The 141,975-nt window shown below is 50.9% G+C and overlaps 1 protein-coding gene across 1 annotated transcript; it reads left to right on the forward strand.

The window, feature by feature from the left end:
• Window positions 1-40,235: 40,235 nt before the first annotated feature.
• NECTIN1 (nectin cell adhesion molecule 1) lies at window positions 40,236-101,576 on the forward strand. Its single transcript, XM_058819028.1, has 6 exons — window positions 40,236-40,554; window positions 87,607-87,957; window positions 89,100-89,402; window positions 90,042-90,159; window positions 91,897-92,048; window positions 100,879-101,576. Exons 1-6 carry the CDS (start codon window positions 40,473-40,475, stop codon window positions 101,418-101,420), a joined length of 1,548 nt encoding a protein of 515 aa, XP_058675011.1. The 5' UTR covers window positions 40,236-40,472; the 3' UTR covers window positions 101,421-101,576.
• Window positions 101,577-141,975: the final 40,399 nt, after the last annotated feature.

The raw sequence follows: 141,975 nt of genomic DNA on the forward strand, positions 1-141,975 counted from the left end.
CAGCAAAATGGCAGACTAGGAACCAAAATAATCCAAATCCATCATTCCAGCAGCCAAAATTCCCAGGTTAAACACCCATTCCCAAATTCTCTCCCTGGGAAGGCAAAGAGCCCAGCACAGCCTTGGAAATGGGCAGAGATAACAAGAAGTCACACTGAGCACCAAAATAATCCAAATCCATCATTTCAGCAGCCAGAATTCCCAGATTAAACACCCATCCCCACATTCTGCTCCAGGAAACTCCCAAAACTCCCCCAAAATCTTCATTCCTTGCCAATAATCACCTGCAGCAGCTGGGCTGAGGGGAGGGCAGGGCTGAACTCACTAAAACTGGGAAAAATTCCAGGTGTGGCAGAGAAATCCCTGCTAGGAATATTCCCATGCAAACACCCAGCCTGCTTTAATCCCTGACAGGAAAATTGCTTTAAAACAAAGCTTCAACCCTAAAAAAAAAAAAAAAAAATTAAAAAATTTGCCCCTCGTTATCCACTGCTTCCCATTTATCCACAATTTTTTATCTGAGCTCGTTTAGAACACCTGGTGCTCCTTTAACTCACTGGAGAACATTCTGAAACCTAAATATTATCACCTGCATTGTTTTTATCACCTTTTGTCCTTTTTTCCTGGCTCTTGAAGTCTCCAGACTGTTTAATTAGCAGACCTGGAGTAGAACCCATTTATCTAAAGGCTCTTTAGAGCAGAGTGTTCTGTTGACATCTGTTAACCACAAAATCTGGCCTCAAACTTTTTATTTCTGAGAGAAAAAAAATCAGACGTTCTCTCTCTATGAACAGCAAAGAACCTGAAACAGAAGCAAGTCCAAACAAATAATCTGAAAACAGACCCAAAAATGAGGTAATCAGTGCTAATGACCCAGAATTTCTCCTTTTCACATTAAAATGAGCAGATCTAGGGAAGGAAAATTCAGATTTTTGGAGGGGACAGAGCAGGAAAAGGATTGGAGGAGTTTTTTTCCCCAATTATTTTCTTTCCTAAGTGATGAAAGGAGGTTTTGGGAACAAAAAGTGAAGGGACAGTAAAGAAAAACCAGCGAATTAAAGCTTTTTTTAATTCATTCTCCTCTAAGTCTCTCAAGGTGTTTTTGCTTCCTACAGGTCCCAGCTCACAGCAGCTCCCACCACAACACAGAAAAGGGGTAAAAAATCCTAAAAAAGGCAAAATTTTTCACAAAATTCAAGGCAAACCAAAACTCCTGCCCTGGAGAAAGAGACAGCCCTGAGTTCCACGGGGGGTTTGGAGCTGTGCTCACCCACCCTGATCAGCAGAGCCACAAAACTGCTCCAAAAAGGGACAAATATTGAGCTTTTCTGTCAATTCCACGAACTAAACAGCAGCAGAGATGCTTGCACTGCCTCAGCCCATAAGGTTTTGCTACAAACACACACTTTCCAGGATATCTGGCAGCAATCTGGAGGGAATAAAACTTCCCAGGGATATTTTGCAATTTCCACTTAAGCTCAGTCTGTCTTTATATTCACTGTCATCTAAACTGTGAATATATTATATTTTTTCTTTCCCCCCCCCCAACTTTCCAATTTTATCCTCTCCCATCAGCCTGTCATTCCTGGGATAGGAGCTGGGGGATTTTTTAAAATTTATTTCTTTCTTAGGCAGGAACTTTGTCTTAATGTGTTATAATACAAAACATAACAGCCATTACTGGCTTGGGTGGCAAAGTTAATATTTCATTTTCAGGTGTTTTCCATCCTGATGGCTTCCCACGAACATCAGAGGCAATTCTCACATTTTTCACTGGGAAATGTAATGGGCTGGAAAGACATTCCCAAGTTCTGCATTCAGCTGAGGCACAAATGGAATAAAAACCTGCAAAAATGCAGTGATGCTGCTTATTTTGGGGCAGAAATTCTGAGATTTATTTAATAATCATGTTGATGAGAAGATTTTCTTCCCTTTTGTTTGCTCCCCACACAAATGAGAGGAAAAGGAATGGCTGCATTTACACCCTGAGCCAATCTTTAAGGCACTGGTGTGGAAAATTGCATTGATACTTCCTCACTAAAATGATCAACTTTATTGAACAGCAGCAAAAGCTGCACATTTGCATCAGGCTTTTAAAAAGAAATCTTCATCTCCCCTCCCTGAGAAATCAAACAATAACTACAACAATTTTAAGGTTTCCCAAGGATTTAATTGGAGCCCAATTTATTTGTGGGGCAGAGGAAAACTTATTGATCAAGGGGTTTTAAAACTGGAGATTAAAAAAATGGAGTTTTTAAAAATTGGAGTGTAAAACTGGAGGTAAATTGAGTTTTGGAGGAGGGGATTTGATGGTTTTCAGGTCTGGGTTTACAGGTGGGTCGTGGTCCTTTCAAAGTTGCCAAATTGAACCGAACTAAAGTGAAATTGAATTAAACTTAATTTGAGATTGAAGCAGGTGTGAAAATTCAGAAAAAAATTCAGATTGCTGTGGTGAGCTTATTGACCAAGGGGGTGTAAAACTGGGGTTTAAAAAATGGAGTTTTTAAAAACTGGAGTGTAAAACTGGAGGCAAATTGAGGGAATTTGATGGTTTACAGGTCTGGGTTTACAGGTGGGGTGTGGTCCTTTCAAAGCTGCCAAACTGAACTGAACTAAACTAAAATGGAATTAAATTTAACTTGCTTGGAGCCATGAGATTGAAGCAGGTGTGAAAATTCAGAAAAAAATTCAGATTGCTGTGGTGAGCTCACCTTTCTGTGCAGGTGGTGTCCCCCTGACTGCCCAAATCAACGGGAAATGGGATTTCCAATTCATCACAACAAAGAAACAGGATCTAGGGAATTAATCAAATCACAGACAGCGTCTAACAGCAGCTGAAGCATTTTTATTGCCAATATTTCTTTTCTGCCAGCAGAAAAAGATCTCATCCCTTATCACAAACTCTGTTTTTTAAAGGCCAGACAAGTTCATTGTGGCAGCACTGAAAGCCAGCCCTCCTTCTCCTGCTTTTATTCCTTGTTTCCCATCAGGGTTTCTGCTCTCCTCTAATGCTGCACATCAAGGTTTTAAGAGTTATTTATTTACAAATAATTCCACTTCTCTCTAAGCTTTTAATTCACCCTAATTAAAATCCTTACACCGGCAGGCTTTGCCTTTAGTTTTTAAATTAAAAGAAAATTCCTGAATCACTCCAGCAGAGCCTTTTTTTGCTTATCCCCACGGGGTTCTCCACTCAGGTAGTCCTTAAAAAAAATAATATGGTTTTGGCAATGCCTGAGCTCCAAAAAGTTCCCTTCCTTCCATGGATTTCATGGGCTTAAAGGGATTTTTTCTGTGCCAACCTACCCACAGGTAAAATGATGCCTTTGGGCATCTGGGGTTGGCCAGGCTGATTTCCTGGGACAAAGCAAAAATCACATCCCATGGTAGATCCCACCTGTCTGGAGCACTGTGGACAGAGAAAAACCCTCTTGATGTAAAGCAGGGGAAAAAAAGTGATGAAAATGGAGAAAATGAGAGGTGCTAGAAAGGCACTGGCAGGGCTTCCATCTCAAATCCAAGGGAGAGCTCCAGGCTGAGCAGGGAACACCAGGGAGAGGAGCTGAGCTCAGGAAAGGTGACAAAAAAATCCTCTGGGATTATGACAAATAATCCTCTGGTCATGATGCCTCAGGTTTTGGCTTTTCTATTTCTCAGATTTTTAGGTTTTGGCTTTTCTATTTTTCAGATTTTGTGATGCTTTAAGTGCGCAGAGAGAGCACAAAGCTTTAAACAGGGGCTGCTGCAGAGCACCCACACTGGGAGAAGGGAGAAGAGAGAGGAAATGGGGAGAAGGAAATGGGGAGAAGGAAATAAGAGAGAAGAAGAGGAAAAGGAGAGAAAAATCTTCTCTCTTGAAGAAGAAGAGGAGGAGAAGGAGACGAGAAGGAGACGAGAAGGAGACGAGAAGGAGACGAGAAGGAGACGAGAAGGAGACGAGAAGGAGACGAGAAGGAGACGAGAAGGAGACGAGAAGGAGACGAGAAGGAGACGAGAAGGAGACGAGAAGGAGACGAGAAGGAGACGAGAAGGAGAACGAGAAGGAGAACGAGAAGGAGAACGAGAAGGAGAACGAGAAGAGGAGGAGAACAAGAAGAGGAGAGAAGGAGAATTCTGTGCTGGCCCCAAAAGCAGCAGTGATGCACAGCAGCCTCCCAGCTGAGCCCTGAGCTGTGTCTGCAGCTTGCCCAGGTGCACAGAACCCTTCTGGGACAATATCTCAGCAGGCACTTGTTGAGCATCTCTGATCCTTGTGCTGAGGGCAGCAGAAGGGCTCAAAGCCCAGCTGTAAGGAGACAAACCCATTGTTTGTGCTGCCTTGAAAAGCTTCCGGCTCCTTCCTGATTAAAAACCCACGTTAATCCACAGCCCCAAGCCTTTTGGTCATTTGTCACCATCAGAAGGCAGGAGAGCCCTGAGGTGCTTTTCAGGTCGCCCCCAGTTTATTTTTTAAAGGAATCCCTGCCCTTGCCAGGCTCCTGCCTGGCAAATCCCCCCTTTGCCAGCTGCACTCACAACTCTGGGCTTCGAAGCCAACCCAACGCTCTTTATTAAAAAATTGTCATCAAGGAAAACCCTCAGACCTGGGGGCACAGGGAATTCATAACATCAGTGACAATTTCTTATTTCTTCAGCCTCTCATCTCGGGCTGTGTTGCCCACAGGGCTGACATCAGCTCTCTGCCGTGTACATATATTTTCATTTAATCACTGCTGAAAAAGAGCAAGGCTTTTCGCACACTTTTAATGAAAACCACGCGTTCTGGCGGCCAGCCAGGCACTATCTCTTCATCTCCCCTTGCTCTCGAGGGCAGGGCAGGGCAGTGCCAGAATTCTGGAGAGGCTGAGCCACTCTGGGCCTTCTCACCCGGGGAGGACTGCAGCTAATGTTCCAAGGGCATTAAAAAAATCCAAATTTTGTGGGAAATCATGCTGTTGAGGCAGCACAGATAAGTTCTTGCTAAAGATTTTAATTTAATTAAAGAAGTTTAATTAATAAAATTCTCTATATCCTTGCTGCTGGGATGTGGATGGAGGGAGCAGCACATGGCTGGGGGCGGTTATAGGGACCCCACAAAATGACCCCTCATTTTTAGATATTTTATCCAGGTCTGTTCATGCCTCACCTCTCAGGACAAGACAAAATTCCTGCACTTCCCAAAATGTCCCAGTGGCTTCCTGGTGCCTGTTAAATTCTGAAATTGGATTTTGGCAGGAGCTGATTCCCATTTCAGTTTGGGAGCATCCCAGGGAATGTTCCATTCTGGCACCTCCTTCTCCAAGGATTTTGCCTCTTTCACCACTGCCTGAGGGGGTCCCTGTGCATGCAAACATCCTTTATATCTTTATATTTAAAATATATTTTTATATTTCTTTAAACATGTATTTCTATTTTATATGTATATCTTTTATATTTTAAATATAATATATATTTTATCTATTTTAAAATATATTTGCATTTTATATATTGATATTGTATATTTTATATATTTCTATTTTATATGTATAATATAATTTATATATTTATATAATATAAATTTTTATATATTTAAATATATTTATATTTTATATATTTATCTATATTTAAATTTTATTTAATATATATTTATTTTTAATTTAATATTTATGTAATCTATTTACATTAAATATATAAAATATATTTAATGTTTTTAATATATTTTATATTAAAAACATTAAATATTTGTCTATTTTGTACAGGGGGAAAATCTTTGGTGCTATAAACTGAAATTCCTTTATTCAGTAATCAGTCCTCTGTTTGCAAGAGATTTCTGCTCATCAATCCAATAAATTATGGAAATGGTGAATCCAAAATCTTTATTTTTTGTTTAACAGCCTGTGCTGGGTCAGACCATTGTTCCCTCCATCCACTGTCCTGTTTTATCCAGATCCATTCCCCCCAAAATGAGGGAAAAGAACAAAAAGAAATTCAAGATTCCCCTGATCTCTGAGCATTGATTTATCTGACCATAACTGTGAGGATAATTACATTGCAATTATTAAGACTCCAACCAAGACTTGGACCATTGAGCATCAGCTCAGCCAAATCATTTTTGCTTCTGTCCAGCTCCGTGTGCCACCATTTGCCGAGGGAAATGAACACGAATTCAGCAGCTCTGCAGGTTTTGGGAACATTCCCTCACCCAAAGGGCAGGGAAAAAACATCTCCAGGGATTTAAACACCGTCACCCCCCACCCAAATATTTTACAGCTTCATGCCTGACAGAAATGACAAAAAAAGCCCTGGAATGTCCTTCCAAGTGACACTGCAGGAGACAGGGAAAACAGCAGGGACAGGAGCCAAAGCACTGACCAAATGTTTCCACTTTGTGGCAGGAAACAAAAATAAGTGTTGACAAATGAAAGCACAAGAGCTGGGCTGGGCAAGAGGCTCTTCAGCGTTTCCCTGTCTGGGTTTTGCTTTCTAATGTTGACACATGCAGAAAGCAAACAAACAAACAAAATGAAAAATCCTCCCCGCTGTGCCTGGATCTGGGAACACATCCCAGAGCCAGGGAAGGTGCCAGCCCTTGCAGCAGGCTTGGCTGGCACCAGCAGGGACATGGGGACACTGGGGACATGGCAGAGAGCTCTGACACCTCTGAGAGCCCCTTGTCACAGCTGGCACCAGGCAGGGACACTGGGGACACAGCAGAGAGCTCTGGAGGGTCACTGACACTTCCAAGAGCCCCTTGTCACACCAGGCACAAGCAGGGACACTGGGGACATTGGAGACAAGGCAGAGAGCTCTGACACCCCTGAGAGCCCCTTGTCACTGCTGTCCTGGCACCAGCAGGGACACTGGGGACACAGCAGGGAGCTCTGCAGGGCCACCCTGACACCTTCAGGAGCCCTTTGTCACAGCTGGCACCAGGCAGGGACACTCAAGACAAGGCAGAGAGCTCTGACACCCCCTTGTCACACGAGGCACCAGGCAGGGACACTTGGGGACACTGGGGACAAGGCAGAGAGCTCTGACACCTCGAGAGCCCCTTGTCACTGCTGTCCTGGCACCAGGCACCAGCAGGGACAATCAGGACAGGGCAGAGCTCTGCAGGGTCACCCTGACACCTCCAAGAGCCCATTGTCACAGCTGGCACCAGGCAGGGCTGGAAGGGCACAAGAAGTGCCACCTGCCCTGCTCTGGCTGGGGACAGGGTGACCTCGCTGTGCCCTGGGGCAATCAGGTCCCTCTGGCCCAAATGTGACAAATCAGGAGCAAAAAGAGCTGAGGTCACCCTGAGCAGGAGGACAAAGCCCTGGCAATGACAGCAGGGCTGCCTTCAGCCCTGCCTGAGCTGGGGCTCCTCAGAGAACCATGATGGGACACAAAAATGGGTCCTTTTCCCCCAAACCACTCCACACCAAGAAGTGGCCCCCATAATGATTTCCCCATTTTCCAGAATTCTCTTCCCCTGCGCAATCACAGCCGAGGGATCCACACTCTGCTCATAACTCATTAAAATGCCCCAAAACCAGAAGGAGGTGTTAACTCTGAGCTCATTATCCAGCCTGGCTCCCCAGCTAACCAAGAGGAGGAGGTGAGGAGCAATCCCCAACCCAGAGCAGAACCTTCCTCTCCTGTTCTATCCCTCCTGACCCAGGAGAAGGAGGTGAGTTAACCAAGAGGAAGAGGTGAGGAGCAATCTCCGTCCCAGAGCAGAACCTTCCTCTCCTGTTCTATCCCTCCTGACCCAGGTGAGCAGATCCCAGCAATCAGAGCAGTGCAAAAATACTGAATTTCAACCCAAAGCGTTCATGAGGGAATGAATTTGGCCAATTCAGCGGAACAAGAGCTGTCCCTCACCCTCCACGCAGGGCAGAGCTGAGGGGGAAGGGTTCAGACTCCGCTGTCTGGCAAAGCGAGGCTGCTTTTGGCTGCAAGCACAGTAAAACATTTGCAGAACCAGCACAAGCACCCTGAGCTGCCATCTGACTGTCTGGGGGGAACTGGGACAGCAGAATGGGAAGAGGAGAGGATGAGCAGCAGCTCTTCCTCCTCAGAGCTGGCTCCAGCTCAGTCTGAGGAGGAGTTTGTGGGGCTGCTGCAGCTTTAGACCACCAGGAGTGAAACTGTGGGCCCAGAAATCAGCCCTGGGGGTGTGGTGTGATGGGCTTTGCGATCTGAGAGCTTTCCTTTGCAGGAGAACACATTCAGCCACACCATCCCACAGGTAATTCCACGTTTAAGCAGGACAATGACACCTTCAGCCTCTCCCTCAGCACAGGATCCCCCTGAGCACCCAAACCCAGTCCTGGACCCCTCCTGCGCCAGGCTAAGCAGGGCTGGAGCGAGCTAATGGTGCAGAAGTGATGGATACAGACACTGCTTATGTAAGGCTCATTTCTCGAGGAAACTCAGCTAAAAACAGCACTGAGGAGCTGTGTCGCCTTCCACACGCTCCGAGGTTAAATCAACCCTGCTATAAAACGTCCCTGAAAGGCTTTTTTCCTTCCCCAGGCGCAGCAGCAGCAGCACAGCCCCTGCCTTTGCAAGCCCTCATCATCTCCAGGAGCAGGAAAACATCTGGAGTGGAGAAACGATTCCCTGACGCCTCCCAAAGGACGCTGCGACAGCAGCTCTTCATTCCTGAATAAAAACCCTCTCCAAAGTAATTAGCATTCCTCCAAAGTGGAGTAATTATTCTCCAGTGAAGTCACTCGTGGTGGCCGAGCAGCTGATTCTGCAGGAGCTTCTGCCACCCCAGGGAATGCCAAGCAGCTCCTTCCCCCTGGAGGGAGGGCAAATGGAATCGGGGACCAGAAATGGGAAAAGGGAACCAGGAATGGAATTGGGGAGCCAGAAATAGGAAAAGGGAACCAGAAGTGGAATTGGGGAGCCAGAAATGGGAAAAGGGAACCAGAAGTGGAATTGGGGAGCCAGAAATGGAACTGGGGACCAGAGCTCTTCAGGAGATGCTGGAGCCCACTTCAGCCACAGAATCTCAGAATAACAGAACCACAGAATCACTGAATCCCAGAATAATGAGATTGGGAGACCTCTATGATCATGGAGCCCAACCCATGCCCTAACACCTCAACTATAGCACCAAGTGCCATGTCCAGTCTGTTTTTAAACACCTCCAGAGATGGTGATTCCACCACCTCCCTGGGAAGAACATCCCAGTGTTTTATTATTCTTTCAGTGAAAAATTTCTTCCTAATATCCAACCTATCCCTTCCCTGCCATAGCTGGAGACTGTCCCCTCTGCTTCTGTCAGTTGCCATCTACCACTTTCAAGGAAAATTCATTTTTCTGCTGTTTTATAACTGCTGGCAGGAATTCAAGGAGAAAGGTCAAATTCTTTCCCTGCCCCTAAAGAGGAGACAACAGCTGGGCCCAGCTCAGAGAGCACCCAGAGGGAAGAGGATTTTTATGAACTCCCAACCATGCCCAGAGCCTCAGAAGAGCAGGATTTTACAAGGCACCAGAGACTCCAGCATAAATCAGAGGGCTGAAGGAAAGCTGGCTGGGACTCTGCAGCTCCTGGAACTGCTTGTTCTCCAATAAAAGGACACGAAAGACAAGTGATTCCTGAATATACAACCCTGTGTTGTGCTCCTGTGCAGAACAGCCACACCAGGGGCTCACAGGAGCTTCTCCTTGCCAAAAAAACCCCAAATCAGCAAAAACAGAAGGGTTAACACAGAGCAAAACGGCCTGGGATGATTTTCCTCTGGGCTGGGCTTCTGCTGAAACGTCCTGATCTATCTTTGGAGCTGCTCAGCATATTTGCTCAGCTGATTTGCATAGGCAAATATAAACTGTGCTCTCAAAAAATTGCTCAAGCAGAGTCGGGAGCAAATTAAACACTCAGGCTGAGGGGGAGGGAGTGAGAGAAAGTTGTAGCTCTCGTGTGCTCTGCTCCTGGAGCTGCTCTGAAAGCAGAGAGACTTGAAAACATCAAGTTCTGGGGGAAAACATGACAGGAGAGGCAGGCAAGGAAAGGAGATGCACGAGTGGTTTATTCGTGAATATTTCACGCTGATGTGGAGAGCTGGAGCTGTCAGCACTGACAGGGATTGCATCTCTGTGCTGGTGCCTGCAGGGTCCCAGGATGGGGGAAGAGATGGGAAACTTGACTCCATGTTTCAGAAGGCTGACTTATTATTTTAATAATAAATAAATAACAATATGTATTATATTAAAACAATAATATCTATTATATTAAATATACATTATTTAATATATAATATCTTATATTAATATATATTATGTAAAAACTATACTAAAATAATAGAATAAAGGATTGAGGGTAGAGATGAGAATCTTGACTCCATGTTTCAGAAGGCCGACTTATTACTTTAATAATAAATAAATAACAATATGTATTATATTAAAATAATAATATCTATTATATTAAATATACATTATTTAATATATAATATACTAATATCTTATATTAATATATATAATATAAAAACTATACTAAAATAATAGAATAAAGGATTGAGGGTAGAGATGAGAATCTTGACTCCATGTTTCAGAAGGCTGACTTATTACTTTAATAATAAATAAATAACAATATGTATTATATTAAAATAATAATATCTATTATATTAAATATACATTATTTAATATATAATATACTAATATCTTATATTAATATATATAATATAAAAACTATACTAAAATAATAGAATAAAGGATTGAGGGTAGAGATGAGAATCTTGACTCCATGTTTCAGAAGGCTGACTTTTATTATTTTAATAATAAATAAATAATAATATATATTATATTAAAATAATAATAATATATTATATCAAATATATATTATTTAATATATAATATATTAATATATATAATATAAAAACTACACTAAAATAATAGAATAAAGGATTGAGGGTAGAGATGAGAATCTTGACTCCATGTTTCAGAAGACTGACTTTTATTATTTTAATAATAAATAAATAATAATATATATCATATTAAAATAATAATAATATATCAAATATATATTATTTAATATATAATATATTAATATATATTATATAAAACTATACTAAAATAATAGAATAAAGGATTGAGGGTAGAAATGAGAATCTTGACTCCATGTTTCAGAATGCTGACTTATTATTTTAATAATAAATAATGGCTGGTTTATTTAATAATAAATAAATGGATGGTTGGCACCTGCAAACATGGCTGGACCTGGGAAATGCTGAATTAGGTTGAAATTGTGGTAATTTGGATCATCAGAGATATCCCTCCCCTACAAGGATTTTCCCAGCAGTTTTAAATCCTGACCCTTCCCAAAGCTGCCTCACAACAAGGAAAATAAAACCCAAAAAGAATTGGTTTGCCCAGGGGAATTTGGGCTCCAGGAAAACCCCAAATCAGGGTTTATTTTGGATAAAGGATAAACCAAAATCTGGATGGGTAGAGTTGGCACCTCCAAGGGCACCTGCAAACACATTTGGACCTGGCATAAACTGAGTAAGTTGAAATTTTGGTAATTTGGATCATCAGAGAGATCCCTCTACAGGGATTTTTCTAGAAGTTTAAAATCCTGACCCTTCCCAAGCTGCCTCAAAACAAGGAAAATAAAACCCCAAAAAAATTGGTTAGCCTGGGGGATTTGGGCTCATTCAGTAACAGAACCAGGAAAAGTTCCCAACAATTCACTGCTGCTGCCTTTGATGTGCTGCAGAACTCCTGCCAGGCCAGGGAGCATCTGGGGCACATTCTGGGGGAAATTCTGGAGCTGAGGCTCCCCTGAGCAGCACAAAGGATCCTCAAACACTCCCAGAGGAGCAGAGTGAGGAATCCTTTTTGTTCTGGGCCTGTAACATCAGGAAACCTGTCAGCTTCCATTCCACTTGATGACTGGGGTAAATCTCTCTGTCTTTTGTCTATTCCTGCTTTTCTTTCCTTTCTTTTATGGGTTTTTCTTTTTCTTTTTTTTTTTTTCCCTGAGAAGAAGTTGAAGTGAAAAATGAGAAGCAAGAATTGCATTGTCAGACAGAAACACACACATGTAATGAATTGTAAGCTGCTTGACCCTTCCTGGGTATTGATTCTGCTCTTTAAGCATGGGCTGCTTTGCAGGAGCTGATAAAAGGCAAAAAAAAAAAAAAAAAAAAAAAAAAAAAGAAATCTGCCAAATAAAAATTGAACCCAGGATTTTCTTATTTGAAGCTGAAGCTTGTCACTGGCAGAGCTGCCTGAAGCACCATAATACACTGCAATTTCTTCGTTCTCCCCAAACACCATTTTCTGTGTGCATGAGAAACTTGCCTGCTTTCATTTATCACACTTTTTTATCAGCAGGGAAAATGTAAATAATTGAGACAAAAAAAAAAAACAAAAAAAACAAAAAAAAAAACAAAAAACCAAACCAACCATTCTAAAAAAAGTGTTTTGCTTTCTGGGATCCCATCTCCCATCAAAGCCTTAAAGATGCTCATGAAATATTTCCCCACACCAAAGGAGCATTTTTATGAGAAGACATATTTCGTGGAGAGCAAAAATATATTACAAAATTTGCATTTCTCCAACAGCTGCAGTAAATCCTCATCTCACAGGGATGCTGAGAGAGAGGAACACTAAGCTTTAAGCAGTTTTAGAAACACATCTTCAGCTGGCATAAATCAACTTATTTCCACCAAAACAGCAGCTTTTGAGGCCAAATTCTGCTCCAGAAAGGAGTTCCAGGTGACAATTTGGCACCTTAATTTTGCAGAAATAAGGGAAGTTTTTTAAGGAAGTTTTCCTTTCCAAACTTGAAGCATGGAGTGCCTTAAATCCCCCTGGATAAACCCAGCGGCTCACACTTAAAACTGTCAGGGTTTTCATCAGTTATTCCCAATAATTCAAATTATTTGGAGCAGGGGAGGGAGCAGTCCTGGAACTCCTGTTTGATGGATGGGCATTGCAGCAGCAAGGAAGGACAGGTGCTCAAAGGAAATAAAAGTACTCAAAGAAGAGCCTTGCCAGGGAATTTTCCACACACAGAAATATCATTTACTCCCCCATGAACCCATCAGGCCAAATGAAAAAAAAAAAAAAACAACCACAAAAAAATCCAAAAAGCCAACAAAAAACCCACCAAAAAAGTCCCAAAAAAAAAAAAAAAAAAAAAAACACAAAAAAACAAACCAAAAAACACCTCCAAAAATAACAAACCCAAAAAATAAAACAAAAGCCCCAGAAAAGCAGCTCTTTACACCTTTTTTAGCACAATGGGGAAACAATGAAAACTCAATTGCTGGAGCTCCAAAATTCAGCTGCTCCCAAGAGATTTTCAGCTTTTTGCTCTGCTTTGTGTGGTGTTTTCTCCCTTTTTTTATAGCAAATACTCGTATTTTACCAATCTTTGTTAAATGAGAGGTAAAGCTTGATATTTCTAGGGTATGTGGTGTCTGACCTTCCTGAGCAGCACAGGGACATTTGGATAAATCCCAAATTAACAGCTGGGCACTCCTGGATGGATTTTAGCAGCTCCCCTTGATGCTCCTGTGCCCCAGCCTGGGTGAAATGAACTCATCCACCACTGACAAATCCAGGGAGAGGCTGCACAGATCCCTGAATTTTCCCTAATTTTCTTCGTCCTTTCCTCAGTACAGCCCCTAGACGCACTGAAATAATTTTAAAAACCCCTCAATAAACAACCCAAGAGAGAGAAAAGTGCTGTGTCGACATTTCTGGGCCAAGAGGAGGAGGAGGAGGAGGCAGAGCTGGGAATGAATTACAGAGCAGCTGCTGTCTCACTGACAGATATCCCTGCTCTTTAAAACACACTCTTCTCCCCCAAAAAGAGATTTTTCCTCCTTCCCCTGGCACTCCAGGCTGGAGGGAGACTCACAAAAAGCAACAGCAGAAAGTTTTCCTACCTTATCCTGCAGCTTTGTGGTCAGAGCAGATGGAAAAATCAGCTGGCACCTACAGCCACAGCAATGTATAACCGTAAACTAAAAATGTACCAAAAAAATCCCAAACAAACAAAAAAAACAATGAAAATGTCCAGAAGAACATCCTAAAAGGCGAGCAGGGCCTGGAGCTGCTCAATAAATCTCCTGCAGAGGTGGTGACCCAGGTGATGGGGATTTGGGGATGTTGGCTTTAGCTGAAACACCTGGGGAGGGAATTGGTGACACCTGGGGAGGGAATTGGTGACACCTGTGAAAGAAATTGGTGACACCTGGGGAGAGAATTGGTGACACCTGGGGAGGGAATTGGTGACACCTGGGGAGGGAATTGGTTGCACCTGCAGAAAGTGTTTGTTTCACCTTGAGCAGGATTCCTAAAAGTGTTTTAATTACCCCCAAACCCACCTGCTCCAATGCCATCAAGGCCTATGGGGTTGGTGGCACCTGTAGGTGGTTTTTAATTGACAGAATAAATTTATAGTGAGGATTGAAGGAAATATTTTCCCAAGGGAAAGCGCGAGGTGAAAACTTCAAATGGAATTGTCCCAGTTGATGGGATCAGCTGCATGGCCAAGGACTCCTGGAACAATCCAGGGTAAATTGTCACCCTCATATTTTCTAAAAAATCCCTTTGCCCAGGATTTTTCTCCTGGGAAGCTGAGAAGCCTCAGAGAAAAAAGGAAAACAATAATTATCTGATTTCCTTCTCCTGTGTTTTGCTGCTTTGGAATGTGTTTGGACATTGTTTATCCAACTGGTCATTGTTTCATTGGTTTCGTGTGAATTGTTTTGACTTAATGACCAATCAGGCTGTGTCAGGACTCTGGAAGAAGTCAGGAGTTTTCATTATTATCTTTTTAGCCTTCTGCCTGTATCCTTTCTCTATTCTTTAGTAAAATTTTAGTATAGATAATATATAATATAATATAATATAATATAATATAATATAATATAATAATAAATGAGCCTTCTAAGAACATGGAGTCAGACTCATCATTCCTCCCTTTGACAGGGCTCTCAGAAAATCCCACATTACCTCCTCAGTTATCCTCCAGAATTCCCAAATCCCTGCCCAGCTCCCTTGGACAGCTCACCATGGAGCTCTGATGGATTTCTGTGCTTTTCTGCAAGAAGTTCCTGTCTCACAACACATTTGGGTTTGCAAAGTGGATAAATTTCCTTTTAAGGATGCCCTCTTTGCCATCCCTGGGGAACAGCCACAATTATTATCCAAATGACGCCGTGATGCAAATGCTCAGGCACCTGAAATTTCCCATCTGTTAAGACTCATTAACAAGACTTGAAATTCCTTGATTCCGACAGAAAATACCTGAGAAAACACAGGTTTGGGGTAAAAAGTGAGTGGGGCTGGCTGAATTCCTGAATTACTACTTCAGAACTGAGCTTTAGTCCAGGCCCAGCTTTTGATCAGAGAGAGGCAGAGAAGGGCCTCAAGGTCTAAAATTCAGTGGAGAGGGAACCAAGGGAGAAACTTTATGCTGATCACATGGAAAATAACATCAAAGCCCAACAATAAAGTGAATTTATTAAACTCCCCCCCATCCCCCCCAAAAATTATTTAAAAATCAATCAGTATTGAACCTCCATAACAAAGGAATCATAAACTCCTGGCAGAGTAATGAACTTGGGCTGAGCACAAAGATCCCCTCAGCTGCTCAATCCTCCCCTGCTCCACTCAGAATCTGCTCTAAATTTCATATTGTCTTATTTCACAATATGAAATATTGTATTTTATAAGATTTATCCCCTGAGCCATGGGGATGGTGTAGCATTTAAATAAAATTATTTATTAATAATTTCTAATTAATATCTATATCTATTAATATTAGATAATAATAGATAATAATTATTATCTATTAACAATTTACCTATTAATATCTAATAATAATTTCCCTCAATAATATCTATACAAAGCATGAATTACCCCCATAAGGCACCAAAACACACTCAGGGTTTTCAAAACCCCAAAGCCCAAAAGCTGAATGTCACCTGAAGACACCTGAATGTCACCTGGATGTCACCAGGATGTCACCAGAATGTCACCCAAAGGGACAGACTGTCCTTCCTCCTCTGCGTCCCCAGCAAGCAGTGCCTCGCTAAAATGAATCACTCTTATCAGGGAAATGGATCAAAACTTGGATAATGGCTCTCCTCAGACTCAGCAGTGAGATATTTTTTATTTTTTACAGAACTGATTTGGAAATGCTCCTAATGATACAATTAAGGGATCAAGAACAAGTTAAGCTGGGCTTAAATGGCTCTGAAGCAGCATCAGATGCATGAAAGGCACCAAAATAATTCTGCAGGAAGGTTCTGGCACGCAGGAATGAGTTTTGTCTGGTCGGGGTTTTAAACCAGGGCTGAAATTCCCTCAGACAGGGATTTTACACCCTGTCAGGGTCTCCACGAGTCACTGCCAGTGTGGTTTCGGTGGCTGCAAAGCTTTCACCCTCATTGGCAGGCCCCACAAATCCACCAGCAGCAGCGTGGCAAATTAAAGCCTGATATTAGTGAGCTTTGCTTTCTTAATCCCTCTGAAATATCCTTTAAAAGAACCTCAGGCATCAAATTCTTGGTTTAAACCAATCCTGGAATTTTTCAGCCTGCACCAAGCAGGGCAAGAGTTAAAGCATCCCATAAAAATAAAAGCTTGTGTATGGGGAACTCCATAAAATTCTTCAGAAAAGATGAACAATATTGTCTGCCTTCATTTGTGAGGTTCTGGAATTTAGGAAACCTGGGATTAAACCAATCCTGGAATTTTTCGGCCTGCACCAAGCAGGGCAAGAGTTAAATCATCCCATAAAAATGAAAGGTTGTGTGTGGGGAACTTGGTAAAATTGTTTGGAAAAGATGAGCAATATTGGCTGCCTTCATTTAGGGTGCCGGAATTAAAGAAAAATAGGATTAAACCTCAAAATTTGAGGCATCACAAATTCCTCTGCTCCTTCCCAAAGCCCCTCCCTCCAAGAGCAGTTGAGGATGCAGCATTTGGAGCCCAGAGTGATTTAGAAATTGCCCCCATTTTTTATCTCCCTGATTCCCGAGCATAAGTCACATCCTGATTGAGGAGCGGATCAGATCTCAAATTATTTGTATTTTTTTCCCTGATTGAGAGTACATTTGTGGTGAAAGGAGCGCTGTGTGTTTTATTTACAACGCCATGCCTGGCTCCGAGATTGCCCAAACCCAGTGATAAATTCCTGCTTTGTTCTCCTCACAGCATTTTCCTGCCTCTTTAGTGGGAGCTTTATGACTTTTTTTTTTTTTTTTTTTTTTTGCTGCAATATGAATTCGCCAGCCTATAGATATGTATTCTTTTAATAATAAATACAATGTTTACAGGAATAAAACCTCCAGCCCAGACAGAATTATGTGCCTGCACAGGGATGGCAGAGCCAGAGGCTCCCAGCTCTTCCCAGGGGTGAGAACTGCAGCTCCAGGAATAAAAAGCTTTTTTCCCCAGTTTTGGTACACTTTGGAGCAGGTTTTGTTCTTAAAAAATCACCCAGGAGGAGAAGGGGGGCACAGACAGGTCTCAAACACCAGGCTGGATGCATTAAAGCTTTCCTTGAGCTCTGACCTGAAAGGTTTTTTCCCAAATTTGCTACCAGATAAATTCCAGATTAGAGCAATTTTTTTCCCCAGTTTTGGTGTCAGATAAATTCCAGATGTGAGCAGGTTTTTTTTTCCCCAGTTTTGGGAAAACTTATCTGGCCAGATAAGTTCTAGGTGGGGACAGGTTTTATCCTGGTTTTGGTGCCAGATAAATTCCAAATGAGAGCAGATTTTTATCCCAGTTTTGGTGGCAGATAAAATTCCAGGAGAGAGCAGGATTTTTATCCCACTTTTGGTATCAGAGAAAATTCAGGTGAGAGCAGTTTTTCCCCAGTTTTGGTATCAGATAAATTCCAGTTGTGAGCAGTTTTTTTCCCAGTTTTGGGAAAAATTATCCGGCCAGATAAGTTCCAGGTAAGGGCAGGTTTTATCCCAGTTTTGGTTCCAGATAAAATCCAGCTGAGAGCAGGTTTTTTTCCCAGTTTTAGTACCAGATAAATTCCAGATGAGAACAAGTTTTTTGTCCCACTTTTGGTACCAGAGAAAATTCAGATGAGAGAAATTTTTTCCCCAGTTTGGTACCAGATCAATTCCAGGTCAGAGCAGATTTTTATCTCAGTTTTGGTACCAGATAAAATTCCAGGTGAGATCAATTTTTTAACCCACTTTTGGTACCCGATAAAATTCAGGTGAGAGCAGGTTTTCTCCCAATTTTGGTACCAGAGAAAATTCTAGATGGGAGCAGGTTTTCCCCCGCTTTTGGTACCACATAAACTCCAAATGGGAGCAGTTTTATTCCCACTTTTGGTGCCAGATGAAATTCCAGGTGACAGCAATTTTTTAACCCAGTTTGGCACCAGGTAAATTCCAGGTGAGACCAGATTTTTTCCCATTTTTGGTATCAGATACGAGCAGTCTATTCCCATTTTTGGTACCAGATAAGTTCCAGATGAGAGCAGGTTTTTTCCCCCAGTTTTGGTGCCAAATAAATTCCAGGTGAGAGCAATTTTTTTTCTGATTTTTGGTGCCAGATAAGAGCATTTTTTTATCCCATTTTTGGTACCAGATGGAATTCCAGTGTTCTGAGGGACAGAGGGACAGGTCCCTGCCAGGTGCAGACCTCAGGGGCTGCTCCCTGTGCTAAACCCAGCCCGGCTGCAGCTGCAGCCCCCAGAGCAGAGCAGAGCAGAGCAGAGCAGATTGTCACTGCTGTCACACCGAGGGATTTCCAGCTCATCCAGCCCACAGCATTCCCATCCAGCCAGGAATTACCAGATCTGAGCTCTCCTGAGTCACCGTGGATTCCTCCAGATCCCTCACTGTGCACTTCTACAGATCAAAAACCCCCAAAGCTTCTCCTCTTCCCATGTGCTTTGTGATTATTCAGCTGGGGGTGACATTAAATCCAATTAATCCTCAGGCTCCCGGGGCATTTTGCCATCAGCAACTCAGCACAGGGGAAGGGAGCAAAATGATTCCTTTTCTTTGTCGCTGGTCCTCCCAGAAATATCACAGCACTGAAGGGGATCAATGAGAATGTGCTGCTACACTTCCTTAATGCTTTATTACAGGCACCAGGGTCCTGCTAAACAGCATAATAAAATATCAATAAACACACTCTGCTGGAAAGGCTCCTCATGCTGCTGCAGTTTCTGCACCTCGAGCAGGATTTCTGCAGCTGGGGATGTCTCAGGGCTGCTCTGGAAGGATGGGAATGGATGGAAAAATGAATGGATGGATGGATGGACTCACAGGGCTGTGGGGCTTAGAGGCTAAAAGAGGAGAGGAGAAATATCACAATGCTGATGCCCACGGAAATTGTTGTGGTTTCAGCCTCCAGCAGAAAGAGAAATCCCAAAATGTTCATTTGAGAGCAAGACAGATTCTCCTCACTCAACAGCAATCCCAGAGAAAAAGGAGCAGAGCAGCACTTTGGTTCCAGATTTGAAATCTCAATAAACACACTCTTTGCTGTAGAGACTCCTTGTGCTGCTGCAGTTTCTGCACCTCGAGCAGGATTTCTGCACCTGGGGGTGTCTCAGGGCTGCTCTGGAAGGATGGGAATGGATGGATGGATGGATGGATGGATGGATGGATGGATGGATGGATGGATGGATGGATTCACAGGAGAGGAAAAAAAATCACAGCACCAGAGGAAGGCTGATGCCCACAGAAATTGTTCAGCCTCCAGCAGAAAGAGAAATCCCAAAATGTTCATTTGAGAGCAAGACAGATTCCCCTCACTCAACAGAAAAAGAAACACAGCAGCACCTTGGTTCCAGATTTGAAACTTGGATTTTGGGGGCTGTACAAAGGGAAAGGTGGTGAATACATGCGCAGGAGTAGGAAAAAAATATAAAAAGGCCTAAATGAATTGTTGTGATCAAGCCCAGGTAAAAGTTGGTTTTGATGATCGATGAGAAACGCCAGGATTTTCATTCTGGTAAAAAAGAAAGGCTTTGACCTTCCCCCAGAGCAGGAAATCCTCTCTCCATCCTGCTCCAGTTTTGATATCATCTTTCCTTTAGTGCCTCTGCTGAGAGTACCGGAGCAAAGCTGCTCTGCTGGGGGATGCTGCAGGTACAGCACAAATCTCCTTTTCTCTGAGCAGCCTTTGGCTCTGTGCAGCCTCAATCCCAGCCAGGCTGTGCCTGAAAAATCCCTGCTGACCACAGCTCTGTCCTCCAGCTTCCCCCGGGGCCTTGGCAGAGCACCTGATGAAGATGTCTGCTCTGACACGGAGCTATTATGCTGTTTACAAGAGATCTGTCACAGACAAGCGCCTGCTGCACAGGAGCCATTTCCTCCCCAGGCAGGGAGCAGAGCATGTCCCAAATTAGCTCCTGAGGATGGAGCAATTCCAACACACCCAGCCACAGCCCCGCAGCGAGTTTGGCTTGTGACCTGTAAATTGTCTCTGGTTTCTGCTCCCTTTCCTTCTTTGTTTGGCTTCTGAGCCTTGCAGTTCATCCAATAATTCAGCTGGAGAGAGGGAGAAATTCAGAGGGGAGGGGCAGGGCATGGCAAGGCTGAGAAATACCTGCTGGGAATGCTTTGGAAATCACCCAGAAGTGGGAATAGATCATTATGGAGGGGACTGTTAGCGTGGAAGGAGCAGACAGGAGCCTGATGGAGAGGCTGCAGTGCCAGCTCACTTTGGCTGCCCACGGAACGCCTTCCCTGATCCCTTCATTTCAGGGCAGCAGCAATCCTGCAGGAATCCTTGTCTTCCCCTGGGGTGTCTCAGCCAGGGTGCTGCACACAGGAGGGGCTGGGGGAGGCAGGGGGTGGCGAAGGGTTAATTTCTCTCATCATAAATTCAGCCTGCCGTGAATTCAATTCCGCGACGCCGCGCCTGTGACGTGAGTGAATCGCAGGCATAAAGCAGGGCAGGGAGGCAGGAGCGGCGTGTGGAGGGAATGGCAATGCCTGGGGAGGCAGGGCCATGGCTCGGCCCAGCAGGACAGACAGACAGACAGCCCCAGGGTGCCCCTGCATCCACCAGCATCACCCAAGGATGCATCTCCTTGGAGGTGGGCTGGGCTGGATGGGTTCAGTGGAGGACACCAGCAGGTCTGGGTCTCTTTTGCTTCATAAAAGCTGATGTTCCTCTTTGTTGGGGAAGATGAAACAGGAAAGCCTTATCAATAGGATTGCCTGGCAAAAGATTTTGAGAATAAGGAAACTATAAGTGAGACTGAAATGAAAGTAAGCTTTGAGATCCCTCAGTTACTGAACAACTGGAAAACAATGGTGTGGCTGGCTGAAGGTGATCCCCTTTTGATGGAACAACACCCTCTGCTTGCAGACAGCTCCAAGGGTCAGGGCAGACCCTACAGCTTGGCAGAAGGGGCCCAAAGAGGAGTTTTTAGGGTTTAAAATGTAACACAGGATGGTAATGTAATGATTCCTATAGGCTGCATGGAAATGCTGTAGGATTTGTATCTTGGACTAGATTGGTTAGTGGGAATTAGAATATTCAACACAGAAGAAAATTTATGGTATTGTAATGGGAACCTCACTCTCTTACCCTCTCACTCTCTCACCCTCTCATCCTCTCTCCCCCTCTCTTTTCTCTATCCTGCTCTGAGCTGTGCCTGGCAGCTCCCAGCAGGGCCCTGCACGCAGGCCCTTTGCAATAAACCCCAAATTCCAAGCCCTGGCTTCAGAGATCTCTCATCTTCATCCATCCCCACCCTCCTACACCCATCACTCCTACATCTCTTGTTTTCCTGACTGGATTTTCCCAGAAGAAGAGCCCTGGACACCTGCTGTACTGGGTGTGGAGCTGTACAAACACTGGTGGGTTCTCCCCGTTCCTAAAAGGGCATTTCCTGGTGGATTCTCCCTGTTCCTAAAAGGGCATTTCCTGACACTCCCACTGAAGGTATTCCTGCTCCACATGTTCCAAAACCCCTCCAGGTGGGAAAGCACTGCAGGTTCACTGAGGCCTGACATGTGAAATCTCACAGGCCGCAGGAGCTCTGCTCCCTCCTCTCCCTGAACCCTCCCTGCTCCGTTCCCAGAGCTGAGCTCACCCTGCCCTCCCCAGCCCATTGCTCCTCCAAAAACAGACCCACGCAGCTCCCCCACCCAGGTGACCTTGTCCAGGGCCAGCGCCGCATGTGTGGCTCTTGGCAGCACAACGTGACAGTGACCTGAGCTGGCCTCCCTGTGTGAGCCAGCAGCACCTCCTGGCAGCCCCGAGGGGAGCCCGGCAGCAGGGACAGCCTGCCCTGCCCTGTGTGCCCCTCTCTGGGTGCCCCTGTGGGCTGTGAGCCCTGTGAGGGGCTGTGCTGCTCTGCTGTCCCCTCCCACGGTGGCTCTGTGGTCCCCAGTGCTGTCACTGCGCCTCGGCCCTGCTGAAAGTGAAGCTGATGCTGTGTGACACCGCACTCCCAGCACATCACACACCCCAGACAGCACCAGCTGAGGCTGCTCCCTGCTTCCCAGCCTGGAAACTTCCAGCACCAGACACCTTTGTCTCCTTGCAAAGAGCTTTTCCAGCGGTGCAGGGGTTCAGTGAGGCAGCTGAGATCAGCCTGTCACAGCCTGCTGTGTCCCCCCCGAGCAGGGTGACTAACACAGCTGCACGCTGGGTCACTGCAGGCTGATCCCTGCTCTGATCCAACAAACCAGCAGTGCCAGCCTTAGAGGAGACTCAGGACTGCCAGCAGCACACAGTCTGCACTGCTTCCCCCTCGGCTGTGCATGGCAAAAGCCATCAATAAGGTCTGGGTAAAAGACTCTGCCCTCCCCTCCTGCTTCTGTGCAAAAACTCATTTCAGCCCTGCAGGCTCCCTTCAGCTGTCTCATCCCTCCTGTGTGCACAGAAACACGGAGCCACAGCCAGGCAGGGGCCCTTTCTATTTGCAGCCACTCACTGATTAAATGCACCTCACCCAGAAACAAGGAGCAGCTCCCAAAACAACCCTGCACCTCCAAAGCAGGCTCCCTTCTGATTGACAGCTTGGGAAAGTTCCTAATGATGTCCCCTGGACACTTTGGGGCCACCCAGCCCAGAGCAGGATGTGATGGCTCAGCGGCTGCACGGCCTCGTTTGTTCTGATTTATATTGCAGAGCCAGCTCCAGCCTCATCAGCCTGGCCTGACCCAGATTTCCCTCTTGCATAGGTCAATAAAAACACAGCAAATAGAACTAATCAGGCACTGAGGATGCACAGTTAATCCAGGCTGGCCCGAACTTAACAGCAGCACTGCAAACTCTGCTGTCAGAGAAAGGAGAGGATAAATCTTTCCCTAAACAGTCAAAGGGAATTGTAAAAAGAACACGCTGTTTCCAGGACAGATAATTCATGAGGATTGGTTTTTTTTTTTCTCTCTCTTAGTCTGGCTGCCTCTGGTGGATGCAGCACAAGCCTCCTTCCCTTCAAGCTCCCTTCTCCACGCCGAGTTTATAAGCAATCACCAAAAGGGCATGAAGTCAGACAAAAAGCAAATGAAAAAAATGTCTGCAGCTGGCTCTGGAGTGTCCAAATAAACCCTGGGTAAATGCCAGGCTGCTCAGTCACCGCAGGGAGCAGGACAAGCTCCTTCCAGCCGTGCAGGGAGCGGTGCTGTGCCCACATCCATGGGCTGGACATGCCATGGGCAGTGCCCGGGGACACCCAGTGCCTCCCAGGACCCACGTGTGTCCCCCACTGTCACCCCAATCAGGACCCAATGCTGAATTTTGGCACAAGCAGGTGTGTCTGTGCTCTGTGGTGACACAGAGCTGGCAGTGTCACCCAGTGACAGCCACCCCTGCTCAGACAGCCCTGTGGGGTGTGCAGGGAGCCAGCAGGGCTGGGCTTGGACGTTGTGTCCCCCTGTGATCCCACTGGGAATGTCCTGTGAGGATGGATGTCCCCGGGTTGTCGCACTCCGGCATCCTCACAGCTGGGCTGTGCTCTCCTCTTGTGGAAATAGCAGGGGGGTGTTACCCAGGCCATACAGACCATGGGAATTACAGGGATGTGTTACCCAGGCCATACAGACCATGACAATTACAGGGATGTGTTACCCAGGCCATACAGACCATGGGAATTACAGGGATGTGTTACCCAGGCCATACAGACCATGGGAATTACAGGGATGTGTTACCCAGGCCATACAGACCATGGGAATTACAGGGATGTGTTACCCAGGCCATACAGACCATGGGAATTACAGGGATGTGTTATCCAGGCCATACAGACCATGGGAATTACAGGGACATGTTATCCAGACCATATAGGTCATGGAAATAACAGGGATGTGCTGTCCAGGCCATACAAATCATGGGAATTACAGGGATGTGTTATCCAGACCATGGGAAATACAGGGATGTGTTATCCAGGCCATACAGATCATCCCTGGGACTCTGAGAGTTCCCAGCTCTCAGGGACACAGCTTTCTCCAAAGAATTGTTTATTCAAAAGATTACAGCGCTTAATCGCAGCTTGGTAAGGCGAGGTTTATCAGCAAGGCTGTGCTCCAAGGCAGCTGACGCACAATGAGTGGGACATGCCCGTGCACAAAAGCTACAGTGGAGCAGTGCTGGAGGTCAGCAAGATTCTGGAGTTTATTTTTCCCCGTGGGAAAGCAGAGCAGGGCCAGGCACGGCTCCCAGAGCCGGGTGACAGCACCAGGTTATTCCAGCACCCACCAGAGCCCTGCCCTGCTCTGCTGGCCCTGGCAAACCCTGCTGAGGGTGGGAATCAGCATTCCCAGAGACGGCTCCTCCCGCTGCCTGCCGGCCCTCCCCATCCCCGCGTCTCGGGCGCCCGAGCATGAGCGTGATGTGATGTGACACCTTCCCCCACACTTTGTTATAAATATCGTGTTTCACTGTAACCGCGTCTGACACCCCCTTGCAGGCATTGGCTCATGCTCGCAGCCGGGGCGCGGGCACGTGTGGGCCGGCCCCGGGAGTGATGGGGATGGGCTGCCCGTGGCCGCCACCCATCAACCCATCCCTGTGCCCACCACCCATCCTGGCCCATGCCCACCAACCATCCATCCATCCATCCCTGTGCGCACCATCCATCCATTCATCCCTGCCCGTGCCCACCATCCATCCATCCATCCATCCATCCATCCATCCATCCATCCATCCATCCCTCCATCCATCCATCCATCCATCCATCCATCCATCCCTCCATCCATCCCTCCATCCATCCCTCCATCCATCCCTCCATCCATCCATCCCTGTGCCCACCACCCATCCCGTGCCTGTGCCCACAATCCATCCATCCATCCATCCATCCATCCATCCATCCATCCATCCATCCCTGTGCCCACCACCCATCCTTCTCTGTGCCCACCATCCATCCATCCATCCATCCATCCCTGCATAAGCCCACCAACCCCTGCCCATGCCCACCACCCATCCATCCATCCCCTGCCCGTGCTCACCATCCATCCTCTCTGTGCCCACCACCCATCCATCCATCCATCCATGCATCCATCCATCCATCCATCATCCATCTGTCCATCCGTCCCCTCTCCATGCCCACCATCCCTGCCCATGCCCCAGCCCAGGGCAGTGCAGGGTGAGCCCGCAGTGCCTCAGGGGGACTGTCCCAGACTCCAGCCCTGCTGGAACACGGATTTCTCCTTTTCCTCGCTCTGGAGCCGAAGATGGAGCTCAGAGGATGGAGCTCAGAGGAAGGAGCTCAGAGGAAGGAGCTCAGAGGATGGAGCTCCGAGGATGGAGCTCCGCGGATGGAGCTCCGAGGATGGAGCTCAGAGGATGGAGCTCAGAGGAAGGAGCTCAGAGGATGGAGCTCCGAGGATGGAGCTCAGAGGATGGAGCTCCGAGGATGGAGCTCAGAGGAAGGAGCTCAGAGGATGGAGCTCAGAGGACGGAGCTCAGAGGTGCCCAGCCCTCCAGCCGATGTTGATTTCGCCACTGCCCCGTCCCTCCGGCCTGTGGCACCCCCGGGCAGCCTGGCAGCGCTGTAGTTATAGGAAATGCCACTAGATGTCTGTCAGGGTCCTGCGCATCACTGCCTGCTGGGGACAGCCCGGCAAAGGGCACAGGGACGGGGTGCCAGCTGTGCCCTGTCGGTATCACCGTCCCAGACAAAATTCCTGGGATTTTTTGGTGGGAAAAACCTCTGTTTGCCGTTTCACAGACTCTCGGAATGGGTTGGGTTGGAAGGGAGATCAAAGATCACTGTGTTCCACCCTCTGCCATGGGCAGGGACACCTTCCACTGTCCCAGGTTGCTCCAAGCTCTGTCCAGCCTGGCTTTGAACACCTCCAGGGCATCCAGAGCTTCTCAGGGCATTCATTTCCTTCTGAGAGTCCATCCAAACATGAACCTATTCATTCTCTGTCAGGATTCTCCCCCCTGCAAGGCACAGCAATCCCGCTGGCATCCCGTGGCTCTGCTGCTGGAATTGCCCACGGCTCTGGGAGCAGAGGCCAAGCCTTGGATGTGCTGCCCAAAAACCATCGCTGAGGCTCCTTCCAGGCAAAGGGCAGCTGCAGCTTTATGGCTTCACCCCTCGGGTGTCTCCGCAGCAGATGCAGGGAAATTACCAGCACTGCTGCGAGGCAATTACTGCTCGAGCTGCTTGAGAAATGCCAGCTCTTTTTCAGAGGAAAATTTGGGATGGAAATCATCTCTTTTTGTGTTTGGGGGAATTTGAGCTCCTTTGGCGCTCAAAAGAAAAGGATGGCAAACGTGTCTTCCTTAATACTGTTGATGTAAAAACACATTAAGGAAACACAAGGATAAAAAGAGGAGAATGTATTTTTGAGCATAAAGGAGAGTATTTTACATATTTTACTATTTTTTATCTACAAAAAAATATTTTTTTCCTATTATAAAGGTATTTATCTTGCTCTGTAATAGAGGTTGAATAAAATCCTACCCAGGTTTAGGTCCAGGTCTCTCCTGCAGAGGTCAGGATAGCACAGGAACCTCTGCATTCAGGGCTGTCCCTCCCCACGGCTTCAGACCAAAGGAATTGTGACAGTAATGGAGCAGAAAAGCAAATTTCTTTCCCTTTTGCTTCATGGGACCAGAGAGGAAACCCTGCTAAAACCTCCAAGAGAGGAGCTGGCAGGGAGAAAAAGGCAAAAGGCAGTTAAAAACTAATGGAGAGGACAGAAGGGAGAGAATCTTGGCTCCCAAGAACCGGGGATGTAAGGAGCACAAAGCATCTGGAAAGGCTCAGGAGTTGTGTCTGAAATGCTCCCCTGGCTGATGTGTCAAGGAGCTTCCAATCGCCTCTCAAAGCTCCCCTTCCCTCCTCCGCCTTTGTAATGGGTGGCTGTTGCTAATTATCTGTAAATGTTAAATGTTCTCTAATTCAATCAGAACAACTTGTTCACAGATGGCAAAGCCTTCATCTGCTCGGCTCAGCGGAGTCGCTGCCTCGAGAGCCGGCGATGGCTCTTCCTTCCCTCCCGGAGAGACGCGGGGATGTCGGGGCACAGGAGGAACCCGGCTCTGTCCCTTGTCCCGGCGGCTGTGACACCGCCCGTGTCCCTGTGTGACCCGTCCTGCCCTGGGCTGGCACTGCGGGCACCAGGGAGGGCTTGGGGAGGGGGTGAGGGTGAGGGTGAGGGTGAGGATGAGGATGAAGATGAGGATGAGGATGAGGATGAGGGTGAGGATGAGGGTGAGGATGAGGATGAGGATGAAGATGAGGATGAGGATGAGGATGAGGGTGAGGATGAGGATGAGGGTGAGGATGAGGATGAGGGTGAGGATGAGGATGAGGAATTTGGGGTGAGAGGTAAGGGGTGAGTGATGAGGGATGAGAGGCGAGGGGTGAGGATGAGAGATTTGGGATTCAGGATGAGAGATGAGGGATGAGGGACGAGGATGAGGGATTTGGGATGAAGATGAAGGATGAGGGGTGAGGATGAGGATGAGGGATGAGGGATGAGGGATGAGGGATGAGGGATGAGGGATGAGGGATGAGGGATGAGGATGAGGGATTCAGACAGACACCAAAATCTGTGATTGTCCCCACTCCTGACGTTACAAGCTGTGATTGTCCCCACCCATGACAATGAGGATGAGGGGTGAGGAAGAGGGTGAGGGATGAGGATGAGGAAAAGGATGAAGGATGAGGGATTTGGGATAAGGGGTGAGGGATGAGGATGAGGGATTCAGGATGAGGATGAAGGATGAGGGATGAGGGGTGAGGATGAGAATGAAGATGAGGATGAAGGATGAAGATGAGGGATGAGGATGATGGGTGAGGGATGGGGGATGAGGGGTGAGGAATTCGGGATTCGGGATTTGGAATTCAGGGTGAGGGATGAGAGGCGAGGGATTTGGGATTCAGGATTCAGATGAAGATTCGGGATTCAGGAGTCGGGATTTGGGATTGGGGGTGAGGGACGAGGATTCAGGATTCGGGATTCAGAATTTGGGATTCAGGATTCAAGATTCAGATTCAGGATTTGGGATTCGGGATTCAGAATTGGATTCCAGATGAGGGATTCAGAATTTGGGATTCAGGATTCGGGATTCAGGATTTGGGATTCAGGATTCAGATGAGGGATTCGGGGTTCCTCCTCTCCCCGCTGCCGCGCTGCCCTGGTCTCGTTGCCAGCCTGCCACAGGTGCCCTGTGTGCTGTCCTGGCTCCGAGGCAGTTGTGTCACAGGCTGGCACGTCCCCTCGCTGCCTGCCCGCTGCTGTCACCTCCTGCCAGCTCCTGTCACATCCCGTGCCCCGCTGACGCTGATCCCCTTGGACTCCTCGTTCCTCCTCTGGTTTTGTGACAGTGAGTGGCACATGCCAGCACTCTGTCCCCTCTCATTCCCTGCTCCTGGCACGTCTGTCCCCCCTGGCCACAGTGCCTGTCTCCTTCCTGCTGCCCAGCTTTGATGGTTAGGGCAGCAAAGCCCTGCCCAGCGCCCAGGAATGGGATCCTAAATCAGGTGACAGGGATCCTAAATCAGGTGACAGAGATCCTAAATCAGATGACAGAGATCCTAAATGACTCACGACATTAAAATCTATGATTGTCCCCACTCCTGACACCAAAATTTGTAATTTTCCCCACCTAAAACACTAAAATTTGTGATTGTCCCCACTCCTGACACCAAAATCTGTGGTTGTCCCCATTCCTAACATTAAAATCTGTAATTGTCCCCATCTCATGACAATAAAATCTGTGATCGTCCCTACTCCTGACATTAAAATTTATGGTTGTCCCCACTCCTGACATTAAAATCTGTGATTGCCCCCACTCCTGACACTAAAATTTGTGATTGTCTTGACACTAAAATTTGTGATTTTCCCCACTCCTGACGCCAAAATCTGAGATTGCCCCCACCAATGACACCAAAATCTGTGATTGTCGCCACCCAAAACACTAAAATCTGTGATTGCTCCCACTACTGACATGACAATCTTTGATTGTCCCCCTCCCATGACACTAAAATCTGTGATTGTCCTGACACTAAAATTTGTGACTTTCCCCACTACTCCTGACACTAAAATTTGTGATTGTCCCCACTGATGACACCAAAATCTGTCTGTGATTTACACCAGGGGCAGGGGGACAAAGGAGGGGACAGCCAGGTTTTCTCCTCAGACCCCAGGGCCACTCCTTGCTGCGGATCCCTAATGATTTATTGAAGCGCCTCCTCTTCCTTCCAGCCCCAGAAAAGGGTCTATCCTCTGATCAGCCAGTGACTCACCCTCTGAGTGATTTAAGATGAGCGCCACAAGCTATTTCTGCTCCTGGAAGGGGAGAAAAATAGACCTCATCCTCCTCCTCCTCCTCATCGTCATCAGGGAGGGCAAACAATGCACCCAGGGGTGTGAGGCTGCCTGGGCTGGGCTGGGCTGCTCCCCACGGCCGAGGGGCTGGCCAGGAGCTGAGGGGGAGGCTCTGGTGTCTCACACAGGTGGATCCGTGCCAGGATGGGATGGAGCAGCTCTCTCTGTGCTGGATGCAGGGTTTGGAGAGGGCTCTGTCAGCCTTGGGGTGCAGGGCCAGCATCGACAGACGCTGCTGAGCACAAATCCTGAGCATCAGCCCAGGCCTGAACCTGCTCTTTTCCATGCCTGTCTCTCCCTCCCTCACAATCTAATCACATTCAGAAAACATTTTCTGGAAGAGTTTTTCCTTTGGAGATACAAAATTGAAATCCTTAAAGACCTTTATACTTTCTCCATGGCACCCCTAAAAGCTGGAGCATAACCTCTACCAACTCCCTGACTCAAATTTCCTTTTTTCTTTCTTTTTTAGCTAAAGGACCATCCCCTTTCCAGGGAAGGAAGATGTCTGGTTGCTCTGATTTATTAAAGACCCCTTATACTTTTTCCATAGCACCCCTAAAGGCTGAAGCATCACCTCCACCAGCTCCTTGACTCAAACTAGTCAGATTTTTTTTTTTTTTTTTTTTTTTTTTTTTTTTTTTTTTTTTGGCCAAAGACCACCTCCTTTCCGGGGAAGGAAGATGTCTGGTTGTTCAGGATGTCAGCAGATTCACAGCTAACATCCAGCCGCTGCTCCAGCTCCTCCAACAACTGGCTGAGGAGAAAGAAAGTCATTAAAGTGTGAGTTATATTGGCTGGAAAAATCCTTGGGAAGGAGCTCCACGCAGAGCCCCAGTGGGCAGAGCGCTGGGCTGCTCTGGAGCGGTGATTAGGGAGGGTTTGTTAATGAAGCAGATTTTAGTGACTGAAGGCAAGCGGAGAGAGACGAGAGCGCTCGGGAAACGCTCTCCTGTGGGGCTGCTGCAGCTGAGGCATCAATCAGCCCAGCTCTGCCAGCTTTTATCAGCTGAGGATGTGGCCCAGGGGGTTTGGGGACCCCTGAGGCCACAGCACCATCCCACCCTCCCAAAACTGCTCAGCTCTGCCTGCTGCCATCCCAGCGCCCTGTGAGGGCACCCAGAGCTGCTTCAGAGCCAGAAAGGTTTCACTGACTTCTCCAAAATTGCCCTTCTTTCCCTGCAATGCCTTTAAATAGGGGGATCCCCCGAGGCAGAGCAGAGGGACCCTGAGGGGGAGCCCAGGCAGCCCTGATGTTCTGATCTCACTGGGATGGAAATCAGCATCACCCACTGATGGAACAGATCAATTCACCCTGTCTGGAGCTCTGCTCCCAGCTCCCTGCGCTGTGCTTTGCCCTGTGGGAGAGATGGAAGGCTGGATCAGGGCTCTCAAAACACCCAACACCATTTTTGCCAGTGTTTATAGGAGGATTGCACCCAAAACTCATCAAAAATATCAGTTTTGTTCCCTATTCCCTCTTCCAACCTGTCATCCCTCCTCCATCTCATTCCTTTCCCATTGTGCCATGTTCCCATTTCCTGCAGCAGATCCCCAAATCTCCAGGTAAGATTTCCTCCCCATTTTCCCCTCAGTGATGAGCAACAGGAAAAAGGCTTGAGGGGAGTTTGTTAGACCAGGACAAGCCCTTCCCCCAGGATAACTCCCTTCAGGTGATGAGAAACATTCCAAACCCTCCAGGGAACATTCCAAACCCTCCAGGGCACTTCCCTGGGGATGCAGGGATGCTCTGCAGCCCTTATCTCTCACCTTATCCATAGCTCATCTCCCTGCCCCTGCTGAATCAGCTGTGACAAGAGGAAATGAGATTGTTTGGGAGCAGGGCTGGGTGGTTTGGGAGAGACAAACCTTTCAGAGAGAGGGAAATTCGCACATCCAAAATTTCTGGGGCGAGGAATCAGATCTTGAGCATTCCTTCTATGTGTCCTTTTGGCACCACCAAAATCCCTGCAGCCAGCAGGGAAAATGAGGCGTTTTCCAAGCTATCTTCCACCAATTTCTGCCCACCCAGCCCAGGATAAAGCCCATCCAGCCCAGCCCCTTCCCATCCAGCCCTTCATCACCAGGGATCGATATCCCACATTGACTAAGCAGGGCCCAGCCATTACCGAGTTCATTTTCCATCACTTAGATGCAGATGGATTCCCTCAGGAGCCCCGGGGTCACCAAAGTTTCATTAACAGAGGCTGTAAAAGTATTTAAATACATTTAGAAGAATCGCTTGACAAATGGAGTGAGCCCACAGCCCTGCTCCTCTCAGGTTATCTTGAAAGAGAAAAGAGACTCTTGCTGCCCACAGAAGGACAAAAAGCCCTTAACAGCTTGTCCCTGCCATTATCCATCTCCAACATTTCACCTCCACAGAGGTCCAATTTCCCCTCAATGCTCCAGATGGAAACCAGTTACTCATCTATCCCCAGCTCTGGGTTAATTCACTGAAAGGGTTTTGGCCTCCAAAATTCCCATGTTTGGTGGCAAACTGAGGCAGGAGGAGATGAAGGCTCAGCCTCAAATCTGGAGAGGAGAAATAGATACCACAGACAGGCACTGGGAGATCTGAATTCTTGTCCCAATTGTTTGCATCAGGGTAAAATAAAATGTAACCAAACCCAACCTGGCCTTGAACACAGAAAATCCCATGAAAAAAAGGTGTCAAAAACACAGGCTGAACTCAGGGGTCTCTTCCTGCAGCTAAAAGTTTTCTCCTTGTCACAAATCTGCAGAAAACATTGAATTTTACCACCACCAAACTCTGTATAGGTGCTGGCTTAGCTGTCCCCCCATGAGAACGGGATTTAGAACCCAAAAACATCACGAAACCCCACCAAGATCCCATGGAAATGCAGCCCTGCACAGTTTCCACTGTGAGCTCATTTTGTGTCAGAGAGCTGGAGCCACGCACTCGGAACGTTTGCAAACAGAAATGTAATGTGACATTTTTTGTCCCCGCTCGGGAGGAGATGACTCATTAAAGTCACTTTACAGCTCTGGGAGGGTGCCCAGGGTGGCAGGGGCTCATGGAAACAGAGTCACACTGAGGAGGGAGGGCAAACAAACCCGGCTCCCCAAAATCCAAAGCCTGCATGAATCCTTCTTCCTCAGAAGGTTCTAAAGCACCATTAACCCACTGATTTTATTTTCCAGTTTTTTTTTTTTTTTTTTTTTTCCCATCACAAATAAATCTAAATTGTAAAGAGGAGTTAGGAGCAAAGCTGTTTCTTTGGCTGGTGAAATTTGGTGCCATGAGGGCTCATCCTCACTGCCAGGCCAAGGTGGGCAAAGCCACCCAGAGCCTCTGGAAAGGTCTCATGATCAGAACTTGTTGGGATCTCTTGCTGCTCACAGTGACCCTGAGAAGAGTTGGAAATTCTCTTTTCCCAGCCCAGAGCTTGAAGAAGGAGTCAGGGCTCTTCATTTCTCGGTCCCAAAGTTGTTTATTGTTTCTTATATGTAAAAAATTTTCTCCTGCCCTGCCGAGGTCCATCCAGCAGGACAGTTCCAGGCACTCTGCCTACCCCCAGGGTGGTGTTATGTCTTTATACTAGAAACTACGTGTACAATATTTACAATTACTTTCCAATACCCATCACCTATGTTAGACAGTGATAGCTCTAAACCAATCCCAAAGTGCCACCATCACAGCAGAAGATGGAGGCCAAGAAGAAGAAGGAGAAAGGCTGGACACACCCAGTTCCCTCCATCTTGCCTCCTGAATCCCCTTACCTAAAACCCCAAAATCTACTTTTCCACCCTGTGATAACTTCACTATTATTCTACTTAAGCTGTTGTGGCTTGCTGATCCTCATACAAGGTCAGTAATTTGCTCCATGGGTCATAATCAAACCCACGGGGGCATTTTGGGCTCTGTGCCAGGGTCTCTGAGCCCCCTGGCAGGGTCTGGGCTGCTCAGGACAGCCAGAGGGATGCGCTGGGTTCTGACAAGAACTTGGTTCCTCTCATGATTACCCAGGTGATTCCTCCCTCCAGCACCTGCAGGAGAAAGCAGAAACCCATGGATGGAGAAGGATGAGCCAGGAGCAGGGAAGTGGCCCATGAGGAGAGGTTTGTCCCCTGGTTCAGAGCAGCCATCCCATCCCTCTGCCCCCTCTGCCCTCACTGCAGGCTGACGGAGACATTCCCCTTGGAGCCCCTCCAAATTCCCATTGCTAACGCCTCAGACTGCAGCAAAACCCCTGTGAATGGACATCAGGCAGGCCCAGCTGGCATTTACAAAGCAGGCTGGGAGGGGGATTACCCCGGGCTCACAGCGCATTGTTTGATAAATCCCCTTCCCTGCCTGGGCCGGAGCAGGAACGTGCACAGGGAACCCCCAGAGCCTCCCCGCGGGAGATCCAGGGGTGCAGACAAGGTAAACTCAGCATTCACAGCTCTGTTTATCAAGTGTGAAAGATGCCAGCCTCAGGGACGATAAATCAGCGTCTCTGGGATGTGCTGGTTCCCACCTGGCCTGGTGGATGGGGGCAGAGGGTCCTGCTTTTTTTGGGACAGCCAGAAATTAATGGCATGGCTGAAAGAAGGGGAGATAAAAGATAATCTTTGCTGGATGTGCCTCAGAAACAATGGCAAGGGTGGAGTGGGGCAGTCCCTTCCTGTGGTGGTGTTCACGGGAGTTTTATGTTGAGGGAAGAGATGAGGATCTGACTCCATGTTTCAGAAGGCTTGATTTATTATTTTTATTATATATATTAGATTAAAGCTATACTAAAAGAATAGAAGAAAAAGTTTCATCAGAAGGCTGGCTAAGAATAGAATAGGAAAGAATGATAAAAAAGGTTTGTGTCTGGGACAGAGAGTCTGAGCCAGCTGACTGTGATTGGCCATTAATTAGAAACATCCACATGAGACCAATCCCAGATGCACCTGTTGCATTCCACAGCAGCAGATAACCATTGTTTGCATTTTGTTCCTGAGGCCTCCCAGCTTCTCAGGAGGGAAAAGCCTGAGGAAAGGATTTTCCATAAAAAGATATCTGTGACGCCTTCCCTGTCACTGTCTGTGTCCACAGCAGCGATTGTGCTCAACTCACTCCAGGATAACACCAAAAATTCCCATGTCTGGCATGGATTTGCTAGCTTAATGCATTGGAGCTGCTGCAGAATTGCACCCTGCCATGGATCTGGTCCAGCTCCAAGGTCCCCAGAGGGTGGCAGTGGCTTTGCCCTGCTGATGGCAGGGGTGGCTGCAGGAGCACAGCTCCCCGGCCGCAGCAGCTCTGCAGCCAGAGCATCACATTCCCCTCCGGTGGCACTGCCGTGACAGCCTGCAAATGAGACAGACCCTCCAAGCTCCCTGTGTGACCCTGAGACCAGGCCCCAGCAGAGCTTATGCAGGAAGAGAAGCCTATTTGTCCAAGCACAAACAGCAAAAGGCTTATTTCCACTTGTACACTTGCAGCAAGCCCTGATCCCGACTCAAGCCCGGAGCAGAGCGTGTCAGAGAATTTCCAGGGCAGAGAAATCCTCTCTGGGAGCTCTCCCTCATGGATGGCTGCACAGCAGCTCCTGACACCCCGTCAGGAGGCTGCTCCCACCTTGCCTGGGGACTCTGTGTCCTGCCTTCCATGCATGGGCACTGCCAAGGCCCTGGGGATGGCAGGGCACAGAGCTGCTCAATAATAAATGATATTTTCTGATACAGTCGCTGCTGCTCTGAACGAGCTGTGCCCGTGCCTCTGCGAGAGAATTCCCCTTGCCCGACCTCATCAGCGATGCCCTTTGAAGTGTTCTGCCGATTCCACCCTCTGCCTCTCCTCTGCTTTCCCTTTCCCTGTGGATGCTGTGCCTCATCTCCTGCCTGCCTCTGGCCCTCATGGACACGCTCACACACCGTCCCCAGCGCTTGGTGTGCGTGCAAGAGAGGTCCTTCAATCCCTTCTTCCATGTCAGCTCCTTCTGGGAAGACAGCAGCTCCTTCCTGGAGGCATTTCACGGCTTTGATGAAGGAATTATTCCCTGCTGATGGGAACAGGCTGACACAGAGCCCACAGGAGCCACTGGAGTCCCCAGCACTGCTGGCCAAACCTTGGGCCAGTGGTTGTTGTTTGCATCACTCTTACCCATGCAAGACCCCCAAATTCCATCCCAAATTCCTCCCGTGCATTGAAAGCCCCTCACTCCAGCCCTCGTAGGGCATTTCCAAGCCCACCAGCCTCGCAGTTCCAGCCGCCTTCCACTGGCAATCCCTGGCAGAACTCATCCCGCTTCCTGCGAGGCTGGGATTCCTGATCTCCCCCGGTTTCTTTTCTCCGTGTATAATGAGGATTACGGTTTAATTCCTGCCTCACAAGGGGGTGCTGTGGGGATTGCCAGGGTTAAGGCACTCAGCACAGAAAGGCTCTTCCCAGCCCTTCAGCAGAGGGGCTCAGAGAAAACCCCCACTGCTGTTTGCAGCCTGCTCGCAGCTCGCATCAGCTCCCATTAACTGGGAGGCAATTTTCTCCCCAGTTCAGACTTAATTCCTCCTCTAACTGCTGGCTCTATCCAGAGAACAGCAGGGCAGCAGCGACTATCAGCGCTGAATTGCCTTTTGAAATGGGATGTGCGAGCTGCCCGCGCAGAGCATGTGTGCTGTGTGTGAGTCCATGCAGGAGGCTGCTCCAGGAGAGCTCAGAAGTGAAGCCAAGCACGGAATCAGCTCGGGAATCCCTCTGCACCCCCGATCCCCCATTGCTGGCTGCACCACAGACGCATTATGTGTGTTTACAGATGAAAAAAGCGAAAAATAAAACCGGTGCCGGCGTTAAAATTCCGCCGAGCGCAGCCTTCTGCACTGATTCCAAATGTTTATGAACACGGGAGTTAATGTAATCAGCACTGCAGCAAATACACACCAGGTACACGGCACAGACAGGAGCGTCAAACGCGCTCCCAGCTCGGAGTGACAGCTCTCTGCTGTGGGCTCTGCAGCAAACAAAAGCAGCTGAAAAAACCCCACCGAGGAATGCCTGAGAGAGCAATCCCTCCTCCTCCCCTTCCAAGACTTTCTGGTAGTCAGAGCTGTAAAAATCTCAGAGAAGGTGTCCGTTCCCACTGAGCCTTTCAAGTGGCAGGGAGCCACTGGGGAGGCACTGGGGGAATTCCTGGCTCCATCCACCAGCCCAGCCCCGGTTCTGTGCTCATCCCACGGCAGCCAGGAGCTGCTTTAGAAAGATTTGGACAAGACAACTCCAGGAACTGTTCCACCCTGGGGAAGGATGTGCATCAGTTTGCCAGGGAAGATCCCATCCACAGGAGCTGTGCCAGTGCAGAATCCTCACCAACCCTTCATCCAAGGGGTTGTGCCAGTGCCAGCCCCATCCCAGCCCCATCCCAGCCCCATCCCAACCCCTGCCCACTGCTCACTGCCCACATTTTCCAGTGGGAAGGCTTTGGGGAGGTCCCATTCCAGCAGGTTGCTGAGGAGACGTTACCTCACACAGCAGCATCAGCAGAAAACCCCGGTGCTGGCAGAGCAGCCAAAATGCTGGGAGGACAAAACACTGCAAGCCTGTTGTTTTCTTTTTTTCTTTTTTTTTTTTCCCAGCCAAATGTTGTTTCATGCTCTAATGGTGATTTTCAGGAGCAATATTGGCGTGACAACTTATGTAAGTGTGGGCCAAGTTCCTACACCACTTCCAGGGTCTGTGCCTAAACCTGATTTCACAGGGGGGCACAGGAAAGGTTTGGATCTCTGTTTTGCCACCTAAAATGAGACTTTAACCACCCCTAAAACCCAAGAGAGGGTAAATATCACAGTTTTATAAATTATTTTCCTTGGAGAAGGTGGGGTTCCTCACACCCTAGTGCTACCTGAGGCACCAGGTGGGTTGGTTTTTTCTCTCTTTGTTTGCAGTGGAACACATTTAGAGATTTATGGAAGGGATTTCTGAGTCTCACAGTGGTTCATGTGTTCCTGCAGCAGGAACCTTGAAATCCCCTGTCTTATCACTGCAGGGCTTCTTTTCCTCATCTCTGGCTGAGATGAGTTTTAGGAACTCACTGTTGTGAGGGGTAAAACAAGGAAATAAAAAATGGGTTTAAACCAGCTGATCTGGCAAAGTAGCTCCCCCAGCCCCTCAGAGGCCATGCACACAGAGACCTCCCCAAATTAAAAACAATATAAAGCATGATGCAATTAAATATGTTACATATTATGATCTTCCTCCCCTAGAAACAACAAAAAACTGCCAAACCAGAGCATTCTGCTCCTGCCTCTCCTGCTCATGCACGAGTTCCCCTTGGGCTTCACGGAAATTTTGGTCTCACAAAATTCTGCAGAACAGGGGCCCCCATGGCACTGTGTAATAAATCTTAGAAGTTAACAGCCAGAACTGTGCCAAATGCGATGGGTTTTGCTTTGTGCAGGATCATGAAAATAATACATTCTGGCTCAGTAAGTCAGGCCTCATGCACCAGGGCTAATGGTCCACTGCTGCTGCCGCTAAATGGATTTACATTTTTGTCTCGCATGGTTGAGGGCTGTGATTTGGGAAGCCAAGGCCCCGAGGCTCTGTGAAATCTCCCCAGATTTTTGAAGGGAAATGTGAATTTTCCCCCCACCTGAAATGCAGGAAGCTCAAAGGAGGAGAGTTGAGGTGTGGCTGCCCCACAGGTCTCAGGGATGTCAGCTCAGGTGCAGTGACAATAAATGGGAGAAAGGGGAATGTGACACTGGGAATAATGCAAGCTGGAGCATTGTTAATGTGGGGAACTCCATGGTAACTCAGAGAGACCTGCCCAGGGGAGCAATGTCTCATCGGAGGTATCTCTTTAATGGAGTTGGGAAAGGAAATAATGAGATTTTATGGATTAAAACTGAAATTAGACAGATAAACACTCCACGGGCAGGAAAACCAAGCAACAACAAGGATGCTGGGATCTCCCCACGGCCTGCCTGCCCACAAGGATGGGGGTTTGCCCTCCTGAGCTCAGGTCGGTGGCTTTAGAGAGGAGGCAGGAGGCAGAAATCATCAGCTCAGCAGCCCCAGCTCCACAGGCAGGATGTCCAAAAGAATCCCAGCGGCCTTACAGTCTGCGAATCTATTAACTAAACCTCATTACTACGTAATAACTTTTGTTATTTCGGAGCAAACCTTGTATCTGCCTAATCCGCTTTGTTACAGAGCTGCCCATCCTTCCCTCGAACAGGAATTAACTTCTAAAGGAATTAAAAGGAGGAGGAGACTGCCGAAAGGGTCCTTAGGGGTATCTTTTTATAGCTGCTGGCTGCCCCCCCCTCCTTTCCCTTTCCCACTATGTGTGGTATCCTTCCCCACTGATTCCATCCTTTTCTGCCTGCCAGGCATTGATTTGTTCCCGTGTTGTTCTAATGGAGCTTGAAATCAACATGACTTTGTTGTTGGTTGTTGTCATTGCTGTTCACATCTTTGTTTGGGGTTCAGCATCCTCGCAGAGGCCGGGGCAGCTCAGGGGCCGGCATTAGCAGGCTGAACACCTCCTTGGCGAGAGATCCACAAAGGCTGGCACTGTGTCCACATAATAAAGGCTGCCACAAAACGCAGCGAAACCGCTGCCCCCTCCTCCCGCGCATCAGCTCTTGTGCCAGCGCCGAATCCCCTCGCTCATCGGCGCACACAGAGGGTGGCCACAACAATCTCCTTCTTCCAGCAGGCCCCAGGAAAGCGCTGCGGTGTCCCCATCCCAGGCGTTCCGGAGCGCCGCTTTATGTCCCGCGTATCTCACTCACATCGCGCAGGGTGAAAAATGCGTTCGGCCGGGGCGGTCGGTGGGTGCCGGGCCCCCGAAAGGAATTCAGGACCGGCTCAAGAATTCAGGAACAGCCCCAAGTCCGCAAGCGAGGCAGGAGCACCTCCGCCAACCCACGGCGAGGCGCCCTGGGCCGCTCGGCGAACAAAGCCCAGCTGCCGCCAGCTGCCAACATCCGGAGGGGCGGGCGGCGAGCCCGGCCGCCCGTCCCGCCCTCGCCCGGCCCCGCACCGGCGGCAGCCGCGGCCCAGGGAAGGGTTAACGCTGCGCCCTCCTTCCTCCGAGCGCTGACATCACGGGGCGGGCTCCTCCCGCCAGTGTGTGCGTGAGTGCGAGCGCGGCCGCCGAGCCCCGCACCGGGCACCGCAGCGGGCACCGCACCCGGGCACCCGCGGCCGGCCCGGCCCCGCGCCCCCCGCCCGGCCATGGAGCGCCGCGCCCGGCCCCGCAGCGGCAGCGCCTGAGCAGCGACAGCGGGGCCCCAGCGCAGGGCGGGCAGCGGGCGGGGGCTGCCGAGCCCCGCCGCCGGAGCCACGGCACCGCCGCAGCCCGCCGAGGGCTCTGCCTCGCCGCTCTGCGCTTCTTTTGCCTCCCCTCTTGCTTTTGGGGTTTCTTTTCTTTGATTTTTTTTTTCCTCTCAATTTTTTTTTCCTCAATTTTTTTTTATTTTTTTCTCCCAATATATTTTTTTCTCTCAATATTTTTTTCCTCTCAATTTTTTTTTTTTTTTAAATCGCATTTTCCACCCCCCTCCCTTCTCCTCGCCGCTCGCCCGGGCTCTGCGGAAGGAAGCGCCCGCACTGCCCCGCGGCCGGAGCGCCCCGCGCCCGCCCCGAGGGGCCCCGCGGATGTGCGGATCCCTCCCGCCCTCTCTTTGTCCTCACCCACCTCCGAGCGTATTTTTATTTTTATTTTGAAATTTCATTTTTTTCAAGCAGACCTGAGCATCACCGCGGGCTGGGAGGGTGGGGGGCCCCGCGGCGCTGCCAGACCGACCCCTGCCCATCGCTCTTAAGGAACTCTCATGGCTTCACGGCCGCAGACAAGTTGCCGTGCATCGTGGTGGACTATCGGAGTTTGCATCCTGGCAGCCGCGCTCCTACCAGGTGAGCCGCTCCCCGGAGGGCGCTGCGGGGCTGGAGGCAGCCCCGGAGGGATTTGCGGGGTGCCCGTGCGGGAAACGGGGTGCGGGAAGGGTGGGATCGGCGTTGTGGGGCGCGGAGCAGGTGTGGGAGCATCTGTGCGAGGGTGGGAGAGGAGCCGGGGCCGGTTTCAGCGCCGGCTCGGCTCGGAACAACACGCTCGTTTGTTTTGGAAGCAGCTGCAGGCAGCGGGCTCCGGAGCCCTGCGAGCCGAGGCCGTTTGTTTGCTTTTTGGATGGAGCGGCGTCTAGCGAGGTGCAGCAGCAGCCAGGCTTCCCCGGAAAGGCAGCCACGAGGCTGGGCAGATGTTTCGGGAGGAGAGACGGAGGGTTTGGGCTCTCCAGCATGCCCAGAATGCCCGCTCCCCTCCGCACACACTTCCCACGGGCTCTTTAGCGGAGGGGCTGGACCGCTCCCAGCTTTCAGCGCTTCCTTGCGCTGCCTCTGAGCTTGGCTGCCTGATGGCATCTTATTCATCCCTTTGGTTCCGATCCATCCCTCGCGTTCTGATCCGTCTCTGGAACGGAGATGGGCAGAGATGCGCCTCTCCCCGCTCGCTGGGGAGAGCAGAGCTGTCCGTGTGTCCTTCCCTGGGCTAGGAGCTGCCCCGGGCTGGGCACAGCGCTGGGGAGCGGGCGAGTGACCCACTTTGGCCACTGCCCTGCGGGGACTCATTTATTATTCCGCTCCGGTGCAGAAGGGGTTAATGCCATCCTGGAGGGCTTTCCGCGAGTCGGAGCCATGGAAAGGGGATCGGCAGTCTGCGTTCGCAGCTTGTGAATGAGCTGAGAGATGCAAACAGAGCCGGGGTTTTGCCTTTTCGGTGGCTGGGGCTGGAGCGCGGGCACGGCAGCGGATCCAGCCTGGGCTGGGAGCTGCAGCTGGGAAGTTGCGATGAAGGCAGGGTGGAATTGCGTCCTCTCCTGCGATATTGGGGCTGGGGCAGCGTCCCAAAGGAGCGGCCAGGCTGGCTGGGTCGGGACTTTGAGATATGAGCGAGGTCTGGGCCATCAGGGCCCAGAGTTCCCTGGCAAAGACGGGGACGCGATAACATCAGGACACGGGAGATCAACAGATCCCAGCGGCTGGATGGGTCTGGTTAAAATGGATGGAACGGGAGGGGGTGGCGATCCAGAAACCAGGGAGCCTGTGAGAGGGAGAAGGTTCGCAGGGCGATGGGAAAGCAGGGCTGGGTGCACCTCGGTGTCCCCAGGACAAAGGGATCTGTGTGCATCGCAAACAGAGGTGACGGAAGGGACAGCCTCGGGCTCCCCGCGCTCCTCTGTGCTTCAGGCAGGTGCCTGGCTGAGCTCCGGCTCCTCGCAAGGAGTCTCGGAACTTTCCGTGCCGTTCTTCACCTCATCCTCCTCCCACAGCCCCGGGCAGAGGCGCTGGAGGGGCAGCAATGCTCCGGCTGAACCAAAGGACTTCGTGCTCCCCTGGGAGCTGCTTTCACCAAGGAGACACGCAGTGACCCTGACACAGCCTGGCATCTCACCTTGTCCTGCCAAGAGAGACTTCTCCTCCTATTTTTGGCTGTCCTCGGGGCTGTGCTGCCAGCAGCAGCTCCTCTCTTGCCGCTGCAGCAGCGTGGCAGTTTGTCTTGCCCTGTCCCGCTGACAGCTCTGCCAGGACAAGGCAGTGGTGCATCTCGTGGTGCCTTGCCAAGGCCGGGGGACAGCCAGCTCTGCAGTGTTCCAGCAGGATCAGCCTCCCCAAAGCCTGGCCCTGAGCACGGTGCCCTGCAGCCTGTGTGGGCGACACTCTCGGCCCGACCTGTTCAGTGGTGGATGCACCACAGCTGCAGGAGGGGCTGATCCTGGGTATTAAATATTCATTCATTCATTTATTTTGGTTCGTTTGGGTGCTCTGATGGACCCAGAGCTGCAGGGAAGGAGCAGCACAAAGCAGAGGGTCTTTACCAGACCCCAGGTAGTTCCTTGAGTTCACAATTTATTTTGCCAAAATCATATATATATAAAATACACATATATATATATGTCATATAAACATATACAAAGCTGTATATATATATATATATATATATGTTATATACATATATATATAAAAATTCAATTTAAGCTTTGAATTCAGACAAGCTTGCTCTACAAGGAGAGGAAACTCACGATCCTCTACTACAAGTGAATTAGTAGCTGTGGACTTGTTGGAAAATGTGCTTTTTGTACCCAGCACCCAAGAAGGATCAGAGCAGTGCCTGCTCTCTGAGAAACCTTTCATGTCCAGCTGATCAATGCTATTTCATTCTGTTCCCACCCACCTCCCCCTTCAGATAATGTTAGCTTTTTTTTCCCCTTTGCTCTGATAAGGAAATAAAAGTTCCGCCGCTGTAAAAGCTGTAAGGAGCCTGGTATAAAAATCTGCTTTACAAATTATCTTTAATGTGAGCGGTTCAATCGCCCAGAACGGATTCAATTCACGGCTCCTGCAGCCTTCCCTGCCCATCCATTTGGAACCAGGTATCAGCTCACGCTCCACTCGAGATATTGATATCAACAGGGGTTACAGAGAGCCGTGGGGGAAGGGGAGCAGAGATCCCAGGCACAGCATAGGAACACTTGCAGTTCAATTTGTGTTTTACAAACCTTAACAATCTGTCTGTTTGTGCCCACCTTGGAGCTCCAGGTGCAGCCACACAGAGTGGAGGCATCACCTGTGCCTGCTCCTGCCCCTGCTCCCAAACTGCTGCAGACAAATTCCTCTCTGCCATTGCTGGGCTGCCTCCTGCTCTGCCTGGGAACGCTCTGCAAAGCGCTTTGAGATGCTCCACGGGGGATGGAGAGCCTCAGAGGTGGCTGGAGCTGCTTTGCCACGGGGTTTTTCCATCAAAGGAGCATTGGCTGAGCCGTGGTGACCCGCAGGGCTGAGGTCAGGCTGGGCTGCAGCTGGAGGGAGGGAGCCACAGCTGGAAAGAGCCAGAGCGTGTCACTGCAGGATCTGCTCCATCTTGTGCTTTTAATATCCCAAAGTAGCTTCCAAAATGAAAAAAAAAAAAAAAAGTTGCCAGAGTCTCCTTCAGCATTTGAGTTGAGTTCTTGGCTGTTATTTTTTTCTTCCCCCGCCTCCCAAAACTCACAAACAGCAGCATCAGGCTATTTCAGGCAGCAAAAACGTGTCTTTGGCTGATTTTTTCTCTCTTTAAAATTCACTTAAACCGACCAGTCGGGTTTTACCCTGGAGCTGCTGAGTGTGTCAGTGTGGGTGAGGCACCAGGCTGGGGCAGAGGCAGCTCAGCTCATGAGCAGGGGGTGTTGGAAGATGATCTTTAAGGTGCCTTCCAGTCCAAATCGTTGTGGATTCTGTTAGTAGAGGATCCTGAGTTTCCTCTCCTTGAATTCAAACTTTAAATACATCTTTATATATGTTTATGTTTATATATATGATTTTGATACAATGCAAAAGGAACTACGTGGGGTCTGGTGAAGACTCTCTGCTTTGTGTGCTGGTCCTTCCCTGAGATGCTGTTTGCCCCCTGAACCAGCAGCGTTGGTCAGGCAGGAGCTCCCAGCCCAGCCCCATCCTCAGGGAGATTCCAGGGGCTCATCCAGCAGCAATTCCAGTGCTCGGGACGAGCTGGTGGGCAGGAGATGCTGGCAGAGCCTGGCACATCTCTCCTTGCACCACCCCTGCTGCTCTGGGCTGCAGCTGCAGCAGCCACAAAAGCCGAGCTAAAGGGAGGCACCACGGGGCTCCTTGGAGCGGGGCTCACACCTCGGCTGAATCACGGCAGGAACCTGAAGAGCAGGTTGGCCATGACCTGCTTCCCAGGCTGCCACCGGCACCTGCTGCCCTCTGCTAGTGCCACCAGGCTGGGGACAGCCCGCGGGGACAGCAGCAAGGGGTCTTTGCCCACCTCTTCCCACCTGGGGAGTCACACAGCACTGCCAGGATGGGGCAAGCACTGCAGGGAAAAGGGGATTTATCACAGAATCCACAGTAGTTTGGGTTGGAAGGCACCTTAAAGATTGTCTTCCAACCTCCTGCCTTGGGCAGGGACACCTTCCACCTTGGTTTGCTCCAAGCCAGGAATTTTGGGAAAAGCTGGAATTGCACTGTGTGTGAGCAGACAGGGATGGGGCAAGCACTGCAGGAAAAAGGGTTTTATCACAGAATCCACAATGATTTGGATTGGAAGGAACCTTAAAGATCATCTCTTCCAACACCCTTCCTTGGGCAGGGACATCTTCCACCAGGCTGGTTTGCTCCAAGCTGGGAATTTTGGGAAGAGCTGGAGCTGGGCTGTGTGAGGGCTGCAGGGATGGGTTGGCCAGCGCCCAGGAGCATGGCCACGGTCCTCAGGGCTGCCAGGAAAGGGTTGGAATATTGCAACATCCTTGCCCGAGGTGCTGACGGCTCCTGCTCGGTCCCTTTCAGAGGCCAGCCAGGCTCATCAGTGCAAAAAGGCAGAAACAAATGAGGGAGGGACAAAGGAAGGTACTCCAGTCTCGCAGCCCCTGGAGATGTTGCTTTTTCAAATCACGTCAGATTAAATCAGGGCAGCTCTGCTGAAGGGCGAGCTGGTGCTGAGCCACTGGAGCAGGGACCCGGTTTGCACTGGAGACACCTCTGTGTTAATTACCAGAGCCCAGCACGGAGATTTCCCAGCTCTGAGGTTCCAGGTGAAGGAATTGTGTGCTGTTTTACGCACAGCAGCAGCTCCAGGTGAAGGTTTGTTCAAGGAATGAGAGATCTCATGCCACGGTTCCTCCTGCCTGTATTGAACCATGGATGTTCTCCCAGGTGCACATTTTGCCAGGATTAGCCCAGCCTGCATTGAGGCACAACCCAGGGTTTTCAAGGGGAACTCCTTGGCTCTGGAGCAGAAGAAAATCTGCTCAAATGACCAAGAGGAAGGAAGGAGTTTCCCCTCTGTCCCACACTGGGTTTAACGCCCCTTCTGAGTCACAGGGAGAAATGGGAAGTGAAATTGGCAGCACGTGTTACTGTCTGTGCCCTGTGCTGTGTCCCAGCTCCTTGGGGACACGTGTGGAGCTCAGCTCCTGCTGCCACCCAGGGTTTGTCCTGTCTGGGCACTGATTGCAGCCCTTCCCACCAGAGCCATGGCTCTCCATCTCTGCTGCAGTGCCAGGGCACACAAACAGCAGCTCCTGGCCATGGGGAGGGGACACAGCTCCTGTCCCTTGCTGTCCCCAGCCCAGAGGGACAGCAGAGCCCAGCCTGGGGAGGCACAGAGCTCTCCTGTCATGCCAGCAGCTCTGTGGGGTGCTGGGCATGGTGGGAGGAACTGACCCAACCTGATGAGCCATCTCTCCTCCATTCCCCACCACAAAGCCGTCCCTGCAGGAGGTTCATAATCCTGCCCTGACGTTATTGGGTGTGATGCAAGCTGGAAGCATTTCTGAGCATTTTCCACCCAGCTCTCCTCTCTGTGCTGCAGGCCTGCCCTCCCTGCTCTGAGCCAGACCCATGGGGACTGGTGGAGGGCCCTTGAGCCCAGGTGTGCGGGGAGAAGAGCCCAGGAGAGGCAGGAGCAGGGAGATTCTCCTCCCTGGATGTTAGAGCACAATGAAGGGGTTTTCTGCCCCCCATCCCAGCCTATTTGCCTTTCTAGCTGCAGGAAACAGCCAAGTGCTCCCATCTGCTCCCAAGCATGCAGGGATGCTCCAGATGTGGTCCAGGACCTGCAAATCACATCCCTGCCTCGGAGCAGCACCAGGCACCAGATGGACCACCTGGCTGGGAGACAGCAGGTACTCCCAAGCCTGCTTAGGCAGGAGGACTCAGCCTCCACCTCCCTCCCCAGCAATCAGGATGGGTTTGAGGCTGTTTTGCTTCTCTTGTGGAAGATCCATCCCTCTTCCCTCCCTCTGTGCTGGTGAGGGGCATCAGGAGCATGGCCAGGAGTGATGGAGGGTCCTGTTAGGCAGGGCTGACATGAGCCTTTCCAGAACATTCCAGCACACAGGGCAGTCTGTGAGGCACCCAGGGGGCTGGAAAGGAGGGCTGTGTGACCACCTGGGAGCAGAGCCAGCCCTGTGCTCTGTGTGGCTGCTGTGGTGTAGCTGTGTCATGTGCGTGCAGGGATTTCACCCAGGAACTGTCCTAAGAGTGTCTGCTCTCTGCTCTGAGGTTCTCACGTGTGCAAAACCAGGTTTCATTGCTTAATTTCATTCTTCTTTCATTTCCCCTCCAAGGGAAATGCTGCTGGAGCACTTTGCACTGTCCATTTCCACAGCCCAAGGGCCCAGCCTGGGGGCAGAGCTCTGCCTGTGGGCTCTGATGGGCACAGGAGGCTGCTGTGACTCAGGAGCAGAGGGCTGCAATTAGAGGTTGCTGTGCTGAGTGCCCTGGCACAAATGATTACAAGGGTTACAAATGATCCCTGACGGGCAGAAGTCACAGAGTTTAATGGGAGAAGTAGGGGAGGAGAGAGGTCAGAGTTTCTGTCACTCCCTGCTCCTGATTTCTGTGCAGAGCAGCTTGGCACGGGATGGTTTTGCTGCCCTGTGGCACTCAGGGCAGGGGAGAGCAGCAAGGGAGGGATGAACCATGCCCTGTCCTTGGGCAGCCTGGTGCCCATTATCACCTCTGAGTTATCAGTTCTGAGTTCCCAGCTCTGAGTTCCCAGCTCTGAGTTATCAGTTCTGAGTTATCAGTTCTGTGCAGTCATAACTCACCCAAACCCAAACCTATGGCTCTGATAGAGGCTCCCCTTGCCTTGAAGCCTCTCCTAGAAATAACCCTACAAAGCCTCAGCCTGCAGTCAGGAGGACACTTTGCACAGCAGAATTACCTGCATCAAGCTCTGGCTACGTTTTCCTTAAGAAGAGGCATCCAAGGGGCTTTACCCTGACTTTTCTTGGGCTACACCATCAGCAGAGACCCCTTGGAGGCAAGCCCAGAGTCTTGATCTCACCAGTGCTGATGGCCTTCCTAACCTGGGGGTGCCAAAACCAGGGGAAATGTTAGAGATGGATAATCCAGATCAGTTTAAGAACACACAATTAGATGATCTCCCCCATTCTGGAGGGACTGTATTTCTTTTTTCCTGCCTGTCTCCTCACTTATGTTGTTCTGAGGGCTGGAACTGGAGGCAGCAGCAGATTTGGTGGTGCACAACTGCACAAGCTGCTCATTGCTGGGCCTCTTTGGGCTCTTGCCCTGGTCAGAGAGTGTCTGGGGGCTGTGCTGGAGGAAGGGACATCTCTGGGCACAGGGCAGAATTGGGGCTGTGCCCGTTTGTGGCTGCTGAGGATCGGGGATGTGTTACATAGCAGCATCTCTGCCATGCTGTAATTCATATCAGCTGCCAGTTTCCATTGGATACAGGACCCCTCTGGGCTCTGCCAGGCTCCATGGAGTGCTGGATGTTCTACTTGGTGAGTTTATTTTCATGTGCTCAGGGTGCTGAGGGGAAAAGGGCAGTGGTGGATCTCCTTCCTCCAGCTCAGCCCCCCAAAATCTGGGTCAGGAGCTCTCTGTGTGTGTGAGTTTCGTGCAGAGGCTTTTCCCAGTGATGGGGCTGAGCTTTGCCAAATTTACCTGGAGGTCAGATTCAGTGAGAAGCCAGGGAAAGAGTCAATGAGAACCCAGGGAAAGGTTCAGTGAGAACCCAAGGAAAGATTCAATGAGAACCCAGGGAAAGAATCAGTGAGAACCCAGGGAAAGATCCCGTGAGAACCCAGGGAAATATCCAGTGAGAACCCAGGGAAAGATCCAGTGAGAACCCAGGGAAAGATCCAGTGAGAACCCCGGGAAAGATCCAGTGAGAAGCCAGGGAAAGATCCAGTGAGAACCCAGGGAAAGATCCAGTGAGAAGCCAGGGAAATATCCAGTGAGAACCCAGGGAAAGATCCAGTGAGAAGCCAGGGAAATATCCAGTGAGAACCCAGGGAAAGATCCCGTGAGAAGCCAGGGAAAGATCCAGTGAGAACCCAGGGAGAAATTCAATGAGAACCCAGGGAAAGAGGAGCAGGGATTGTGGGGATCTCCTCTCAAGGGAGTGACTGCAGTGCTCAAATCTTTCCAGGAGGGTTCTTTGGGGATTTGTTGGATGCTGGGATGGGCGTGCTGGGTACCCCTTTGGTAGGATCTGGGTGGGATCCTGTGGAGGATGGCAGCAGTCAAGGACAGGGGTGGGAAGGAGGGAGAAAGGCTTGGGCAGAGCAGAGTTTGTAAAAGCAGCAATGTTCTCTGTGCCTGAGGATGGAATGAGGATCAGGACTGAGGACAGGGAAGGCTGCAGGGGTTGCAGGGAAAGGCAGAGCCCTGACAGTTCTTATCTGGGGTTCTCCAGGAGATCCAGGCTGGAGCTATCACATCCCACCCATGATCAGGCAGCTCTTGACAAGATTTCCTGAATATCCACCCAAAAACCAGATGTGTGCCCACTCCAGCTCTGTGTTCCACTCCAGGAACACTGGCCTGGCGATCCTGCCCATGCTGATCCATGGATTCCCATCTCCAGGGCTGGGACATCCCTGGGACATCATCCCATACACCCAGTGAGCAGGGACAGGGCAGGAGCCACCCCTCAGGATTTGCATTTGCTGCTGATTGACTTTGGAGCTGGAGCAGCAATTTGCCAGTGATGGAACCTTTATCCCCCAACTCCCCCAGTCCTTCTGGGAGTTTGATTTCTCAGCTCACAACAGACTGATGGTGGTAGCAGTGAATTCTCTGGGGCTAATATTGCCAGCTAGCACACTATAGAAAGAAAATTCTTTATTTGTTGGCGTGGCAGGAACAGACTTTGGAAAATGTACCCTGATTTTTAAATACCCATTTCGCCTGTGGTGTAAATACTAAAATGGGTTTTATTCTCTCCCCCCGCCCTTCTTTCTCTCTCTCTTGGAGTTTAAAAATATCGCCAGCCTGGGGAGGTGCATCTTTCACTGAGATTTATAACGGCTGCTCTCAAGTGATCTGGAAAATGAGCCTCCCTCTGCCCCATCCAGCCTGGCACCTTCCAAGAATTTATTTCCTATATTTGCGCCAGCCTGAGAATACTTAGAGGCTGCATCTCCACCCAAGCACTCTAATTATTTAAGTTTTGTTTATGGCCACTCTCCGGGGAGCTGGGAACGTCCAGGCTGCTGATCCCTCCCTGCAATGGGTAATTCAGCCCTGCATTGCTGCTGGGTGATAATGGCCAACAAATCACGGCTGCTGCACCGTTTGCCCAGGATGGATCACCCTGGCTCTGAAAATTGGCCAAGCCCGCAGGGCAGGGGTGGGGAGAGGTGCAGGGGCTCCGGTGTGAGCACAGAGCTCTGGGTCCTGCTCTGTGCCCTGTGTCCATGCCAAGCTGCCTTATCCACTGATCCCTGCTCACTCCTGCCTCTGGAGCCACTGGCAACCTGTGGCTGAGGTGAGGCAGGAGGCAGTGAGGAAGAGGAGGGAGGCTCCTTCCCGGGCTCTGCCCACCCTCATAACCAACCTGGGGCTGCCTCTGGTCACAGCTGGGGCTGCATCCCCTGCCCACATCCCCATCCCTTCCTGCCTTGGGGGGTTCAGGCCACCTTTCCCATTATCCTGCTCACCCCAAAGCTGCAGTTTTGGCAGTGAGGGGCTCTTTTCCCATATCCCCATCCCTTCCTCCATCCCTTCCTGCCTTGGGGGGTTCAGGCCACCTTTCCCATTATCCTGCTCATCCCAAAGCTGCAGTTTTGGCAGTGAGGGGCTCTTTTCCCACATCCCCATCCTTTCCTCCCTAGGGGGTTTCAGGCGACTTTACCATTATCCTGATCACCCAAAACCTGGAATTTTGGCAGTGAGGAGCTCTTTTCCCACATCCCCATCCCTTCCTGCCTTGGGGCCACCTTTCCCATTATTTTGCTCATCCAAAAGCTGCAGTTTTGGCAGTGAGGGCTTCTTTTGCCACATCCCCATCCCTTCCTGCCTTGTGGGGTTCAGGCCACCTCTCCCATTATCCTGCTCACCCCAAAGCTGCAGTTTTGGCAGTGAGGGGCTCTTTTCCCAGCCCTGTGGCCAAGCTGCCCAGCCCCAGTGAGGTCTGGAGGAATCTGCAGTCCTGTGGCTGCCTCTGCTCCTGTCAGGCTGGGTGATAGAGAGAGAGAGAGAGAGATTTTGATTACATTATGACAAGCGACAGAGAGATGGAGTGAGGGCTGAGTCTGCCTGCTGTAATTCCAATTAGCAGGGGTGCTGTGGCCAGGGCCTGACAGGTGTATTGATCCCAAATCTGGATGGGGAAAACCTTTCCAGGGGTCCCTGGGGCTGAGCACAGCTGTGGGGCAGGGAGGGGAAGAAAAGGATTTTTGTAATGGGGCACTTGAGCAGGTGGCTGCATTTCACCTTCCAAAATGCCACAGCCAGCCTGGTACTTGAGCTTTCTCCTGGATTTACCTCAAAATCTGTGCTGCAAACCCCCCCTGGGGTTTGTCTGCAGCTGCAGGATGAACAGGCTTCTCCTCAGCGTGCACTTGGAGTGAGTTTATCAGGACTCAGGTTCTTCCCTAGACAGAATGTACCCAAGTTAAATAAATCAGCATGCAAGGAACAAAAGCCCAGGGCTGCAAGGCGAGGGGGAGTTTCCCTCTGCCACTTGAAGGTCAGAGCTGAGGCAGGCTGGCAGGGCTGTGGGCAGGCTGGTGGTGCAGACGCTGTCTCAGCTGCACCCTCCCCGTGGCAAAGGGGAGGACTCCAATTTGCAGCTTTGCAGGTATCGATCCGAGACCTTTCACTGCCTCTAAACCCACTTTGGAAATAAAAGGCTCGAATCATTCTCCTTAAGTACATATATTCTTTTGTGTTCTTGACATTTCCAACGCTGCCGTGCCCGTGGAGCACCTCAGAGCACCTCACTGGCAAGGGGAATATCTGCTGCCTCACAGCAACTCCTACCAGGCATGAATCAGCTCCTGCTTACAGGGAAAGGATGGCCTGGAGGTGATGGCAGAGCTCAGAAGGGCTGGCAGCGTTTCCTGGCTGTGCCAGCAGCTCCCTGGAACATCCTTGGCCAGCTCCCCTCACCTCTGTGTGCCTTTCCTTGTCAGGAGCTGCTGGGAGCTGTCCCTGTGCGCTCTGCTCACATTGCCCCGTGCCCTGCACACCTGATCCTCCCTCAGCCAGGCAGGAGGCATTTGCAGAGCTCAGGGAAAGGTGACTCTCCTTTATTCGGTCGTTTTTTCACGGCTGCCAGACGCAGGCAGAGAATTTGGAAGGCAGGAAATGCTTTTGCACGGATCCAAGTACAAACATTCTGTCAGAGCAAACACTGGGCTCAGTTTCTGGCTGCTCTGGGTGTGGGATGTGGGGCTGACATCATGGAGTTGGGTGAGCACAGCCCATTGCTTCCCTGCCTGCTGGAACCCAAAGCTCTCTTGATTTCTGCTGGTTTTGTGTTCAGGTCACCTCTGGTTTCCAGGACAGGAGGGTGAGAGGTGTGAGTTGGACATCTCAGCACTTCCCAGATCCTTCCCACCCACAGCCTGGACTGTGCTGGACTCAGGAATGGCTGTCAGGGGTTCACAACCTGAACAGGGTGCTGAGGCAGGAAGGATGTCCTGCTATGACAGTAGGTGACACTCATGGTGTCCTGCCATGAGAATAGGTGACACGATGTTGTGCTATGGCAGTAGGTGACATTCATAGTGTCCAGCCATGGCAGTAGGTGACAGTCATGGTGTCCTGCTATGACAACAGGTGACACTCATGGTGTCCTGCTATAGCAGTAGGTGACACTCATGGTGTCCTGCCATGGCAGCAGGTGACACTCATGGTGTCCTGCCATGGCAGTAGGTGACACTCCTTTTTTTGCTCTTCCCAAAACCTCCCTGCATGCCTGTGAGCAGCATTCCTGGCACCTGAGCTGCCCCAGATAACAGAAACACCATTTCTTGCATGAACAAGCACTTCTAAATCCCCGTGGTCCTTCCCCCAGGCAGGGATGGAACCCAGAGCCCACTGAGGCTCCCAGTGTGTCCCCGTGTGAGCCTGGCACTGATGGCACTGACTGTGGCTGCCTCAGACAGCAGATGGGCTGGAACAAGTGTCTCTGTGCTGGAAAAGCTCTGAGTCTCTCTCTCCTGGGTGATGACGACTTCAGCCATATGCAAGAGAGTCTCTGGCATTCCAGGGCTGGGAGAAACTTCCCTGGGAAGAGCCACAAAGAGCCATTCTGTGGCCAAAGGAGGTGCAGGATTCATTGGAGGAAGGAAGGGAGGTTCTCTTCCAAGCTCTGGAGGAGCTGCAGAGTCAGCAGCCTGCCCACGGAGTCTGTCTGCATCCTCCTCCTCCTCCTCCTCACCCTGCAGCCCCAGTGCACCCCAGCACCCCGGGCTGGGAGTGTTCCATACTGGGGGAGTTATTACAAAATCCTGGCCAGGACACACAGACAGAGATGGAGGGTTTAAAGGTCGATAATTGTTAATTATTACCCAAGCTTCCCAGGAGGCTTTCTGGGAAAAAGACGTGGCTCTCATCTGCAAAGGTGTTCTGTGGAACATTAGTCTGTCCTGGCCACACTAAAACCCTTCCACTCTGCTTCTTCCTGCCTCCTGTGGGATTAATAAAGTGCTGCTGGAGAGCTGCTTATCTCAGAGCTGAATAATGTTTGCAATACAGGGAGGGGAGGCAGCTGTGATCCGGGAAAGGAGCAGAGGGAAGGGAGGGAAGAGGAGGGCTCTGGGGCAGGGTGTCGGGCAGAGAAAAACCCCGGAGACAAAAAGCACTAATACAGGCTGGGGGGTACCAGAAAACCAACTGATTTCTGCATGGATTTAATGTGAGGGTCTCCCACTGACACTGCAGCTTTGGACACACAGATTATAGTGAACTTTGGATAGAGCCATAAAGGACACGAGGGATTATCAAAACTTTGCAAGCATTCCAGACACCAGCAGAAAAATATGTATATATATATATCAGGGAACCTCCTGTGAAGGGGAACCCGCTGTGAAGGAGAAGAAGCCCTAAAAAGGGGCAATTATAGTGAACTTTGGATAAAGTCATAAAGGACACGAGGGATTATCAGAACTTTGCAAGCATTCCAGACAGAAAAATAATATATATTTATTCCTCCTGGAGGAAGGAGAAGAAGCCCCAAACGGTGCTGCTGGTGCTGCCATGGCCCTGGGAGGCTTTGCTGCCCTGCCCAGCTGGCAGCTGGCTCTGGAGCAGGAGCCCGGGGCCAGGGCCACACCTGGGAGGCAGGACGGGCTCTGAGCTTCCCACGGGTGTGGGCTGGAGCAGGTTGGGCCGGGCTGGGCCCCCAGGGCAGCACCCAGCGCCCCTGGGAGGGTGCCAGGGCTGTGGGGAGGGCAGGGAAGGGAAGGGAAGGGAAGGGAAGGGAAGGGAAGGGAAGGGAAGGGAAGGGAAGGGAAGGGAAGGGAAGGGAAGGGAAGGGAAGGGAAGGGAAGGGAAGGGAAGGGAAGGGAAGGGAAGGGAAGGGAAGGGAAGGGAAGGGAAGGGAAGGGAAGGGAAGGGAAGGCAGGAAGGGTTCAGCTCCCCAGCACCATCATCTCCCACCCTGCTTCCCCTTTCTGTCTTCTGAACCATAAGGAATGCTGCTTTCCTAGGCTAGAACCTCTCAGGACTCCATGGGCAAGGAAAACCCAGCCCCTCAGCACCATCATCTCCCACCCTGCTTCCCCTCCTTGTCACCATGATATTTGATGAAAAAATCCCTTCGCCAGGATTTTTCTCCTGAAAAGATGAGAAGCTTCAAAAAAACCTTCAAATAAATATAAAAAAAATAACTATCTGCTGCTTTGGAATATGGCAAGGGATTGTTTGATTAGTTCCATGTGAATCGTTTAATTTAATAACCAGTCACCATCAGCTGTGTTGGACTCTGAGGAGTCGGTCAGGAGCTTTCATTGTCATTCTTTTTCTTCTTTCATTATCATTCTTCTTGTCTAACCTTCTGAAGTATTCTTTTCTCTATTTCTTTAGTATAGTTTTAATATAGCATTTTAAATATAAAAATAATAAAAATAAAAAATAATAAAAATAATAAAAACAATAAAATAATAAAAAATAAAATAATAAAATAATAAAATTAGTTATAATATAATATAATATAATATAATATAATATAATATAATATAATATAATATAATATAATATAATATAATATAATATAATATAATATAATATAATATAATATATCAGCCTTCTGAAACGTGAAGTCAAATTCTCATCTCTTCCCTTGTCCTGGGACCCCAGCAACCCCCACACCTCCTCAGCCCCTCTGATCCCTAAGGAATGATGCTTCCCAATCCCAAAATCTCCAGGATCCATGGGAAGGAAACCCCTGTGTGACCCTGAGATGGGGACAGGGCTGCAGATTTCCACCATGATCCATGGGGGATTGTGTGCAGCCAAGGAGGCTGGGTAATGGCGGTAACAGCTCCAAAACTGGCTCTGGACAAGCAGTGTTGCTTTGGGTTTTTCAGGAGAAAACAGGCTCAAACAGCTGGGACAGCCTGTGCTAAAATTCCTAAAGAACAGCCATTTCTTTTTATTGTTTCTTTTTTTTTTTTAATTTTTCCTTTCCTTGCAGCAGTTTCTTGATGCCTTCAGTGAGGGCGAGAGCCCCTCACCTGTGCAGGCCCAGACAGATTTGGAGGCTTTGAAGTGCAGCCTCTCACTTTGTGTTTTTCCCCAAAAAAAGAGGAACCAGTTCTGGGGCTGAGCACAGGGAGCTGCAGCTCTGTCTGTAAATGGGGTGAGGAAAGAGGAGGGGAAGGATGAGGTGAAGGAAAATGTGAAGGATGAGGTGAAAGAGGAAGTAAAGGATGAGGGGATGGATGAGGTAAAGGAAGAGGTGAAGGATGAAGTAAAGGATGAGGTGAAGGAAGAGGTGAAAGAATTCTCTTCTCTTCTCTTTCTCTTCTCTTTCTCTTCTCTTCTCTTCTCCTCTTCTTCTCTTCTCTTCTCTTCTCTTCTCTTCTCTTCTCTTCTCTTCTCTTCTCTTCTCTTCTCTTCTCTTCTCTTCTCTTCTCTTCTCTTCTCTTCTCTTCTCTTCTCTTCTCTTCTCTTCTCTTCTCTTCTCTTCTCTTCTCTTCTCTTCTCTTCTCTTCTCTTCTCTTCTCTTCTCTTCTCCTCCTCTCTCCAGGAGGGCTCAGCTGCCCCACACAGGGCCCCACGTGGATGTTTAATCCCCAGGGAGATTAATGGCTGGGTTTTATCTCACCCACCCCTCTCCTCAGCCCAGTCTGGCCGGATGAATCCCTCTGGGACAAGGCTGGGACAGCTGAGCCCTGTGTCCCCTGACTCCAGGGATGGCACCGTGTCCTCTGTGCCCTGCTTTAGGGCTGAGGCAGGCAGGGAGATGCTGCAGATGCCTGAGAAAATGTGGATTTCCCACAGCCAGGTGGATCTCAGGCCCTTGGGAGGGGACAATCCCTGTCCCTCCTTCCTGCAGAGCCATCCCTGAGGTGCCACCAAGGTGTGGTGGCCATGGGGAGGATGAGGGGAGGGTGCCAGAGGGTGGTGACCCCCCTGTCCCCCTGTCCCCAAGGGTGTGGCCCTGAGCATTCCCCTCCAAGGGGGATTTGCCTGCCAGGCCCATCTGTTCCTTCAGCCCATTGCCATGGCAACGGGGTGGCTTGAGACGGGCCAGGAAAATGAATCCAGGCAGGAAAATATTCTTTTTTTTTTTTAATCTTGGGCGGAAATGAAGGGGAGAGGGAAGAGATCCTTCTGTCTCCTCCCTGTTTCCCCCCTTAGGGCTGGGCTCCTCCTGCTCTCTGCTTTTCCCTTCCCCTCAGGTTGGGTGTCCCATCCAGGTGTGTGGCAGCAGCCAGGTGAGGGTTGGGGATGTGCAGGTGAGGTCTGGATCTCTTCAGGTGAGGGTTGAAGCTGCAGGTGAGGGTTGGAGCTATGCAGGTGGGGTCTGGATCTCTTCAGGGGAAGGTTAGGGATGTGCAGATGAGGTCTGGATCTCTTCAGGTGAGGTCTGGATCCTTCAGGTGAGAGTTGGGGATGTGCAGGTGAGGTCTGGATCTCCTCAGGTGAGGTCTGGATCTCCTCAGGTGAGGTCTGGATCCTTCAGGTGAGGGTTGGGGATGCACAGATGAAGTCTGGATCTCTTCAGGTGAGGGTTGGAGCTGTGCAGGTGAGTGTGGATCTCTTCAGGTGAGGTCTGGATCTCTTCAGGTGAAGGCTGGGGCCATGCAAGTGAAGTCTGGATCTCTTCAAGTGAGGTTTGGATCTCTTCAGATGAGGGTTTGGGATGTGCAGGTGAGGTCTGGATCTCTTCAGGTGAGGGTTGGAGCCATGTAAGTGAGATCTGGATCTCTTCAGGTGAGGTCTGGATCTCCTCAGGTGAGGTTGGATCTCCTCAGGTGAGGTCTGGGATCTCCCCTGCCCCCCAGGCATGGCCACAAGCAGTGAGGATGCCCTGACAGGGGGCTCTGCCTCTCCCCCAGCCCTGCAGCCATTCCCATGGAATCCCAGACTGGTTTGGGTTGGAAGGACCTTAAAGATCATCTCTGCCCAGCCCTGATCCCCTCACCTTGCCCAGGTGTGTGGCCAAGGGGAGCCTGGCAGCTTGATTTAATGCAAGGAGTCACTTGTCAGAGCAAGTTACTCCCAGTTTTTCCAGTAAAAAAAAGCCTGGAATGGAGTGAAAATGGTGCCCTGCTATTTGTGTGCATGTGGCTCTGCCTGGCTGCATCTCAAGTGGAAATGGCCTGGAAAAAGAAGCAAACAAAAGAGGAAACAACAAATAAATATCTGCTTGTTGACAGTGAGATCTGGGCTAATGTTTGACAGACGAAAGTGAAGCGAACGCGGAGTGACAGATTGACAGGAAGACAGACATGTTTTTGTGCTAGTTTAGCATCCTGATAGAAAGAGGAGATAATTCAGCTTTGCAGGGGACCTTGAGGGGTCACCTACCTGCCTGCTGAGGAGGGTGGGTGTGCTAAACACCCCTGCACACCCCTGGCAAGAGCTGCACACCCCTGGCACCCTAAGGCTGCTCTGAGGGGCAGGAGCTGGCTCCAAACTGGTGCCACTGGGGCTGGGGGGCACAGGAGCAGGCTGGGGGAAGCTCTGTGGTTTAGTGATGAAGGGGTGTTTGGGCAGATTGCCCTCGATGATCCTGGAGGGTTTTCCCACCCTAATGATGCTGTGATCCTAAAAGCAGGGCTCCTTTTGGGGAGGGCACTGGCAGCAGAGGCAGGCTGGGGGGTTGATGATGAGGCTTTTTGCTTGTTCCTCCTAAATGTGGGGAAGTGGGATGGATGGGGTGAGTTCTCCCTGTGCATTTTTTGCTGCAGTCCCACCTGGAGATTTTCCCATTTCTCTGCCTTTCCCCTGCCCTGGACACGTCTGCTCCCAGGGCAGGAGGCATTTCAGGTTGGATAGGGCTTGGAGCAACCTGGAAAATGTCCCTGCCCATGGCAGGGGAGTGGGAAGTTGATCTTTAATTCCCTTCCACCCCATTCCATGGTTTTAGGCTTTGGGGCTGGGGTTGAGTGTTGAGGACACGCTTTGTTTCCCCAGCATCAGAGGCTTGTGCTGTGAGCTGAGATGAGGAACCAGCTGCTCACAAGGCCCTGGTGAGTGCAGAGCTGGCTTAAAGTCACCTTTGTGCTCCCCTTTATCCCAGATCTGAGTGCAGCAGGGCTGAATGTCACCTGTTCCCTCGTGAGCAGCGATTTACAAGGAGCTCATCCTGCTCCCTGTTTGCAGAGCAAATGCCCTTTTCCTGTTGGCTCTGCCCTCCCTGCAGTGGGGAATCAGCAGATTCTGGGCTTGAAGCTTCTCCCAGATTTATGAGCTTGCTCTTCACCTTGAGAGTGAGGCTCCCTCGCCCTGAGAGATCTTTGAAACCCAAAACACCAATTGCTGACTTCAGCAAACACCATTGATCCTCCTGCAAATAAAAGTTCTTTCTTTTTCCATTTTAGGACATGGCTTGTGGGGATTTTGTTGTTGTCCTCTTTGTGTTTCTCTTTTTTTCTCTGGAGACATGAATCCCAAATGGTTCTGAGCAAAATCAATGTGATCTGAAAAGAACTCATCAATAGTTCTTATGGGGAGATATTTCCTCCCAGCTAGACACCAAAAAAAGCCCACAAAAACCCCTCCTCTCATCTTGCTCTCCCCTTGAAAAGCAAGGTTCTTTAATTGGCTTTAATCCTGGCAAGAGCAGAGCTGTTTGCATGGAATTGCTAATAGGGGATCATCTCTCACCATGACTGATGGGTTATTTGATGCTGTGCCTCAGAAACCTGAGAAATCAGGTGGGGAGGGGGATCCCAGGCTGGCTCAGAGCCCAGGCACAGGCACAGCTGCTTTGTGATTTCCAGGCAGGATCAGGAGAGCAATGGGGAACAAACCCCTTTTGTCCTGTTGCTCCAGGGGAAAAGCCTTGCTGGATCTATGGGGTGCACAGAGTGGGGCGCACTGGGCAGTTTGGGGGTTTGACCTCGGTTCCAGGGGTGTCCCACACCTGGCTGTGACTCACAGGGACAAACACTGACCCTGTGAGTTATAAATAGCAAAGAAAAGCCCTGCACCTGCACAGGTGAGCGTGCTGCTGTGTGGGATGCTCAGGAGAGGAATGGTTGGATCTGTTGGCTTCTCTGCTCCTATTCCTGCTCTGACCACCTATTTTTTGGCACAAAGCCTCTCATCCTCCTGCCTGTGTGCTTTGCCTGGCTGCTGCTGGGCTCCTGCACGCCCTCACCTCATCTCTGCGTCCCTAAATGTCACTTCTAGCCCCAAACTGGGCTTGGAAATGGGGATGAAAGGCTGATAAACCCAGCCAGTCACCCTCACTGAGCTCTTCAGGCATCAGAGGGGTTTGCAGTGATCTCCAAAGTGGGGACCACTGATATCCCCAGCACATGGAACACCCCAGGAAGGGGTGCTGGGAGGCACCTGGAGCTCCAACAGCACCAGGTCCCCAAGCTCTGAGCCCAGTGAAACGTGCTTGAAATGCCCCCTGGCTCTGAGCTGACTCAAGCACTCAAGGGAAACTTGTTGATGTGGATGGCACCGCTCGTTCCTGGCTGGTTTTTGTTTGTTTTGTTCTGTGTTTCTTGCTGCAGCTGCCTTTGGAGCAATAAATAGCTGTGGAGCTTGCTTGTGGTCTGTGCTAAGTTGTTAATATTTAATCAGAGGTCTGAAGCTGGATTTGTTTGGTTGGCAAAAGATAAAAATGGCTTTTTTGGGGTTTAGAGCTAGGCACAGACCTTCAGAAAAACAGCTCAGGGTCAGCTTTTAATTAATCAATTATTTTAAGACTGGAGCACACTGGTCAGTGACAGATTTTCTGAACACCTCAAAGCTAATATGTGCCAAGCACCTGAACTGGCTGGCACTCAGCATGGCCCTGGTGTGAAATGTTATTTACAGAGGGAGCCGTGCTGACATGTGCCAGCAAAGTGTGACCTGGATCCACTCCCCTCCTCCTGCTCCTCCTTGGGGCTTCTCCAAGGAAGCCAAGGAGAGCAGGATTTCCTTCCTAGAGCAGGATCCAGCTTCCCTCTGGCTTTGCTGGGATTAGGGATCCAGGCTCTGGGCAGCTGCTCCTGTATAAACCCTGTTGCAAACTGCTGAGGGAGGGAAATTGAGCTTTTATTCCCCATCAGCAATTTTTGCCATGTACAGAAACCACTGGCACACACCCCTAGAGGCTGGCAGCTCCCCTGTGTGCAGGGAGGGAATTCTGGGTGTCCTCAGAGCCAGCCAGACCCCACGGCTCATCCCCTGCTTGAGGCATCCTGTCCCAGCTCCTGCCCCATCCCATTTGCAGCATTTCCATGTTGGCTCTGGGTCCAGGGATTTGGCAATGCCCAGGGTTCTCTAGTGGATTCTGGAGTGCCGGGTCTGTGGATTCTGGCACTACAATAATGATAATTCTGTGGATTATTGTCCCTTGGGGCTGAGCAGTGGCATGGCCATGGCTTGGCCAGCTGGTGTTTGCCTTGTGGAGGAGGACACAGCTCATTTGTGTCAGCTCTGGTGCCTGATCCCAACATCCTGCCTGCTAAATCCCAGCCTTGGGATGAGCTCCTGGCGTCCAGCTGGCCACTCCAGGGGCCAGAGCCTTGCCAGGGCTTTTCTCAGGTTCTAGAGTGTTGTTACAGGACACAAATAAATAAACAAAATAAATAAATAAATAAAATTATTCAGACATGCAACTCTCTAAGGTAAAAAAGAGAGAAGTTTAATTTCTGACTTTACCATTTATAGATTTTCAAAAGTGGCAGTGGATTGGAGGATGACAGTGTCACCTCTCCAATGGCACTGGGCAAATTAGCAGTTAAATTTCTCGTCCTCCATAAAAGAATGCAAAGCAATCAGTTATTTACATCAAGAATGTAAACATAAAAAAATTTAGATAAACGTAACAGGGTGACCCTGGGGTTTGTGTGCGGGTCAGTTGTGCACAGGATAAGTGTGCTGGCCCTGTTCGGAGGGATGGGAGCACTCCCTGCCTGGGGACAGAGCTTTTCCAGCTCACCCTATGAGGTGACACATTGTCACCGTGCTGGTGACATTGAGTGCAGATGCAGGGAGGGATAAAAACCCACAGACCTGGCACTGCGGGATGTAAATGTGAAGGATCCAGGCTGGGGATGCAGTTGTGAAGGATGAGGATGGAAGGGAGGAAAGATGGGGGTGCAGGGGTTGAAGGGTGAGGATTTGAGGGGTGCAGGATGAGGATGTGAGGAAGGAAGGATGGGGATGTGAGGAGTGCAAGATGGGGATGTAGATTTTGCAAAATGGGGATTTGAGAGATGCAGGATGGGGATATAAGAGGGTGCAGGATGGGGATGTGAGGAACACAGGATGGGGAGGATGGGGATGCAGGATTGGGAGGTTGGGGTTGGAGTTTGGGGATATAGGGGTAGCAGGATGGGAATATGAGGGATGGGATGTCAAGGGGTGCAGGACGAGGATGTGAGGAATGCAGGATTGGGATGCAAGATGGGGATACAGATTTTGCAAAATGGGGATTTGAGAGATGCAGGATGGGATGTTAGGGGTGCAGGATGGGGATATAAGAGGGTGTGGGATGGAGATGTGAGTAGTACAGGATGGGGACATGAGGAATGCAGGATGAGGAGGGTGGGGATGCAGGATTGGGATGCAGGGGTTGCAGGATGGGGATTTGGGAGGTGCAGGATGGGGATATCAAGGGGTGCAGGATGAGGATGTGAAGAATGCAAGATGGGGACACAAATTGTGGAAAATGGAGATTTGAGAGATGCAAGATGGGGTGTTAGGGGTGCAGGATGGGGATATAAGAGGGTGTGGGATTGGTGTGGGATATAAAAGGGTTTAGGATGGGGATGTGGTGGTAGAGGATGGAGCCATGAGGGATGCAGGATTGGGATGCAAGATGGGGATGTAGATTTTGCAAAATGGGGACATGAGACATGCAGGATGGGATGTTAGGGGTGCAGGATGGGGAAATAAGATGGTGTAGGATGGGATGTGAGTGGTACAGGATGGGGATATCAAGGGCTGCAGGATTGGGATGTCAGGAGGGCAGGAGGGATGCCGGGTGAGAATGCAGAGGTTTCAGGATGGAATGTGAGGCTCTCAGAGTGGAATGCGAGGGTTGCAAGGATTTGGAGGTTTCAGGATGGGGTTAATGCTCTGCACCACGGCATCCTTTGTTCTGGGCAGGCTGCTGAGGTTTGGAAATGGAGCGAGCTGAGGAGCGAACACCGCAAAATAGAAACGTCCGCACTTTCTGCTGCTGATTTTCAGTTTCAACAGCTGCTCCATTTGGAAATGGATGAAAATGCACTCCGGCTTAGTAGGAGTCAATTAAAAATAAACCGAGGCAGAGGATTGGTGCTGGAGCCCGGCGACGCTCATCGGACATAAAAGTTGCATCCTCTCAGGGCTGGATTTTCGCTCCAATTTGCCACGGGCGGGCGGCGGGATGGAACGGGGAGCGCTCATTAGCATGGCAATGCTGGGTTGTGATGAATTCCCGGCGCTTTGTTCTTGCTGAGCCCCCCTTTGTGGCAGGGAGGGGACAGCGCTGTCCCCCCGGGTGACACTGCTGCCTGCCCGGATTAGGCTGCAGCCAGCGGACATTGCAGGGAGGGGGCAGGGAGATGCTGCTGCTGCCGCTGCCTTTTGTTCTGGGCTGGGGAAGATGGAACAGGAAAGCCTTATCAATAGGATTGCCTGGCAAAAGATTTTGAGAACATAGAAACTGAAATTGTAATGAAATCAGTTTAATTTGAGACGCCTCAATTGGAGACGAACAACTGGAAAACAATGGTGAGGCTGCTGAAGGTGATCCCCTTTTGATGGAACAACACCCTCTGCTTGCAGACAGGCCCAAGGGTCAGAGCAGACCCCACAGCTTGGCAGAAGGGGCCCAAAGAGGAGTTTTTAGGGTTTAAAATGTAACAGAGCATGGTAATGTGGTTTAACTCTCCTTACAAGGTTAAATATAAAGCTGTACACAAACAAATGAGAGATCATGGCAAGCAGGTGGTTTTCAGAGCCCTGGATGAAGGGGACACAGAGGCTCTGGGGCTCTGAGCAGGCTGCAGGCCTGGCCTTGCTTTCCAAGGCTTGGTGAGGAAAGAGTTTGTGTAAAATATAACACAGGATGGTGATGTAATGATTCTTATAGGCTGCATGTAAATGCTGTAGGATTTGTGTCTTGGACTAGATTGGTTAGTGAGAATTACAATATTCAGCAAAGAAGATTTATTGTATTGTAATGGGAACCTCACTCTCTTACCACTTTTGCTCTCTTACCTTTTTTACTCCCTCACTCTCTTACCCTTTTGCTCTCTCACCCTCCCATCCTCTCTCCCCCTCTCTCTTCTCTCAGGCCTGCTCTGAGCTGTGCCTGGCAGCTCCCAGCAGGGCCCTGCACCCAGGCCCTTTGCAATGAACCCCAAATTCCATGACCTGGCTGCAGAGATCTCTCACCTCCAACCATCCTGACCCTCCTACCCCCCAACACTCCGACAGTTTTGGGTTATTTTTTACCTTTTGTGCTCATGGAACAGCAATCCTTGGGGGATTTGCCTTCTGCCTCTCCAAAATAGCAAAGAAAAGCATTGCCTTAGCCCTGCACCTGCACAGGTGAGCATGTGGGATGCTCAGGAGAGGAATGCTTGGAGCAGGAGAGGTCGGTTCTGTTGGCTTCTCTGCTCCTATTTCTCCTCTCACCACCTATTCTTTGGCACAAAGCCTCTCACCCTCCTGCCTGTGTGCTTGCCAGCAAGAAATTGCCAGCAAGGCAGGGAATCCAGGGTCATCCAGGGATGGATGGCTGGGAAAGGAATGGAAAAGACCTGATGGCCCGCAGTAGGATCCCAATTTTCCTCCCCTTCCTATTATTTCTACGTGGATGCTCCACTTGAGCTCTGCTGAGCTGGGAAACAGGGGCAGGTCCTGGCAGTGCCTGCAAGAAACCCAGCTGGGTTTGCACTGCCTGTGCCTTGGGCTGCTCCAGGGGGTGGGACCAGGCATCATTTTACCCAGGCTGGACCAGCACTGGGCTAAAACACATCATCTTTAAGTGATGAGGCTGAAATCCGATCCACAGCCGGTGTCGCTTTTCTCAGAGGGGGAATTGCAAAGGGAGAAGGGGAAAGGCGAGTTCTGCTCAGAAATTTGGGCAAAAACCAGTGGTGCTGAGGAGGAGGAGACAGGTTCAGCTGATGTTCGCCTTGTGGCTGTTCTGGTTGAGACCATCTAAGGACAGCAGCACTTCAGGAGTCATTTCTGAGAAGAAAATGCTCTCCTGGAATGGGTTCTCCAGCTCAGCAGCTCCTTGAGACAGCAGAGGCTGAGCTTTCCTCCACAAGAGATTTCAGCAGTCTCTGGGTGAGCAGAGCTCTCTCCCTCTTGCCCAGGTCAGTGAGAAAGGCTCCATTGCACTGAGTTCTCTGCTTTGGAACAAAAAGGGAAAATGGAGCAAATCATCCAGACTCCCTCATGTCCAGGGAAAAAAAAACAAAAAACAGGCACTTCCAGATTTATCCAGCCCAAGGTGGATTTCTTATGCAGAGTGCCTGAACTGAGAATTTCTCTCACTGACTTTGAGTGCAGAGAGAGAGCCAGGATGGAGATGTGTGAGCTGGGATTTTCCATCAAGGGGGGCTGCTCCTTGTGCAGGCAGAGTTTCTCCTCCTCCTCTCACCTTTCTGCAACTTTAGGAGCCCTTTCAGTGGCTTGGAGATGCTTAAGAGCTTCCCAGTGGGGAAAGTGGCCCTTTCTTGGAGCCTCCTGCTCCCCTTTCCTGCTCCCATGTTTTTCCATGGTATTTTTGCATGGCAGGAAGAGAAAACGCAAGGACAGGAAATGAAATCTGGAGAATAAACGGGAGATTTGTTAATTTATTAATCTGACAGAAGTCATTAGTGTCTCTCCAAAGATTCATCTCCTTGCTTGGGTTGCTCCCAAGGAGCCACAAAGCTGTGACAGCAAAGCTGGGAAGAGATTTCTGAGGGGATGGAGAGGAGAACACACAGCCAGGGTGGGCAGGGCACAAGGGGATGGCACAGGGGGATGGCACAAGGGGATGGCACAAGGGGATGGCACAAGGGGATGGCACAAGGACAGGACACGGGGAGGGCACAGGGGGAGGGCACAAGGGGATGGCAAAAGGGCAGGGCACAAGGGGATGGCACAAGGGGATGGCACAAGGGGATGGCACAAGGGCAGGGCACAAAGGGATGGCACAAGGGGATGGCACAAGGGGATGGCAAAAGGGCAGGGCACAAGGGCAGGGCACAAAGGGATGGCACAAGGGGATGGCACAAAGGGATGGCACAAGGGCAGGGCACAAGGGGATGGCACAAGGGGATGGCACAAAGGGATGGCACAAGGGCAGGGCACAAGGGGATGGCACAAGGACAGGACACAGGGGGAGGGCACAGGGGGATGGCACAAAGGGATGGCACAAGGGCAGGGCACAAGGGCAGGGCACAAGGGGATGGCACAAGGGGATGGCACAAAGGGATGGCACAGGGGGTGGCACAAAGGGCATCCCAGCCTCCCAAATCTGCTCAGGATGACTGAGCTGGAGCTGAACCATCCTCTCCTGTGCTCACTGTCCCCTGGGACAGCTGTGGGACAATCCAAGCCAAAGGAGCTGCTGTCAGCCCTGCAGGAGCTGCTCTCCATGGGCGAACTCAAAGATGAGTTCTGGCAGCAGCTCCTGGAGTTCTTGGAGCTGCTGTGAGTCCTTGCACTCTTCTTGCACTCCTGCTCCTGTTAATGTGCCATTTAACACAAGCATGGGCAGAATCCTGCAGTCCTGAGAGGTGCCAAAATGTTGCTGATGAATCCCCTGGCTCCAGCTCCTGGCATTATCAATTAAAAAGCCATTTGTCCTCAGTGTGTGCACTGAAAAGCTCTCAGCTCATTTTATTCTTCATCACCCTCAGTGCAGGAAGGCCTGGGACTCCATTTAAAATCTATTTGAGCAGTGGTTCTGAGCTTTCTCAGTGACTTGGCCAGGTTTCATAGGCTGTGCTGCAGCCAGTGGCTTCTCTGCCTCCCTCAAGATCCTTTGCTCTGTTCCCACCTCTGTAAAAAACCAAGGCAGTGGATCAAGAGGAGTTTTCAGACAATTTATTCATGCTTTGGCCTGATCCGTCCTCATCTGGCAGCACCGAGCAAGGACACTGAGGGCTTTTTACTGTTGTGTGGCTGAAAACTCCAATTTGATTTTTTTTGTGGCTGCAACTTTCAGTTGCTGGGTGCATTCATGTGTGTGAAGGGCAGAGCTTTGAAGGCAGGGGTGACAGGGAGTGTGACAGGGCCAGGGGTGTCCCCCCTGCCCACTGAATTTCCCTGCTGTGAATTTGTCAGGCTGCTCCTCCTGGCACGGCACAGCGATGCTGTTGTGTGCAGAGGTGCCAGAAAGGCAGAGCCAGAGGTGCTGTGGAGGGTGGGAGAAAGGGCAAAACACAAGGGAAGTGTGAGTCAGGCGCCTGTGTGCTGCCTCCGAGCCTGCCACTCTTCCTCCTGGGAAGGCACAGCTGAGGCACAGGCAGAGCTTGGCTGCTGCCCTTGGCACACACAGGGAGGGAAACCAGCCCTGCCCTGGGCAGCTCCAGAGCAGGAGAAAGCACCAGAGCCTGGCTGGGCAGCTCCAGGGACAGGAGAAGGCACCAGAGCCAGGCTGGGCAGCTCCAGGGACAGGAGAAAGCACCAGAGCCTGGCTGGGCAGCTCCAGGGACAGGAGAAGGCACCAGAGCCAGGCTGGGCAGCTCCAGGGACAGGAGAAGGCACCAGAGCCAGGCTGGGCAGCTCCAGGGACAGGAGAAAGCACCAGAGCCTGGCTGGGCAGCTCCAGCACAGGAGAAGGCACCAGAGCCTGGCTGGGCAGCTCCAGGGACAGGAGAAGGCACCAGAGCCAGGCTGGGCAGCTCCAGGGACAGGAGAAGGCACCAGAGCCAGGCTGGGCAGCTCCAGAGCAGGAGAAGGCACCAGAGCCTGGCTGGGCAGATCCAGGGACAGCTCCAGCTCCCCTTGGGCAGCCCTGGCTGAGGGGGAGCCCCCCATAAACACCTGGAGGGGCTCTGGGACTCTGGGGGTGGTTATCCAAGGGGGGCCCAGCCCTGCTCCTCCCCTGGGCTTTTAAAAAGCATTTAATTACTAAAAAAAAAATTTAATTCTTAAAAAAACATTTAATTCTTAAAAAACCACTTAATTGTTAACTCTGCATTTAAGAAGGGATCTTAAAAACTGTTTCATTCCATCCTCTGTGCTCTGTTTGCTGCATCCCCTGCTCCTCAGGGTGTCCCAGCTCTGTGGATGCTGAAATTGCCTCTCAGAATCTCAGAATCACAAAATCACAGAGTCACAGAGTCACAGAATCACTGAATTGCAGAATCACAGAGTCACAGAATCACAGAATAATGAGGTTGGAAGAGACCTCTAAAATCATCAAGTCCAACCTGTGCCCCGACACCTTAACCAGATTATAGCACCAAGTTTCATGTCCCGTCTGTTTTTAAACACCGCCTGAGACGGTGATTCCACCACCTCCCTGGGAAGAGCATTCCAGTGCTTTACTATTCTTTTGGTGAAAAAATTTTGCCTAATATCCAACCTATCCCTTCCCTGCCATAGCTCGAGGCTGTGTCCTGTGGTTCTGTCAGAAACCAACCCCAGCTCTCCTCCAGTGCAGCCACCATGGCTGGTGACATGGGGACACTGCAGTGCCCCTGTGACTGTGGCTGCTCACCAAGCCAGGCTGCAGACACTGCTGGAACCAGAGAACATCCTGAGCTGGAAGGGATGCACAGGAACCCTGGAGTCCTGCACTCATAGGAGGGTGGGAGCTGTTGGAGTCACTCCCTGATGGGATGTAACACCATTTCTGCGTGCAGGCAATAGGATTTGAGCCCTACTGATGCAGATTTTGGGTTGGGACCTCAGGCCTGCTGCTGAGCCCAGGGAAAGCTCTTGGTGGTGGCACCAGGGACAGCAGGGAACGTGCCTGGAAGGGGCAGCTCCTCCCTGCTGTGGCCAGCCAGGATCAGTCCTGCCCTGGAGCTTCAGGGCTGGCTGTGTTCTGCTCCAGGTGCTGTTCTGAGGGTGCTGTGGGGCAGATGGACCCACCAGGGGCGTTTGCCAGCTGCAGTGATGCTGCTGTGCCTCCAGCCCAGCTCTCAAAGCCTGCCCTGCTCCTCCTGCCTGGCCCAGCTGTGTCTCCTGGAAGGTTTCTCATTTCTGGGCTGGGTTTCTCCTCTGGCTGCTTTGTTTATGGGGGAATAAATGACACAATCAGGCGGCCTGATCTGTGTGCTGGGAGGGAGGAGAGGCTTGGTGCAGATCTCAGGGGCTGTTGCAATCAGCTTGGCCATTCCCAGCATCAGGGGCTGTGCAGATCAGCCTTGGGACAGAGGCTGGACCCTACTCTGCCAGGCATGGGGGCAGGACTAAAGTTTTCACCTAAGTTTGGAAGTTTTCCAAGTTTGGAAGCCTTTTCCAAGGTCTCAGATCAAATCTTGTGTTTAATTCTAAGCTCTGGCTTACAGACCCAAAGTTCTGAGGGTTCCCTGCATTTCAGATTCCAATATCTCCCCCTTCTTCTCTTCCCAGCATCTGCAGCCAGGCTTTCCCCATCTCCCAGCCCTTTATTCCCCACTGCAGTGCCCCTGTGGACAGGCCTGTGATTTCATCCCCTTTGTGTTCCATGTTTGGGTGTCCCTCCTCGCTCTGCCTCTCCCAGTATCTCCCATCTGGTGTTCCCAGTTGTGCTGTGGCTGGGGGTGAAGCCCAGGGAGCAGGGCAGGGGCACCCCCTGAGCTGTGCCAGCCCCTGGAGCTGCCACAGGAGCCACAGCTGGACCTGGGCTGGGGAAGGTGGATGGGGAGGGAGCGTGGGAGAAACCTGGGCCTGTGCATGAAATATTCCAAGTGGGGAAAACTGGCAGGGCTGCTAATGCTCCAGAGGAGGAGGCAGCCCTCTCTCAGGCCCTGGGGCAGATCAGGAGGCAATAAAGGAGAAGAAAACAGCAGAAATGAGATCTGCCAAGCTGACGGCCCAAGCAAGCTGGGACCTGCCTAGGGAGGCAGCTTGTTCCAGAGTAGGAAGGGGCAGATTCCCAGCCAGGCCTGGCTCTGGGCAGAGCCTTTCCCATGGAAACTGAGCCACAGATTTGCAGGGAAAACTGCAGGATCTGGAGGGGAACTCTGCCCCCAGGCCTTAAGCCTGGCTCAGGCTGCCCCTCTCTCCCAAAGCTCAGTTTGTGGGCAGCTGGAAATGCCAGCCCAGCCCAACAACTCAGTCCCAGCTCCCAGAGTTTATTTGGCTTAATCTGGGGCTCATTCACAGGGACAGAATAAAGGCAGACTCATTCCAGGACCTTTCACTCGTGCTCTACCCCACCAGAATGGGAGTGAGAAGGGGGATCTGCTGTGCCAGCTGGATTTTTCCTTTAGGGAGGATTCATGCAGTCCCAAATATCCCCCCACTACAGGCTGCAGTGCTTTGTGTGCAATATGTGCAACTCTCCTGCACAAATTGGGGCTGGAGGAGGGGAGGGCAGTGCTTTTTGCTTTTCCTGGGCTGAACTGTCCCTTGTCACCGGGGCTGGGAGCCAGGGGACATTCCTCAACAAGCCAGCACAGCCCCTGTGCTCAGGACAGCTCAGGGGCTGGTTCCACGTCCCTGCTGCTGCTTTGCCTGTGCCATTTCTCACTAAATCTGCCTTTCTGGGGCAAGTTGGAGCAGGCAGCCCCAGTTTCTGGTTGGACAGGCTCTGTTTGTGCTCTGGAGGGGATGGGAGGTGCAGGGTTTGTGGCCTGGCAGAGAGGGGACGTGCTGGGACTTGCTGCCCCATCACTCCCCCTCTCCACTGTTCCAGCTCAAGGTTTTGAACTTTGGGAACGTCTCCCTGAGAAAAAAGGGCTGTGAAATGGTGCCAGAGGGAGGGAAGGGATGGAGAAGGGGAGCAGCAGGAGCTGGTGCTCGTCTCGTGGGAGTTGTCTGAGTCAAGGCTGTCCAGTTTGGGGACACAGGGAACAAGCAGCCATCCCCCCTGGCTCTGGAGTTGAATGGCTCCTGTCGGTGAGGAGAAGGAATGCCATTGTTTCCCTTTCCCTGCTCAGGATGGGACAAGGGGAGATTTTTGTGCAGGATTTTGGACTCCAGGATGAGTGAAGGGGGCTCCTTTGTGCAAGATTTTGGGCCTCAAAATGGCAGAAGGGGAGATTTTTGCGCAGGATTTTGGACCTCAAAGTGGGAGAAGGGGAGATTTTTGCGCAGGATTTTGGACCTCAAAGTGGGAGAAGGGGAGATTTTTGTGCAGGATTTTGGACCTCAAAGTGGGAGAAGGGGAGATTTTTGCGCAGGATTTTGGACTCAGAGTTCAAAAGACTCTTCTACCCATTTCAAATCTGCTTTTTTCCCCCAATGCCTTCTCTCCCCACCACTCTCCTCTCTCTCCCATCCTTTTGTCTGGCTCTGTGTGAACCCCTGTCCTGCCTGCCTGCAGAACTCCAGTGCCCAGACACAACAGATGCTAAAGGGCAAGACTGGAGCTACTCTAGATGCAATCTCCATTTTGCTCAAGGATCATTAATTACCTCGATGATTAAATACAATTAAAGATCCCTAAGACCTTTCTAATATCAGGGCCTTCAGCAAGGGCAGCTTTTAGGAACCTGCAGCAGCAGTAAAACAAAAAGAGGAGATAGACCAGTAAATCAGGGAATCCCAATTAAAATCCGGGCTTAGCTCATTAACCTAATTACACATTGTGTCTTGCTGGCTTCAGCTGGGCTGAGGGGGAGGCGAGGCAGCAGTGGGGGTGGGCTGGATGTGCTGATCCTGTGGGATTGTTTATGTCAGCTCCCATTGTCCCTTTGGCTGAGAAAATGGCCTTGCTGGGGGATTTGGAGCCGGGGCTGCGGAAATCCAGGAGGGTTTTGTGTCCTTGGAGCGCTGCACGTGTTTCCTCTGCCATGAGACGTTCCCTGGGCACACACCCTGCTCTGTGCCCTGCCTGCCAGGCGGCTCCTTCCACACCCAGCTCACCCTCGGCCCTCCGTGGAGAGCACTGGGCGACAAGGAGAGCGGGAGAATGGCGTGGAAATGGAAGTGGAAGGGGAAATGGGTCAGTGCTGAGCACAGAGAGCCCCCCAAGCAGGCAGATCCCTTTGCTGAGGCTGAAAAACACCAGAGCCCCCTGGCTTGGGGCTCACCCTGCAGGGATACATCTGCTCTGGTTGCTGTGGCACCAGGAGTCCCTGTGCCCTGTCCCCTTCTCACGGCTGGCTGCACAAAGGACCCCCCTTTTCCCATTCTGACTTCAAAATCCTGTACAAAAATCTTCCCTTCTCCCATCCTGAGCCCAAAATCCAGCAGAAAGGTTTCCCCTTCTATCCTGAGTCCAAAATCCTGCACAAAGGTCTCTTCTCATCCTGAGTCCAAATCCTGTGTCCCCTTCTCCCACTTTGAGGTGCAAAATCCTGCACAAAGGACTCCCATTTTCCCATCCTGAGCCCAAAATGCTGCTCCCCAGCCTGGCACAGGATCTCCTCCTTCCCAGGAGCTCTTGGGAAGGGAGTCCTGCTGTCCTGTGCCTGTCTGTCCCACCGAGAGAGGGAACAGGAACCTCCAGAGGCTGGAGCCAGGTGACTCAGGGGATTTGTGGCTTTTCCACACCAAAGTCTGTGGGTGCAGCTGCCTACGTGGCTGCCTTCAAAGGCTTGGGGAGGAGGTGGCAGGTCCAGGCACGTCCTGCCCCAAACCAGCCCAATTTGGGAAAGCAAGTCGGAGCTGGAAGAGGTCAGGGCGCGGCTTCCCATGCAGCAGGGCCAGGGAAACGGGAGGGATGGGGACCCTGAGCCCCGTGGGAGCCTCAGCTGTGCCTTCCCCAGCACCTGCAGGCACGGGGCAGAGGGGATGGAGCCAAGGGGGTCTGTGCAGCACAGTCACTGCCAGCTGGGAGGGACAAAATTGCCTGTGGAGAGCTTGGGAAGGAGGCAGAGGGAGTTTCTGACAGCACAGTTTGCCATTCCTGCTTGAAGAACACCAGGACCCCTGCCATAACCTTATAACAAATCCAAGGTGCCCCAAATGTCTATCCGTGCTTGGGGAGAGCTTGGGAAGGAGGCAGAGAGGAGTTTCTGACAGCTCAGTTTGCCACATTCCTGCTGGAATGGAGCCCTGCCACAGCCTCAGAGGATTTCACACAAAGCCAGGGTGCCCCAAATGTCCATCCCAGCTTGGGGAGAGCTTGGGAAGGAGGCACAGGGGAGTTTCTGACAGCACAGTTTGCCGTTCTTGCTTGAAGGAGCCCTGCCATAACCTCATAACAAATCCAAGGTGCCCCAAATGTCTATCCATGCTTGGGGAGAGCTTGGGAAGGAGGCAGGGAGGAGTTAGGCATGTGCAGGAGTTTCTGGAGTTTCTGACAGCACAGTTTGCCATTCCTGCTTGAAGGACCCCAGGACCCCTGCCATAACCTCATAACAAAGCAGGGTGCCCCAAATGTCCATCCCTGCTTGGGGAGAGCTTTGAAAGGAGGCAGAGTAGAGTTAGGCACATGCAGGAGTTTCTGACAGCTCAGTTTGCCACATTCCATCTGGGAAGGAGCTCTGCCATAGCCTCAGAGGTCTTCACACAAATCCAGGGTGCCCCAAATGTCCATCCCTGCTTGGGGAGAGCTTGGGAAGGAGGCACAGGGGAGTTTCTGACAGCACAGTTTGCCATTCTTGCTTGAAAGACCCCTGACGTAACCTTATAACAAATCCAAGGTGCCCCAAATGTCCGTCCCAGCTTGGGGAGAGCTGCTGCTCAGCCCTGACTCCCATCTGAGTGCCCTGGGAAAGATCTGCTCCTTCCCTTCCCTCTGCCCCCACAGACACACACCCAAACACCATTTTCCTTCCCTTGGGTTTGCTGTGGGCATCTGAGGAAGATGAAGGGATATGAGGGGACCATGGGGAGAGGATCGAGAGGAGGGATCTGCCTCTCTGCTGGGTTAAGAATTGAAAAGAGATAACTTCAAACCCTGCTGGAGTTCCTTGGTGTCACCCAGATGGGAGATTTGCATTTGCACAGCTCTGGGAGCTGCCCCAGCCCAGACAGGGGTGCAGGGGATCATCCCCGCTGCCATAAAACTGCAGAGCAGCTCTCACCAAAGAATTTAATCTAACAGAGCATCAGCAGGAGCCTGGTGAGACATCCAGGGCTTGCTTTGCACACTGGCCATTCCTTGGCTGGTGCTCTGCTTGCAGGTAATTAAAATGGCTCAACCCTGCAGCCCCAGCAGCTGCCTGCAGATCGTTTTCTCCATGCCCAAGGGACCCTGCCCTCGGTTTCTGCTCCAGAGATCCCCCTCTCTGCAAGGCAGCTTTGGAGGATAAAAAGATTTCATTACACAGGCAGAGAGTGAAGGCAGAGACTCAAAAAAAATTCTAAAATTCTAAAATCACTGCAATGGAAAGAAAGAAGGGAGCAGAGAAAATCCTGGGGATGTAAAGAAAGAGGGGGTTTGTAGATTCTGCAAGGAGAGAATTCTGAGTTCCTCTGTTATGCCAAGTGTACCTGGAGTATTCCCAGAGCAAACAGTGCAATTACTTTGGATTCACACTCTGCCACGGAGTTGTCAGGCCCGAGGTTGCAGCTCCCAGAGGGCTCTGTGCAGACTTGCAGATGAGTTGTGCTTTCCCAGGGGATGGGGAGGCTCTGAGAGGAAAGGCCACGCTGACTTTTCTGAGGACAGCTGTAAACTTCCTCTTCCTCTTGGGCTTTGTGCGGCTTCCCTGTCTGAGTGCTTCGCTTGGGGACATCCACAGCAAAGTGTCCCCGTCCTTGGCTGGGTGTTTGTGGAGCTGGAGTGCCCCAGGGCTGGGAACAGCTGTGGGGATCCTCACAGCTCGCCCTGAGAGGAGCAGAGAGCTGTTATTGTCCTTTCCAGGGCTGTTGTTTCTCTCTGATGGGATCTCTCCTGAGGAAGGTGTGTCGCTCCCCTCAAGGAAGGCTCTTCCCTTCCCTTTGGGGCACATCCTCCTCATCCTCTGTTTGCTGCATCCCTGTGGCTCAGGGATGGCCTCAGAGGCAGAACCCACCTTGGCACACTTGGAATGATCTTCTCTCCCTTTCTGGATCTGCTGAGCTCCCTGTGACTGTCACAGTCCTGGTGTTGTGGCAGCCTCACAAACAGGAGGCTCCCAAGCCTGCAAGGAGGCTCCCAAGCCTGCAAGAAACTTTTGGTTTATTCAACTGCCTCCTCTCAGAGTTTTTACTGACAAGCAAAACAATTCCTGTGACCTCCACCCTTCAGTGCAGATGGAGCCTTTGAACTCTCTGAGCCCTGCACTAACAGGGGTTAATGGCATTTATCTGCATGCTTATCTTCCTTCTCCACTGCCTCTTGTCACTCTGAAGGTACCTCCAGTAGGGGTTTGTGGCACCCAGGTGACAAAAGAAAAGCTTTTTCCATAAACTCTTTTTCCAAGATGGGACAATTACTGTTCAAACAGGTTCAGAGTCTCCTTTTAGTCTCTTTCCCCTGTCTTCTCTTTTAATTCATTTTCCATTCATTTAATACTCACATGCTTATTTCTGGAAGTCTTCCTCCTCTACTATTCTGGTCAGTTTTTTTACCAGATTGGAAATGGGACTTTTTGTCCTCTTTCCTTTTGCCATTAGCTATTTATATCCTCCCATCCATCTCTTTAGGCAGCCAAGCTTCCAGCTGTGTTCTCTCTGCCACTCTGCTCGCTGAGCAACAAGTAAAGGTGGCTCTGAGCAGAACTTAGCTCAAGCAGGGGTGACAAACAAGTGACACTGCAGCCTGGGAGCCACCCCAGGTCCAGAGGTGGTGGAGCACCAAAGGAGCCACAGCCAGGCTGGTCCCATCCCTCTGAGCAGGAGTTCTTGTCTCCCTCCTTGGGATTCCTCCTGCACACTTCCTTCTCACCTGATGATGGTCCTGGCATAGGAGGTCAGGGCATGGAGTCCCAGCATGTTTTGGGTTAGAAAGGACCTTAAAAAACATTAATTTACACTCTGCCATGGGCAGGGACAGCTTCCCCTGAGTCTTATCCATCCTCTCCTTGGATATTTCCAGGGATGGAGAGTCCACATCCTCTCTGGGCAATCTCTCCTCCTGCCTCCACTGGTTTGTCTCCAAAGCCATTTTCCCCACCCTGAGCACTCCCCTGATGGAGGACAGAGCTTCTCCCATGGGAAATGGGAATTTTAGAGCACTCATCATTGCTCCAGCCCTTGGGAGACAGCAGGGAAACAGCATGCTGTGCTGGGGAAGGTGCTCAGGAGTTTCCAGCTTTTCCAAGCTAAAAGTTCTGCTGGAAACCTGGAGGACCCTTCCATGCCTTCATTCTTCCTCCCACCAGGAGAGCTGGCTGACATTTTTGGGGTAAAGTTTGCCTTAAAATAAGCACAATGTTCTGGAGGAGCTGTGTCCATATTGTCATGTCTGCTAAAAAAATGTAATAGCCTGGTTTGTGTTCTCTCTCTCCCCCCTCCTCTTTTTTGCCCCCAAATCTGAAAGGAACGGGAGTTCTCTCAACCAGCCTCCCCTGGAGTTGTTAGAGGGTGGAAAGGCACAAGCAGCAGACTTGTGGAGGAGGAGGAGGAGGTGGGCACAGCAGGCAGGTGCAGGGTGGGAGCAAATCCGTCTGTCAGGAAGGAGGAGCAGACAGAGCCCAGAGGGAGAGGGGCTCCAGAGGGGCTGGGGGTCCCACACAGCTTGCAGGGCTGGCCCAAACCCGCAGAAAACTCCAGGGACAGGGTGGGATGAGGGGCAGGAGAGGATGAACCCAGATGGATCAGGGGCTGTGGGGAGGGAAGGTGGGGAGAGGCACAGGGAGGTGATTTGTGTTTGGGGGTGAGAGCTGCTGGAAAGGTCAGCTCTGGGGATGACTAAGGCAGGATGGGCTGGCAGAGTGGGGATGTTGGTGGTTTCAGAGGGAGGTCTCCTTCTGCTTTGTGGCTGTCATTTGAAAACTTCCCCAGAAGGGAAATTTCCAAAGAAAACTTTGGCCTGTCTTCATCCAAAATGCCCCCATTCCATGGCAAGCAAAGCATCCCATCCTGGCTGCACTCCTGCTCAGCGTTTTACCATAATGCCATTGCAAAGAAATGAGAGTCCACAAGGAAAAACCATTTCAAAGTTATCAAGAAGGCTTTATTTATTTATTTTTTCAAAAATAGAATTTTGCCAAAATCAGCACGTTCCATTAGATGGTTTTGGCTTGGACTAAGTGACACTTTCCATCAGAAAAATATGCTGTGCTGGAAAATGTTCTACCAGCTCTGGTTATTTTTTCATAGCATGCTTTCCATTTTTGTGGCAGCCTCCAGTTTGAGCTGAGACAAAGCACACAGGAGTCCCCTGAGAGCAGTTGACCTCCTGGTCTCTGGAAGAGCAGGATGGCTCCCTGGAGCTCTCCCCAGTGGCACAGGAAAATCCATCTGGCTTCCACATCCCTCTGCACGTGGCTTGTTGCTCCCTGAGAAGGGAACAGGGAGCCTGGCGCTGATGTAGTTGAACAAAAGGCAATGAAATCACCATGAAAGGCAAGAAAATCTGTCAATTAAGGCCAACTGAGCTGTTTAACCCTGAGAATCCAGGCCTGGTTTCTCCAGCACCAGGCTGGGGATGGGGAGTTGACTCTTCCTTCTGCCTCTGCATGGATCCGATCTCAGATCCCCATGGATCTCCATGAGGAGCTGATTGCTTTTGGCCCTGCCTGGTCTCTCGTGGATCAGGACCTGGGGAACAGTTTTAGGGCAAATCTGTGATTCCAGCCTGCCACAGGGATTGAGAGCTGTGGGGATGCCAACCTTCCTGCTCAGAATTCAAGTGGAACACCCTGAGAGAGGCCCCCAGAAGTGCTGAAGGTTGTGTTTGAAGGGACACCTTTGTCCCTGGGCACTGAGGCACTCAGCACTGGTGTCACTCCACCTCCTGAGGGACATTTGTCATCAAATTCCCCTGGGTGTTGTGGCACAGCCCAGCTCCTCCCTGGGGCTACCTGGAAGCACAAAGCCACCTTGCTGGAGAATGGGATAATCAGGCATGGAGAAATCTTTAATTTCCCTTCCTGGAAGTTCACCTGTGTCCCTCATTGCGTTACAATCACTGAGATAAAACTTTTGAGTCTAAGTCCCCAGTTAAGTCAGCCGAAGGAGCAATGAGAGATGTCCAAAGGGAAATGGGAGTTTGTGAACTCTCTGCAGGACAAATAATCTTTTTTTTCCTGCAGAATTCCCTGTTCCTCCTGCCTTGCCCTCTGGCCTCTCTGAGCCCTTACTGACAGCCCTCACCTTTCTGGGCAGGGTGGAGGGGCTGTACCTGGTTGGTGTCCCAGCAAAGCAAAGCCCAGGCAGCGCAGAGGATGGGGCAGGGAGCATGACCCGTGCTGGGAGGTCTCCCTGCTGTCTCTGACCCTCCCTCCCTGCTTTCCTCCCTGCTTTTCTCCCCCTCCCCATGCCCAGCCCTCCTTTAATGGGTGGTCTTGTCCCTTGTTTACAGTCCTGTCCCTTGCAGGCCCCTCTAAGCCCAGCAATCATTCCTCAGACAGCCTGGATGAAGGTTGGGACATTAATGGATGGCAGAGCTGCATCTCCACCCAGCACCAGGGTCACAGAATGGTTTGGGTTTAAAGGACCTCAAAGTTGATCCCATTTCACCCCCTGCCATGGGCAAAGACACTTCTCACCATCCCAGGGTGTTCAGAGCTCCATCCCCAGGCACTTTCAGGGATGGGGCAGCCACAGCTTCTCTGGGAAACCTGTGCCACTCCCTCACAGCAGAGAATTTATTCTTAAAATCTAATCTAACCCACTGTTTTTCAGCTTGTGGGATATTTCAGAAATGTGGCGCTGGCTTTGCTCAGAGGGTGAATGCCACACTCACCCCCTCAAAGTCTCTCCTGATTTCTGGCATGTCCTTAGCACAAAATCTCTGAGATTTGGTTGCAAGCAGTTTCCTTGTGGTTGGTAAAATCGTGAGCCACATTTTAGGAAACTTTAGTGGAGCTCTTACCTGGACAATGTTTAGGTTTCCACGCTCTGCCTGTTAAATGGATTTTCCACTTCATCTCCCCCGGTTTCCTCAGCCATGGAAATGAGGGTGACTCTGCCATTTGCATGAGGGGTGGGTGGGGCTGTGGGGCTCCCCACAAATGCCTCCATCCCTGCTTCCTCAGGTGGGAATTGCCACCATCCTCTGCACAACCCCACCTCCAGCCGGCTGAGGTTGCCGCTGCTTGCCTGGGTGGCCTTGGGCACATCTCTTTGTCATTCAGCACCTCTGATTTCCCCACCCCTGAAAGCAGGGGTAATAAGGCTTTCCTGCCTCTCAGGGTGTTGGAGGATTAATTAGTTGCTGTTTGAAAAGCCTTTTGAAGATGCAAAGCTTTTTTCCATAAATATGCAGAGTGATTCCTGCAGATGGGGCCCAGGTAGGGCCGGAGCTGTGTCTGCCTCTACTTTGTGGAGACCATAAACCCAGCAAGAAATGAAATTTGTAGGAATTTCTTACACAAGGGCTTGATGATAAGGAAGCTGAGCAGCAGCAGGCTGGAAATCAAGCAGAGCACTGAATTTGGGGTTATTTGTACTCACTGTTCTTTCTGGGCTGTTGTTCACGGGCTGGAATCTTTAAACAACCCAGAGAAAGTTGGGAGGTCTGAGCCTTTCCCACTTCCCTGCAGAGATATCTCTAGAGCAAGATAAAAACACATTAAAAGAGAAATCTCAGGCAGGGAGCCAGCGAAGGGTGTCTGTCCATTGCATCTGTTGGTGCCATGTTTGCATTTGTCTTGTTTGCAAAGCTTTTCCCGACTTGTCAGCCACCAGAGCATATATCACATTCTCCTGGTTACAAAAAACTTGCTTGTTTCTGTCTTTCGAAACAAATTACAGAAGAACAGAGTGTGGCATTCCTGCTCGCGAGAGGAGGAAACATTTCTTTTTAACTTCGAGAGATAGTGAGATATCAGCAATATGTTATATCCTGAGAGATAATGGGAGGAAAGCAAAACCACAGGCAGAAAGCTGTGACTGTTAAACACACATTTCAGCTATAGGAAAGTCAGAGTTTTGATCTTCTCCATGAAAATTACAGGGCTGGCCAGCACCAGCAGGCTTTGGCAGGGGTGCGTTTTTCACCGCGTTTTGGACGCAAGGCCAGCGTTTGGATCTTTGATAATTTCCTGTGACCGGGCATCTCTGCTGATGAAAGAGGCTTGGTTTGAGTGGGGACAGAGGGAATTGGCTGCTGGGGCAGCCAGGGGAGGCTGCCAGTTATTAACCCTGGCGCTGAAGTCACGCCTGAGTCAGCAGAGTTTCGGCTTTGTCCCGTTCCCATTGTGGAGGCGAGTGAGTCACTCCCTGCTCCAGCCCTGAGAGCTCCCCCATTTCCTGCTCCAGCTCCACAGACCAGCGAGGGGAGGAAGGATCTGATGTTCTCTCCTTTTTCTGTGCCATCGAGTTTATTTTTATTTTTATTGAATCTCTTCAGTCTCAAGTTCCCTCCTTTCGGAAATGAGGCTCTCCATGGGTTACTATCTTGATCCCCTCTTCACAGCTCCTCATTAAATCTCTCCTCCTTAGCACCTGGAGAGCTCGAGGAGATTTAGCACTGGACCAGAGCTCCTTGAGCAATATCCAAGGCAACAAGGAAGTCAAAGAAAGAGGCAGAGCAGAGAAAACACTCGTGTGCATTTGGAGACTCAGCCCATCAAGATAAGGTCTCAGGACAGTCTCAGCTTAATTAGTTTCCCTCTTCTCAAAGCTCCAGCTTCTTTCCCTTCCTCCACACTTGATTTTCCAGCTTTTCTTCCCCACCCAACCACCAAATAAGCATTGGCTCTGCTTGTGGTCCTCTTTTCTTTTGCTTACAGGTTAGAATTGGTAAGCAAAAATACCTTGGTTTTTCCCTTGCTGGCAGACAGTGAGATGATTCCAGAGAGAAGAGTCTTGGATTTTTGGTTCTTTGTCTTTGCCTGGCCAGCTGCCTGCTTTTCCTAGTGCAGAATGTCATCTTGGACATGTCCACTGGTGGAATAGTGGATGAGCAGGGGCAAGCAAGTGGGCTGGGGTGTGGTTGTGGAGATACAAGAGGGGTGGGAAGATTTTTAATGCTACAATGGAAAGAGGGCAAATCAAAGGAAGGCACAAGCATTGAAGAGATGGAGAGGCAATCCTGGACACAGGCAGTGGGGAGGGAAGGAGATGTGACGTGAAAATTGCAGGACAAAGGGATTGGAGTTGCGAAACCAAGCGCTGGACAGGTGTGAGCAAGGGCGCAGAGAAGGAAAAGAGCTGAGGAAGGAGCTGGAGCCACATCCAGCCCACAGGAGAGGGGAAATGAGCCAAGTGGGCAGCAGTGGGCACAGCAGGCTGTGTGTGTGTGCTCAGGTGTGTGGGAGCTGGCAGCTGGATGAGCCGGGCGCGCTGGGGCGGGCCGGGCGCTGCGCGGCGCGGACGGAGCCTTTGTGCTTTGTTGCTGAGCACGGGCTTTGGGAGCTTTATTGCAGGAAGGCCTTTCCCAGTGCTGTGTCAGCTCTTTCTGCAGGAGCCCTGCTCTGCCAGCCTCCCTGCTTTTGCCATGGGGCATGTTCCCCTCCCCGTGACTTGGGGGGTGAAGCAAAGCAGCTGTGAGAAAGGCAGGGAAGGAACAGCAGGGAGGGAGAGCTGGGAGCAGAGGCAGGCTGCTGTTCCCATCCCACTCCCCTGCTTTTCCTGGCTGGATGCAGCTGGGGATGTTTGTAAAGTTGAAAAACTCGTGGTTTAGTCTGGTGGTCATCCCTGCCTCTTCCATCTGTGGCCCATCCCACCCTGGCCTCTGCTTTTCTTCCATCTCTTTCTATGAGGAGGACTGGGACAAGCATGGCCTCACTCTTGCTTGGGGCCTATGTGTGAATCCCAGCAGTGGCTCAGTGACCAGATTTCACAAAGTGTAACAGGGAATAAGTGGAGCATCGATGGATGAGGCCCTCTGGGGAAGAGCTTTCGTTCCAGGGGCTCCTGAGGCTGCTTTGTGCTGGGGATGTTTGCAAAGTTGAAAAACTCATGGTCTAGTCATCCCTATCTCTTCAATCTGTGGCCCATCCCACCCTGGTCTCTGTTTTTCTTTCCTCTTTCTATGAAGAGCACTGGGACAAGCATGGCCTTGCTCTTGCTTGAGGCCTGTGTGTGAATCCCAGCAGTGGCTCAGTGACCAGATTATAAGTGGAGCATGGATGGATGAGGCCCTTTGGGGAAGAGCTTTCATTCAAGGGGCTCCTGAGGCTGCTTTGTGCTCCATTTATCCCGAGAGGAAATCCTGCCCAGGCAGGAGAAGGCTTTATCCCAAAGGCAGCCAGTGATGGCCTGGCTGGAGACCTCGCTCGAAACAAGCCATTGACTGCTCCTGGGATAAAATCATCTCTGCCCTGGGCTGGATCTGGGTCTGAACCAGTGACCTCGATGAGAGGACCCCATGTTTCTCATTTGCAAGCCAAAGGCCAGCCCAGTCCTTTCTGGTTTGAGAGGGATTTATTTGGCTGAGGGCCAGGCAGGCCATTGTACAACGCTGCCATTTCCCGACAGCTCCCATAAATCTCTCCCAGCTCCCACTGGGAAGGGGGAAGGGATGCCTGGGCGTGCAGTTTCTCTCTTGGGGTGCCCCCACCCCATCCCAGTGTTATCTCAGGCCTTTCATGTGTAGCCATGTCACCTGGAGCTATAATCTTGCCACATCTCTCTCATCTCATCTTCCTTCTAAGGCTCCCCCTCTCCTTGTGTTGGAAACTCAAGTTTTACAATCCCTGTGGTGCTGAGGCTCTGCAGGGGTGAATCAGTGGAATGCAGAGAGACCTCCAGTGAAAGTCTGCTGTCACAGGAAGGGCCTGAGGTGACTCACTGGAGCCCACTGACTCACTGGAGCCCACTCCTTCATTGCAACGGGAGGCCCTGTGCTCCTGGAAGAGCAGCAGAATCCTGATTTAAATGCCTGGCAATCAATGCAAAACCTCCCTGGCAAGAGCAGAGGTACTAACCCCAACCTCCTGGCCAAGTGCCACCTCACAACTTTGCTTCTTGCCACCTGAAATTCCCCTGCTGGGATTTAGGATCTTTTCTCCCATGTTTCCCACCCTGCCTAGCACACCTGGGATGTTCCTCTGGGCTGCTGGAGGCTCTGTCCCACACAAGTTGTGTTTCAGACCTAGTTTTCCTTTGGAAAGATTCAGAGTTCAGAAACAACAGCAGAGAATTTTTTAAGTGCCACCAAGTGGAAAGTTTTGGGCTCCTGTTCCATCCCACTTTTCCTTCATGAAAAATTTGCAGTGTCTGTGAGAGATACAGGATGGGACATCACTGCCATGGCCATGGAGCTGTCCCAAAATCAGGTCCTTTTGTGGGACTTTGTGCAGGTTGAAGTGTGATGCACTGATTTGCCCTTCTGTAAGATCCCAGCTGCTGTGACTAAGAATCAGGAGCTTTGTGACATCTGCATCAGTCATGATATTGCCACACCAAAGGGTGGCTCATCACACCCTGCCGAGGGCTGTTTCAGTGCCCTGGGGGGGAGATGAGTATCAGGGAGCAGGAGGGAGAGAAATCGGTGAGAGGCTCAGCAGAGGCAAGGTTGTGCAAAACAGAGTGCAGTTCACATGGCTCTTAACAAAGAGGCATTGAGTGAGGTTGTGACAGAGCTCACCCAGAGCCTGGAAATCATTTCCAGAGCTTTCTATACGGGAGAGCAAGAACCTGATTTGCAAGTGTGGGACAGCGCCTCCTGGGCTTTTAGAGAGAGGGTTTCCAGCTCCAAGAGCCACCACCTGCCACTTCTGCTGTGTCCCTGACAGGGAGTGCAGCCCTCCCTTCCCAGCCCATGTGCCTCAGGGCACCCCAAGCTGTGCACGGAGCCCCCGAGGCCTCGGTGAATATCTGGGCTTGGGATCGTGGGGAAAGGCATCAACACAAACCACTTCAGAGGCCAAGGTGGAGGAGTAGGATCTCCGAGGTCTGCACTAATGAAGTCTTGGCACCAACATGTCTTTGGCACACAGCTGGGCCCTTTTTGGTCCGCGACAAAAAAATAACACCACAAAACTAATGAATAAAATGCAAGTGGGCAAGCTGCAACCCATCCAGCTAATCCTTGCTCGGGTGCTGGCTGCCCCTGGGAGGTGTCAGCATGGATTGGTGGGCACTGGGAGATCTGGGCTGTGAAAATGGCAGGATTCATCCCCAGCTTTCTCCCTGCCCTACCAAGCGCACGGATCGTTCAGCAAAAGGAGAAACGCGGCCAATCCCAGCACTTCACACACACACACACACACATCCAGCTGAATATGTTCAAACCTCTCCAGAGGCTGATTAGTGATTTTATTTTCTCCTCCTCTGCCGGCTGTGCGTGCTCATTGCCATCAATTATCTATGCATTTGCCCTGATGAATTATTGAGTGTGTAACGGGGTGAGGGAAGGCCCGCCAGCCCAGCTCAGTCACCTTGCAAACAAGTACTCAAACGAGCACTCTCCAGAGTGTGGCAGCAGCCAGGTATGCCCTCTGGCTTCTGATTTAGGATGGGAAGCTGATCTAACAACCTCCCAAACCCCTTTCCCCCATCTGTCCCCCTTCCTCATCGCTGCATTGAGGTGTGGGTGCTCCTCGAGCAGAATGGGTGCTTTGTTTTCCTGATTTGAGGCTTGGGTGAGTGGAACAGAGAGAGTTTTTCCTGTCTTGCAAAAGAGTTGTTCAGTCACCTGGAAAGGAAGCGCGATTTCCGCGCTGTGTTTGAGGTTTTTCAGGGTGTTTTTTCTTTGTTTTGTTTTGTTATTTTGTTCTGCCGGGTGTTATTTTTTTGTTTTCCCTTTTCCCCTGGAGCCCTGAGAAAGTTTGGAATGTGTTTTTGTCAAGGCTGCTGCATGTAAGGGCCTGAATCCCAGCTTTGGCAGCATTTGGCTGTTGGCAAGCTGTCCTCACTCAACTGGCACAAGCTTTTTCCCTGGCCAGAAATCTGGCTATTCACACCTGGGCACTGAAGGCTTCTGCAGGACCATTGTGAGCTCAGGATCAGGTTTATCATCTCCAAAATCCACTTTTTCTCCAGTTTATGTGCAAACCCAGCTTGTTTTGATGCATGGGTCCCATGGCAGGGGGAGGGTAGAATTGGGAATTGTTGTTGCTGCTCAAGGTCAAGATAAATAACTTGATTTTTAAAAGGGTCAGTTCATTAATTTGCAGGGAAATCACAGCGAAAAGGAAGGGCACAGCAATGATGGATGGAGTGAGGGACTGGACTGACCTCCCCTGTGCCATCCATCACATTTCCTGCTGGTTGAATGACTTTATCTCCATTCGAGAGGCACATCAGTGGAGGCCTTCAGCTGTGGCGGTGCTCACAGGGGTTCTTGGAATGAGGGTAGAGACAAGGATCTGACTCCATGTTTCAGAAGGCTTGATTTATTATTTTATGATATATATTACATTAAAACTATAGTAAAAGAATAGAAGAAAAGGTTTCATCAGAAGGCTAGATAAGAATAGAATAGGAAAGAATGATAACAAAGGTTTGTGTCTCGGCTCTCTGTCTGAGCTAGCTGACTGTGATTGGCCATTAATTACAAACATCCAAGATGGGTCAATCAAAGATCCAGCTGTTGCATTCCACAGCAGCAGATAATCAATGCTTACATTTTGTTCCTGAGGCCTTTCAGCTTCTCAGGAGGAAAAACCCCAAGGAAAGGATTTTCCATAAAAGATGTCTGCGACATTCAGCCTAGCAGTACTCGTGCCACGAGGGACTGCCAGCCCTGCAGGGGTGACCCTGAGGAGAATCTGGTGGCCTTCCACCCTCTCCTGTGTGCAGTTTGGCTCCTCTGCTGCTCCCGGGCACCAAGAGGAGACGCTGAGCCATGACTTCCTGCGCTGGGCCGCTTTGTTGGGGTGTGGAAACTCCGGTTCAAAGGGCCCCGCCAGGCCCCGTGGGGGGTCAGGGAGCTTGTGGGGAGCAGAGCCAGCTCCTGTGGGGAGCAGAGCCAGCTGTGTGGCAGCGCCCCAGCCCCAGGCAGGCCCTGCTGGGGGCACCAGGCCTCGGTGGAAGCGATGCTAATCACTCCGCGCTCCCCCGGCCCTGAGAGCTGAGGGAGTGCTGAGCACACCCACCCAGGCCGGGCCGTTCCCAAGGCCCTGGCTACGTGATTGAAGTGCTCCCCAGCAAGCTCCCACACGCTCTGGGAGGCTCTAGAGCCTTCTGAGCCAGACTGCTTGGCAAAGCTGTTCCTCACCTCGGCGGGTGTGGGCAATGCTCACCTCCAGGGTGGAAGGAGCAGCATATGCTGCACAGCATGGTGGAGACATCTCCCCCTCCCCTGTACACCCGTTCTTCCTTTAGATCCCAGCGTGGCCTTGTCTAAACCCAGCCTGTGCCCTCGTTTCATCAGGGAGGATGTTGTGGGTGCTGGTGGTAGAAATGTCCTGCACTGTGTCCTGCTGGAACATCATGATCCAGAGAGGAAACACGGTCCAGATGACTGGGGACCATATTTCCCCTCTGGAGAAGGATTCCTCAGAGTGGGGATATCCTACCTTCTGCTTTGTGGAAGCAAAACTGTGGGGAAGCTGGCCCTGGCTGTGCTGGGAGGGGAAGGATGCACCCTGCCAGCCCCAGAGGACATGGTGGCTTTGTGTGTGCAGGCACTTGAGGGCACCAGTGCTTTGCTGTGGCTGCAAGAAGCTCTGGAGAACATTCCTGAGCACCCAGCTGCAGTGCTGGGGTGTGGGGCTTGGCTCGGGGAGCAAGGGGCAAGTCCACACAAAGCTCTGGAGGCCGAGTTTCGGTCGGAACTGCTGATGGCTGTGGTCAGTGGTGGCGTCTCGTGGCCAGGCTGGGTTGTTGGGGCTTGTCCTCAGGGTCACAGGAAGGAGAAGGGAGAAAGAAGAGGCGTGGATGAGAATTGGGGATTAGGGTAAGGCTGGGAACAGCAGGCAGGGAGTGAGAGGGCAACGTGGAGTGTGGGTGGAGAAGAGTTTTGTCTGCCTGCACTCGTGTGTGTGTGTCTGTGAAACTGCAGGAAGGAGACTCTTGGAGAGGTCCCAGGGCACATCTGCCACGGGGACCAACACTGAGGAGTTTATTTTAGCCTTGGACAGGGAGCCATTCATCCCTGGAAGAACAGAGCAGGGTGACATTTCTGTTAGGAGGTGCTGTCTTGTTTCTCTTGCTCTGTATTTTTCTTTCCCCAGCCCCTCTCTCTGTTCCATTACTCTTTCATGTTTCTCACTCTCTGTGCAGAACATGAAAGAGTTCTCTATCTTTTTTTTTTTTTTTATTATCCCTTTCTTTCCTTTCCTGCCCAGCTTCCAAAATCCATCCAATTGCAGATTCTCCCAGAAGCTGGGAGCAAAACCCGCTTTTCTCGTTCTTCCCACCTTGCCTCCCTGTTGTATTTATCATACAAATACTGGCTGTATAATTACCAGAGCATTATCTCTAAACACACAGATTAGGAAAAGACACAGTGGCAACAAAGATGAATTTCAGGGTCAGTCTGGTGGGAGATGCTTTTCTCCATCTGGCAGGGGAGGAATCAAATGAGACAGAAGAGCTGTCATGGACTGCAGCTCCCACTTCTCACCAGCACCTTCCACAGAACAGGGTGGAAGGTTCCTAAATTCAGCCACTTCTGGGGTTATAAAAAGGCCACAGAAATTATCTGGATGATACAGGGAGATCATGCAAGGTGCAGAGACAGTGCCTTAACATTTTTCTCATATGGGAATTATTGCTGCCCAGAAATGAGGGCTGAGTCTTTGCAGCTCCTTTAATTACTGCTGTAGCTCCAATGGGATTAAATGGATGTCTGAGTGTGTGTTAGCATATGTTGGGATGTGCTGTGCTGATAAACATCAGGGCTTTCACATGCCTGCAGACACACATGCCCTGCATATTTACCACAACTGACTCAGTGTCACCCGGAGCTGAAGACAAAAGGGAGGAAGGTGTTATTGATCCAGCCTTATGCCTTTGGGTGATGATGATGAGCTGGGCAGGTCATAGTGGGAGGAAGATGTTTATGACCAAGAATGAGGCTGCAGGTGGATGCAGAAGGTGCCTGTAGCCACATATTGCTCTTGTATCAGCCATGTCAATAAGAAACACAAGCCCTGTGAGGAACTACTGAGGGAGCTGGAGTTGTTTAGCCTGGAGAAAAGGAGACTCAGGAGTGACCTTATCACTCTCTACATCTCCTGAAAGGTGGCTGTGCCAGAGGGAAGAGCCAGAGGATGCAGCCTCAAGCTGTGCCAAGGGAAATTTTGGATGGATATTAGGAAAAAGTTTTTTATAGAAAGAGTGATAAAGTTCTGGAATGTTCTGCCCAGGGAGGTGGTGGAGTCACCATCCCTGGGTGTGTTTAACAAAGCCTGGATGCGGCACTGGGTGCCAGGGTTTAGTTGAAGTGTTGGGGCTGAGCTGGACTCGATGATCTCAAAGGTCTCATCCAACCTGGTGATTCTGTGAATTCTGTGAAACAAGTGCAATAAACAGAGAAATTCCTGAGCCTGATGCCAATAACCACAGTGCTTCTGGGAAGCCCCCAAACGCTCACAAGTTGCCATTTCATTGCAGGGCTGCAAGCTCAGAGTGTCTTGGTCAATGACTCCGTCTCGGGGTTCATCGGCACGGACGTGGTGCTGCACTGCAGCTTCACCAACCCGCTGCCCATCGTGAAGATCACGCAGGTGACGTGGCAGAAGGCCACCAACGGCACCAAGCAGAATGTGGCCATCTACAACCCCGCCATGGGCGTGTCCATCCTGTCCCCCTACAAGGAGCGGGTGACTTTCCGCAACCCTTCCTTCAAGGATGGCACCATCCAGCTGTCCCGGCTGGAGCTGGACGATGAGGGCGTTTACATCTGTGAGTTTGCCACCTTCCCCACCGGCAACCGGGAAGGGCAGCTGAACCTCACCGTGCTGGGTAAGGCTCTGCAGGGTGAACCTCCAGTCCAACAGAGCTGGAGGAAGCTGAGATTCACATCCTGGGAGCTCGGGATGAATTTGGGGTGTGAATTGTAGCTGGGATGGATTTTAATGTTTTAATGTTGACTGGGAAGAGGTGAAGAGCAGGGAGAACAAAGCAGGTGGTTCTGAGACAGCTGAGCTGTCAGACCTCTTCTTTTTCCAGGCCTCAATTCCCCTTTTCCCTCCACCTACACTCCTAATGTAGGTGCAGTAACAGTGACCAGGGCCCTGTGGGAGTGGTGAGTTTTAATGAGCGGGAGCTGTCAAGAGAGAAGAAACAACAGATTGATCCTAAACTCAATCAGAGCTTGTCCCTGGAGCTCAGGGCTGTGAGTGAACAGACCCCACCCAAGGTCTACATGAGTTGTTTCCTCTCCAATTTCAGTTCCTTTCTAACACAGGGATGAAAACCTCTGGGAGGAAAGGGCTTTCCATATATCTGTGCATTTAGGGCACCTCCACCATTGTTTCCCCATAAATGATGCAGGTTGATGGTGCAAGGTGCATAGGCACTGCCATAAAGCGATTACTATATGGGAATTATTGCTGGCAATTTACACACTCTGGACCCACCACAAGCCCTGTCACAGCCTCAGTGGTGTTAGACAGCTCTGGGGATGTAGCAAACAGAGCAGCACTGCTTTTGTAACCATCCCTTTGCACCCTTTTCTCCTCTTCCTCTGTGACCGTGATCACAGGGGTCTTAGGATGAGGGAAGAGACAAGGATCTGACTCCATGTTTTAGAAGGCTTGATTTATTATTTTATCATATATATTATATTAAAACTATACTAAAAGAATAGAAGGAAAGATTTCATCAGAAGGCTGGCTAAGAATAGAAAAAGAAAGAATGATGACAAAAGCTTGTGTCTCGGACAGAAAGTCTGAGCTAGCTGACTGTGATTGGTCATTAATTAGAAACAACTAACATGAGCCAATCAAAGATCTACCTGCTGCATTCTACAGCAGCAGATAACCATTGTTTACATTTTGTTTCTGAAGCTTCTCAGCTTCTCAAGAGGAAAAATCCTAAAGAAAAGATTTTTCATAAAACATGTCTGTGACACTCCTCCTCCTCCTTTCTGCACTCCCCTACAGCCAAACCCACCAACTGGATGGAGGGCACCAAGAGGCCTCTAATCGCCAAGTCTGGCAGGACAGAGAAGATCTTGGTGGCCACCTGCACGTCCTCCAATGGGAAACCCCCCAGCACCGTCACCTGGGACACAAAGCTGAAGGGGGAGGCGGAGTTCCAGGAGATCCGGAACAGCAACGGCACCATCACGGTGATCAGCCGGTACCGGCTGGTGCCGAGCCGCGAGGCGCACCGCCAGCAGCTCATGTGCGTGGTCAACTACCAGCTGGAGAGGTTCACCGACAGCATCACCCTCAACGTGCAGTGTAAGGGGCCTGGCACGGCTGGGAGGGCTCCCCCTGCTCAGGGCTGGGCTCTGGGGAAAGAGGGGTTTGGGTTGGGCTGCTGGAGGGGCTGTGGTTGTGGTTTTGATGGTGAGAACTGAAAGGATCCTTTGGAATAATTGTGGGTTTTCTCTTTTTCCTTCCTTCCTTCTTCCTCTGCTTCTGCTGTGTTCCTTTTGCTCCCCTTCTCTCTCTCTTTTGCATTCCCATGATCTTTCCCTCCTCATGTTTCTCTCCTTCCTCCACTCCTGCCTCATCTCTTCTTATTTCACCTTCTTCCCTTTCCTTTCCCACATTCCTTGTCCCATCACCTTTCCCTCCTCGTGTTCTCTCTCCTTCTCCCACTCCTGCCTCCTCATCTCTCCCTATCTCATTTTCTCCCCTTTCCTTTCCCACATTCCTTGTCCCATCACCTTTCGCTCCTTGAAATCTTTCCTTCTCCCACTCCTACCCCCTCACCTCTACCTATTTCATTTTCTCCCCTTTCCCACAATCCTTTCATCTCCTTTTAATCTCTCTCCTTTTCCCACTGTGCCCCTCATCTCTTCCCACCTCATTTCCTCCCCTTTCCTCTCTCCTTTTCCCCCCCTGCTCTCCTCCCTTTTCCCCCCACCCCTGCAGATGAGCCAGAAGTCACCATCGAGGGCTTTGATGGCAACTGGTTCCTGAACCGCAAGGATGTGAAGCTGATCTGCAAGTCTGATGCCAACCCCCCAGCTCACACCTATGAGTGGAAGCTGTAAGTGTCCCCAGAGCCCTGCTGCCAGCAGCAAATGTCACCTCCCAGCAGGGACAAGGAGTCTCTGCAGACACCTCACTCACCCTGTGGTCACTTAGGGCCCAGTCCCATTAGTGTCAGCGGTGTCACCCCAAGGTACAGCCTGTGCCTGTGGTGGGGGTGGCTGCCAGCTCAGTGCAGCCTCAATATCCAGGGAAAATTCCCCTTTCTCACCTCCCTGGGATCATTTTCTGCCCTGGTGACGTGAGGCAGCTGAGATGTGACAAGGTGATTCACGTGCCCAGAACCACCAAGTGCCTCGGCAGCAGAGCTGGGAAAGAACCCAGGATTTCCCTGCTTTGAAAAGGCACAAGTAACACAAAATTTGTGTGTGTGTGTGTGAACAACCTTCCCCTGGAATCAGCTCCTCACGTGACTGGCATTAAACAGCAGCAATTCCTTGTCCTCAGGTTTCCAGCTTTTGGCTGAGCACACTAAAGGGACTTGAAAAGTGAGTGAGGGGTGTCTGGGCAGTCAGGTGGGAATTGATACAGCCTGATGTGGTTCTCCTGCTGCTCTTTCTTCTCTGTAAGCACTCATGTAGCTTTAAAAGAGGAAGATCAAATGGATCCTTTCTTCTTTTCAGCTGGCATTTGTCATCAGGAGAGAGGCTCTCAACATGGCTTTGCAAGGAGCACATTCTCTCTCATTCCACTTCCCAGATCAAACTGCTCAAAGTGAAAGTCTGAAGAGGATTGTTTTTCTTGCCTTTTTTCCTAGTTCTCCATCCCCAGCTCTCTCCATCTGTTGGTTCTGCCAGTCTGACTTAAAACTCTGAGGGGCTCTCTGGGTTCCTCACAACATTTCCAGGAAAGCCTCAGAGGCAAAAACGCACCCAAAAGCAGAAGAGATGCCACTTGAGGCAATTTCTGTGCCTGGAATGTAAAACCCAGCAGTGCTTTTCCTCTCCTCCCATTTGGGTGGTGATGAGCAGCAGTCAGAGGAGGCAGCAATCCCACACCACCCCTTTGAGCACCCTGTGCTCTTGTTTTTGTAGGTTCAGGGCTCTGTAGGACCATGGTTAAGGTGTTTCTCCATCAGCTTTGGGATTGTTGGCTTGATGCAGCTGGAAAAATTGTTTTCTGTACATATGGGTACATGTAGACATGCAGAATACATGCGTTTAGGCACTGCTTTACAATCCTAATTATACCCCCGTTATTCCCTTTTGTTTCTTATAAATTGCTGACAATATGTGCACATTTGGGTTGGGAGGAGGGGAAGGAATTACTTGAGTAATTTTTAATTGCCTAAGAGGAGTAATTACTTTACTTTACTTCAGTAATTAAGAACAACCAGGCCATGTGTGTCTTTTCCTAACACACAGGGGCTTTTTTTTAAATTATTTTTTTCATCTGCCTTTGTCAATTTATTTTCTGTATCTCCGGGTTTAGTTTTGCATTATTCCAGTTTCACACTTTGTGACGTGAGCAGGGCTCTAAATCAACACTGCTGTGCTTGAAATTAACCCTGTCTGATCAGGAGAGTTAAATGGGCAGGAAATTGGGTTTAAAACAAGCTCAGGTTGTGTCCCTTTCGTGCCTACATCGATGGGGATTTTCCAGCCCACATTAATGGGGATTTTCCAGCCAGCACCTCCAGCTTCCCCACCTGCCCAAGGGCAAGCACAGACCCAGAATGTTGCTGTCACCTCTGGGTGTCACCTGTGGGGTCAACCATTGTCTCTGTCCCCACCAGGCCAAACGGGACCCTGCCAGGGAGTGTGGAAATCCAGAACAACACCATCTACTTCAAAGGGCCCGTGTCCTACAGCGTGGCTGGCACCTACGTCTGCGAGGCCACCAATGCCATCGGGACACGCTCGGGCCTGGTGGAGGTCAATGTCACAGGTAGGACAGCACCTGGGCTGCTCTGCAACATGGAAAAAACAAACTGGGGAGGGACACAAAGGTGTGAGCACTTCTGTGATGGTGTTCTTAGGATGAGGGAAGAGACGAGGATCTGACTCCATGTTTCAGAGGGCTTGATTTATTATTTTATGATATCTATTATATTAAAACTATACTAAAAGACTAGAAGAAAGGATTTCATCAGAAAGCTAGCTAAGAATAGAAAAGGAATTCAATGATTACAAAAGTTTGTGTCTCGCACAGACAGTCCGGACAGCTGGACTGTGATTGGTCATTAATTAGAAACAATCACATGACACCAATCACAGATCCACCTGTTGCATTCCACAGCAGCAGATAATCATTGTTTGCATTAGTTCCTGAGGCGTCTCAGCTTCTCAGGAGAAAAAATCCTAAAGAAAAGGTTTTTCACAAAATGTGTCTGTACCACAGCACCATCTCCTCAGTCACACTGTCTTCTTTCAGGGTGGGAATCTCCTGAGGGAAATGGGGCAGTGGAGTTCTTGGCTTTGTGCTGGTGTTGCACTGGTTTGCTGTGGATTTTCTCCTTTCCTCTCGTGGTCTTTTTTCTTTCCTACACCAATTCAGTTTGTTCCCCCCTCATCTTCTGCTTTGGATTCAGAGAGATTGTTGTACATGCTAACAGCAGAGGCACGTCAGGGAGATATTGATCAGAACAAGGGGCAGGGTGAGGATGTGGACTGCCAGAAAGGCAGGAGATGGATGAGTCACTTGTCCACGATGGTGTTTGGTGTTCCTGGTGTTGGGCAATTCTCATGATTCTTCATTTGAGCTCCTTGCAGTGCTGCTCTGTGAATTCACTCACCTGCCAGGGATCCCTGTGGGTGCTGGAGGAGCTTTGGGCTCCAGGGAGGAGCAGCATCCCAGGCTGCAGGCAGTGGGAAGTGATGCTGTGATGCCACAGAGACAGAAGGGATCTGAGGGCCTGCAAAGCACTGTGGCCACAGGAGGGAGGGAAAGATGTGGGCAAGCTGAGGTAGCGTCAGGGAGAGAAAGTCATGTCAGGAAACAGCTTCGAGAGAAGAAATAACATATGGCAGTGACCTGATTTCTGAAAGTCAGAGTGACATTGTGAGACATCACCGAGGGGGAAAAGTGGCTGTGGGTGTTTCGAGAGCAGGAAAGGGACAATTATCCCATTCCTTTGGGGCAAAAGGAGCCATTTGGGTTATCAGGAAGTGACTCAGGAGGGCTGGAAGTGCTTCTTGGAGCAGTGAGGTGGGGCACAGCCACACTGCAGCGAGCTCTGGGCTGCAAACAGCCCGGACAGGATGGGCAGTGAGGTGAATGAGGTGCACTGGGTGCTTCCAAGGCACGGGGAGCACAGGACAGCCTCCCAGGGCTGTTACCTCTTGCTCTGCCCAGCCCAAGGAACTCAGAGCCTCTCCTGCCACCCCAAACCTTGGGAGTTGTCTGACCTGAGGGTGATGAAACCCCAGCCCCTGCACCAGTTTCTCTGCTGGTAAATGCTGAGCAAGCACAGAGCCGAGTCTGGGGCAGCTAAAATTAGCAATATCTCCGTGTTTGGCACCTCAGCTCCCTTCTCTAACTTGGGCAAACCAGGCTAAGCTTCCTCTGTCCAAGTGCTTGGAGGTCAATGGGTGGGATGTGATAATTAGATGCTAATTACCCGGTATTTGTTTATGATCGTTATCACTGGAGCAGGCCTTTCATTCACACCTCCTGTCCTGGATCCCTGCCTGCTGAAGTGTTCTGGTACAGCCATTTCTCTGGGGGCTGTTTCTTGTGCCAGGGAAAGGCACTGGGAGAACAAAGCCCTTTGTGCCCAGCCCTGCCCAACCACCCAAAACCAGGACAAGGTCATGGCCAAAATCAGCTGCTGGGGAGTTGTCACCTCGGTGTTCCTGGGGCAGTGCTTGGTTCAAGCTGAGCTGACTCCCTTTGGCAGCAGAAATCCATCCCACACAGTGTCCACAACCTTGGGGCATGTTTGAAACAGTGAGCAGAGCTTAAAAACCTCCAAGGTCAGCCCCAGATAGAGAGAAGGAGGTGGAGTAGGGAATGAAAGAGACTTTGAGAGTGAGAGGCTCTCACTTGCCATCCCTCCATAGCCTCTGTGTCCATTTCTTGCTGTTATTCTTGTTGCAGCTTGAATTGCTGCTAGTAAAGTCCAGGGTGGGGTGTAACTTAAGAGAAGCCCCTCCAGGCCTCCACAATTCTGCCTGTCCAGCCACCCCATATCATTTGGGGTGTCAGGGCACGAGGCACAGCCTTCTCTTTGTGTTTCCTGCCCGTTTTTGATGTGTCTCAGCACCACAGTGGCACTGAAGGTGGCTGCACCAGCTCACCTGCACAGGCTCCTCCAGACACGAGGGGCTGTGGCTTCCCCCTCTGGAATTTGGAATTGTCTCTTTTCCTGGTGTTTTTATAAAGGACTGGAAAAGAGCATTGTTCTCAGGCTCCACCAGCACAGGGCTGGCAGGATTTTTGGGGCTGTGCCGTGTCTGCCTGCCTCTAATCTCAGCTGGTTCCCAAAGGTCCTGGCTGTGGGGATGAGGTTAAATGAGAGAGAATGAAGGGCACACCCACAGCTACCCTGTGAGGAGGGATTAACAGCCAACCCCACAGGCCAGGCCTGCGCCACATAATAAAAAAAAAATCCTTTAATAATTCATGGGATCTGAATATGTTTATCCAGCTCTCCCTCAGGAGCGATTAGGCCGGTGCTGGGGAGGGCTCACCCTCCTCACTCAGCTATTACAGGTACATTTGTTTGGGTCTTGCAGGCAATTTAGGGATTGTCAGTGGACCACGAAACCTCTTTCAAGAGCTGCATGCAATAAATGGAGTTCAATCTAGTGAGCAGCCAGCCTTGGGAGGAAAAAAAAAACAACACAGAAGGCTGATGCAGAGAAAAGCCTGCAGCAGCTTTTCCCCTTTCTGTCTCCCTGTTCTACCCCCTTATGCCACCCAAAATCTTCCCTCCAGGCCCCAGAGAGGAAAATGCAGGGCTGGTCCAGCCCCCTGATGGGGAGGGCAATTTGTTCAGAGGGAGAAGGCTGAATGCTTCTCGGAGAGTTATGGAGCATTAAAGAGATTGATAAGTGGAAATTTAATATTTTATTCCAGCAATCTGTTCCCCTAATAGCTTCTCCTGCCTTGCAGGACCTTTGTCAGTCGCAGGCAAGCCATGTAGTGTGACATGTAACTATTTATTACAGGCAGTGGGTGACAGAGTAAAAGGCTGTGCTTACGGACTGCACATGTGTGGTGGTCCTGAACAGAGAACTGGCCATGGAAATTCACCTGTGTGATCCAAATCTGCATCCTGGCCATGGATATTCACCTGTGTGATCCCATTTGTGTCCTGTTTATGGACATTCACCTGTGTGATCCCATCCTGGCCATGAATATTCACCTGTCTCATCCCAATCTGCATCCTGGCCATGGATATTCACCTGTGTGATGCTAATCTGTATCCTGGTCATGGACATTCAAATGTGTGTGACCCCAATGGACATTCACACCATGGATATTCACACCTGTGCGATCCCATTTTCATCCTGCCTGTGGACATTCATGTGTGTGTGACCCCAGTGGACATTCCCACCTATGTGATCCCATTTTTATCCCGCTTATGGACATTCACACCTGTGTGATCCCATTTTCATCCTGGCCATGGATATTCCCACCTGAGACTCCCAGTTTTCAGCCTGCCCATAGAAATGGTTTTCCCAAAGCTGCGTGCACAGGGCAGGATGAAAATGGGAATTTTGGGAAATGGGAATTCCTGCACAGGGCAGGAATAGAACATTTGCATGTGGAAATGTCCATGAATTCATGAACATGGGCTTTTCTGGGTGCAGCAGAGCATGGACACACCCTGCCCCCATGCAGGAAACATTCACCCATTTGTGCACTGGCTCTAGCTAGAGGAAGCAAAAGGAGAAAGGGAAAAAATGGCAAATGGACCTGGGGAAAAAAAAGTCAAATAGACCTTTGAAGGAGACTCACAGAGCTGGGGCAGCAGGGAGAGCCTGTGCCAGCAGCTCTGCAGTCTGGCCTTGGATGTGCTACAGGCTGGGGGGGAGGAAAAGCTGGCAGGGGTTGCTGACCCCCCCTGCTTGGCTCCCAGCAGGGAGTTATTTACACACCAGCAGCGCTCTCGTCCCAGCAAGGTCACTGCAAACAGCCCTGGGGCTCTCTGGAGCTGCTGCCACACAGCACTGGCTGGGAAAAGCCCTTTCTGGGAAGCCCTAAATGCCAATTCCTGCAGCAGGTGCTCCCAAAGGCAGGCAGATTTCAGTGGGAGGATGTGGGGCCGGGGGGAGCAAGCCCCGGGGAGGGGGGGTCTGGCTGATGCTAATCCTGCAGAGTGGCTGTGCATCCTGTCTGGTGGCATCTGTGCCAGCTGCCCCCACCGGAGCAGGGCCTGACTGACAGGGGATAGGTGACCCGAGAGAGAGATTAAAGCCTAAGACACGTTTGGCATCTGGCCCGAGAGCTGTCACACTCTGAAAGGCCGGGGGCAGCTGCTGCACTGCTGGATTAGCTGCCAGTGGTTGTTCCATCCCCTCCCGCCCTGCAGGAACCCCTGGGAGGGAGGAGAAAGCTTGGAAAGCTGGAGATGGACATGGCAGAGGTGCAGGGGGGAGGGAGGAGGTCAGCAGTGCTCCGGGCTTCTCAAATTGCAGCTTTGTCCCGAGTTTTCTCCTTATCTTGCCTTGTGTACATAACTCAACACACGAGCAAAGTCCTGGGATAATTTGGCGTGGGCTGTTCCGGCAGGGAAAGTTTGCCATCAGCAATCTGGCTCCTGAGCAAACCCTGCAGGGTCATTTCTGTATTTGCTGAGGCCATCTGGGAACTGGGGAGCCCCATGAATACGTTGGAATTCAGGTCCTGTTCCTCCCTGGAGCTGCTGCTCACGTTGTGGGGATGTTTGGTTTTCCAAAGCAAAAGGAAACCCAGAGTCTTCCTCTGGAAGAGCTTGGGCTGACACATGTCCAGCAGATAATTCCTCATGGAATGGACAAATGTCCATTTTCTTGGACATTTTCTTCAGTGAAAATGACATTTTCTTCAGTGCCCGTGGCTACAGGGAGAATTTGGGCTGGTGCTGGCTTTTCCCTTGCTCCTTAGGATTGAGGGGAAAAGGAGGGTAATGGGGCTTAAAGGAAAAACATGTCCACAGGAAGCAGTCTTTTAAAATATCCCAGCAGATGAGCAGAAGAGCTTTTGAAAGCTGATTTCCAGTGGATCTGCATATCACAGAAGAATTACTGGGTGTCTAAAAATACCCTTTTTCTGATCTGGGCCCTTCCTGCTCTTGGGAGCAGCCTCCTGTCCCTCTGGGTTCTCTGATGTCTAATGAGGTTTGGCTCCCACCTCTAGCAAGGATCCCACTCCAGCCATCTCCAGGAGCTTTCTGATAGGGATAATTTCAGCTCCTTCTGTCACACAGCACTAAAATTGGCCAGCAGGTTGAAAAAAGCAGCAGATAAAAGATTGATGGACAGGTGTGATGATTTGCATGCGCCTCATTTTTATTGAAAAACAGCTTTAAGAGAAAGATGAGATTCTTTCAAACCTCTACTTTTGAAGCCACTCTTGTGATGGGGAAGGTTTGGGGAAGTTTGTGGCCTCCCTGTTCAGCCCTGGGCTGCTGCAGGAAGAGGGCAGGAGATGCCTGGAGCCTCGCAGAGGGATCAAAGGGAACCTGTGGGCTGGGCCAGGTGCCAGGCTGAGCCCGGGGTGAGCTCCTGTCTCTCTGCCGGCTCTCCCAGCTGCTGTCCCCAAGGTCTGGCTGCTGGCACAGGGACAGGAAGCTGGGCTGAATGCAACAGCTGGCAGAGCTGGGCACGGGCAGATAGTGTTGCTGCTTTAATTCCTATTCATACAGCACTCCCTCTTTTTATAAGGGCTGGGGGGTGGCAGGGGGGGGAGGCTTTTCATGCTGGCATTAAAGCCTGGCTTGTTCCCCCTCCCTCGGCTCCGCTGTCTCCTGTTTCTCCAGGCTGCTTTTCACAGGGGCTTTAATTCTCTCCAGACTCTTCCTAATGGATTTTTCACATGGGGCCCCCGAGCACACTCAGGGTTCCAGAAATTTCACGCTCCCCCCTCGGACACAAAAAAAGGGGATTCCTTTTCCCACACTTCCCCCTCTCCCCTTGGTGTTGCTCTGTTTGAAACGAGGCGGGATCCCAATTTGTGGGATTGGTGGACATTCTGGTGGTGAATGGATCTGGATGCGGGGACAGGTGACATGCTGGTGCCCGCTCACCACCTGCCATGCTGAGGCACCTGTCCCAGGGCACAGCCCCTCCTTCCTGCCCAGGAGCAGGGCAGTGTCCACCCTGTTGTGGAGCCAGCACGGGTCTGTGCCGCCATCCAGTGGCAGTGCTGGGCTCTGGAGGGGCCAGACCCCCTCGTCTCCCAACACTGACCCACCCCAGGGACCCCCAGAGCCCCCCTTGGCCCGGGGCTGGAGGGAGGATGAGGAGGGAGGAGCTCTGTGGGTGATCAGGGGGTGATTTGATCTTCCCTCTGTTTTCCTTCTTTCTTTCTTTCTCCCTGCCCACAGTCTGGGTTTGTTTTTTCTGGCATGGGGATGAGATGAGGGGAGAAAATAGATCCTGGCTTGAGGAATGTGTGAAATCCACCAGGGATGGATGGATGGATGGATGGATGGATGGATGGATGGATGGATGGATGAAAAATGGATGGATGGATGGATGGATGGATGGATGGATGGATGGATGGATGGATGAAAAATAGATGGATGGATGGATGGATGGATGGATGGATGGATGGATGGATGGATGGATGGATGTGTTCCTGCTCGTGTCCACAGTATTGGCAGTGCCACGGAGGTGGCGAGTGCTATATCAGGGGTGGGCAGCACAAAAGGCAGGGAAAAAATAAAAATCTCCTGAGAAAGGTAGGAAAACATCCCCCCTTTTCTCTGCATGCATCCAACCTGGGCTGTCAATGAGGCTTTTAACAGGAAAGTGGGCCAAGCTCCTTTAGGAATCAGGCACAGCCTTCTCCTCTCATATCTGTTCTCAGAGCTGGGGGCAGAGGGATCTCTGAGGTTTGGTAGGGGCAGAGGGAGCAGTGTGGGTGTTGTGTGGTTGAAGCTGAGCCCTCAGCAGGCAGGACCATGAGGGGATGGACGTGACTGTCCCTGGTGTCCCTGCAGAGAGGATCTGCATTAACCAGCTGGCTGGGACAGGCCTTCTGTTGATGCAACATGTGGCTTTGGCTTTCCACAGCCCAGCCCCGGCTCCCCGTGCTGCAAGACATGCCCTTGCTGCTTCTCTAAGGCTGTCTTTGGGAAAAAATGCTGGCTCCTGCCTGCACAGCATCCTGCTCCTCATTGTGGCTGCAGCAGGGACCCTCCATCTGTCCCCCAGCCCACTCTGCCCACTGGGCTGCTCTCTGTGTGGGTTCAGCCTTGGGAGGCTCTGCTCCAGGCAAGTCAGCACTGCAGAAACCAAGAGGCTGTTGTTGGGTTGATGTTTCAGGAAAGGCAGGAATTAATCATCTCCCCGGCACAAAAAAACCCTAAAACATTTATGGCTCAGGCCAGCAATTGCTCAAATTCAGTGCCCTTGTCCAAAACTGCAGCTGTTGCAGTGCCTGCACTTGGGGGAAGCTCCTTTGTCCCTCTCCCTCAGTGGCTGGGCTAAGCTGTGCCAGCAGGGAATGGAGGAGGGTGGCAGCAGTCCCCTTTGGATCTGCTGCCTCTGAGCCCCCCACAACCTTGGCTGTGCTCGGGGATGCTGACTTTGCTGCTGGGGGAAGAACTGAAGGACAGGAGGTTCCAGGGTTGGCAGAGAGGCCTTGGGGGTGGGAAAAGCACTGGGAGAGACCTCATATGCAAAAACAAGGCTGCCACAGGGCATTAACAGGGCACCTGCTGCCTAAATTGGGAGGCAGGTGAAGGGCTGAGACAACCATTTGTGTTTGATGCCTGCTGGACGCGGATGTTCAACAGGCTCTGAGCTCAGCCAGGGGCTGTACCTGTGCCCAGGAAGGTTGATTGAAGTCCTGGCTCAAACTTTATCTGTGCCAAAGTGTAGGTGTTAAAGCGCATGAAAGAGAACAGAGCTGCTTTCTCATGTCTTTCCTCTGCCTCCTTTTGAGTTATTTATTTATTTATTTATTTTTAATAGGTCAGGGTAGGAGCAAGATTAGCAGGAGGAGTGGCACTGTGCTGGCCAGGGAAGGGGAAGAAGCAGTGGGAGGGCCGTGTCCTCACGCTGCAGGGTCAGCACAAGGGCTCAGGAGCCAGCAGGGCTCTGAGCAGCCACAGGGCACCTGTGGGTGGGGGATCACAAGGTGCTGCTGCCTTGGTTCTAATCTGGGCTGGGATGTGAGGAGAGGATGCAGAGCTGCTGGGTTCACCATGGCACCTGTCTATGCCCACCCTCGGGTGGGGTTTGGGGTTTGCTCCCTGTCAGGAGCACTCTCAGGGAAGCTGGAATTCTGTCAGCTGCTCAAACGGATCGCGTCCGGACTCACAACTCAGGGCTGGTGGGATGTGAGCACACATGGAGCCACCAGGAGGGCTGGGGAGGGTAAAACCACTGCTTCCAGCCTGCTGGGCTCCTGCATGAGGCTTGGCCAGCTTGGCACGGCACCTTCCCCTTGCTGAGGACACCCCTGTTCCCCTTTCCCCAGTTTTTCCCTTCCCTGTTCCTTACCCTCATCTTCCCACCCCCTCACCCCCCCGCCCCAAACTGGCAATGAGAGCATGGAGGGGAGGGCGCGTTTCCGCATGGTTTGACACTGTTCCCCCTTCCATCTGTCTTTTCCTACCCAGAATTTCCCTACACCCCGTCTCCAATCGATGATCACAAATCCATGGTGCAGCCGAACATCCCCACACCGGTGATTGGGGGCATAGTGGGAGGCGTCTCGCTGGTCCTGCTGGTGGCTGTGGTGCTCTTTGTGGTACTCCGGCGCCGGCGTCACACCTTCAAGGGTGACTACAGCACAAAGAAGCACGTGTACGGCAACGGCTACAGCAAGGCTGGCATCCCACAGCACCACCCCCCCATGGCCCAGAACCTGCAGTACCCCGACGACTCGGACGACGAGAAGAAGCCGGGCCCCTTGGGCGGCAGCACCTACGAGGACGAGGATGAGGATGCCGGAGGAGAGCGCAAGCTGGGCGGCCCCAAAGCCTACGAGGAGGATGCCAAGAGGCCTTACTTCACCGTGGACGAGGGCGAGGCCCACCCCGAACCTTACGACGAGAGGACACTCGGCTTCCAGTACGACCCCGAGCAGCTCGACCTGGCCGACAACATGGTGTCGCAGACCGACGGCTCTTTTATTTCCAAAAAGGAGTGGTACGTGTAGCTCCACGCCCCTGTGCTACACTCACACACGCTCACACACACTCACCAACGCTCACCAACGATGCCCTCCCTCCCCTGCATCCCTCCCGCGCACGCCCCGGCCCCGCACAGACTTTTTGGATGCTGGGGGCCAGCGGGGAGGGAGGGTGGCTTTGCTTACGGATCATTTTTTGGGGAGGGGGGGCGGGGCTCGTGCGGGAGGGCGGGCGGGAGGTCGGGTAATTATTTTCTCTCGGTTTTGGTTTTTGGCTTTTTTAATTTCTCTCTTCGACGACTTTCGTCCCCTTCTGTGGTGTTTGTATTGGTCGGTGGCTTAGGTGTTACTCTTTGCTTTAACGACTGTTGCCCAGCCTGTATATTACACTCTGTTTGTGTCTTCATGTCTCAGAGTGCCCTTCCCTCCCCGAGGCTTCCTCCTCCCGCTCCCACCTCCCCTGAAACACTGGAAATTTGTTTGTATGTTGTCTTCTTTGTTTGTTTTTTAACCTTGGGAGGGGGGCAGGTGGGCTGTCCGTAGGACAGAGCCAGGAGAGTTTTATGGCAATGGAAACATAGGTGCCATTATCAGGTGAATGGATTTTGGTTTTTTTTTCCCCAATCACTTTTTTTTTGTTGTTTTTGGTGGGGTCTGGATGACATTCCCATTGCCTGCTGCACACCTGGAGAGAACCACACTCAGTTTTTAATGACTCAATAAAAGGAAAATGAGGAGAAAGGGGGGAAAAAACACCCTAGACCAAACCCCAGGTGTAGGGGCTGATAGCAGAGCAGGGAAACAAAACTGCCATTTTCCTCCTACGATTTATTATCGCCTGGCTTTTCATTTCTCTGTCTTTGTTTGAGTGTTCTTTTAAACGAAAGAAAAGGAGTATTTATTGCTGACACTTTTCCCCCCGTGATGGCTCAGAGAAAGGCTGGCTCTTTTTGTTCTTGTTGCTGTTGTCATTGCTGGTACCAGCCACAGAGCAGTTCACTGGGGCACCCCTGTGCCGGGCACATCCACTGGGGAAGGGACCAACTGAGGACACTTTGCTTCCACACATTCACTGCCTTCAGCCATGCTCTGCACACCCCGGCAGGGCAGGACCAGCCCCTGAGGTTTATTTTATTATACCACTAAGACTTAATTGTCATGTGTTTACACTTTATTTTTTATTTTGGTCAGAGCACGGGGGTGCTCCTATCTCCCTCTCTCTCTCTCTCTCTCTCTCTCTCTCTCTCTCTCTCTCCCCTAGCAACAACCCCAGCCCGTGGCTGCACCACGTAGGTGGCATTGATTGCCACTTTTCCAATCTCACATCCCTCTCCTGAGCACAGCCTTGGCAGACAGGGTAGGAGGGATTGAGCCTGGGGTATTGATCTTTCCCTCCTTGCCTTGAGCCACGCCGTTGTGCTGGGGGGGTTTGGATTGCTGCTATCTCTGCTCTGTGAATAAATGGGATTCCAGACTTCAGGGCTCTCTGTCTCACACCGACCATCTCCAAATTAGATTCACTGGGTTGGGGCTTATTTTTCTTCTTGTGGGTTATATTTTTTTTTTTTTAATTCCATGTATAAATAAATCTTTTGTTTGAAAAGAAATCCCCAGTTTTCTGAGCTGTATTATCATGCACATCTAAAAATAGCAGGACTAATTCTCCTCCTGCCTTACCCGCTGGGTTTTGTTCCACAGCAGTTATCCTGCTGCAGAAAGGGAGGAGGCTGGAGAGGCAGACCCACACAGATGAGTCAAGGTCAGATCTCTGATCCAGGCAGCCTCCAAAGCTTTCCTTTCCTGTGAGGTGCTCACTGCAGACCACAGCCTGAGCCCTCCCCAGCGTGCCCTGATTGCATTAGTGGGGTAGGGCAGTGGGCAATCCAATTGTAGGGCTGTAATCTCTCTGCTGTTCCTGCCAGCCCCCTCAGGCTTCCTGGCTCCTGGCACCACAGCCACATGCCACAGGAAGGCTGCTCTGTGTCCTTTGAGATCCAGGGCATGCAGAGATTCCCTGGACAGCCACATGCCACAGGAGGGCTGCTCTGTGTCCTTTGAGATCCAGGGCATGCAGAGATTCCCTGGACAGCCACATGCCACAGGAGGGCTGCTCTGTGTCCTCTCAGAGCAGGACAGGCAGAGATTCTTTGCACACCCACATGCCTGCTCTGTGTCCTCTCAGATCAGGGCAGGCACAGATTCCCTCAGGATCCCTCAGGCTGAATCACCCCACTGCCACCAGGAGCACCCTGCTAGCAGGAAAGCCCCCAATAAAGGGAATAAAATCCTCTTAACATCTCTCCAAAGCTCTGATTAGTGATGATTAGGGATGGGAATGACTTCCCTCCAGTGCCTTGGGAGAGCAGCGCACACAGGGCTTTGATTCCCCCAGAGGGAGAGCTGTAATCTGGCTCAGTGTGTGGTGCAGGGAGAATTCCCAACAAAGTCCAACTCTGGAGTGAATAATCCTTCAGATCTGAGCCCCTGGGGACAGGATGGTGACAGTGCCACACCAGGCTCCAGGCAGGCACCAGCAGGCACCTGTGAGATCAGTGGCACAGAGCCTGCCCTGCAGATTTCCCTCTGAGGGGGTGGCTTTGCAAGAAAACAATCTTTTATATAAAATCTGCAGGTTCCAGCAGGGGTTCTTCACATTGAGGCCACTGCTCAGGTTGGGCAATTCCCACCAGGCTGACCCCACAGCTCTGTGTCCTAAAGAACAAAGGTGCCAAGGCTGACATGAGGGCTGGGAGAGGTCAGGGCTGCTCCCAAATTCAGGGATGAGCAAAAGAACCCTAAGAAATCTGCTTTGGGGGTTATTAGCCTGCCTTTGAAGGTGCCATTTTTGGAGCTGCAGCCTCCTTGGATTATTTATTGCCCATTCCCACACTGTCCACTGAGTGAGGGCTCAGAACCCCAGTGGGAGCCAGGGAAAGGGAAGGAGACAGTGGAGAAATGTGGGATTTCCAAGCCAGATCCTGTACACCATTCCCTTCCTCCTGCAGCACTTTTCCCTGCCCTTTTTGCATCAGCCTAAATTTAGGACTTAGCTCAGCCACTTACCTGCTCAGAGTGGTTCAGAAAAGGGGTCAGATGTTCATTTTTCATCCAGAAGCTGCAGTGGAAGATCCTTAGACAGCGTTGCCTGGCACAGCAGCGAGGCACCCTGCGAGTTCAAGGCTCAGTGCTGCGTTTCTCTCATCCTTGAGCTCCTCAGCATTGCTCCCCTGGTGCAATTATCACCACAGCCATGGAGAAATGCCACCTCTGTGCTGTGATTTGCTTCTTGCTGTCCCTTGCAAGGTCAGCTAGATGGCCAGGAGACTCTTGGGGGGGTAATTAGCCGAGTGATTAGCCATTAGCAAGGTGGAAGAGGAAAGAAGTGTGGGGGCAGAAAATCAGATTGATGCTTCATCTGAGAGCTGTTTTTGGTCCAGTAATAGCATCACTGCCTTCTCTGGGTTAAATTGCTCTGAGGGGACCCTTGGAGGGAATTAGATGAGTTTTTCCAGCATCATCAAGCAGAAAGTGATCCCTGCTCCCACCTGAGTGCAGGGGTGAGCTCAGGGCAGAGGCCAAAGTGAAGAACCACGTGCATCCTGCAGGGAGGGAATGGGCTGGGGCTGTGCAGGGCCAGCCTGGGCTGCTCTGTGCTCTGCTGATGGTGTCACCTGTCCCTTTGTGCCCCAATGTCCCTCAGAGGGCAGATTCTGCCAGCCTGGAGTGCCACACATGAGCTGGGCCACCTCTGTGGGACCCTCAAGTGAAAAATCCCCTGCTTCTCCCAGCCCCCTTCCATCAGAGGTGCTCAGGAGCTGGAGAATGCCCCTGGGACCTGGAAAGGAGTGAGTGGGAGCTCCCAGCTGGGACAGGGAAGCTGTCCTCTCCATCTGGTGCTAGGGAGCTGCTGCTGGGCAGGAAATGTCCCATTTCACACCAGTCCCAAACTGGTGTGGGCCCCCTGGGTTGGGGTTCTGCCTGGGGAATGCCTTCACCCTGCTGGGACTGGGGTCAGTGCCTCATCCCCTCCCCTGGCAGGGATTCCTGGCCAGGAACAGACACATCAGCCTGCTGCTTTTCCCTTCTCCCTTATTTTTCCCTTTTCCCTTTTCCCTTTCCCTTTTCCCTTCTCCCTTATTTTTCCTTTCTCCCTTTTCCCTTTTCCCTTTCCCTTTTCCCTTTTCCCTTCTCCCTTTTCCCTTCTCCCTTTCCCAGCCTCATCCTGGATAACAAATCCCGTGGTACCTCAGAGTGGGTGGGGAAGCTGAGCACGCAGTGAGAGAGGTCAGTGACCCAAAATTCAGGTGAATTTGGGCCAATCCCCCATCTCATTCCCAGAGTGAATTCAGGGAGCTGTGCAAGCAAGCAGAGCTGTGTCACAGCCCACAACGAGCCTGTGCTTTATGTACAAAGCCACCCCAGCTGTTTCCCTGCTGGGGCTTTTCTCTAGGATTATTCATTGCAATTCACCCTGGTGATGTTTTTTTCCCTTATTTAATTACTAGGTTTGTTGATTTATTTTTTTCCCCCTGTTAAATCATTTTCATTCAAGCAGGGAAAAAAAAAAAAAAACACCAACCTGAAGATTTCCTCATGAAATAAATCAACAAACTGAGATGGTTGCACCAAATCGACTGCTAAGACATGAGGGACAAAGGGAGCCATTTTCCTGATGTTGAGTCAAAAAGAAACACAACAACAGTTCAGCAAAAATCAGGGAGGATTAGGGAGAGAGAGACTCCAAAGATTGATCTCGAGGCAATCAGAGCAGGGAGTGTGATTGGCACGGGGCTGCTGCTCTGCTTGGCTCCTTGCCCTGCACAAGCTCACACGCACACACACAGATTTTTGGGGTTTGGGGAGCAGATTAAGTGGAGGGAAAAACCCCATTGCCCTTGTGGGGCTCAGCTGTGTCATTCCTGTAAGCTCTGAGCTTCCCAGGGTGGAAATGGGGTTAATCCCAGCAGGTTAAAACCCAGAAAGAAAGAAACTTAAACTTTTAGTTTTCCCTCCAGCTCTGCTGTTGCAACACTGAAGATTGGGGTCTGTGGGGACAGGGGACACTGCCAGCATCATCATGCTGCCTGTTCTTTACTGATGAGGTGTGGAGCAGCCCCTCACCCTGCACTCTCTCCATCCGCTTCATCCCAAGGGAATCTGCTGCCACTTTGGGCTTCTCCCTGGGGTGAGAGGGGAACCCTTGGAGGATTCCCCTTGGAGGGTGGGAAGGTTCTGGGTCCTTCCCATCCATCCCAACCTCACCCAGAGCGGGGCCAAGGGCAGAGGGGCTGGGGGAGAGCAGGGAGGGCTCAGCCCATCAGAGGGAACGAAAGACAAAGCCAAGCCTAAAGCTGAGCTTGGATTTGGGACTGGGGATTTTCCCTGGGTGAATGCGAGGAGCACACGGGGTCAGATCCTCTGCTCTTGGTGGAGGGGCTCTCCTTGAGGGTCTGGATTTTCTTTTCTTTGGCCTTTCTCTTTTTTTAAAACATGATTCCTCAGCTCCAGTGGTTTTATCGCTCTTTTTCTTCGTCCTCTGGCTGTAATGATCATTGTGGAATTCAAACTGCAGACAGACAAACGAACAACCCCAACCCCACTTTTTTCTTTTTCTTTTATTTTTTTCTTTTTTATTTTGTAATCTGTGTTGTAAGTGCTTTTGTAAAAAATAAAAAATAAAAATAATAATAATAATAATGTAATGGACTTTCATGATTTCGGTTTGGGGTTTTTTTCTGGATTTTTTGTTTTCTTTTTTTTTTTTTTTTAAGATTTTTGTTTTGTTTTCTGTTTTGTTTTGTTTTCCATCCTTTGTAATTTGTTCATTTTGAGTCCTGGGTTGGGGAGGGGGGGATATTTTCATGGTTATAATTTGTGTGGGTGGGGTGTTGCATCACCCTTCCTTTTACTTGTATAAAAAAAAAACCAATAGTGGCTGAGCTGTGGAAAAAAAAAATGTACTTTTTTATAAATAAAGAATTTTAAAAAAAGATATCTTCTCCTTCTTTCTGGGACATCTGTGGCTGCGTCGTTGTGCATTCAGTGGGAGTGGGAGCTGTGAGGGGACTCATGGTTTTTCCAATTATTTGGGATGGAAATATCCCAGAATTTGCAGTGTTTTTTTGGAAATTCCAATTATTTGTATTTGTATTTTGGAAGGGGAGTTGCTGAAGGTGAAGGGTTCAGAGATATCCAGCAATGGGCTGGAGGAGGTGACTGGGAATGACTGGGTTTGCAAACCACGGTGGTTTTGTGTGGAATTCCTGGACAGCAGATCCAGTGCAGGCTAAAGGAGGCTGGGAGAGCTTCCCTTTGTTGATGTAAACAGTGAAATTCCTTGGCTGAGGCCCAAAGCTAACCTGAGCTTAAAAATAAACGGCTAGAAAAACACAGGGCAGAAAAATCCATCGGAAAATCTGTGAAAAGTTAGGATGAGTGTCTGTGGTGAGGAAGTTCTCACTGCTGGCTGCAGCAGATGGGACAGGCTATTGGAAAAATGTCAATATTTCCCTAGAAATGTGGAATGAGCTGGTGACAGGGCCAGGATGCAGAGACACTGGAGGATGGTTTGTAGAGCCACACGTGCCTGCCATGGCAATGGGGCTTCAAAACCCTCTGCAGGCTCAGGAGGAGCTCAGGGGGAGCTCAGGGGGAGCTCAGGGCATATTGATGCCTTGGGAAGGCTGGCCTGGAACAGAGACTGGATGGAGCTAAAGAATAAAGCAGGGACTTATTAGGAGGCCTCAATGGATGCATCTTGGGCAGCATAAGAGCCCAGCTAGGGCTGCACCCAAAATAGCCACAAAATGAACCCAAGATGAACCCAAATGGTCCCAAAATGAACACAAGGTGAACCCAAGATGGTCCCAAAATGAACCCAAGATGAACCCAAATGGTCCCAAAAGGAACCCAATATAAACCCAAAATGGTCCCAAGATGAACCCAAATGGTCCCAAAAGGAACCTAAGATAAACCCAAAATGGTCCCAAGATGAACCCAAATGGTCCCAAAATGACCCCAAGATGAACCAAAATGGCCCCAAAATGCACGAGCGCTCCCGGGGTCTCTCCCTGGGATCAGTTCTGCTCCATTTGCACCTTGCAGTTCATTGTCCCATTCCAGCTTTAGCCCAGGCAGTCCCACCCTGCTTGTTTTTCTCTCTGCAGCCCACGGTGTTTGTGCTCCTGGGCTGAGATTTGGATCATTTGTCCTTGGTGCCCAGCTGGAGCAGGAATTGTTTTGTGTCCCTGCTCTGTGCACAGAGCTCAGCATCCCCTGATGTGAACCCGGACCCACACAGTAAAGCAGCACAGAAACTGAAAAAATAGAAAAGCTGAAACTTTAGGCATCAATATCCCAATGTCCCTGCTTTGGGAAGGACACTTTGTGTGACAGGAGGCTGCAAAGGAAACCTTGTTCCCAAAGATCCTTGGTCCCAAAGGAAACCTTGTTCCCAAAGCTCAAGGCCAGGCTTTGGCCAGGGAGGGAGAGACAAGGTGGGCAGCAGATCAGAGGGAACATTTCTGCTGTCCTTGCACTGCTATCAGCAGCTCCTGTGCCATCCTCTGGGACAGTGGGATGCTCCCTGGGAAGGGCTTTTTGCACCCAGTCTCAGCATGTGGGTGATGTGCTGCAGGCCTGGACCTAAACCTGAGCCCAAGCCCAGCACAGAGGGAGAGGGATCTGACCCAAATTGGGGTTGGAGCTGGAGGGAGAGGGCAAAAATAGGGTGAGGAGGAGTGGTTTGGTCCCTGGGACTGGTGACCTGAGTGCAGCCTGGCAGGAGAACCCCCCCAAATTCTGCAAACAGAGCCAGGGCTCAGCCACTGTGCTTTGGGAGGGATTAGAGACAGCCCTGGGAATGCTTTCCTTGTGGAAAAGGAGGAAAAACAGGCTCCAAGGTGGACGAGGGGACTTGTGACCACTCTCTGAGCTGTGTCTTTCTCTCCCCCCATTTTCCCCCTCTCATTTTGCCCCCTTAGCCATGGCACCTGCTTTGGGAGGGATTAGAGGGCCCTGGGAACGCTTTCTTTCTGGAAAAGGAGGAAGAAACAGGCTCCAAGGTGACCAAGGGGACTTGGGCTTTGTGTATCTCTCCCCCCATTTTCCCCCCTCTCATTTTGCCCCATTAGCCATGGCACGTGCTGGAGGAGCAGCTTTCCTTCAGGAGAGACCACAGCTCCTACAGAACCAGCTCCCAGCAGCTGCCTCAGCCTCCTCTGGGCATGGGGAGGAACAGAAGGAGCCCTGCAGAGCTGGGGCTGAGATGGGAAGAAGGACAGGAGGGGCTGGGATGAGCCCCTGGGAAATGCTGCTCTGCTTTCCCAGGGGCCAGGCCTAAGGAGCTCAGTGCTGATGGATAAAAGCCACAGCCTGGGGCCTCTCCTCGGCAGCTCGAGTTGCAGAGGGCTGCAGGCAGCAGGAGCAGCCCCCCAGGCAGAGCCCACAAGGATTGGGTTTCCTTGGAACCAAGCAGAAACACACTGGGGGTGGGAGTGCCAGCAGCACCTCATGGACAAAAGCATGGCTTGGATCCCTTCTCCAAGGCACAGATCTGCAGGAGGGCCCAAAAGGGGCTGCAGGAGAGCCCAAAGATTGGTTTTCTTTGGAACCAAGCAGAAAAACACTGGAGGTGGGAAGGCCAGCAGTGCCTGATGGACAAAAACATGGCTTGGATCCCTTCTCCAAGGCACAGATCTGCAGAAGAGCCCAGAAGTGCCTGTAGGAGAGCCCAGAAGGGGCTGCAGGAGTGCCCAAAAGGAGCTGCAGAGCCCTGAGGAGCAGCATAGGGTGAGGCAGGAACTGCATCAGGAAAAAAAAGTGGCTGGACTGGAAAAAGAGTGGCTTGGATCCTTTCTCCAAGGCACAGATCTGTAGGAGAGCCCAAGAGGGGCTGCAGAGCCCTGAGGATCAGCACGGAGCAAGGCAGGAGCTGCACCAGGGCAGCAGGAGGTTTGTGGCTCTGTGTGTGGTGGGATCCCCCTCCCAGGTGAATGCAGGTGGAATTCAGGGCTGGAATGTCCCTGGTGGAGGTGCAGGGCCGGGTTCCCACCCTGTGCACTCCCTCACCGTGCCTGGTGACGGTGGGGTGTTATTTCTGACCAAATAAAGGAGCTGGAGAAGGATTTGTGGTGAGATGCAGCTCAGGGCGATCAGGGAATTTTCCTGGAGCAGCACCTGGGACTGACACCTTGCACAAGACCCAAAACCAGGGGGATAAATCCACAGAACCAGAGCTGGAAGTGCAGGAGCCAAAGGGCTGCAGCAGCCAGAGAGGAAAGCAGGACTGGGACATGTTAAACCAGTGAGGGGGCACTGGAAACAGGTCAGGCCGCTGAAATATTCAACCTCCAATCCCAAATTCCTTGTGAGGTGAGAGGCAAGCCCTGCTGCAGCTCAGCTCAGAGCACTCAAGGTCACCCAGAGCCCATTAAACCTCCTGCAGCCACTGCTGGGTAAATGGAACCAAGAGAAACTCACGGTGCAGGCTGAATTACTCGTAGCAACAAATATGTTTGATTGGGGTTGGGTTTGGTTTGCTTTTTGGGTTTGGTTTTTTTGCTGTTTTTTTTTTTCACCACTTTCAAATGATTTGCAATCTCCAGTTTGATTTGTATGAACATATTTGTTGGAGGAAATTGCTTTATGCAAATGGATTCCAGCTGAGGGACCTGTGACACCAGCAGTGCTGTTGAGCCTCAGATGCCCTCAGTGGTGCCTGGCAGAAGGAGAGGAGGGCTGGTTCTCTCCTCCTCCTCCTCCTCCTCCTCCAAACAGGCATTTCACAGCCTTCCCAGACGTGTCTAGATGCAGCCTGGATTTAGAGAGTATTTGCAGAACAAGGCTCAGCCTGTTAAAAATAAAAAAATAATTAAAAAAAAAAAAAAAACAAAAAAACGGATGCGTGCTGCACTGCTGGAATTTCACATCCTGGCGAGCAGAAATCAGAGAGCCAGGCTGATATTTTCACCTGAAATGTAGGGTAAAAAGTGTTGTGTCACCCTCCAGGGGCTGAATTATTGAAAGGCAGAGATTTATGGATCCCTGGCATCCGAGCTGCTCCCTTCACCTCACAGCTGGGGTGAGCGTGGCCTCGTGTGGCTGAGCCAGGCTCAAGGTGAGCTGGGGATGCTCCCTCCTCCGCAGATTTCACCACTGCTGGACCAAACCCAGGTCCTGGCAGGAGGCAGGCAGAATGGTTGGGAATTTTGGGAGGAAAATGGTTGAATGTGAGCAGAAAATGATCTTTTTCTGCCTCTGTGCAGAAGACGCTGTCCTGTGGCTTGCTGGGGAAATCAGCACTGGCTAAATCCCAGGAGGTGATTAGGGATCAAATCCTAAAGGGTCAAAGGGAGCTGTGAGAGGAGGGGGGTTCTGATTTTTGTGGTTTTCAGGTCCTTTTCCAGCCTCACCCTGATTCCAGGTGCACCTTCCCTCCTTCCACCCACCCTCACCCCGCAGAGCGAGGGTGTGAGAACATTTCCCTCTCTCCCTCGTGTCCCTGAACACCCCAAACTCCTGCCAGCCTGCTTTCCTCAGGCTTTGGAACAGAAATTTGCCAAGTTCACACCTGTCAGGTTTAACTGATTGCCCGTGGATGGAGGGAAGGGAGGAGGGAAGGGAGGAGGGAGTCCATCCTTATGGCTCTGCTCACCAGGGGAAATTCCTCCATTCCCCAAGGAATAAATCCTTAAATTCCTCCATCCCCCGAGGAATAAATCCTTAAATTCCTCCATTCCCTGAGGAATAAATGCTTCAATTCCTCCATCCCCAGAGGAATAAATGCTTCATTTCCAGCCTCACCCCACTGCTGCATCTCCCAGTCCTCCCAGTGCCACCAGAAAATGCATAGAGCCTTTCTGCTGGCACACACATCTGTCCACCCAGAGAGCTGATCCCACCCCAAAATGCTCATCCTGAGGTCCATAATTGCCCCAGTGTGCCCAGTCCAGCTGCTGCCAGCTGTGCTCTGAATGCTGCATCTGTCTGGGCTTATCAATGGAATGGGAATGGGCTGGGAATGCCAAGCTGGAGTAAACACTGCCCAGCAAAAATGGCATGGGGGGGCTTTGCAAGGGGAGGAATTGTAATTAAATAGAAATTAGTTATTTAAATGGTCACTTCCTGGGGTTTGGTTGGCGTCCGATTAACTGAACTTTTAATTTGCATAAGCAATAAATGTTTAATTATGTTATTAATATATTTGAGTTGAGGAGCTTATGGGGTTTTATAATTGGCATTTAACTAGATAGTTCCAGCATATTAACTGATGTTTTATAGCTCCGTGTGAGCTCCTCCAATTATAACTGACCTAAAAATTTGCTTGGAGGACCTGCCTTGAAATTGTTACCTGAGCAACAGGATGGGGAGATGTGAAAGGAAGGGGTTGGAGCCTGTCCCCAAAAGGAGGGATGTGCACAGGCAGCTTGTTGGAATTCAAGATAATTCTGGGTGTCCTGGAGTGCCAGGATCCCTGCCAGGGGTCTCAGAGACCCTGGCACACAGCCCAAGACCCCTGTGCCTTTGATTATGACCCATGTAAAAAATTACCAACCTTACATGAAGAATTACAAGCCACAAAATTTTGAGTAGAATGATAATGAATTTATCACAGGGTGAAAAAAATAGATTTTTTGTGGGTTTTTAGAATGGGGGCTCAGGAGGCAAGATGGAGGGATCTGGGTGTGTCCAGCCTTTCTCCTTCTTCTTGGCCTCCATCTTCTGCTGGGATGGTGGCACTTTTGGATTGGTTTAGAGTAGAAGCTCACTGTGTAACATAGGTGATGGGTATTGGGAAGTTATTGTAAATATTGTACACGTAGTTTTTAGTATAAAAAGATAACACCGCCCTGAGGGTGTCAGAGTGCCTCTGTCCGTCCTGCTGAACGGATTTTGGCTGGACAGGAGAAAAAATGTTATACATAAGAAACACTAAACAACCTTGACAACGAGAATTGAAGAGTTCTGACTCCTTCTGTGACCGCTGGGTTGGGAAAAGAGATTTTCTAACACATCTCAGGGTCGCTGTGAGCAGCAGAAGCCCTGAGAGCAGCCCTGCACTCTGCCCAGAGGCTCTGAGAGCCCTGTCCATCCCTGCAATGTCCTTTTCCCCAGGGCCCTGTGTCACACAGGGGTCACCTCCCCTCTCCTGGCACCCAGCAGGGCATTGGGCTGGCAGAGGGAGGTTTGGAGATGGGGAGGAATGTCCTGGGTCAGGGGGTGCCCTTGTGACAGCCCAGCTCTGGCAGCCTCTGTGTTCCACTCCCAAATCCTGTCAGTCACCCTAAATCTATTTTCCATCCCGTCTCCACTCTCGCTTTGATGACATGACTGGTTTAGTAGGCAAAAAAATGACATTGTGTTTGACTGACAAGGCCCATTTCCCATGACCCTCACAGACTGGCATTGATTATATTCCTCCCTTTTAATTCTTCATTACCTGGAGCCTGTGTTTGCTTTTTCTGTGGTGCCAGGAAACCACCCGGTAGGATTCGAGGCATTCTCTGTGCCCTCCTCCTTTCTGCTGGAATTTAACCTTTCTCAAATTTAACTATTTTAACAAACAGTAAAAAACCAACAGCTGTGAGTTTGGAATCTCCTCAGCTGAGTCTTTCAACCCCTCTGTTTGCTTGTAATAAGTGGAATATCCAAGGAGATGCTGTCCAGGAAGCTCCTCAGCTTTGCCATCCTCAAACGCAGGGAAATTGTTTTGTCATCTCAGAAGCCACCAACACAAGTGTGCCAGTCCCCAGAGACAGATCATGAGCAGCTTTTCAAATCTTGTGCCTTTTCTGGGTCATTCCAGCTCTCTTGACCACATCCACATGCAGGAGTGCCTGTGGACAGTGCAGGGGGGTTGTTTGGTCCTGTTGTACCCCCAGGGTAAGGCTGGGTTTAGTACTCATGGCTGTCCTTCAGCTTCTCTGGGCTGCTCACTGGCTGCTCCCTTTCCTGCTTTTCCATCTGCTCCTTTTCCTACTTTTCCATTTGCTCCTTTTCCTGCTTTCCCATTTTATCCTTTTCCTGCTTTTCCATTTTACCCTTTTCCTGCTTTTCCATTTGCTCCTTTTTCTGCTTTTCCATTTGCTCCTTTTTCTGCTTTTCCATTTGCTCCTTTTTCTGCTTTTCCTTTTGCTCCTTTTCCTGCTTTTCCATTTCATCCATGCTGGACAAGAGGGAAGCTCCCTGTCCAACCTGAGAAACTCCCAGCTGAATGAGGCTGCATGGCAAATTATTGGTGCCAGTTATTGGTGAATTTATCATTTCAGAAGTTAGGTGAGGTGGGAAGGTGTGTGAGAAGCCTTTCAGTGCCATTAACAGGAGAGAGAAATCAGGAAAAGGGTCAGGAAGGTGAGGCCTGAGTTGTTTTCTGCACCAGGTCCCTCTCCTGGAGCAGGATTGGGTGGGGACAGCTGGGGACAGCAGGACAGGGATGGTGACAGTCCTGGAAGGTGTGTGAGGGGCAGGAGGGGAGGCAGCAGCACCAGAGCCACAGGAGCATCCAAAACTCCATCCTCACACATCTGGAAGCTCCATCCTCACACATCTGGCAGCTCCCTCCTTGCCCCAGGAGGATGGAAAGTCACTTTTGGTCTGGTTTGCTGCATGTCTCAGGGATTTGGGACAGGAGAGAAGGAAAGGGTGTGAGGAGGAGCCTGGAGCCCTCCCTGCTGCTGCAGCTGCCTGGGCACAGGAGAGGGCTGATGTCACAGACACATTCTCTGAAAAATCCTTTCCTTTAGGGTTTTTCCTCCGGACAAGCTGACAGGCCTCAGGAACAAAACGCAAACAATGGTTATCTGCTGCTGTGGAATGCAACAGGTGCATCTGGGATTGGTCTCATGTGGTTGTTTCTAATTAATGGCCAATCACAGTCAGCTGGCTCGGACTCTCTGTCCGAGACACAAATTTTTGTTATCATTACATTCTTTTTCTATTCTTAGCCAGCCTTCTGCTGAAATTCTTTCTTCTATTCTTTTAGCATAGTTTTAATATAAAATATATAATAAAATAATAAATCAGCCTTCTGAAACATGGAGTCAACATTCTCATCTCTCCCCTCATCCTGGGACCCCTGTGAACACCAGCACAGACTGTGCCCCTTTCCCTGCCAGGTATCAGGGGAGCAGAGCAGCTCCTCCCCGCCCTGAGCTCCATCCTGGCTCCCTGAGCAGGGATGCAAAGGGGAGGTGAGCTCATCCTTTGGAGACATCCAGGACCCAGCTGTAAACACCCCCACGGCAACGGGAGACAAACACGGCCCGGGGCACACGGCCAGGCAGAGCCAGAGCTCCCAGGAGTGCTGCTGGGGATCGTTGAGCAAATTAACTCTATTAACACAAATGATGAGAGTCTGAGCTGCAGTCCCTGTGCCTTCTATCTGACAGAATTCATCTGGTGGCTGCTTGTAATAGCGTGACCTTAATGGACTCATCAAGGGAGCTGGGCTGTATCTGTGGCTGAACATGGGCTTGGGAGCACGCTGTGCCCTGGGCAGGCTGCTGAGAGCAGGACAGGAACATCCTGGTGTAATGGGCTGCAGGATCCAGCCCCTCCATCCCTCCAGGAGAGGCAATTTCAAGTGTCATCACCTCCTCGCAACTGTGCGGCAGAAGAAATAAATTACTAAAGGGATTTGATTGTTCATTACTCTGCCAAGCTGCAATGAAATGAAGCAGAACTAAAATTAAGGGCTGCGAGGCAGAGGAAATGCCAGAGAACATTTCCCTTCTTCTCCAGGGCTCATCTTCTTCCCCAAAACAGCCTGAGGTGCTGCAAATCCTGGTGGTGGGAGGCAGGAGGGTCTGTGGGGCTGGCAGGGACAGAGGGCTGGTGAGTTTGGGGTGGATTAGTGGAGCAAGGTTGTGTTTGCCCCCTCTTTGCTGGAGGGGCACAAACAAGAAAAACCAGCCCAGGATGGGGAATCTGTGGTGGGGATCCCACCAGAGTTCTGCAGAATTCTCAGCAGAGAGAGGAAAACCAGACCAGAATGAGGAATCTGTGGTGGAGCTCCCACCAAAGTTCTGTAGAATCCTCAGCCCAGGACGAGGAATCTGTGGTGGATCTTCCACCAGAGCTCTGCAGAATCCTCAGCACAGAGGAGAAACACCAGCCCAGGATGAGGAATCTGTGAGAAATTCCCACCAGAGCTCTGCAGATTCCTCATCCCTGCTGGATCCCAGGGGTTCACACCCTGCTCCCACTGCTGCATCCAAACCCCATCCTTGTCAGTGGCCGCTGGCAGCATGGAAGGGGAGGCCACCAAGGGCTAGGGCCACATTCCAGACATGTTTTTGCGGCCAGCAGCTCTTTAACCAGATGTGATTTAAGCAAGGATGGTGCTTCCTGCAGGGGAGGGACAAGCTGGTCATTACTGGAGAGAGCCTCGCATGGCAAAGCCATTCCCTGCTGGAATGTGTGTGAAATCCCAAGCACATCCCAGTGTCCACTTCAAAGCAGGCACCCCAGGGAGAGCTGGATCCACACATTGCACGTCCAGGCTCTCCCAAAACCCCATCAGAGGCTGGAGAGAGGCTTGGAAAGCCTCAAAGTGCCAGCTGGGCTGGCAGAAATGACAGAGGGAAAGAAAGTGGTCAGGGATGTTCAGGGGATGCTGTGATCAGTACCCAGACAGGAGGATGGCTGTGCTGGGAATGGCCGAGCACCCAGGGGATACCCAGATTTCTGGGCTTCATGGGAGGGAAATTAGAGAGGGACAGAGGAGTTCCCACCTGTGGGAAGAGGAGAAAGGACCATGCAGAGGGGTCAGGGCGTTTATTTGTTGGGGACACTGAGTTTTCCCCCCCATCACACGCACAGTAAACCAGAACACTCCCAGCACCCCTCTGCAGGCCCAGCAGTGCCGTGTGGGAGGTGAGCAGCACATTCTGGGGGCCCAGCCGGTGCAGAGGGGGATTTCCAGGCAAAGGAGGCATTGTCAGGATCGCAGCCATGCCTTGGCACTCGCCTGTGTGGTGGCTGATTGTGTAAGTGAGAGTTACATCAACAAACAGCCCGATGGGAGAGGCTGTGGCAGCTCTGAAAATTCCATCTGACTTATATCAGGGCACGGAGGCAGAAGAGCAGCTCTGCCTTCATTTTTGGTGCTTAACCTTTCGCTGGCTGTGCTGCAAAATGCAGAATAGGTCAAGATTATCTCGAGTCAGGATGTTCCCTGCTGTCAGACCTTTGTGGGCTTTCAAACTTAATCAGGAAGAAAGGAGACCTAATCAGGGGAGCAGGCAGCATCCCCCAGCCAAGGACATCCTGCAACTAACAAGTTTTGAGGATGGGGTAAATGAAGATGTTGTCTATCAGTGGAACAGACAGCTGATAGCATCCCTTATTCCAGAACCTCCTGGAACCAACAAGCTTTAAGGATGTGTTAAATCAAGATGTTGATGGATGTCTGCGTGGCAAAACATTCAAGGTCCATACATTCTGCAGCTGAGCTATCTTCATTATAATATTGAAAATCACACCAGAAAGGCTCTGCCCAGGAGAAAAATCTTCCCCTGAGCGTGTGTGGAAGTTTGCTGGGGTTACATAACAGGCATGGGAATTACTGACACAGTGCTTTTGTCTCCAAATGAAGCCCAGACACTCTTCCTGCTCAGAAAACCCTGCCAATCACCTTTCCTAACCAGACCACTCCTGCTACCTGAGCTGAGGTGCAGCTGCCCCTGTTCCTCTCCCTGGAAGAGCAGTCCTTGGTGACAGAGCTGGGTCTGGATCCTTCCAGGGGTTAATTAATGCTGCAAACCAGGAATCGCTGTGGAACGTGGGTTTGTGTTTGCACAGGGCAGAATTTCACTGTGAAGAGCAGCCTGGTCACCACCACCTGCAGTGAGGGAAGGGTCTGAGCCTGAGCAGGGTCTGAGGGGGCCTAGGAGGGAGCAGAGTGAGCTGCTGCACTCCCCTTCAAACCAGGATCAAAGCAAGGGCTGGGAAGGGTTTGGATGCAGAGGATGAAGGGCTGAAGGATTTTAGCCTCACATACTCATGGTCCAGTGCTGCTGTGCAGCTTTCCCAGCAGTGTCTGCCCTCCTGAATCCCTCTCATCCTCTGGGTGCTTGGGAGACACACACCCATGGCTAACAGCCTGCCTTGGCTGTCCCTGGAAGGGATTCACTGAATGCACAGAGCCCCCAGAGAAACCCTCCCCACTCTCCTCCCCAGGCTTCAGATCCCTCTAAAACCCCCAGCAAGCCCCTCTGTTTATCCTCCCCTCTGCCCTATCAGCTCCTGGGAACAGCTTTCCATTAACCCTTTGCCAACAAAAGGCATCACAACAAGGCTGGGGAGCAGCTTGTGCCTGGGGGTGTGTGTTCTACTGGAGCGTGTCTCAAATTAGCCAATCCTGCTCCTGCCTTCAGAACCAAGCCAGGGAAGTATTTGTTCTGCCAAGCTTTTCAACTCGGTTTAATTTAGCTCTGTGAACTTGTCTCAGGCTCCCTGGAATGTGTCAGGTGGGGTGCATTATAAATATGCATCGTCTGAGCTCATTGTCTTGCTCGGCAGGCAGAAAGAGTCCAGCAAACTTCTCCTTCCACCAGGTCACGGTGACAATCCAGGCTGGGGACAGGCTGGGCGCAGGGTGCTGTGCTGTAAATGCTGTGAGCAGGGCTGAGGTTGCATTAAATCCAGCAAGGCTGGCTGCTGCAGGAGCTTCAAAAGAGAAGGATCCCAATCCCTGCCCAAGGCTGTGAGCCCCTTGGCCAGCCATGAAATAAAGGGAGATGTGCTCACTGTGGGGAGGTGATAAATGGAAAGGGAACCCTGCTTTGCAGCTGGTTATGGGTAAAGCAGATCTCAAAGCAGAGGTGCTGTGTGTTGTTGTGGTGGTTGGCTGGGAAGGAAAGAGGGATCAGGTTGGATTTAGCAGAGGGCAGACAGGAGAAGGGTGTGCATCTCTCTTGGAACGAATTAGCTCCACTCAGAGCTGCTGTAAACCAGCCCTGAGAGTGGCCCAGCTTCCAGATTCACCTGGGGGTTGAAGCTCAGTGACTCAGCAATGAGATGGGGCTCAGGATCTCCTTGGGGCAGCTGAATTCAGGGCAGATGTGGAGGGACAAATATCCATGGCTGGGGGGACACAAATCCATAGCTAGAAGGACTCACATCCATGGCTAACAGGACACACATTCATCGCTAGAATGGGACACACATCCATGGCTAACAGGACACATGTCCATGGATAGCAGGACATACATCCATGGCTAACAGCATCCCACCTTCCCTAGGAGTGGCTGGCAGGTTGGAATGTGGTTGAACTGGGCTCTGGAGCTGGAGAATTGGCTATCAGCCCCTCAGAACTGGGGAATTGGCTATCAGCACCTCAGATTGGTGTCCCTGGCCTGGCTGTGCACAGATCTCGTCTGCTGGTGGCTCCCCTCACACGGCACCGGTGACTGGGAATGACGTTTTACAGAGAGATAACCATTCCCTCCCTTCCCTGTGCCTGCCTCCCTCTCCAGAAGAGCCGTGGGAGAACAAAGTCATGAACAAAACAGCTCTGAGAGAGACTGGGGGTGGGACGCCCTTCTTTTCTCCTTAATTGTAATACTGTGAATTAATTCAGCTTCCAGCAGGAGCAGGGAGTTTCCCAGCAGCCCTCAGACATCCAGATAAGGCTGAGCTGTTTGTTGAGCCCCTCTGGTACCTGCCTCACTGCCAACTGCTTCACACAAACTTTGTTTTCTTTTTTTTTTCTTTATTTTTTTTAATTTGGTTCTTTTTTTGGAGACTTAAATTGTTCAAGCGTGACAGAGCACGGGGGTTTGCATTCTTAATTGGCAAAGCCTTTTCCCACTCCTGTCTGGAGGCCCCTGAGCTGTCCTGCCAATTTATTCTGATCCTGATTCACAAGCCTTGCAAGCATCTTCCCAGGGCTGCCCAAAAGCCCTGTCAGTGGAACTGAATCCTCGTCTGGCACTGCTGGGCATCTCCCGAGGCTCTTCTGGTGTTCTCCCCTTTGACTGGAAATGTCCCTTTTTGCAGCCACCCTGCCCTCCAGAAAAGCTCTCGTGGTGGCCTCCAAACTGTACCAACCACAACTCTTCCCCAGGGGTAAATAAACAGTGGATAGAGATGAAAAAATAGGTTTAAAAGGGGAAAAAAAAAGTAAAAGAGAAGAGCAAGCATAAAGGAAGGTTTCTCTCTAATTCTCATTTTCCTCTATCCTGGGCACTTTCCTGCTCTCTCAGGACCTTCTTCTCTCAGTTATCTTCCTCACCTCCTAGGGTTTCCTCTTCTTGCCAGCAATTAGTGCTGTCACCTCTGCCATCTCCCTGCCTGGACCCCTGCAAAGCTGTGACCAACCCTTTGGAGTGGCTCAGATTGTCCCCAGCAAGGAGAGCTGCACGTGCAGGGGCAGGGTTTGCTGTCACAGGGCTGTGCTATGCTTTGGTGCTTGTCCCTGCAAGGCCACACAGCCCTGGGATGGGCTCTGACCCTGGGATGTTCATGCAGAGAGCCTGGGAAGGAGAGGGACTCTCATAAACACCCAAATATCTGCAATTCTCCATCATTCTTTCACTCCCCTCCTCCCCTTGCTGCCCTGCATTCACCTCTCCCTCTCCTGCTGTATTCCCCCCACCTCTAAATCTTCTCAGCCCCTTCCTGCCATCACCCAGCCTCACCTGAGCGCCTGGAGATCCATTTTATTTATTTATTTCCTTTCCCTCTTTCTCCTTCCACCCTTTTTTTCCTGATTTACGGCAGCAGCAGGAGGCTGATGTTCCCTGTTCATTCTCTGCCATCCCCAGAGCCATCAGGGGCCAATCCATCACGGGAATGCCCCAGCCAAAGTGACTGGGACATTCTTTACAGCCACAATCCCCAGTGCTGGCCTGGAGGGGGGCTCTGTGGTGAGATGTCAGATGTGAGAGAACTGTCTGGAGGCACAAATATTATTTACAAGGTGTTGTGACTTAGGGAGGGGAGGGGAGAGGAGAGGAGAGAAGTAGGAGTCCTAGTAAAATATCTGTATTGTATATGAATATCTGTGTATAGGCCTCGCCCTGATAAGCCCCAGTTGTTTTTGATGGGCTGAAGCTGCGATGTCCTTAATTGGGCTGCAGCTGTGGCTAGTGAAGATAACTGTGATAAAAGGGGGTGGGCTTGGCCGCTTGGGGGGAGCTGGAAAGGAGCCCTGACTAAGAAGCAGCAACAAGCAGAAGTCTGTGCTGTGAAGAACTGCCCCCAAGAAATATCACTGAGGAGGTATGGGGCTCTAGAAATATAATAAAAACCAGTGGTGACCCCGACGTGATAGAAGATAGGACAGCTGAGAGCTGTAGCAGCCTGAGAGCTGGGACTCTAGAAATATAATAACAACAGAGAAGAGAAGAGGCTGCCAACCATGGGGTCTGATGGCTCCAGCATCCTGCCACCAAACTAACACAGCTTGGAGCTTACATTAAGGAGCAGGAAAAGGCAGGGGCAGGGTGAGATGATGACCCATGGAGTGTCAAATTGTGGCAGGAAAAAAACAGGATTTTGTGGGAATGGGAATGGGGCATTGGTGTCAGAGCAATTCCCAGGGTGAATTCCTCAGTGTGGGGCTGGGAGTGCTTTGTGCAATTTGGGATGGAGCAGGGCAGGGGGGGCTCCCAGGGAGATGTTTGCACACCTCAGTTCACTCCTGGACGACAGCAGCAAATCTGAGAGCTGGGGAAGGGAGGGGACATCTGGGAATGCGCTCTTGGAAATGATCCAGCGCAGCCCTTTTGAGGCTGCACCTGGCACGGGGGGGGGGGGGGGGGGTTCAGGATGAGCAGCGCTGCATCCATGGAGGTGAAGTGGGAGTAAAGAGCAGGATTTTCACCCTGAAAAGTCCTGGATTCCTCATCCTGTGTGGTTTGGGGATGTGTGCAGATGTTTTATAGCCACATACATTTTGTTTTACTGCTTTGCACATGCAAAGTGGGCCTAATTCTGAGGCCTTGGGGATGGGTAGTTTAGGGGAGATTCTGGTCCAAATTGTTGCAGAATAAGATCCATTAGCCCAGTGTGGTCTCTCAGAGCAGCCAGTAGCCAGGGCATTAAGAGAAGTACAAAAATTAGATGTGACAGACAGATCCTACAAAGCCCCTTGTTCCCTCATCCCTGTCTTGCTCCCCTCCCCTGAATATCTTTTCCTCCTCCTCCTCCTTCTTCCTCCGTCCCAATTATCTCCTCCTTTCATCACTGCCTGAGTTGTAAGTACAAAGTACCAATTAGCTAGTTTTCAAGTTTAATTAGGTTGGAAGGTAGAGCAAATTAAATCCTTTTATCGCAGGTTTCAAAGCGCTTTCCCATCGGGATGGTTTCCTTTGGATGAGGTCCATGTTTGTCACCAAGGAGCTGGCCCTGGTCACCAAGCAGGGGATGAAATGCAAGACTGGGTCTATCTCCCTCCTGCTCCTAAATCCTGCGCTCAGGGCATCTTTTTTAGGAATGATTTGGGGTGCACAAACCTCTGCTCCACCTCAGTCTATTAAGCATTGCTCCTTAGCTCGTTTAAGGAACATTCCAGCAGCACCAGGAATTCAGTGAGGGAGCTGGGACAAAGCCCAGCAGAAGGCTTTCAGAATACTTCAACAGTATCAAGCAGCAGGTCCACATGAATGCTTGGAAGCACCTTTATTCCCTAAGCCCTTCTTCCTTTGAGCCCTGAACAAAGGCAGGGAAGCGGATCCAGGAATAAACACCTGAAGATGAAACCGCAGAGCGGAGTAAGGAAGTGTTTAACTCTTGGAGACACAATTGTAGCCACAATTTCTGTTCCTCTTGAGCTCTGAGCAGTGCATTTCAATAGGATCTGGCTCCCTCCATGGAGCTGCTGGACAGGGACACTCAGGGAAACTTCGGGATTCATCCTCACCTTTGCTCCCTGGTGGTGCCAGCGCTACCCCAGCTGCATTTCTGCTGTTCTTACCCTGTCCCCTGTGCTTCCCCGTGTGTTGCAGACAAGCCACTACCTCAGAGTGCCCCCGGAGGCATCATCGGGATCGTGGGAGGTGTCATTGCCGCCGTCTTCATCATCGGCGTGGCTGTCACCGTCATCATCGTCTACAGGCGGCAGCAGAAGAGCCGCTCCGACACCGACAACGACCTGTGAGTAGCACCAGCACTGCCCAGCCAGGCTGCAGCTGCCCTGGGCACGGGCACAGCTCCTCCAGCCCTTCCTCTACCTCCACAAGGGGGAAATTTTGTGGGAAAATGTTTTCCTGCTGGTTCTGTCTTGTTTCTCTGTGGCCGTATTCACAGGGGTTCGAGGATGAGGGAAGAGACGAGGATCTGACTCCATGTTTCAGAAGGCTGATTCATTATTTTATGATATATATTATGTTAAAACTATACTAAAAGAATAGAAGAAACGATTTCATCACAAGGCTAGATAAGAATAAAATAAGGAAAGAATGATAACAAAAGCTTGTGTCTCGGATAGAGAGTCCGAGCCAGCTGGACTGTGATTGGCCATTAATTAGAAACAACCACATGAGACCAATCCCAGATGCACCTGTTGCATTCCACAGCAGCAGATAACCATTGTTTGCGTTTTGTTCCTGAGGCCTCCCAGCTTCTCAGGAGGAAAAAATCCTAAGGAAAGGACTTTCATAAAAAGATGTCTGCAACACCTGAGCATCTCTGAATGCATTCCAAAGAGTCTGGGAAGGGTTCACATCTACCAGCACTGCAGTTTGGGATCTGTGGGTGACATAAACTCTGCCAACAGCAGGGACAGAGGCCACCAGAGGGGCTCCTCTTTGGAGCTGGGCTTTGCGCTGCCCACACAGGGCAGCAGAGATGCCAGGCAGGGAATGCAGTGGTGTAGAGGTCACTTTGTGCAGCAGGAACCTCTCCAGGAGCATTCAGCCTGGGCTCTGCTGAACAGCTCTGTCCTGCACCGGCTCTTCATCCCCTCCTTCCCTCCCTCCCTTCCCAGGGAGAGCAAGGGAAGCACGCAAAGCCAGAGGTTGCTTTTATGCTCCCCCAGCCCCCAGCTCATTGTTGTTCCACCTTGGGCACATTTTGTGCTCCATTTAATCCCATTTGAGAGAGGGCACTGGAGGATAGCAGGAGAGGCAGGGGAGAGGAGCGGGGGAAGCGGCAGGAGAGGCAGAGAGGCACACAAACAACAAAAACCAGCACCACAAGGTGAAATTGCATCAACAGCAGCGGGCCTGTGATCGAGATGCATTCTGACAATCCACTTCCCACAATGGCCCTCCACCAGGCTCAGGGAAGAGCCACTTTAGCTGAGAATAGAAACACAACTGTGCCCGGCTCTGCCGAGGTGCTGCCTCTATTGTGGAGGCTGATCCCGAAGGTAATGGCGTTTCTTTTGTGCAGAGCCACGGAGTCAATGTTTTACAGAGCCCCGGGGACCTGCTCTGCCCTCCCTGTCACCAGCACATTCCAGTCCCACGCTGGGATCCAAGGGAAGGCGCCCATCTCCATCGGATCTGGTGGAGTCTGCACGGAGAGGAGCGAGGGGGGCAGCCAGCTAATTAGTGGATCAGAGTTTTAATAAGTTTTGTAAAAGGATTAGACACATCTGTGCATGTGAACAGAATGTGCGGAGACAGTCTCCAGGCTGGGATTATCGTGGCTGCCAATCCCTGTGCTCTGGGGTAGGAGCTGATCCTTGGTGAGGGTCGGGGATAAATGTCCCTGCCTGGCAGGGCAGGTCCATGAGGAGGCTTCAAACTCCTCCTGGGGAGCTGTGGCTGCAAACAAGGCTGTTTATTGCAGACAGGAACCATTTCCAGAGAGATGTCAGGCTGGGGTTGGCATTACCTATGACGGTGTTCACAGGAGTTTTTGGATTGGGGAAGAAATGAGGATCTGACTCCATGTTTCAGAAGGCTTGATTCATTATTTTATGATATATATTACATTAAAACTATACTAAAAGAATAGGAGGAAAGGTTTCATCAGAAGGCTGGCTAAGAATAGAATAGAAAGGAATGATAACAAAGGTTTGTGGCTCGGCTCTCAGTCCGAGCCAGCTGACTGTGATTGGCCATTAATTAGAAACAACCACATGAGACCAATCCCAGATGCACCTGTTGCATTCCACAGCAGCAGATAACCATTGTTTACATTTTGGTCCTGAGGCCTCTTAGCTTCTCAGGAGGAAAAAAAATCCTAAGGAAAGGATTTTTCATAAAAGATGTCTGTGACAATTACCTTGTTATCACTTTCTGGTACCTCACAGCCATATCACAAACACCTCCCAAGGGATTTGCAGTCACTCCTGAGCAGGTATCCCACTGCACCCTCAGGATCTGCACTCTGACACTGGGATTTGCCTGGAATAAGGACACAATGCTAGGAGGGAGTTTATTTTCCATTAACAATTCTAATTGGGGTGAGGCAAAGGGCACGGGGGAGTTCCTGAGGATAATCTGTGTGATTGTATTGGCAGTTTGGTGACAAACACAATCAAACCCTTGGGCACATCAAAGCAGCAGAACCTTTTCTCCTGCTTTCTGCTCAGCAGCCTCCTCTTTCCCTGCAGGATTGACCTCCCTCCATCCCACAAACCTGCCCCTCCACCAAAGAGGAAACAGGACGTGAAAAGCCACCTGACTCCAGAAGACATCCAGGTAAAAACCTGCAAATTCCTGCCTCTGGCACGGAAAACTAATCCCAAGCAGTGCCCACAGGGCCTGGATTTTGGGAAATGGGGTTTGCAAGAGCAAAGATGTTCCCGGATTGGGTTTGAGGGGCAGAAAATGAGGATTTTTCAAGGCCAGGTTGGATGGGGCTCTGAGAAACTTGGTCTAGTGGGAGCTTTGAACTAAATTATTTTTAAGGTCCCTTCCAACCCAAACTGTTCTATGACTCTGATTCTCTGATTCTGTGACTTGTCCCCCAGAATTCCCAGAGTCTAGCATTAATTAAAAGATATAATTTGGGTTCTGCTCTGCCCCTTTGATGGATATTGAAGTCTGAAGGAGTTGGTGTTTGGTTGTGGTGCCACCTGAAGCAGAGCTTGCCCCAAGCTGTGCCACAGGATAATTATCCCTTCTCTTCTCATCCCTCTCCTGTCCCTTTTACTCCAGGTTGTTCACTTGGACAACATGAAACATGAGGAGGAGATCCAGAAGTTCCCTCTGCAGACTCCCTACTATGACATGGCAGCCCCCGAGCCCTCTCCCTACAGTGACAAGCTGGTAAGGAGCACAGGGTGACAGTGGCACTGCCTGGCACCTCAGCCCAGCCTCACCTGGCACCCAGGACCCTGAAACAGCAAAATCCACAGCCTGGGATTATCCCATCCTGGAGGAAAGCAGCCTCCACACTGATCCCAGCTCTAACTCAGCTGTCTGTAGGTCCCACAAATGGGCTTTTATGGGTAAAATGCCCTGCCCACCCCAAATTCTGTACCTGCTACCCCTGGGCACCGCTCAGCTCCTGCAGGGAGCCCCTGTTGGGGTTTGCAGCTGAGGGAAGCAGCAGTGAGAGCTTCACAAAGCAATTATCTGCAGGGCAGAGCATGCCAGCGTTTGACTCTCACTTGACAACAACAAGTTATTTAAACCTTTTTTTTTTTTTTTTCTGGAGTGTGGATTTGTTCAGCCTCAGATGGAGAGATGTTAATGTGAGGCAGCAGCAGCAGGGAGAGATTAAGGGTCAGGAGGAGATGCTGGCAGTCACATGGGAAAGGCTGGTTTGCAAGGAGTGAGGAAATGTTAGATGTGAGGGTGTAGGGAATAGGAAACAGGTAAGATTAGAGTGAGTTTTTGATGAGAAAACACAAAACCATCCCACTCTGAGGCCCTGAACAGCATCCTTTCCCTCCCTCACCCCATGGCATGGGGATGTTCTGCTTTTTTAACCATAGCAGACCAGATATCCCAATGTAAATCCTTCAGGTCTGTCCCAAACTCCTCCTCATGAGGAATTCAGAGCACTGCACACTCAGCCTGGTGCTTCAGCATAGTGAAATCCTGCCTGGAGAAAGGGGCAGAAATATCAGCCCAGACTGGAGTAATCTTTTATGAACACCACTAATTACAGCCCAGTTCATCCTGGTGTGGCCCTGCCATGTGCAGACAATGCAAGGACAGGGCTCAGTGACCTTTAGCTGGCACAAGTCTGATGCCAGGGAGATGCCAAGGACGCTGGAAATCAAAAGCCACAGTTCTGTGCTGATCCTGTTTATTTCATCCCTAAAGGAAAACTTCCCCTTGGAGCCCTCCCTCAGCCCTGGGGTTGCTCCCCAGCTCTTTCTGCTCCTTGCTGAGTTTTAAATGAAACACAGGACGCTGGAGCGAGACCGCGGCTCGGAAAGCGTCTGAAAGCTGAATTTCAGGCAAGCAGGAGGATGGAGGAGCTCATTTCGGGAAATAACGAGCAGTCAGTTAATTAAGTGGCAGAGTTAGTGATGTGAGATGGGGCCTGATGGGTTGCTGCTCCGTAACCATGGCAACAGAGTTTGCCGCTCTCAGTGCTGGCCGGAGAAGATGCATTTCCATGTCCCACGCCTGGCACCGGCTGCTCCTCGCCCATGGAGCTCTCCCTTCACTTGGCCCACCAAGAACTGGCTCTGCAGCAAGCACGGGGCGTCTGGGGGGCTCCAGCTCTTGGCACGGGGCTGGCACATCTGTGGCAGCCCTTGGCAGTGCCACCAGGCTCGCCCAGCACGTACCTGCGCCGTGCTCTGGCTCCCTGCCCCAGCAGCAGGATGCAGCCTGCTCCCACCCCTCGCTCAATAATGGCTGCATCCTCTGGGCAGGCAGCTGGCTGATGGAGTTTGGGGCTGGCAAGGGACACCAGGGTGTCCTTGGCTGCCAAGGAGTGCTGATTTTGCTGGATTCTGCCCAGATCTCACAGGCAGGACGTGCTGCCTCAGCCAGGCCAGGGCTGGGTTGTGCTGTCGGGCCACGCTTTGCCAAGGAACGAGCTTTGCCTTCCTCTCTGCTGGGGAAAAAAGGGACTTGCATCACTTTTTTCACCCTTAAAGCACTACATAACCTCCTTTTCATGTCACAGTGGGATTCTGAGGATTGGGAAGCCCCAGGGAACAGCAGTGGTGTCCAAAACCACCATGGGATGAAGCAATTCCTGCCCAATCCTTCACCTGAGGGCTGGCTCAGCTGGAGGATGAGGAGGGAAGCACATCCCTGGTCCCTGCCAGGCTCACTTTGGCACAGCCCTGCTCCCACCTGCTCCAAATGCAGATGCAGTGGCTGCTCTGTGGTTCTGGGATCCCTGAGAGCGAAATGCACTGCAGAAAGGCAGGATATTCTTGTTCTGCCTGTACCTCATCTGCAGATTTGTTTTGGGAGGGGAGTGAAGGAGATGAGAGTGGAAGGAACAGATCCTGCAGGAAAATGGGGCGGGTGCGTTCAGCTTTGAATGAATTGTGCAAAACCTCGTAATTTGGGATAAACCAGATTTATCACGAAAGACACCGCCTGGGGTTGACGATTTCACAGCGCTAGAATGGGAGTCAGGGAGTGATTAGAGATGGCAAAGAGTGAGGGAGGGGAGAACGGGAGAAGTGCCAGGAGAGAATAAAAGAGGCAGGTGGAGGAGGAAGCTCCAAGAGGGTGTGCAGGGCCGAGCGTGTGGACGTGTGCTGGCAGGGGACCAGGACACAGGGAGAGGCTGGGGCACGTCTGCAGGCTCAGGATACCTGCAGGAGGGAGCAGAGCCATGAATAAATCTCTGTTTTTGGGGTTCCAGGCTGTGAGGAAGCCAACAGAGAGCTGACAGCCCCAAAATGCCCAAGGAGAGAGTGGTGTAGGCACCTGAGGCTCCAGGGGTGGGTGTGGGGGCTGCCTGCAGTGCTTTTCTCTGAGCACTTTTGGGGTGACAGTGAGGATATCACTCCAAATCACAGTGAGGAGTGTGATTCAGGTGTTCCAGGTGTGTGGGTGAAGGCAGGTGAGCTCTGCCAGTGCTTTTGTGCCAGGTGGATGCTCCATGCATGTGTGAGAGGCAGCAGGAGCCAGAGAGGGGTGGAGGCAGAGGCAGTGCAGGAGCAGAGCTGTGATTAGTGTCCGTGTCAGCAGGGCCCATTTGCACAGGTAGAAGGGGAAGTTTCATTGCTGCAGACAGCCAAATAATTTCTCAGGGTTTGCAGGGCAATTACCGGGGTGCCGATGGTGATGATTTACACCCAGCGCTTGCGTGAGGCACTGCTGGGCCTTGTATACAAGGCACATTATTGATATTGTAATAAATTCTGCTCCAAACAGACAGAAAAGTGCAGGAGCAAGCCCAGGAGTGGGAGAAAGGAAGGGAAATCCATGGAGAAAACACCTCCTGTGAGAAGGAAGCAGAGAGGAGTGAGGCAAAGCAGGCAGGATAGGAACGAGGAGGTAAAACTTAGTCTGGCTTCCTCCAGGAGTAGGGGAAGGTGCTGAGACACAAAATTCAGAGGGAAAGAGCTCTGCAAGGCCTAGATTTAGGTCTGAGACTGGAGTTGGCATTGCTAATTTTCCTAAATGTCCAAACTCTGTGTCCAGACACGAAGCAGAGGCTCCACAGGATGTGCAGCTTTGATGCCAACAACTCGCCACTGCCATCTGGCCACCAAGGGCAGGACAGAGGTGACCTCCAGCCCTCTGCTCCTGCAGCCCCAGCTTTGCTGAGCGCTGGAAATGCTGGGAATGCTGCTGCAGCCCCGTTCCCCTCCATTCCCCTCATCCCTGTGGCTGAGGGGCAGAGCAGGGAGCCAGGCCCTGGCACAGGCCGAGATAATCATGGAGTGAACAGCCCCTTCCAGCAACAGGCACTCAACCAGCTCATTACAGGGCTATAAACTCCTAAAAACGGCTCAGCCACAGCTGCTCGGTGGCTGAGGACACTTCCAAACGGAGAGGAGAGGAACACTTTCAAATTAAACACCTTTTGCACCACTGCCATGCAGTGCAGCCATCTTGGAAAGGGGAGAGAGAGACTGGAAAGCTGTTTTGTTTGGAAGAGACACCTCTCTCCTCTCAGAGAGGCCCACAGATGCCTGGCTAATGCTGGCACTGCAACCAGCCCCAAAAGGGAGGATTAAAGAAACTCCATGGGGCAAGAAGCCAGGATCCCCCCTCACACCATGGCTGCTGGCACCAAGGCTGCTCCTGGTGATCCTTTTTCCCCTTGAGCCACAAGCTCTGGGCTATCCCGCCTCCCAGGCTTCTCCCATTATTATTATCTGCATGAAAGATGCCTGGCTAGGAATGATCAGACAAATTGGATAATATTCCATTCATGCAGTCCTCGCTGATAAGCCTGCTTAGTGAAGGAATACCCATAAATATTTCCATGCCAAAGGAGGATGCTTTGAGCATCTCTTAGACCGTGTTAGGATGACAAACTCGTGCTGCAGAGGTAATCTGCAGTGCCAAGCTGTGCAGCCAAGCCTTGTGTTAAACGAGGCTCCTCAGCACTCCACATTTCCCACATTGGGGCAGAACAACACTGACATTCCCCTGTGGCCATGCCTTTGGAGTTTGGGCTTTAAAGCCATTCCCTCTGGGTAGCTCCTTCACAAAACCCCAAATTTCAAACCAAGGAATTTCACTCATCTTCCTCGAACCTGATTTTGCAGTGAATCCCAAACTCTGGGGTTCAAACAGCTCAGGTGCATTGTGAGGTTTGGACTCACTGACCCAGCCCCAGCTAAGGACAATGCTGGTGCCAGGGGGGTTCAGTGGAAGATCAGAGCAGTGAGAGGGTGCTGGGAGCAGCCCCAGGGAAAGGGGCAGTGGCTGGGAGTGCTGCCAGCCAGGGCTGGGTCACTCAGCTCTGCTTTTGGGGGAGCAACACCTTGGTGACTTTTGCTTTGATTTGGGATTTTACCTGACTGATTATTCATTACCTCCCTACCTCCTTCTTTTTAACTGTTTTTTCTTACTCCCCCCCTGTTTTCTTACTCCTCCCCTCCCTCCTCACCCTTTTTCTTCTTTCTTCTCCCTTCACCCTCTCCGTGTCCTGTCTCACCCTCACCATCTGCACGGCCCCTCTGCCCTCACTCCCCTCCTGCCCCCCACTCCTCCCTCGTGTCCCCCCACTGCCTTGCTGCTCTCTTCTCTCCAGAACCCTGGCAACAAGGACTGTGATGTCCAGTATGCAGAGCTGGACACGTCGGCTCTGGCTGTGTCACCCAGCCCTCGGAGCTCCATCCATGCAGGAGGAGACCTAGTCGAGTATGCAACCATCCAGCCCAACCTTCGCTAGCGCATGTCACTCTAGGCCCTTTCCCCTCAGATTCTGGCCTCAAGGTACTCACCACAACACTCTGCCTCCCTCACTGCACCCCTCAAATCCCCCCATCCCTGCATTCCTCCCTCCCTCTGGAGCGCTCTCTCTGTCTGTCCTTCCCTGCCTGCTCTCCTGCTCTCTTTCTGTCTCTCTTTTTTATTTTTTGGGGTTGTTGCCCAGAATGCCTTTGCCTTGCCTTGCCTCTCTGCATGCTCTTTTTGCTGTCTTTCCCTTTGCTTCCTGCAGCCAGGCATGTGGGACAGGGGGAGAGGGGTCACGGCTTGGTTTGGCCCCCCTGCTCCAGGTGGGTTTGAAGTTCCTGCTCTGGTTGAGGGAATTTCTGAGGAACCAGAAGGTCAGAGATGCTCAGAGGGCTTTTCCCTCCTTGCTCCCAGGACAAGGGAATGATGGAAAGGAAAATTTAAAAAAAAAAGAAAGGCTTGTGTGCATGTGGAAGTAACTCTAGAGAAGGTGGAGCATATGTGAAAGAACAACGTGGGAGAGGATGTGACAGAATTTGGGAGCACCTAAAGGTTCCCCCAAGCTGAAAGTGTCCATGGATAAGGGACAGGCAGAGAGGGACAGTGCATGTGACAGTGACAGGGCTGGTGTGGTGTGGCTGGTGCAGGTGGCAAGTCTGGATGCCTGGGAGAGAGGGGGAGATAATTTTGCTTGGTGTTCTCCTTCTCAGAACTAGGTTACTGACTGAGCCCTGTTCTCTGGACTTTTTCAAGTGTCATCAAGCTCTTTCAAGCTCAGCTCCTGTGGCAGGGAGTGATTTGGACTCAGTTGCTTGTTCTGGACCATCTCCAGTAACTGCCTGAATGATGATTTTTTTAGTGGAAGAAACACTAAAACTGGGGTGACTTCAGCTATTCCCATGTTCTTTTGCCCCATAATCACAGCTTTTTCTCAGTTATTAAACACATCAAGTCCCTGAAATGGAGAGATTTCTCATTTCCCACATTTTCTGGATGATTCCAAGAGTTTTTGGCCGAGGAAATGCCACTGGTGCCCCTCTCCTTGGCCCCAGCTGTCCCTCACTCCTGAGGTTGTGGTGACTCCAGGCTCTGCCTTGCTCCTTCCCCTTTGCTTTGCTGCTTTTCCAGCAGCAGGAAGGATCTTTGGGTTTAAAGGAATGGAAAGGAGAGGAGAAAAGGCAGCCAGCAAATGCAGAGAGGTGCTTTGGAGATCCTTGAATCCCTCCTGGTCAGCCCAGGTAGATCAGAGGGGGCTCAAGAGAAGCGGGACCTTGGGGCCAGAAAGGACGGCTTGGAGAAGACAAAAACCATTGGATCATTGGGAAAGGAAAGGAAGGGAGGAAGGGCAGGAGGAAAATGGCATTTTTATAAAGCCCTGGACAATCCAGTTCAGGTCCCCTGAGCTGAGGAGCTCCACGGTGAGGGTGCAGCACCCACTCCTGGGTGCGGGCTGTGCAGGGGCTGCTCCAGTTTGCTCTGTCCCTGTTCTCCCTGGTTTCCCCGTGCTGGAAGCAGCCCTGTAGCTCCCCTGGTGTAGCAAAAGCCCTCCTAGGTGAGTGTCTGCAGCAGCTGGGCCGGAGCAGATCCATAACCTGTCTCTCTTGTGGTGTCTCACCCACTCCTGCTCCCAGAATGAGGATCAAGGTCTTCGTAGACGTAACGAGCGAGAGTGGACAGTAAGTTCTGGATGGGTTTGGTTCTCCCCTTCCCTCTGTCTCCTTGTGGGGATCTGTTTGGCACCTCCAGCCTCTCTGGGATGGGAATTCCAGCCCTGAGCAAGGGCTGGTGGAAACCAGCCCCTCTCCCTCGTGTCTTCACCTCCCGTTCCCAACAGATTCTTGGGCTGCTCCCACTGCTCCAAACAAGGCAAGAGCTCCCTAATCCATCTTGGGAGGTCTCGCCTCGTCCTCCCCAGGGTGGGGAATTTTATTGTCAGCAAAAGGACAGTAATCCTCCAAATCCAAATTTGGAAATCCTCCCAGTCTCTCTGAAGTAAAAATAAAGCCAGTCATATGGTGCTTTGAAGGTGTAATCTCCCTGCTAAGACACACCACAGATCAGGGCAATTTAATTTTTTTTGATGCTTTTTTAATTATTTCCTCCCCCTTCACTTCCCCACACTCCAGCTCTCTGTTTTGCTTGGGAATTTCTTGTCCCTGTTGCAGCAGGAATAGCTGGAAACCATCATACTTGGAATCAAGAACACAACAAATCAGTGACCAGGGTTCAGATTCCCATTTCCACATTGCAGAAGAAATTGTAAAATTTCCAAATTGCAGGAGAAATTGCAAAGAGCGGGCTCCTTATTAGTTTCCCATTTTTAAATGAGGAGATCAGCCCTGCCTTGACTCCAGAAGGGTGGAGAGGAGGATTTGGGAGAGAAACAGCCAGGAGGGAAATGTTTGGGATGATTGATGGTGTGAGGAGCTGTAGGAACACGGAGCAGGTAGGTACCAGAGGCAGCAGGGGAAGAGAAAAGCATGCTCAAGAAGGAATGCAATGTTCTGAGCAAGTTTTCTGCATAATTAATACTTGCATGTGTCTGAATGCATCCCTTACCACAGGTCCTTGCTCTGCATTTTGGGAATTTCAGTTCAATCATTTTATTTCCTAAACCCAGGGTGAGTCCCTCTGTCCCACTTGTCCTCAGTTCTGTCCTCACAGGAGCCCAAGCTCAGGTTCCTGCTCCTCCCTGACACATCAATGCTCATTCTTTACTCAGGACAGGGATTATCCAAGAACTCCCTCACAGATAAAGCACCAAACAGAGCAGGAACCTGCCTAGATATCCCTAAAATCATGGCCATACTTGGAAGTAGAAAAATCCCCCAAATCCCCCGAGCAGGGAGTTCAGACCCAGGGGAGGAGAGGATGTGAGGCTCCCAACACCAGGAGGAAATAATTATTTTTTTGGTTCCCAGAGTATTTTCTGTCCTGGCTGGTCCACGGCGTGACAGCAGCTTTGTGATGCTGCCACTCAACAGAGCTCCTCCTTCCTGGCCATCAGCCTTTGCTGCAGCCCAAAATTCCAAACCCACAGATGAGGGGGGTCAGGGTAGTGCCAGCCCAAAAATTTCTGGAGTTTTGAGCAACAGGGGTTTTTCCCCAGCCAGGAAAACACAGGTGAACACATTCCATAAGTGCATGAGCTTGGCCAAGCAGAGGAAACCATTACCCGTCCAATTCTCACCTGCAAAATCTTCAGATTTCCCGAAAATCATAGCAGAGAAACCCTCAGGTCACTGAGAAGGAGTTTTTCACTTTCAGACCAGTAGGAACTCATTATTCCAAGATGATTAAAAGTACAGGACATGGTCAGCTGCGTCACACCCCCTGCTACCCAAAGAGATGTTCTGCAAATAGAAGGAAAGATGGAATTGGGTGTGGAGGGGTGGAGAAGGGTTGAGTTAAAGTCATGGCAGAAATGAAAGCTCCCTAATTCAATCAAATAAAGCCTGTTTGAAGGTAATCTGCCAGGCTGTCTGAAATGGATAGATTGCTGACATCCCCTTTAATCAAACCCTTGGAAATAAAACTGAGAGGGGAGGATGTAACCCAGATAATGAAGAATTGCATGGAGTCATGCTGGAGACAAAGGCAAGTGGGAGAAGTCAGGTGGGGGAAGGTGGTAGAATCGTGTGCCAGTTCAATTTAATTAGTTCATTATCCCTAATTTAATTTCAAACTTCGTTAAAGATAAATTAGATTGGGGAAAAGTCACAGTGGGACTGGGGAAGGAAGTCAAAGGGCGCCGGCTGCGAGATGTGTTGGAAAACACCAGCCTGGTTTTGTTCTCCTCCCTTTTGCCACTCCACAAATGAGCTCAGGGAACAAAGCAACTCCCAGCTAGCTCAGGTGCTGGGGAAAGGCAAAAGGAGACAGGGAATTCTCTCCCTCTGGCCCTGACATTCTCCAGCTGCCCTGCCCTGACCCCATGTGAGTGAGGAGCGAGCACAAAAGAGGGGCCAGCAAGGAAAGGAGGATTTGTTTGCACTCACCTGTGCAAACAGAGGTGCTGACAGAACTGCTCTGGGTGGATTTGGCAATGCCTCATGGGCCCTGTCTCACAGCCACATTAACTGGGAGATAAGCAGGAGGATAAATGCTCTGCTGACCCTGTATGTTGTCACAACCAGCCTGTAAAATTGTCTCACAGCCCCTTTTGCTGTCACCTGGTCACATCCAGCTCAGCTTCCACTTTTGTCAACTGAGGATCTCTCCTAGGAGACCTTTCTGTCCAGCAAATCCTCTGCTTTTCTCAGAAAGCACAGAAATTTCCCCTCCCACTTCATTGATAACAAATTAGAGAAACCCCCTTGCTTGCTTTGTCTTACTAAATTTCTATAATTAAGACAACTTCCCTTTCAGGCTAGCTTAACCCACAAGATTAAAGCAGGAGGAGAGCATGGCTAAATACAGATTTTTTTCCCCCTTCCATGTCTGGAAAAGGATTCTGTTGAATGTGACAATTCTTAAGAGTAGGTTGTACAGGGAGAGGGCTTTACACATCCAATTTTCCCAATTTATGAGCTCCTTTTTACCTCTTTTATCAGCTGGTCAAAAGAACAGCAAACATTTATTTAAGGTTGAGTTAGTGAAACTTTTCCATAGCTCCTGGTTAAGGCTCCACTGGTTAAAGAGCTCTAATGCTTCCCTTATCCACATTTTTACTTGGCAATTAAAAGGCTAAAGTGGACAAAAACTGTGGGAAAGGCCCACCCAAATTTAGAATCCCAGCACAGCAACTCCACTACTGACTTTTAAAAGCTCAATCTGTAGGATAAACAGTTTTACTAATAGAAGGGAAATGAAAATGAGGTTGACCTCAGCACTGCTGCTGTTTTCCTGGAGCCCAGACAAACTTTCCCTCACTGGGCTCAGCCAGACTATTCCCAAAATTGCCTTTGTGCCTCTCCCAGCAGTCTGAGCCATCAATAAATTATTGCCGACACCTTGTTTTCTATAGGACTTTAGATTTTTAAAGCATCCTGGTGAAATATTTATCCAGGAGCTGGAGTGGATTGCTCTGTTCCTTCAGGCGTTTTCTCCTGAGGGCCAAACCCTTGTCCTTTCCACTAAACTGGCTGTCCCTGGGATTTTGAAAGGGAACAAGGAAGGACTCAAGGGCACAAACCACAAGCATCAAAACATTTTCCAGCTCTGTTTGCTCCCTCTTGGAGAAGAAATTAACTCCTGGCGAGCGCCCCTGAGTGCAGGTCGGTTTTAAAAACAAATGTCCATCCTGCTTGGGTCATCCTGTAGGGTTTCCAAAGCAGGAACAGGTCTGGGAGCAGGGAGGAATCCTTCCCATCTGCTGCCACCCTCTGGGGAGCCGCAGCCCTGGGATGTGGGAGGGATGCTCCCTTAACCCCAGCAGGGCAAAGCATCCACGCACAGAGGGAAAAGCCGACAGAGCAGCCTCGGGTTTGGAAGTGGTTTTGTGTTCTCTGTGCTTGATTTGAGTCACAGAACCCACCCTGAGGGGAGATGTTCACACTGGTAAAGCCCAGCACTCCTGCCTCCCATGTCAACAGGCACAGTGAGCTTGTCCTGCATCCCCTGGTAGGACAGATGTGCCCTTTAAATGGAAGAGCCCAGGCCTGGCTCGGATTAATGATGCTTTCAAGCACTGCTTTTCCAAAACTCAGGTTAGAAATTGTAGGAATAAAGTGCCCCTCCTTTGGCTGGCTGCTTGTTTAGTGCAGAGAGCAGAGTATTTACAGACAAGGGACAAGCCATGCCCAAGCCATACATATTCATCAGTGATCTGGGTATTTCAGGCAGCGAGACAGAAACTTTGCAGCGTGAGGATTTATCACCTGGGTTTCCATTTTCCTCGAGCAGCGAGCTCTGCAAACTGGTTAATATTCCATCCTGCTTGCTCTCTGTGTGTCTCATCAAGGAGCTGAAGGGCTATGTGTGTGTGTGCTCTCTGGCCGTGGATCCCGGAGTTTTCACCCGTTGACTTTTGTCTCTACTTGCAGAACTTTGGAAAGTGTCACTCAGAGATATCGAATGCGAGTGATTACCTGACCCGCTGTTACTCACATGAAGATCGATATCTGGAGAAGATCCCTCATGTCTATGCCCCCTTGTCAGACCTCCCACAAGATTTTTATCCTCACCATTCCGACATCTCCTTCTGCTGCCCACCTCCCGGCTCCCGGGCTCCTTACATCTGTCCTAAGGAACAGTATGTTTAAAGTGTCAACACTGCAAAAAAAAAAAAAAATAATGAAGAAACTCATGGTTTTCACCTCTCCTGTCGCTCAACAACCAAGGCCTTCCAGCCCTCCCCTCCCTTTGCCATCGCTCATGTTATTGATTGGGTTTTAAATCCGGGTGCAATTGCCATGATTAGTTCCAAGTGTCTGCCTGGCTTGCTAACGCTCAAGGGAACACTCTGCCTTCTCCCACGTCCTCTCCAGCACCTGCATATTTCTGTTCTCCTCCTGGCTCTGTGTGTGCATGTGTCTGTGAGTGACAGCTGCCCTGTGGTGGGTGGGATGTGCCCAGCCCAGTGTCCGTAGGTTTTTCCCCTGTGTTGATTCCTGCACCCCTCACACCACAATAGCTGGGTGTGCATCGTCCCCAGCCCTCGCTGCAGCTTCTGTGAGGTTTTACAGCACAGCCAGTGCTCAAAGATGAGCCTGTGGCTTTTTATTTCCTTTTTTTTTAATTTTTTTTTCCCTGCTCCTTTTCCCCCTTGGAAGTGGGGATAGCAAATCCCCGTTTGTGAAGAGCTGAACAGCCAAGATTGCTGAACCAAATCATAAGATGCTTATAACGAAAGATGCTCAAAACCAACCCAAAAATAGAGATCAGGACACGGTTTAGGCGGTTTGTTTCTGTCCTTTTCCCTTCCTGCTCCCACTCCCAATCTCCTGGATTGACTCTTTTAAAGGAGACATATTTTGGAGTCAACACATTTGGAGAAAGCATCCTTTAAATAACAGGTCTGATAACCTGAAACCCAAAGGAGAAAATAATTATAAAGGAAAACATTCTCTCTAATTTTCCTTCCAAAGCCTAACGTGGCCCCCCACGAGCTTTTCCCCCTTCTCTTCCTCGCATCTGTTGATTGGAATTTTAAAATTAACTCAGGCAGAATATGAAGAACAAATCAGGATTTCAGGTAATCTCCTTGCTCTTAATGAAGGATAAAAGCCAATAGAGGAATTTGGCCTTTTAACTTTTATAAAAGCATCTTAGTTTTGGGACTACACCTTTTTTTGATATTGGAATGTGTGTGGGTGTGTAAATCCAAACGTGTACATTCCTGTGACCACAAAGTGTTTTAGAGAAGGGAATTTATCTCCACATCACATTTGTGTTCACTTGTATTAGAGGAAAAAATATATATATATATAAATATCGATATGCACTTCAATGTACATAAAAGCAAAGAAGAGGAAGAGGAGGACGAGGAATGAACATCCTGCCTCAGAGCTTGGTTTCAGGGATAACTCCCATTTGTTTCACACGTGGCATGGAAGAGGTGAGGCTGGGATGGTTCTGAACCCGGGGACAAAGCTTTGTGGCCAGAGGGCATTTCCTTGGCTTTGGCTCCTTTGCTTTGCAAACCTGGTGTTCTGCAGGCACTAAAAACCCTCTGGAAAATGTGAGGATGCTGGAGCTGAGGTCATGGGAGGGAGAGTGGGCACCACACCCTTGCCCTGCTGCCCAGGCACCCCAAACCTGTCACTGCTACTGGGACAGGTGAGCAATGGAACTCCCAGCAGGTGACAGCTCCTGCCAGGGAACGTGTGACCACACAGGTGTCCCTGCACTGAGGCACCCCTTTATCTTTGTCCAGCTCTGCCTGTTCCCCGCCCTTGCTGTGTCCCTGTCACCTCCAGCCTCGTCCTGCCTGTCCCTGCTGCACATCTGGCTCCCTCTGCCTCCCTGCGGGCTGGCGCACACATCTGGATGGGGGAGAGGGGGTTCACACCCCGGGCAGGCAGGCAGCACAGCCCTGGGGGGGATCACACCACGTGCATGGATCCCCCAGAATGGCAAAAATCACCCCCAGAATGGCAAAAGGCACCCCCAGCCCTTCCCCAGCGCACGCTGCCACTCTGTGCTCCAGCAGGACAAGGTGTGTGGGGAATCGCTGCACCTGCAGAGGTGTTTCCTGCTGGGAGGTGGCCTCACACTCAGTGACAGGTGGGTGCATCAGCTGAGCCACCTGCGGGTGCCTGGCTGGCTCAGCAGTGGGGGAAGGGGAATTTTGGATGCATTTTTTGACCAAGCTGGGATGGGCAGCAGCAGCTCTGCCACGTGCTGGTGTGTGGAGCACCCTCATTCCCAAAGGATCAGGGGAGGATCAGCAGGACACAGCTTTAGAGGACTCCACACAACTCTTCAACCCCATCCTGCCAGTCCTGACTGATGCAAAACTTTCTGGGATCATTTGGGGTCACATTTCCTCTGCCAATCTCCAGAGGATTCAACCTGTTGTTCCCTGACACCAAAGGACTCCAGGTCTCTATCAGAAAATGCATTTTTCTCTCTGGTTTTCTCCCCAAAACACCTTGGGTTACCATGGAGCTGGAAACTGGGTGTGCTCTGAACTGAAGGCAGAGCCACCACATTCACCCCACGCTGCATCTGCCAAACTTGCATTTGCTCCCTCAATTTGGAAAGGTGAGGAGATGCTGGGAGCCCCACAGGTCTCCGATGTCCTGGAATCAACCCAGCACCACTGACCATGAGGAAAAACCAAGCAAAAACCCATTCCAAGCTTCCCTACCTGCATGCCTGGAACAGCAGAGCTCTGCCTGCACCGTGGTTTGATTTGGAGCCTTCACCTGATGCGGTTTCAGACAGATCCAGGAATTTAAACGAGAAGTGGAATATGTTCAGGTCTTCAGATACAAGAGGAAAGAAGCCAGACAAAATGATTGCCTGCCAGAGGAGGCTGGGAACACGTTGCAGGTGGTTTTCTCTGCTGCCCATGTCTGGGACAAAGATGCTTTGATGAGCGAGGGGAAGGCAGGGGATACAAACTGCAGCATTACAGAAAAACTCTGCTTGCCTTGTGCAGCTTTGGATCTCAGCTGCCCACAGAAGTCTGCCACAAAGGGTTTTACTGGGCTTGCAGCAAAGCAAAAGGATTTCAATCCTCCCTGAAAAGGTAAAAGGCAGGAGAAGCCTCAGTTCAAAACAGTGGTTTGAGTTGTGCCAGCACAGGTGTTTAGTCTAGGAATGTCTTGGTTCTCTCTGCCTCTCCTGAGGAGCTGCTTTGATCCCAAAACATGGCAAGAGGGGCTCGCCACACGCCACCAAATTCCTCTGTGCCCTGGGAAAAGGGGGGAAACCCTGAAGGACAGCCCTGAAGTAAGAAATAGTGAGTCCACTGCTTTGGTTTTACAAATGTGTGCTTGGAAACGGTTCTGATTCAGGGCTCTTTCCCCGCTGTCACCCAGCATTTGTCCAATGGCTCTTCCCAATCTCCCCTGGGCTAAATCCTCACTTTGCTCCAGGACAAGGCTGCCCGTGCCTGGGGGGTGATGGATCAGGGCCAGGGGAGGTGCTCTCCTGCTGACACGGTGCCAATTGACTTTACAAGATCCCTGCCCTGGGGACTGAGCCATCCAACAGCACTGTTGGATCACTGAGCAGGTCCAGCTGGAAACTGGCGGAGTGGGATCCAGTGGGCTGGGAGGAGCTGGTGTTGTAGGATAGGGAGTAATTTAGGTTGGAAAGACCCCTAAGGTGGAGCTGTTCTTCCTGTCACCAGGGTGAAATGTCACGGGTTCTGTTCCATGTGTTGGTGGCACTGACGCCAGAGCTCTTGCAGATGGAAAAGACTGATCACAGAACTTCAATAAAAGTGAGCTGAAGAGTTACAGCAACTTCTGTCCTGCCCGTGGGGGCTGTGTTTGGTGTCTGCCTTGCTCCCAGGGCTGCCTTCTTGCTGAGTTCTCCTCCACATCCCTCACCCTTTGCACTGCACCCCCCAAAATGCACCCACAGGCTCTCCTGGGAGTTCCTGCCCATTCCAGAGGCTCCTCAGGATGGAATAACCCACTTTTCCTGCTGCATCCCTCCCTGCCTGCAGCACAGGGCAGCCAGCACCCAAAGGTAAGCAGAGGAGCAGGGTTCAGTGGATGCTCAGGAGATGCCAGCCCCACCTCACTTTGCTTGGGAATCCTCCTCCAGCCTCTCCCTGCATGTGGGTGGGACAGATGCAGTCACAAACAGCCCGTCCTGGGGCCAGCAGCTATTTAGGGAAAGAAAAGAGGGGTTCCTCCTCCTCCTCCTCCTCCTCAGCCCACTTCTGGTGCAGCGCTCAGTGCTGGCTCCAGAGTCACTGCACCAGGGTGTGAATCCATCTGAACACTCAGAACTTCCTCAGGAGTTCCCTATCAGACACAAATTGATCAATAAACTGTTTATTG

Source organism: Ammospiza caudacuta, chromosome 23, assembly GCF_027887145.1.
Source record: "Ammospiza caudacuta isolate bAmmCau1 chromosome 23, bAmmCau1.pri, whole genome shotgun sequence".
NCBI classification, from domain to species: Eukaryota; Metazoa; Chordata; class Aves; order Passeriformes; family Passerellidae; genus Ammospiza; species Ammospiza caudacuta.

Coding starts and splice junctions, on each gene's coding strand:
- NECTIN1 (XM_058819028.1), top strand. CDS start 40,473: ATGGCTTCACGGCCGCAGACAAGTTGCCGTGCATCGTGGTGGACTATC. Junction 40,555..87,606: donor GGCAGCCGCGCTCCTACCAG/GTGAGCCGCTCC, acceptor ATTTCATTGCAG/GGCTGCAAGCTCAGAGTGTC. Junction 87,958..89,099: donor GCTGAACCTCACCGTGCTGG/GTAAGGCTCTGC, acceptor ACTCCCCTACAG/CCAAACCCACCAACTGGATG.